A 144,179-nucleotide genomic window follows, 5' to 3' on the forward strand; every position below is an offset into this window, starting at 1 on the left:
ACTCACAATAAAAACAATCACAAACAGCATAGAGAATATGACTATAGGTGGGAGGCTACTGTCTGTCAAAGATATCATTTTACAACATGTAGTTCAACTGCAGCATTTCCTATAAATTGCCATTTTTCCAAACTTTTAGAACATTTCTTTTCTTTTATCTATTTCTTTGCTCCTCGTTTACACTTTCATACAGAAAAATGAACACACCTGGATTGACACCCCAACTCATCCCTGTGTGATGTCATATGGGTCAGATGCATCCTGATAACATACTGGGATTAATGCTGCGCAGAGCTCCACAGCCCTGATTCACTCACTATTCTCTCCCATGTGGATACAGAAGATCCCTAAATGCCAGGTGCATGAAAATGATGAAAATTTAAAAAACAACATCAACAACAAAAACAAACACTAACATAGCCAATTATTGATGAATGATTGATTTATGTACCGCAGCCTATATGCTTTTTCACATGTTAAACTATTTGGTTATTGTACAAGTGATACTGACTATACATTGACTGACATGAATGTTGTAACTTTTTTATATTTGTCGTATTTGCCCCATGTTCACTACTGGTGCTCAGTAGCTGACACTAAACAACAGACATACAGTGGACAGTGACACACGTTACTGTTATTACGGCTCTACTCCAGGACACTGAGATTGAAATGAAACAGCGAGGTTATTGCATGAGCAGTGAAAGAATCCTGGCACATTTTTTACAGTCCCCCAGTTTTAGCAGAGTGCAGCAGGACAATGATCCTAGACAAAAAGACAAGGCAACCAAGGAGTTGTACAAGACAGACAGAGGAATGCTGTTGAGTGGCCAAGCAACTCATTGAACCTCAGTCTAACTGAAACTTGTTGAAGATCAGCAAAAAGGAAAAAATCCTCAAAACAAGGCTGATTTTGGTCTGAATGCAACTAAGGCCTGCCGTTGATTCAGTACAGCAGGGAGGATACAAAGTGTGTGCTGACTGTGGGTTTGAGACTGCACTGTAAAAAAAAAAAAAAAAAATCATAAAAAGTCTAGCAGCAAAAGTTGCCAAACACTTACCGTCAAATAACAGTAAAAAACCTTTAGTTATTCTACAGAGATTTATTTTAAAAATACAGATATTTACTTTGGACATTGTCTACATTTTACAGTCCAACCATTATAAAATAAAAAGAAAATCTCACTATAAAAAATTGCTAGAATGTTAAACAAATGTATAAATCTGCACAAAAAATGAAAAAGATTGCAGAACTACCTTAAAATTACCTAATTTAAATGAAGACTCTTGTTTTCATACAGTAATCTTTGGTACATTCATAGGATTATCCAATCCATCCACAAGAACTCCCCAGCAAAGTACAGATTTCTGGATGTAAAACACAGAAAAATTATGTAAAATTACATTCAAATTACCCTCCTCTAACACCCATTAATGGTATCTTGAGAGCTTTAAGCTCATAATATAATTTTAATATTAAATACATTTTAATTACTTTTTATAGACTTTATTTGACAGTTACAAGCAACTCTCCAATATATTTACAGGTTTTTCCCATCAATGTATGAGGTTTACTTTATATAAACATTATTTGATAGTATTTAAAAGCAACTATCCAATATATGTTCAGGCTTTTCCCATAAATGTATAGGGTTTACTTTATATAAACATTATGTGACAGTAATTGCAAACAACTCCCCAATATATCTACAGACATTTCACATTAATATATGGAGTTCTAAATGTACAGAAACCAGAAGGTCTATGTAAAAGTACCTTTATATCAACTTTGACACTGAATAAATATATACATTTTTCTACTGACATTTTACAATATTGTGCAATCTATTCAATACAGATCCCCATTTGAGATGTATGAGATTTCAAGATGTTTAATAACCAGAACATATCATAAAATTACCTTTTACTGCTTGCTTTGCAAAGTAATTCTGTAGACATCGCCCAATGTCAAATTTGAGTCTTACGTCTCTGGTTTGTGGCTTTGTGAGGAAGTAGTTCATGTTCACAAATATCAGAAGTGAGAGTAAGTTACACATGTGCAAGTCACAAGCAAGTGTGAAGTCTTAACCTTAAAGGCTCAAGCAAGTCTTAAGTCACTGTGACTTAGACTCAAGTAAGCCAAGTCAAGTCAATGCTAAATGTCAAGCAAGAAAAGTCAATTAAGTCACAAGTCAGTCACCATGAAAGAAGCACTTAAAACACGAGAGAAAAGGGTGCAATGGCAAGCCATGTCATGAGAGAACTGCACATGTTAGTTAGTCTCTACCACTAGGGATGTGCATTACTGTTAATTTATACTTTTCACAAGTGGCATACTTACAGAGTTTTACCACAAAGAGCAAAATGTACAACTCAACACACAATTGTGTAACCGACTACTAACAATGAGGACTACAGTGAGTTTCAGTTAACAACAACTACTGAATACTCTTTAAAGTCAAATCACTTGCATATAAGTCTACAGTCTATTGGCAGAAACAGCAGCAGAAGAAACAACAACAACAAAATACTCTTTAAAGTCAAATCACTTGCATGTAAGTGTATCTGAGAGAGCCTATTTGTAGATTAAGATTTTTTAGAAAACTAATCGTTAAAAAGGCAAATTCTGTGTTCCATACACCGCACAACCTCAGAATTTGCCATTCTAGACCTATGTAAAGACATTTTTCTTAGTACAAAATGAAAAAGATACTGTTTTAAGAGCAATTTCCTGTGCACATTTTTCTGGACTTTGTCAGCAGAGGGAATGATAACAATATCCTGATCTGAGTTCAGACTGTCGCTCCATATTCTGCTCCAATAAGGAGAATAAAATGTAATTTAAAATGAAATAGATCAAATTAACTTTTAAGGCACTGACATGAAATTATACAATATTAGGTGGTACAGGTCAGTACCACAGTATAATAATGTGTGTCTTTAAATAGTAGATCAGCTGTTTAAAGAATGTTTGTTTAATCTGGCCTACTAAATTTGGTTGAACACGTGGTAATAATTTACTAACTTAATTTTTGAAAAGACACCATATCAAAAAGGAAATGGTGTCCTTTATATATTTTTCCTAGGATGCCGAAGTCATGTCCCGCCCTACTCTGCCTCTGATTGGCCAGTACTCGTTACCTTCGGTGGTTGGGTTGGTTAGATTTAGACATGAGAAGTGTGATTGGTTAGTATGAGGGTAAGAATATCAGGGTCAGCCAATCAGAGGCAGAGTAGAGTGGGCACAAAGGCGAAGGCAAGGTAAGGCAAAGTACGATTTAAAAACGATATAACCGTCTCTGTCAGGTTTATCAATCATGATAAATGATCTGAAGTCTGTAGTTTTTTTTTAACGTTTAGAGTCATCAATGCGTTATCAAACTCAGTAGCAGCATTTCGTTGATACAATTGGTCTGAAATTTACAAGGTTTTCTTGATATCTCTCAATATTTCTTAGGGCGAACTTTTCGTTGTTCATGTGTTTTTGATGCACTCAAATAAAGTATTTGCTGGTAAAAACCATTTGATTCATAAATCTCCAGAAATAAAGTTACAGTTTGGTGGTGGTGTCTTAGTTACCTGCCAAGATATGTATCCCCTCCTTTCTCTGACCAGGTGAGTCTTACATGAATGAAATTCACACTGTAGAGTCAAACGCTAAATTTCAGACCAATCCTATCAGAAATGCTACTACTGAGTCTAATGAAACACTGATGACTCTAAACGTTCAAAAACTATAGACTTAATATCATTTCATGACAAAGGAGATTATATCGTTTTTAAACAGTACTTTGCCTTAAAAATCATTACAACGTCTGCAGTTTTTCACTTTTGCTGTGCGCGCTCCCGCGAGGTGCATGCGCTTGTCGGCGGGCAGACAGAAGTCTGCATAACACCGGTCAGCAGGGATCATCAGTCATGAGCTGAACGGCTGCAAAACGGTGATCAGGACTCGGCTGAAGATGTTCTTCTAACCATGATGTGACTTTGACTAAAGGTAGGTCAGGTTGTCTAATTTAACAGTATTGTTCTTGCACGATTTAATGCAAATGATACATTATTGTTCTCGCACGATTTAATGCAAATGATACACGATTATAATCTGCGTGTGCAACGGGGTTTACACGGAATGTTTTTTGAAGCTGCATTGGACACGCTAAACACAAACGGAGGCAAAGTCAAATGAAGAGTTGTGCAAAATGCTCCGAACTGTATCATGTTAGTTAAATCCTCAACAAAGTAGGCTTGGAAAAAAATACAATACACTAAATGTGTGAAAAAGCCATTCTGTTTTAGTGTAGCAGGATTGTTATCATATTAGAGCTTAATTTGATGTAAACATATAGCTTAGTTAGTTATATATGTGTCCTTGGCTTGTCAGACCACTCAGCTGGTTTTACAGCAGCTGTAAAGCTTCATCTCAGGTTATCTCTGAACAGGTCAAAACCACAATGCTCTTGTTTGCAGGTTTTGAAATCCTATAAGTCATGTCTTTTTGGGAATTCCTAGCTGGGAGCATCTCAGGTAACAACAACAACAACAAAAACAGTTTAATTTGTGACAACAGATCATTGATTTGTATACATGTGGAGGAATAACTTGTTTGTTATTGCAGGTGCTGTGGGTTTGGCTGTTGGACATCCATTGGACACTGTGAAGGTTGCAAGACACACTGAATGCCATTAAAATGACAAAAGGTATAAAACTCACTTTTTCTGACACCTTGTGTTTTATTTGTAGGTGCGTCTGCAGGCTCAGAGTGTGTATAAAGGGATATTTCACTGTGTGGCTAAAACATACGCTCATGAAGGGGTAGGTGTCACATCCTCTTTAATTACACCAGAAGCTTCCCCAGGAAACAGTAAGAACTAATGTGTACTTATTTATCTGTTTATTATTCCTTTATCATATCAGCTCCATGGATTCTTCAAGGGCATGGCGTTCCCGATGCTAACCACAGGCCTCGTCAGCTCCGTTGTGTTTGGCTCTTACAGTAATGCTTTAGATTACCTCACTCAGTCTCAGCGCAGTGACCGCAGCCAAGGCAAACCGGCCTCGGCTGCACACGTCTTCACTGCCGGCTGCTTCTCGGGCCTGGTGCAGGTAAGAACACTTGACGATCACTGGCTGGTTTCATCCGAGGTAGCTTTCAGAGCCGTAGGTGCAGGTATAAAACTGAGCATGTTCCTCACCTACTAAAGGAAAGGTGAAGAGAAGAGGAGCTCCAAGGAGAATTTAGATGTTTAAAAAAAAAGGACTAAAGATGTAAAGTGATGTTGACCTCGAGAGGTCACGATGTTCATTAGACCACACAAAACAAACATTTTAGTTAGAATACTGTGAAGAATCTAAGGTTTGACTTGATCCAGGTGCTGGAGGAAAGGTTCATGAAAATCAAGTAATCTTCATAATCATCATCATCTTAAGAACTTATCAAATTTCATGACAGTCAGTATTCAGAAAGTAATGAAGAACATGTCAGCCAGTGCAGTGAGGCTCATTGGTTTGATTTCAGTATTCCTGTGACAACAATTGAGCTCTATGGCACAGAGGATTATATAGATATTAGATATAATAATATTTGTAAATCGGATCAATTAATTGTTGGTCTTTTTTGTGGTGCTTTTTAATAGTAAGAAACACCATCATTATCCTTTTAGGTGATTTATTTTTAAAAGCTTATTGTCAAAAAAAAATACTGACTACGATTAAAGGTTTAACACTAAAACTAAATCAGGCATAATTTGAGTGAACTGACCCTTTAACATGATCTGCTCTCAGGTTTTTGTTTGTGCACCCATTGACCTGGTGAAGGTGCGTCTGCAGGGTCAAACCACCGCTACCCGATACCGCGGACCTGTTCACTGTGTTGCTGTCATCCTAAAGGAGGAGGGACCCAGGGGCCTCTTCAGAGGAGGGCTGGCCCTCGCACTGAGGGACATCCCCTGCTATGGACTCTACTTTTTGCCTTACGAGCTCACTCGTAAAGCTCTGACCGAGAGTGGCAAGCAGCCAGGTCAGTTGACCGTGACTGTGAACAGGGTAGTTTGTCAAATATGAAGGGTCATTTCTGTCAGGAAGAAAAAGAATGAAATGTTAGGATTGATAAAAACAACTCAACTCTTTAAATCAAAATGAGGAGATAATATGTTGTAAGTTTTGATGTTTCAGATTTCATTTAATCTGCAGTAATTTTGCTGTACATGCATAATTTACAAGATTATATTGATCGCTACACTTTTCTGTCCTCAGGTACATTCGCAATCTTGATGGCAGGTGGTGTTGCGGGCGTGGTCACCTGGGCCTTCGCCACGCCCATGGATGTCATGAAAGCCCGGCTCCAGATGTCAGGGGCCGGGGGCCGGGAGTACAGCGGGGTCCTCCACTGCATGAGAGTGAGCGTCAGAGAGGAAGGAGTGAGGGTCTTTTTCAAAGGCCTCCTACTGAACAGCGTGAGAGCTTTTCCCGTCAATGCTGTCACCTTCCTCGCCTACGAGAGTCTGATGAAGATTTTCTTTCCGCCGGCAAGATGACCTCACTCTTGATGGTGTACAGATACACTCCTTCCCTGCTAAAAGAAAGATCTTCCAGTGATATGTAGATTTAGGTCAGACATTCTCAGGGTTACTAAACGTTATCAGTTGAAGCTGTCTGGTTTAAACACTTTAATGATTAATACTGAGATACTGGTTTTGAACTCTTTTAAATCTGTGGAATAGGTCAGCTCTCATCCAGATAGTGTCAGAAACCTGAACACACTAACTGAACCATTAAATCTACAAAGTTCGGCTCCAGCTGAGTCTCCTGTGACTTGAACAGTATTCTGTGATAGAGGATGTTAAGCTGCTCATGTGTGCTGGGACTCAAATTCATTTTACTTGACTATGTGAATGTAAATGTTTGACAACAGCACTGAATTCTTAATGTTTTTCACTACAGTCTTTTTTCTATTGTTAAAGCATGTTATTCCTATGAACTGGACACAAACAGTGATGGGTTTCCTAATAAACAAACAATACAAAGAATGTAGTTGATTTCATTCTGGTGACTGGTCCAGTGAGTGATTGTAGTGTTTTTTTCCTGCATGCAAAAATTTGTCAAAGATCAGAAAGTCTCTTCATGTTTTGGCTCAACTCATTGTTCATTCAGTCTTTGTGTCAGTCTGCTTCTATTCTGCACACAGGGAGCATATTACATGTGTTTGGTGTTCCTCCTGGCCGAGGGATCCCTCTGCTGTTGCTCTAACTGAGGTAGGTTAGAGACAGCTCATGTTGTTGATGTGAAAGTTTCAAGTGTTCATTCGGTGTCCGTTCCAGGATCCTTGTTGTACACCACTTCAGTTTTCCTCTTCAAACAGGGGTCCTGTCTTCAGGTTGCACCAGCAGAGAAGGGGTTGAATGTTTTGTGTTAAGTATTGACTCTGGGACAAGTTGTCCCTGATGAGTTTGCAGTGTTTGTCTTGGTCTTAAGTCAGGATGAGATTGTCAGCGTCAATTCTTTGTACCCAGTCCCTGACCCTGAGTGACCCTCAAGACACGGTGCACCTTTTTCTCTCTCAACCTTTTTGCTAATAATTGCACTCTGTGTAGGAGGGCTTATATATTATGTTACAGGTGGTGGCAAGTTAAAACCTAGTAAGTGGACCTTGAGTCAAAGCTACTGTAATCAACATTTTTTAAATTGAGAATAGATCAAATCACTAATGTGCGAGGGGTCACTCGTAGTAATGAATCCAGAGAAAACTCTGCAATTCCCCTGAGCTCTAGAGCTTTTTATTGTCTTTCAGCTTAATGTTTTGGTTGTCAGGTTGATTTTAGTTCACTGTCCCTGCTCTCATCAACATTGTTTCTGGCTGCAGTCAGCAGCTCTCTTCAGAGAAAAAGCTCTGATAAACTGTGGACGTGGTACAACCTGCCCTGCACCAAACAGCAGACAAAGCTAACAACGATGGTGAACATAGTGAAGCATTTAGCAGCTAGTTAATGGAGTTAATGGAGACTAAACATTTTGAACATGCATTGGTTTGGTGGACACAAATATGACTCCAAATAAATACTAATATTGCTTCATGTGTGCCTGCTGTGTAAATAAGCTAACTGCTGAACCCAAAAAGAAAAATCATTTATTGCATGTTTTAGAATATTTTGTCAAAATACTATTTTGAGAATTAAGGTAAAAAATATGATCAACCTCAACAGTGAAATTGTAGGATAAACAGCACATATGGCATTAGATAAGTAAGTTATCACCAACACCTTATTACAATCAGGATACTACTGTGAATGTAAACCAACAATGAAACATGAGATCACTGTTAATACTGGCTGACTGCTCTCGCAAATTATGCTACACAATGTGCTGAAAAGAAAATACTTTAATTTTCTGTACAACCACTGAACATCATTACATCCTCATGATTTACATCATTGAATATTTTTACATCTCTGATTTGCACATTATCAAATATAACAGTTCATAACTGCTCTCTGCTAGCTTAACATTTTCCATTAATGAACCTTTAACGATGAAAATACACAGAAAAACAACATTTTTAGCTTGAAGCAGCATTTGAAAGACTTAATATGGAAGATTAGTGTAAAAAGACACATATTTGTAAGACATCAGTTTTCAAATGTCGCCATGTGGTTTTCCTAAGCACTTGACAGAGAAAAAAAAAATCAACAATAACAGAAAATAACCATGTTTTAAACATAAATAAATAAATTATGTTCAAGTCAGACAATCCCTCTAGTTTGGATGCAGAAAAGAAAAAACTGCTTCTTGAGGCACGAAACTGCAGCAAAAGTAAAGCATTACGAAATGCTAACAAACAAAAAAAACGAACCCAACCAATGATTAACATGGATTCGTCCTATCAGATGCCTGATGGACTTTGTCAAGTCATTGCCCTCAGAAAAACGAGAAGAAGCCACACCTTGGTGCACACATGAGAAGAGCAGGAGATGAGAAGCAGCAAGTTTGGAGCAGTATGAGCATAAGATTCAGACGTATGTCAGATTATTGGCACCATGCGGCTGTTTTGGCAAGATGTTAGTGTGGCACTGATGTGTTTCTATGGAAGAAAGACGTATGTGGAAGAAGATTCATATTCACCACAGAAGCTGTAATGACAATAAGGGACTAAACAGGAAGCACCGGAAACATAATTGAACCTGAATTTCAATTTGTGGTCCCAACTCTTATCGTGAATGTGTTCATGAAGAGTCACTGTATGCTCTTTGTTTGAAAGTAGCAACAGGCACAGGATTGCTCACAGAGATGACACCATGTCACAGTGACATCACCAGTGACGTACGTTTGACATTACATCCTACTACTATACATGAACAGAGGGTTTGAACCTATTTTAATTCATGTGCCATGAGGCTAAAGTTTAAAGGGAAGCTACAGTTTATTACAACTTTTATCTTTGTTGCTCTTTTGTTAATCCGTCTTTCCACAGGAAAACTGAGAGTATGCAACACAACTAGAGGTATATGAGAGGTCAAAGTTCAACTGGGAAGTTGGTTTGTGATTTTCTTCCAAAAACTTAAACTAACCCCTGGTGTTTGTTTACAACCAGTTTGATTGTCTGAACAACAAAAACAGAGCCCAAAGTTGTAATAAACCATTTTCCTTTAAGATTATAAATGTGTAATAAACAGCAGGACAATCATTCATTTGGTCTCTAAGCCCCTTTTCCTGTTCGGGGTTGAAGCGTCAGTTTACAAAGACCAAAAAAAGAAGAGAGGTACAGTAAACCCTACATACACCCACAAAAACAGTCCATGGTAGAGGATTAGCATTCCTAGAATGCAGTATGTGGTTTTTCAAATGTTTCACACATTGTTAAAAAGAATGTGTCAAACGGCCAGTTTAAGCTTTGTCTGGACGAGCCTTCAAAAGGCCTCCCATCTCAGACGTTGGTGCCCTATTCACATCTTATATTCAGATGCAGTTAAGATACATTTTACATTGTATGATACAGTGTTGGTTAAACCATCACACATTTTAAATGTTCAGCTTCAATGCTTTACAGATATACATAATAGCATACATTCAGCAGCTTGAAGTACCACAGATGAGATAAACTAGCACACTCTGGAATGCAAATGTAAGACAAAACGCTTACAGAAGTCACTTCCTTCAAAAAGCTGAAGGACACCCTGAGCTTCTCCTTTGTACTGACAGATATTAGATAAAGCAAAAGATCAAGGATGAATCAAGTTGAAGTAGCTAATCAGGTTAGACATACTGTGTATACTGTTCCACAGGACTAGTGACGGCTTGGTCAAACAGACACTGACCTTTACCAAGCCGGTCACCAAAGTTTACTTTCAAACATAAGACATGACGCTAAATGGAAACTGGAACAAAAACAGGAGTGGGTCCTCTATAACTGGATTGTGTACTCACTGAAAAACAAACAAATCACTCAACATCATTTAGAATACCTTGATCCCAATTCAGGCAGCATTTTAATCTTAAGTACTGAGTCCTCAGTGAGACTGAGAGGCTTGGAAGTCCTGGTCCTGCAATAGTGGTTTGTGGTTCTGCTCGGCAGCCATGTCCTGTAAAGTTCGCCTCTGGATCTGTCTGGCTTTGTTGTACAAGAAGACCCCGACAAACACGAGGGCGGTGCCGGTGGCGCTCAGGAGGGTGATCTGGTTACTGAAGACGATGATGCTCAGCCACACCGACAGGGCGTGTTTCACTGTACTGGCAACACTGAAGGAGAGATGAGGTCTGTTACTGTTGGCATTAACCTCAAATATTAAAAAAATTCATGGCCTCGGTAAGATCTGTAATGAAAAACATAGTTAAGCTACAAGGCTCACTCCCATTTTTAACAGGTTACTGAGCTGCTTTCACACAGCAGCACGGCCCACATTAATGGTGCCATCTGAGGTCAGTTTATTAACACACCCAGTTGCTCCTTTATGTGATGCACCTGCTCATTAACTCACAGCTCCTCCAAACAGCCAATTATGTGGCTGCAACTCAATATATACAGCATGCAGTCAGGGTCGAGAGGTTTAGTTACTGTTCTGTACATTAAAACGGGCCAGATGTGTACTCCAACTGACTATAAACACACTGGGACTGCTCTTACCAGATGTGGTGGCCCCAACATCTCACATGGCACATTGTCAATTAGCAAGTTTAGTGGGAATCAGACAGACTAGTTTAAGACCTGTTCCACTGCAATGTGTAGAGGGTTTATGGACATTGGTAGGGAGCACCAACTGCCTCACTGTTTAAAAAGAAGGTGGACGTTTCTGACACACCTTTTTTTTGTTTTCTTTATTTAATTTATCGTCACAATATCAAATGTTTAAGATGTACTTAGTGTTAAAAATACAGTACCAGTCAAAAGTTTGGACACACCATCCCATTGTCTTGAATGAGAGAGTCTTAAGTTTTGGCTGGTAATGTATTTTAAAAGACATGCTGTTGTAATAATCAAACTGTTTCTCACTTATTGAGTAATTCTTTGAAAAACACAGAAAGTTTTTCCATCCATGTTTTTCTTTACTTCATTTTGGGTTTTTTTGGAGCAAATTTTTTGGCTGCTTATTTTTCCAGCATACCTCCCTGCCAGCGTAATGCTACCTTGCACCTCATCTTATGACAAACATTTAACCTGCACGTTCAAGGGGGGGTAATGCAGCAAAAAAGACCATGTCTGGGTACCTCTCCTGTCAACTAAAAGATGAGGCTGCAGTGGGCACATGATCATCACAGCAAATGAATCAGTTTCTCCTGAAACATGCTGATTGTTTGTTATGATTGTCAGAATTTGGCATAGGCAGGATGGATCCATGGTAGTGATTTAATGGCGTGGGTGCTGGTTTCAAGGCACTCATTAGGCTAATATCAGTTGAGCATTATATAAATGCCACAGCATACATAAGCAATGTTGCTGTCCAGGTGCAAGCACAAATCATTTCAAGGTGGCTGCAGACAGCGATGACAGTGATTTTAATTCAGTCCAATAGCCTGGACAAACAGCAGCATGTTGGACCTTTGAGATTTGGAGATTTGGAGCATGAACGCATGGCTGTAAAATCTGCAGATGCAGCATGCAGCTATCTAGTATACATGGACAATTTCCAGCATTTTGTTGAACCTTGTCAAGAAATCTGCTGTACTGGAGGTAAAAGGGAGTGTTGTCAGCACAAGGCAGGTGTACCTAATAAAGTGACCACAGTGTTTACTTAGCCTTCAACATAAATCTTATCAGCTGGTAAAAAGTTTGGTCACAACTAGGGAATGATAACACATTGTTAACAGTGTCTGGACAGATAATAATGTTTGGGGTTTTTTTTGGCCGACTTCCTACCTGAAAGTAACGGGAGAAATCCTTCCCATGAGAGCATAGGCAGTGACACTCTGCAGGTGGAACAGGACGCCATCGAAAAGTAGCAACAGGATAATATCCTGACTGAAGATGAAGCTCCGTCCATTCTTCCCAATCACCGGTACGTCCTGGAAACATACCGGAGAGCGACAACGTACATCATTAACATCACAAACAGTACTTCAACCTGAACCTTCATTAATGAACTATCTACAAATCTTTTTTACTGATTCCTGCTTTTTTCCTTCTGTAAGTTGTGTTTTTAACATCTGATAGAAATTCTTAGTGTAATTAAAGACAACAATAAGTGTAATAATAATAACGTGTTGACTTACCAAGAGGAACACCCAGGCAGGTATGAGCATGATGAGTGCTGCTGCACTGGTGTAAAACTGCAGTTCTGGAGGACTGAAACAATTAAATTAGAATGTGTATAACAAACATTTAATAGCATGTTAGTATGTCATGTTACAGGTACATTGCAAATAGAAGGGTTCACGGCCTTTTACCTGAACTTGTATGTGTCTCCGCTCAACAGTTTTTTAGAGAATACGTTCTGTAAACTGAGATCAGAGATAACAGGTTAAGTACACACGTAACGCTGCAGTGGAATAGCTGTGTTGAGTGCTGCAGTACCAGTCCATGATGTTGGTGGAGAGAGCGGCGGAGAAGCCGAGCATGTTGAAACTGATCTCCGTGGCTGTGCAGAGGGCCAGGCCGGCCATAATGGGGAAGAGGGAGAGATTCACCCACAGCCCTGCAGGAGGGACAGCAAACAGCACGTACAACGAAATAAGACACTTCAACTATAACCGGGTATCACATGACCTGATGTCGCCATGGCTGTTGTACTGGTATGGCCACATTTCAAACATTAATGCCAAGACTCGCAGTGTTGAAGTGAAACAATTCTTTCAGATTAGGAACATGGGTTGAAATAAACAGCTCTCTCATATTTTACTCAGTACAGTTATCAAGTAAACATCAGATTTACATTAAAGGATACGGCTGATGTTGTTCTACATTTTTCTTATTGTCAACAAATCCCATGAAAAGAGTGTGTCGTCTACCTGTGTACTCCCCGAGGATCAGCCTGGACATGATGACAGTGAAGATGGGTGCTGAGCTCTTCACCGTCTCTGCAAATGACACCGCCACATTCTTCAGGCTCACCAAGCCCAAAACCACAGTGGTGAACCTGACCAATAGAGACAAGGATGATGTCAATACTGGATTTAAAGAAAAACAAGAAATCAGGGCTGGGTTTGCAATTTGGTTGCAACACAAAAACTGTCTTAGCTAGTAAATCCCTGAGTAATTACTAGCTGAGCTGTTGATACATGCGTGTATAAAGAAACATATGTGTTTAAGCATTATTACACGTAAGTACGGTAATCCACCAGAGAGAACCCACCTCATGAGTCCAACAAACAGCATGATCATGATGAAGTTGGAGGGATACTCGGTCCTAGACTTGTGCTGGTAAAGGCAGCAGGGCACAAACATCTTTAGGCAGCCGATGATGGTGGTGGAGAGCATCTGAACAGCACCTGTGGACCACATGAAGACACACCTGCAGCATGAATATCAAATCAACTCCTCGAGGTCCTTGAGCTTCTACTTTAACCTAATACTTACTTTTGCCCAATTTTTTCCACAGCTGGACCCATAAAGCTAGAGGCTCTACAAGTGTATCACACAGGCACAGGCAATGGTTTCCATTTATTTCATTGAACTACAAACTAAAAAAAAAAAATCAACTTACAGACTTAAAAATGCTTTGGTTAGGAAATCCATCTTTAATTATTTATCTTTTCCTTCACAGTTACATTATTATCAGGAAGTATAATGTTCAGAAATTGAATTAATGACTATTATGTTGTTGGAAAAGTCAGATCCAGAAGGAAGCATATGTGGTCATTGTGAAAAAGGTGACCTGAACGTGGATGTTTCTTGCATTAAAATGCTTGGCATCTGACAGGCAGTGTCCCTGAATGCACCGGCAGAGTTTTTTCAGAACTGTCTCAGGTCATAACTGCATAACCAGACGTACAAAAAAAGAGAAAGAAAAAATAAAGAGACAGATTTCCTGTCTCAAGAAAATTGCATGTTCCTGCAAGTTACTTTTCATGCCTGCAGGGTAGGAAGTCAATCTAAATACTTGCTTTATAAGTGATATGGACCTTAAAAAGTTTGCTAATCACAAAAACATACAAACCACTAACATATCTTTTTTATACCATGTTTAGTCTATTTAATATTATTATTAGCATTAGCAGAAGTATATTATTCCCTCTCCTTACCCAGCATGCTGGGCTCCCCCTCCAGCAGTGACAGGATGTACTTGTTGAGGAACAGGGTGCAGAAGCTGAAGAAGTACCAGAGGCCCAGGTAGGTCAGGGATCGCCAGTTCCACACCCCGGACTCCGCCTCGATCACCGTGGTCTCTGTGACTGTGATCTTCAGCACCTGCTCCCCTGGCAGGCTCTCGCTGCGGGCCAGCACCACTCGCTCCTGGACGTTGCGGAACGGTGACAGGAAACGCCACAGCGAGTACCTGGCAGTCTGCCTGCCGCCCGTCATCACCCCTGTTGCCTGAGGGGCCCCAGGGGCCCAACAGGAGGGAAATTAAAGGGAGGTGAGGCGTCTTAATGAGAGTTTTGATGGTTAGTCCATCTTCTAATCGGTCAAGTGATTGATCAGTCTTGCAGTTGCTGGGCTGCTGGGAATGCTTCAAGTATTGATGTCCCGCCTGCAGCACCTGGAAAGCAGAAAAATATTATTAAATTATTATATATTGTTTACTACATCGCTGCTGCAAACTATTAACTTTTAATCTTAACTAACATCTGAAACACTTATCATTATCAGAGATTCTCCTGTGAAAGTCATACTGTCCGACTGTGTATGTTAAAGAAAGAAGACTGAGAGATAAACAGGTGAATCAAATCTGAACATGAACCTGCAGGAACTTTCACATAAATCTGTGCTATCTGATGTCTCACGCTGCCCAAATACGCCGAGCTTCTCTCTTAACTGCCAACAACATACATCACCTTTGAACTGAAAGCTTTAAAGTTTATCTTGCAAAGATCACAAAGCAGCCTCAGACTGTAACCTTACCGAGAAGATGGACTCTTACCTCGTAGTGAATCTGGACGTTGCAGTTGGCACCGAGAAACAAACACAGCTGTCCACCGAGACAACAGTGCGCGATATAAAAGGAGGAAGTTGCACGTTGACGTTTAGCTAGCTGCTGTTCGTTTATGAAAACATGGAAGATGAAAAACCAGCCGTGCTGTCAGCCATGATAGCTCACAACGTGCGAGAGAGTCAATAGAAACGACACCCACTGCACACACAGATTTACCTCTCTGTCTGTGTCTGTGCTGTCGGGACGTGGCTGCTAACGCTGTGAAGCTAACCCGCTCCGAGACAGCAACACAGTGACGTCATAACCTTCAAATTAAAATGTTCAGCACCAAACCATTTGGCCATTTTATGGAAAATTCAGCGGGAGTTCAAATGTACTTTTACAGCAATGATCACTTTGACACGCTTTTAAACATGGATTTTTTAATTTTGAGAGAGACTTGATACTAAATTTATTCACCTTTCACCAGAATAAAAAAAATGTACTTTTATTGGCATAATGTTATTAACGTATTTCTGGTAATACTGACGTGAACTTGACACAGCTGCCCCGAAACAAAACAGATGATGCTCAAAAATGATGCCTTCAAGGTCTTCTTTTAAGCCTTGTGGGTCAGCTGGTTTGTGGTAAATAAAAACTATTTAAATGCACAATGATTTAAATGAGACTTTCACAGAAAAGTATGGCAGAGTTTTAATGTCTCACCTCGGGTGTGAACACTCATACTAAATAAATTTGTGTCAACAAACTCAACTAACATCAAGGCAACCGCAATGATATTCATATAACTAAGTGTATATTATGAATACAGGTACTAATACTGATATTGATATTAAAAACAGTATTAATTCCACTATTAAAGGACCAGTGTGAAGGATTTAGTGGCATCTAGCAGTGAGGTTGCAGATTGCAACCAACTGAACACCCCTCCCCTCCCCCTTCCCTTCCAAGTGTGTAGAAGAAACTATAGTGTGGCCGCAAAACTCATAAAAAACACAAAAGGCCCTCTCTAGAGCCAGTGTTTGGTTTGTCTGTTCTGGGCTACTGTAGAAACATGGCAGGCTCCGTGGAAGAGGACCCTCTCCCTGTGTAGATATAAAGGGCTCAATGTAAGGTAACGGAAACACAACAATTCTTATTTTCAGGTGATTATACACTCATTAAAACATACTTATGAATTTAATATTTAATCTCTGCCAAGTCCGTTCCTCTAGATGCCACTAAATTCTACACACTGGGCCTTTAATATTATTCTCAATTTCATCAACAGTTTGCTTTGTTTTGTCACCTATCGATTATTCCAAATGTGTCATTACACTTATACAACTTGATAGGTAAGAATGGTCTCCAGACCATAAAACTTTAGTTTATAACTTTTAAATATATATTAGGCTAGCAATACTGATGTTATTGTAGTTATTTAATTTGGAATAATCACACTGATACCAGTTTGTCCAGTTTAAGTTACATTGATGTTAACACTGGACGGGTTCACAATTGTTCAAGTCTTTCTGAAAACAGGTTGCCCAAATGAGAAGTAGATTTTTCTAGCTGTAATCGTTCCTCCTGTTCATACTGACCATTAGAAGATCCCTTCATAATGCACTTACAATGTAAGTGATGGGGGATAAAATCCACAGTCCTCCTTCTGTGCAAAAATGTATCTCAAAGTTTATCTGAAGCTAATATGAAGCTTCAGCTCAGACTGCTGAAGACTCATATAAGCTTTAGATAAACTTGTAAATGCATTTTTGCACAAAATGACTGTGTGGACACACTGTAGATTTTGGCCTCCATCACTTACATTGAAAGCACATTTGAAGGGGATCTTTTAACAGCCAGTATGAACAGGAGGAATGATTACAGTGACGAAAACCTCTTTCACTGTTCATATGGACACCTGACTGTTGTTTTAAGACAGACTTGAAAAATTGTTAACCTGTCTTACTTACCTGTACTTACTCACAGTCAGTGTATTACCTGCAGAAGATGGGGGTCTGCAACCCCCCAATTTGGAGAAGCAGGCAGGAGTACCGGCACGGAAGCTAAGCAATTTACTGCTGTGGACGAGGCCTAATGATTATATTTAAATATAACAAATGACGCTAAAACTTTCTGTGACAACTTTTAAAACAATACAATCAAAAATAGACAGTGGGTGTTTCCAGTATTCTGTCCACCCCCTCTATATTTAAATGGAGGTGGACCTAACATTCATAATGATATGTTTTGCAGGACTACTGGAATTGGTTGAATGGTGCAGGATGTTTGATAACTCAGTGAATATTATGAATTTATAATACAGATTATGTTAGCACATCTTTCATTGGGATTAGTAGTTCCAATATTATGCATAACGAATAATGTGAATAATGTGAAATGTGCGAATAATGAGTTGTAGTTCCTCACTGTGACCACTAGAGGCCGAGTAAATAAAAAAATGATTCTGAATATGTTCAACATCTTTTCCACCAGTGTCAAGTAAACACAATTGACTTTTTTCCCTTTACCTTTAATGAAATGTGTTTTTCTGTTTTGTTGTTGTATTGCTTGAAATGTTGTGTTTTGCACTTCAGAGCCACCGTACATGGGAAAGCAATCTATTAATGAAGTGCGCGAGGCTCACGTGGTAACTATAAATGACTCGATGGTCCTCCGGGGGGCAGCAGCACCTTCAAGCAGCCAAACAGAAAAGAGGAAAAATCAGAAGCAGTAGAAGAAGACTTCTTTACAAAAAACAGGAACAGTTCCTGATTATCAAATGTGAAACTGAAGTTCTGCCAGCTGGAAGTGGACACAGACAGTGAAGGGTTGCAAGAATGTAAGCTAGAGGTCCGACAGTGTTGTCCACGAGGAAATGGATGAGATAAGGTCAGCAACTTCATCTATTTATATATTTGTAACAGTATATGTTTTGTGTTTTTCGGTCTTTGCGTCATGTAGAAATCTAACGATAAACTCGGTTCATGAATGTGGCAAATGTTACTTATTATTTAATAACCGGGCCTGATTATTATCACCACGTTATAACTCGTCACAGCCAATAATATCAAACAGCAGGTTACATGAATGAAACGCAAATTGTCAGTATGGATTCATCTGTTGACTGTCAGTCTTCTGTCAAAGTACCGAGGATCAAGCCTGACTTCTAGAGAGAGAGCTATGGAAGTGTAAGGGGATTAACAAAATGGTTAAATAAATGAAGAGATAGCTAAATAAACAAATACCAAAATACAATAAAATACCAAGATGGTCAAAAAATTTAAGAAAAATGATCTATAAATTAGTTTTTACATTTATGTAGTCTTTTACTTATGTCTCAGGATTATCCTTATGGGCAGTGCCTGATCTACCGTCAGTATGCATATACAGTGGTACACTTATTCTACCTTTTATGTGGAAAAAATTTGGTGATTAACCATCCAGTGTTTTTTAATTGCTAATGGTTACAGTGTAGTGACAGTTTTATAACTGCTTGAACTGCTTTATAATGTGGGAAAGGCTTAAAAAAATAGCATATCAAAGATGAATTAATTTTACCATAGAGATTGTAGATCATTAAAGAGAAGAATAAATCCACACACATATTCTGATCAAATATAAATATGTATGATTTTTGGTCTATTGATTTCTTATATATTTAATAGGTTCATTCATGTATTTATTTTTGTAATAAGTTTAGATAATACAGAAAGCCATTAAAAGGAGAGATTCCAAAAAGCTAAAGTGTTATTAAAGTGCTGCTTGGTGAAGCACTAAATTTACTATAAATACTTTTTAAAACTGACTTTGAGGAGATCAGTACCATTTAACCTTGAACAACATTTCCACATATTCCTTTTTCCATTGGTTTTTCCCCCAACTATCCAGCTCACTGTGCTCTACAGTCAGTTATTCATGCCTTTTTTCTCATCCTGGCCGGTCTATTGTTCCTTATTTTCCACTCGCCTAAACAAATCAGTGGGAAATCTTAATTCAAAACCATATCTTCATCCCCACTGTCCTGATTTCATAGCAGCATCAGTTCTCGGATCAGTTAAATGAGCCTTTTCTGTTGCTGCTCAGTAGGACCTTCTTATAGACTCTGAGTCATCCAGCAGTGTGGACTCTTTAAACTTTGCCTGAAAGTCTGTCTTGTTTTGAACAGTAAAACCTTTTATTAATGTTTTGTGCATTATCTTGATTAGTTGTGATGCTCAGTTTTTATGACTTATGAGGCATTTTGTGACCGTCGCTCTAGAAAGTTGCTATAAAGGCTCAATACAACACATTTACTTACTTTATAAAAAATCCACAGTTTCTGTTGACGAGTGGCCATTGTCCCTGACAAATAAACTTGACACACAACAACAACTAAAACAGTAAAAAGTTATTCTACAGGGTATTTATGTTTGCTGACATAAAATCAATGTTAAATTACCCATAAAATCAATGGAGTTTGGTCCAATATTCCTCTTATATCTGTATACAATACATAAATTTATTCCAGTGCTCAAAATGAATGTCTCAAGCTACTGTACCTCTCGATCTGCTGTGCAGTAGAGTGGAGAAATTGCACCTGCGTATAATTTATTGGTTTTTATTTTATGCTACAGTCCTTTGTTAGGCAACCAGCCACAAGAGGGCCCTGACCTTGTGTCTCCAAACCTGAGACCGAGACACCAGGAACTGATACCAACACCATGTGGACCGGTGAGATGTTCTGACCTTTATTCCAATATTATCGCTGCAGCAGAAACCAAAGAAACAAAAGTTAAACATTTACACATTTAAATGAAAATATTATGAAGAAAGACTGGACATGAAGATTGAAATGTCAATTCCTCAGCCCTGTTATGCTAATATTTTCATACTTCTACTGCTGTTTTAAGTTGTTAAATTGGTCTTAAACTTGCTTTGACTTGCAGACACTGTGGTTCCAATACTTTTTTTTTCTTTATCTCAGGTTGTTTCACATTCTCTGTCCTCTCCAACCTCTTGCAGATAAAGCCCTGGTCGGAGCTGTCGTGCCTGGTGAAGCTCTACTTCTGCTTCACCATAACGTCTCTGCTGGCGCTGCTTGGCCTCACCCTGGTCAGCATCTACAAGCAGCGCATTAACACGGACGTCTCTGACGAGGACAACTTCACTGTCTCTCTCATCCAGCTGGTTGGGATCTGTGAGTACCATCTCTCCATCAGCGGGAAGAAAGATTTACTGTCAGTGTATTCAGGAAGTTGATTTCACACCAGCCAACTGTACTCATGGCAAAAAGCAGAAGTTTTCCTGATGTGATCATGTGATGAAAACTAGTGAGGATATGAGTGCAACTCTGTACATGATCTGATGAAATGCTCCCATGTACGCAGTGTTACTGGTGATTCATTTCTCCCAGATGGCTTTACTGCCTCATTGTCTACCAACAGAAAATAACCATCTACTGAAGCTTTATTATTTCCTAAAGTGTCTATTTTGCAGCATTTTACTTTTCTTAATGATGGATTTGCTGCTGCATCATTTCTAGGGCAGACTGTAGTCTGTACTGTACATTAACTGCCAGATTGACAACTTACTGCTAACCTTTTCCTCTGCTCCGCTCGCATCCACCATCACTTCTCTTCCGCTCGCTTTTTCCCACTCGCTAGGTAAACATATTACGCAATGCCCTATTCCTAAACGGAGATACGCTACCAATAGTTTCCCAGGCAACAACACAGAGGTTAAGTCATGTATCGCAACAGCACTGCATGGAGGCTCCCAAACTCTGTTGATTTCCGGATGAATGGATATTTGGCGTTATTTATGGCATTGATAAATATTTACACAGTACGCAGGTTTCTGATCACAGTCTGCCATGTGTACAGTTGAGTCTTCGACTCGGGTCATGTAGTAGTTTGTAAAATTAAAATATGAAATATGAACTTTTAATGATAATCCACATGCTGAAGTGAAAGTGAAAGTGTGGCAGCAGAAAATAAACTGTATTCCTGTGTGTGCCTCCATTCACTCTTTGAAGCTGGAGTTGTTGAAGCTTACATATGATATAAATACTGTGATTTTTTATCATTTTGTAGTCACATGACAATTTAGCCTCCATTTTTTAGTTCAAAAGTCAAAAATACTTTCTCTTTTCATTTTAGTTGAAAGATCCCCACCAGACATTTTTAAGATATATAAAAATACTTTACTTTGAATAATAATGTGTGTATGATGTGTTTTTTTGCAGAAAAACAGTTCAGTTAATTAGTTAAAAAAATCCTAATTAAACTCAGATTCAAGGTGAGCACAGAGAGACTTTCCCCCGTCAACAGATGGCTGTGAAAACAGCCTTCTAGTGTCAAACTCTGCACATACATCATTCTGCACATCAAAGCTCAAACATCACAGTCAGCACGGATTTTGACATTTGATACACTAAATGGTTGATAGAACATAGAAAATTGTCGAGAAATTGATCAGTAGTGGGAAAAATTATCAGCTGCAGCTGCAGTCTAAGATGCAGCAGTATTACAAATGGAGCGAATGCTGTTCCAGCATACAGTATCAGGACCATGACAAGTAGAAAACATGCATGAAATCTGGGAAAACTGAGGACTGATGTGGATAAGATAATAATATAAACCACAAATATAAAATGTATGCTGTTGGAAATGAACTTAAAAATATAAAGAATACATTATTGTGGTAAGAGTGACTGTATGTGAGCATCATACCATCTTGTCTCCTGCAGTGTTCTGCATCTACTACATCATCCGCGGCGTGCTGCAGGAGAACAGACAGGAGCTGGTGGCGTTCGTGCTCAGTGTGTTGGTGATCATGGTCCGATCGGTGGTCAACTTCTCTGTGCTGGGATCAAAGAGCAAACAAGAGCTGCTGGTAGGTTGACCCTCTGCTGGACACACGCTGCATGATGAGACGTCTATGGGAGGTCCTTCAACTCAGTTAAAAAAACTTAACTGACACCAAGACTTACTGAATTTACAAAGACTGATTTGTTTTCATGACCTAGTTTCTTATTCCTTTGACTAGTTGATTGATTGTATTTATGGATTTACAAGACAAACATGAATCCAAGAAATAACATGTAGTGGCATCTAGTGGAACGGACTTGGCAGAAATGGAATATCATATTCATAAGTATGTTTCAGTTAGTGTATAATCCCATGAAAATAAGAATAGTTGTTTTTTCGTGAAGGGGAGGGGTATTCAGATCGCTAGATGTCACTAAATCCTTCACACTGCACCTTTAACTCCAGCATGGTCAAATATGTTAAAACAAAGACAGATATTAGGGCATAACATATAAAATTACATCAAGAAAACAGGAAAACACATCTATAAAAGTCTAATATTAAATCAAATGTGTTCTTGTTCTTAAATTTTCTTAATGATAATTCCATGAAAGATATAAAATAAATCTAAAAATTCCAATTGTTCTTCTTCTAATTATTAATGATTCAAAATCAGTTTCAGACTAATACTTAATATATAGTAATTTCTTAAATACATTCCAAATTTGACACAGGATTTGGACAAACTGATATATAATGTATAATATATATGTAAATGTATACTATATATATAATGGGAGTGGGACACCAGAAGAGATCAGGGTGTTGTAACCATGCTGAGTATTACCTTAATCTGAGTGTATAAGAAGGCACTTCTGCCTCATCGCATGAGTAAAAGCTGTTTTTCCAAAGCAGCACCTCTATGTAAAGATGCCGACCCTGATCAGTGTCACCACAAGTCAACCACACTGTGGTGGTTTGGGAGATAGATGTGGTGTACACTGATCAGGATTACAGCTCTAATATCGTTGAGTTTGTGAAGTGATGTAAAGTGGACTTAAGCACATTGTAAAACAAGCAAACACATGTCTGACAACAGTTAATGTACTTTTACTTTGTTATCTTAACTGTTCAATGTAAATATGCTGTACACAACGCCGACACATTCATAGTAGTTGCTGTTTCCACCACTTGATGTCACTATTGTCTGCTTCAGTTACATTGAGTTGTGAACACAGATTTGTTTGTGGCTGGAGTGAATATTGTAAATCTCTGATACGGCTGATAGCTGATGTTTGCTGATGCTCAGTTAGCAACATTTATCCTTTGTTTTGATAAAGTTCACTGCTGGTAAATCAGAAACTGATTGTGTACAGAAGGAGAAAACACACCAGTGTTACTTGCAGCAGTGTTTCTGCATGGTTCCTGGTGAGTGGCAACATCTTACCCTAACAGCTTTAAATGTACAATTAGATGCTGCGTCACTGGTTAGTTTCTCCCGTTTGGTTAAAATTACACTTAAAGGTGCAGCCAGTGTTTGGTTTGTCCCTTCTGGGCTACCGTAGAAACATGGCAGGCTCCATGGAAGAGGACCTGCTCCCTATGTAGATATAAAGGGCTCATTGTAAGGTAGCGAAAACACAACAATTCTTACTTTTAGGTGATTATATGCTAATTAAAACGTACTTATGAATATTATATTCCATTTCTGCCAAGTCTGCTAGATGCCACTATATTCTACACACTGCGCCTTTAACTTTGTGATCAAATCGTCAGAGTCCATATTGTCCAAGCTCAGTGACAAAGAAGAGCTGAGTGCAGCTGACAGTATAGAGTCCTACTTTACCTGTCACATGTTATTAGCATTAGTATCATAAGCAACATGTTTTTAGATTGCATGCAGTGGGTTTTAACGGGGATGTTATAAAGCTGAGGGTCTGTAGGATTTTCTGAGCTGACATGAACTGAAAAGCATCAACTGTTTGTGTTGCAGGTTCGCTTCGTGTGCACTATGTGTCTGGGCGTGGTCCACGTCCTCTGCACCACGCTGCTCATCCAGAGACCCAACATGATGGCGTTCCGTGTGGGCGGGGCTTTGGAGAGCCTCCAGGAGCAGTACTTCCTGCTCAATCTCTGTTTCTCCATGGTGACCTTTGACCTGCAGGCTCAGGTAGCTGCATATTAGTCTACATAAAAACAGCCTCCACAGTGCAGACCACAATAATTACTTTGTTTTGTCTCTTAACACAAGACTTTTTAAATTTTTTTTTTACTTTTTTCACTCATTCTGACAATTTCTTTTTCAGCTACACTCTGAATCTCATTTAAGAATCACAAGTACAGATTTTGTCTGAACTAAGATGCAAATGTTGACAGCCTGCAGAGAGCATGTCTGGACCTGCAGCACGTGATTCCATTTGTCATAAACACAGAGAAAGTAAAAACATTAATGATGACGAGCAAGTTTTTCTGGTTGAGTCATGTCCCACATTAACAGCACAACACGTCTTGTGGTTTCATGTATTTGTGTGTATTGACACTCTTGTTGTTGGAGGAAATGTTCTCTGTGACTTTTCTGCAACACGTTTCTCCACATGTGTCAGGTTAAACACGTTGGTTTAAGATGTCAAGTATGTTGACCGACTTCATAGGTGATGTGTTGTTGTTTTGAACTTTTCAGTTGTGTCTGTGTATCCTGATCACGACGTCGGACTCGGCCATGTCTGCTCGCAACACCATCATCCTGGGTGTCGGAGTGGTGTGGGCCTGTCTGACCGCCGCTGTCGGGGCTGTTGCAGTGAGTCTTCATCATCACCTTCACTAGTAAAAGTGATGTTCGCACTATGAGACAATGAACAAAATAATGAGAACAATATAATACAGGAAACATTCAACAGTCTGTGAATGTCGCATTAAGTGGTTCTAACTATTTGTCCTTCTTCAGGTTTTAAAGGAAGCCAAAGTCTTGGTTTGGGTCTTCATGGTGCAGAACCTCCCTCAAGTAGCCTTCTTTATTTATCTGATGTACACGGTGAGCAGAGTTTTCAAATGTTTCTCTAAATATATCATTTTAGAAAACTCAGTTTGTGCCTACTGAAGATGTAAATCTTTGAAAAAAGGTCACAAATGTATAGCTTCGTTTTCAAAGAGGCTCAGTCATTTCCTCAAACAGATAAAACAGTTTCCTAAAAAATATCACTCAAACAGGAATAAATTGTGTATTTTCAGCTGCAGATTAATACACATATGGTACCCTGGTGAGTATTTACAGCAGCAGGACAGTGTATGTTGGATCTAACATACACTCAAAGAAATATTCCTGCATATAACCCCTCGTGAAACCACAATTTGTTGTTGTTACACTTTAGTTTTCGTACACGTTAATTAGCGAGCTTTAGAGATGCTGGTAGGTGGGTGTAATCAGCAAGGAGGTGTCAAATAAATGTATTGAAATGTGGCAGAGTAGAAAGATAAAGTAACACATAATAGAAATACACAAGTAAATTGTACTTAAAGGACCAGTTTGTAGGATTTAGTGGCATCTGGCAGTGAGGTTGCAGATTGCAACAAACTGAATACTCCTCCCAGCCCCGTCCCCTTCAAAGTGTGCAGGAGAACCTACGGTGGCCACGAAACTCACAAAAAACACAAGAGGTCCTCTCTAGAACCAGTGTTTGGTTTGTCCGTTCTGGGCTACCGTAGAAACATAGCGGTGCAACATGGCAGCTCCCGTAGAAGAGGACCCGCTCCACATGTAGATATAAAGGGCTCATTGTAAGGTAATGAAAACACAACAGTTCTTATTTTCAGGTGATTATACACTAATTAAAACATACTTATAATTATTATATTTTATTTCTGCCAAGTCTGTTCTGCTAGATGCCGTTAAATTCTACACACTGCACCTTTAACTATAGCGCTTGAGTAAATGTACGTAGTAACTTGCCACTATTTTAAAATAGTCCCACTAAAACATAAAAATCCTACATAAGCACATGACAGGAGACATTTTAACTTTAAACAGATCCACTTCACTAAAGCACAACTCACTGATGTATTGGTCTCTCTTATGTGTGTCTATGACATTGCACGCACAGTATGTCATTGGTCTTTAATCATTTTGACGATGGATTCCTGCGGGGAAATGATGGTTTGCTTTAATTGCAGGTGGCAGTAAAGTGGTACCAGGACAGCACGTACACCCTGGAGGCAGCCGCTGTCACTGGAGCTTTGATTTCACTGGTGATTAAAGCGGTTTTATTCTGGGGCCTCATCAGACTGGTGCACAGCTTCGGCCAAGGCCTGAGGGAGAGAAGTGAGTATACTGTCTGACATCACCGCTTTTCTTTTATTGGCTTCAGTCCTTCAAAAGTTAGTTCTGAGCAGAAGACAAAACAGATACTACACGACTGGAGTATTGACTAATCGGTATCTGCTCGCACATTTCTAAATATCCTGAACCACTTCCTTCATTATGTTGCCTTGTTGCTGACCGACCTTGAGCGTGTTGTGTTGGCTAGAAATTGTCAGAACACTAACATGTTGCACGTTTTCCTTGCAGTGTTTGCACCCAGCAAGTGATAAAACATCCGCTGGTCGTGGACGAAGAGCACAGCTGCGTGCTGAGAGCTGAACAGTAAGAGGCTTTAGCTCTGTGGTGTTGACCATGGAGCTAAACTCACCAGATATGTCACCTTACATCTCTCTCTTTTTTTTTTTTTTTTAAAGACTTGTAGTTTATTTTAGCTAACAATTCTCCATCAATGTGCCTATCTACATATCTACAGGACGTAAAGTACAACAGGTCAGCTGCACACATGCATGTTTGTTACATTAAATGCCTTCGTAGCATGGATTCATGTTTTTTTTAATTTTTATTCTTATTGTAATATCTGTATCTACTAGTGGTTGTTGGATCTTTGTGTAGACACCAAAGATTGTTTTTATGAGGCCAATATCCTATTTTTAAAAAGTTAGCTTTCATTTTAAAGATATTTTTTTTGTTTCCTTCCTGTAAATAACATTCAATGTTGGTTGACTTTGCTTTTTAAAATCATATTTGTCTAACTTAAATATTGTGATCTGCATTGTCTAGACTACTTCTTTGAGCAACACTGTAATATTTTCATTGATTTTTTTTCTACTGTGTCTGCTGCACTTTAATGCACTTACTCAAGTGTTTTTATTCAAGGTTCTTAATAAAATATCAAAACAAGATGGATGTTTTGACTTGTTGAAGAGGGGTGGAGAGGTTACCCGGCTGTAACCCCGGTTCTGTGAATGTGTAAGCACATACTCACAGAGCTGGAGTCACGTTATATTTTAAACTGCATGGATACTGTTAACCACATTCTCATGGTTTGTGTCAAACATGAACCCACAGACCGGTTTCAGGTGTGAAGCACGTTGATCAAACAGGAGGATACACACTTACTGGTTAAAGTTTCTCTCTGTTTATTAAAGTGCTCGGGGGGAAAAAATAGCAGAATTCATTTTAGAAACATTAACAAACTTACTTATACAAAAGTCAGAGTTAGAGACTCTCAGAGTTACAAAAGTGAAAAGCACTTTGAGACTTGACAATGATTCATAGAAAAGGGAAAGTCAAAGCCCGGACTGATGTGTGTTCAGCACTGTTGGGAAACTGTAGCATCAGACTACAGTAGAGCTGGTGTTTACTGGACCTAACATGTGAAACAAACTTTATATCGGTCGCCAGTATCAGTTTTGACACATGGATTAAAGAACTTCACTGTTCAAGTTGTCCTGGAATGCATTAAGAATAAGCGTTGGCTCTATTTGAACGTACCTCACTGTACTACAAGTTCCTCTGACACATTACAAACTGTTGGAGTTCAAGATCAGGACTGATAAAACACTTTGCTTCATCAATAAAAAGAATTAAAAACTGAAGAATGTATTCATGTAAAAAAGTAGCAAATAGATTTATTTTCAGCAATGATACATTGTAAACTGGTTAATAAACATATAGACTTAACAAAATACATCTTATTCAAGCATCACATATATACACATACTCAGAGTTAAAGGAATGATTGCCTTTAGAGCTCGCTTGGTCCTTTTTTCACCTTCATCTTTTCACCCGAACACGATTAGTTGAGCCAATTCACAATGTATATATTAACATCTAAAACTGATATCTGAACAGATATGTAAGGTAGGCAACCTTAAAGTATTCAGCAAAGACTTTGCAATGGCAAACTGAAAAGAACAGATTCACCAAAGTCTGTAATAATTCAATTATTCAACACACACTCACTCACACACACACACACACACACACACACACACAGACCATTAAAGTCCACAGACGTTTGTCTATAAAACCTACACAGAGTTCAGCTATGGCTTAGAAGACATTTTTTTAAAAAACAGATGTTAAAAAGACGTTGAAGACATCTGAACTGTGGTCTCTTTTCCTGGAATGGACATCACCTCCTGACATGACGTGTCATCCAACGTGTTCACTACATGACTGCACAACAGAGATACTATGTAAGATACTAAATATTTCAATTAGTCAATTAAGTGTCATGTGCTGCAGACAGCACAGACTACAGTCAACGTGTAGTTACTGTGAAAACGATCTGCGCAGTATGTGATTTAAAAATCGATGTAAACCTTAAAAAATACTGTTTCTATACATTAATGATACCAGTGTTTAAGGCACAGTCTGTACAGTTGGGCCACTTCTGCCAAGTAATCTGTTCTTCCCCGAGATGCACCTAGAAATTGTGTAAAACATTTGCCATTCATTGATGGCATTACATCATTTTTCCCTGATTTGATTAACATGATACAGAATTTGGAAAAAAATTGATCCAAAAGATTTTTTTTTTACAATTTAAAAAATTAAGGTGCAACTCAGCCTTTACTTCTGTGAGAACTAGTTTGTGTTGTTTATAAAGTAGAAGGTGTGTCCCTGCCATCCACCTTAAAGATTAAAAAGTGCTAGAACAGACCTGATAACACCCATCCAGAGTATTGCTATAACTGCCATCCACAGCTGACCTTGTGCATTTTAGTCCAAGAACATCCCAAGCTTTGCATTTCCCTTTGATCATTAGACAAAAAAAAAAGGTATTTTGACTTCAAAACGCTGGTTTTCACAGGCATCTGAGAGAAAACACACAGGGATGATCGTGGACCAACAGTGGGGCCAAACTCCATTCAAAAAATCCACCATTTTCTTGTGCTTACACAGTAGAACATAACATAGTATCTTTTAGGGAATTTTACAGACTCCTCATTCATGCTACACACTTCTAACATAAAAACTTGTGTAACCCTGATTCTCTGTGTAGCTTGAGTGAGACTGATTAGACTCAATGTTCATATTTGTTAGCCTCTTATTCCCACAATCTTATTCTACTAAAATACAGTATGGTGGACCTGCAGCCAAAGCCCTGCGTGGTTCAGTACTTGTTGACACAGTATTCTAGGGAATCATTTTATGAATATTTTTGAATGGAGTTTAGTGAGATCTTCAATCCATAAAAGACAAAACGGCACAGAGCACGGTCAAGTTAAAAAAAAAAACAAGACTTTGGAGTCCTGGAGACCTCAGAGAAGACCTAGAAGATCGCGGAAACGGCTTCAGAACTCCTCGTCCTCTGAGCTGAGGTAGTTCTGCTTCTTCCTCACGTTCCAATGTAAGCACTGGGCCAGGCTCTCGAACCAGTCGTTGACCGGGTCCCGGAAACAGATGGAGGGAACGGGGAAGCAGGAAGTAGTGATGGTAATACTGGAACAGGGATGGGAAGAAAACAAAACAAAACAAAAAAATCACAAAAGGTTTTGTGTCACAAAGACTGAAGGTGAAACGAGGAAAGAAAAGGCCAGGTATGTGCAATCATACGAACAAAAGAGGAGGTGTTGACATCAGATTAAGTAAGATGACTTCCTTCTGAGGAAACACTCGGGTATTTGTTGAATTATGGTTCAGTGACTAAAAATGATTGGCAGCTCATTTCAAGAACCAGGAAGACGATTATCTCTGGATGAGTTACATAAAGGAAGACGCTGGATCTGACACATGGGACGCTCTTGGCCTCAAGCCCATTAGGCTGTTTGATAAGGTTACGTAACAAAGCCTGTAAGTGTTGAGACAGCTGCTGCGGGAGTTAACCTTATTACCCATTACTGAGTCTGTGGGCTTTGTTTTGCTCCATTTACTCTGCTCCACTCTCATTGTTTCTGGGTACGATGTTTGTGTGTCTAAGGTGTGATGACCAGCTCAGTATGTGGACTAACCTGTCTCCGTGGCAGATTTCTTGTCTCTTTCTTCCATCAAAGGACACCCAGGCTGTGTTTCTGGCGCCTTGTGACAGCATTATCTGAGAAAACGACAAGCAAAGAATGTAGAAAAGTCACAGATAAAACAGGGTTTTGTTTTGACAGTTGAGAGAAAAGCTGTTTTTTTTTGCCCTCAATGTTCAATTCAATCGAAATTAGAAATATTGAGCAGTCAGTTTCATCGACCTCTTAGATAATATTAGCTTTTTAAATCATTTTCAGTCTGTAAAACCTGTGTGTCTCTCAGTTTGGCTTTCAGTGAAGAGATTTAGATTCTCCTCATGATCGATCTGGGTCAATCAGATTTCTCTTCAGACAAATAAATACAGTCACAATCAACTGTATCACCCAGACTCAGATAAAATAATTAAAATCCTGCGTCTAGAATCTTCATCAAGAGGGAAGCAGCCTTTACAAAATGGATAAATTTAAAGACATTAAATGTTGAATGATTCATCTGACGGCCCTGCATGTTTTAAATGGATTCATGAGGAAGGAAACATGCTAAAGTGAACTAATAAAATGTGTAAAAACGTGAAATCACATCCACCACATTTGGCCTTGACTTCTGATATCAGCGCAAACTAAAGACTCAAGCAGTCGGTGTAAATACCTTGAGCTCCACCCCGGCAGGCACCACGATGGGTCTGAAGGAGAGTGAATGTGGGCAGATGGGGGTGATCATGATGGCTGGGACGTTGGGATGGATCATGGAAGCGCCTGCTGCCACGGCATACGCTGTACTGCCTGTAGGTGTAGATACTATCACACCTGAGGACACAAATACACACACAAACTTACAAACCCATCTAAAAACTTTGATGTGGCACAAAAAAATGCATAAATTATGTGTTTAAAATGCTGTTGGCTTGTATTTTATCCTTGCACAAAAAATCTGAGAGATATTTAGACATTTATTCAACTGTTTAGTCTATGAAAATGTCAGAAGAAGTGAACCATTCCCATCACAAGTTTATTTTCAAACAGCAAACCCTCACATTAGATAAGCTGGAACCAGTAAACCTTTTGATCACTTTTTATATTAAATTAATTGTTTTAATTGATTAGTCGAAGTGACATTTTTGCTTGATAAATGATTTAATTGACTAGTATACCACACTAATAAACATTTTAGCAATAATGTAGATATAACGTGTCTGCAGTAACAATCAAACAGAACAGTGAACACTTCAGACAAAATGTCACCACTGAGCTGTGTATCACTGACTTTAAACTGTGCACAGGTTTTGCTTTTAAATAACATACTATTACAGGACTTAAAATATATTACTATACCAAACAATAGGATATTTAAGTATGACTGAGTGAAACTTGACTGCTATGATGTTTTTAGATGTATTTAAATATTTTCTTTAAATATCCAGCTATAATTTCTCTGGATATATATCGTATTTTTATCGAAGGCCGTCTCTAACACGGCTGTAACGTCTAGAAACGTCTGTAAAAAGTTAGATTCTGCTGGGACGTGAAGGGGAGGTGGGAGGTGCAGAGACTAAACTTTGCCCTTTGCACAGACTGTCTGCACTCTTTGACTCTGGTCTTGTTGAGTTTTCAACTCACTCACCGTCTCCCTGCACTGTAGTAATGGGGTGTCCGTCCAGGAAGAGGTCGACATTGGACAGATAGGAGGAGGGTCCTCTGTCCACCACCACCTCGTTCAGCACCTGAATCACACAGAAAGCAAACAAGACTCACGTGTTAATGTTTGCGGTTTCCGGATCGCCGTAAACTCCTTTAAATACAGCTGTTGCAATAACATCACTGACACGTTGTCTGCACTAGTAACAGCAGCAGATGAGCGTCTACAGTCCTGTCAGTGTCTACGCTGGCATGTGGTTTTTTAACAACAGGTTCAAAGCCCACAGGCATCAGCTGAGTCATGATGTTGACACTACATGTGTGAGCTGTTTTGTTGCCGATCTATTTACGGTGCAGACTGACACTGTAGTGGCTGCTGTCGTTGTAGCAGGTTATTTTTATTTGCACATGTTTTTGTTTTCTTTCTGTCTTAATTGAACTCTAGATTAGGTCAAACCTAGTATATGGCTGAACAGTGTATGGTTAATGTGTTAAACTGTGACTTATTTGTTACAGAGATAGTCAGTGGTTGTGTCTATAATGTGAATTCCTGGATATGAAATGTTCAGCTGCAAGTTGTCAGAGTGCACTGACGTAGCATCACATGACATGGTTAAACTATATTTGAGTAAAAAAAAAAAAAGGTTATAAATGCAGTTGCAAGAACAATACTTTCCACTCATATCTTGGGATGTTTGATTTGAAAGAGAACTGATTTTACTTCTAATTATAACTATTCTAATTATATGTTAACTCCCCCTGTTTCATCTGTTTGACTCTGTGGATGTCTCTCGTTTTTCACTCTTTGTGGGTGTTTTGTCAGAGTGATGGTTATTTGGGGTGCTTTAACTGTGCATGCGCCTTTTGTTCTGCCTCTTTTGCAGTCCATGATCATAAAGGCTGTGTTGGAAAATGTAAATGAAAGTTTTGACAGCATTTTGGGTACAAATTTAGCAGACTTATCTCTGCCCAGTTACTGTAGTTACAGTCACCCGCAAAGCAGCTGCCCCACACTGATAATGATACTGACAGCGACATGAGTCCCATGTTTTACCCGCAAGACTCATGTTTTAATGCTGCTGTTCATTGTTTGTGATGTGAAAATGTCAGAGAAATAAAAAGCTTGCATCCTGGCATTAGTTCAGTTATAAAATCCAAACACACAACCGAAGGTCTCTCCTGCCGGCGGCTGACAGTGCTGCCAGCCGGAGAGTCGATCACACTGGACGGTAGAGGAGGAGACGCAGTGATGCTGGTACGCATCTGTTTAAACGGGAGTTTAGCTGACTTCATTGCATTTAACACTGGAGCTGAGAGCATCATAGCTCGGAGTAGAAACACAGTCACTCTGTGTCGCTTCATCACTCACTCAGTCACGGACAACTGCGGATATAGGGCTGGTCCGTGTCCGCTCCAGCCAATTAAAGAACAGATTCTAAAGTCTATCTTAAAACAACAGTCAGGAGCCCAAATGTAATCATTCCTCCGGTTCATACTGACCATTAGAAGATCCCATCATAATGCACTTACAATGTAAGTGATGGGGGATAAAATCCACAGTCCTCCCTCTGTGCAAAAATGTCCAAATGAGTCAAATCAAGTAGATATCTTTCAATATTACAGTCTTTTTAGTGCCTCTTTTTGTTACTATACTTCCAGCTCAACAGGGAAACACTGTCCGAGGAAACACAAAGAGGGAATTTGATGCTAAAAAGACTAAATGTGTCAGATATCCACCTAATATGACTAACTCAGACTGCTGAAGCCTCATATAAGCTTCACACCAACTTTTAAATACATTTTTGTACTAAATGACTGTGTGGACACTGTAGATTTTGGCCTCCATCACTTACATTGAGAGCACATTTGAAGGGGATCTTTTAACAGCCAGTATGAACAGGAGGAATGATTACAGCGAGGAAAACCTCTTTCAGTGTTCATATGGACACCTGACTGTTGTTTTAAGACAGCAAAAAAAATTTGTGAATCTGCCCTTTAATGTATTCATATTTTTATCGTTGCTGTTATGACTTCTGATGTTAACTTAATTCCAGCTTTAGTGTTTGCTAAAGTGTTGGAGAACCAGAGTCATTTCTCTACCAGGGCTGCCGTGTTTAAATCACCTAACATAGATTGATGAACAGAACAGTCTTTCAGGGCTGCTATCTAAGTTTTATCAAGGACTGTGTAAATATTCATTTCTGCAAAACAAATAATTTCTCATCACCCAGAGGTAGCAAAGCACCGGTTTAAGGTTGAGAGACTACCTGATACTGCGCGGCTTTGCGGCTACTTTCGATATCCCCGTTGGTCAGGATGATGCCTTTTTCGTCCACTCTGGCCTTCTTCTCCCAGTTCTCTTTAAGCACCTTCACTTTCAAGCGACTGCGCAGGACGATGGCAGCGTTACCTACATACAATGCATACACAAATATAACATGTTTGTGTCGCAAAGGAAAACTGGAGCACAACATATGCTTTGCAAAACAAGGTGAGGTGTTTATGAAGTGGAAAGACAAAGGCTGACAGACAGGTTGCACAACATACAATACCTTCAATAATTTGGGTGACCTGAGACTGGTAGGTGTCGAATTTGAAAGGTGTCAAGAAGCCGAGGGAGCCCAGATGGAAGGCCATTACTGGTGGAACGCTCTCCTACAAATTAACAAAGGAATGAGAAGATTGTTATTTCACGCCAGTAAATGTACAAACCCACACAAACAGGCTGTTTCAGAAGTGACGGCCGTACCTGGAAGAGCGAAGATGCATACAATAAAGTTCCATCTCCACCAAGACAGATGATGAAGTCCACACGATTGGAGATGTCATCAAGGTCTGAGAAATATAAAGACGATAAGATTTAAATATCTTGTACAAGACCTTAACCGACCTTTTCATAAATAGTGTCCATACAATCATAACAAAGTTGACCGGCTGCTTTTCATACCCTCTCTGAAAGTGCAGAATTTCTTTGTAATGGCCCCGAAGTTTTCATCACCAGAAATGGCCGGGTCCTCCAGAACTTTCTTTTCCACGTAAACAATCATGTTTTTCACCTACAGCAACACACAGAAAGACACAGGATTAACAAGAGACACAACACACACACACACACACACACAAAAAAATCTATATCTATGTGGAAGTGGCAAAAGTTGGCCTCATGGGAAAGGTCATGAGGTCACCGTAATAAAGTCATACTGACACAAAATATTGTTTCAGTGTATATATAATTAAGTGTTCAGGAGAGGTTTCTTACTTTTTTTAAAATCTGACAGCAAGGATTTTGAACTGAAGAGGGCAACACACACAGAGGTTCACGCTGATCCCTCACTGGCTTCCCACCAGCAAACATTGTCACTTATGTTCATTGTTAGTCTTCCTCATCACAGTCTGTGGTCAACATGGTTCAGTATCAGTGAGTGCGTGGGTCATACCTCGGTGAGGAATATGCAGAGCTCTTTGAAAGGCTGAAGCAGACTGGCATCTCGAATCTTCTTGATGACAAGGACACTTTTTGGTGGCTTGTTCCACGTCAGTCTCTGGCTGGCGGGGTCCTGAATGTGCCTGAACACACAAACACAACTTTCACCTCAGGAGGGAGGCTCAGATCTTGAATGATGTAAGATCTATTAACTAACTGAAGCGTCCTGTTGTCTAACATAACCAGGACTGCTTAGCACCTATCCAATTAGAGTGACAGGCTTAAGGTCTAGCTCTGTTACCAAATACTGCTGACCCCCCGTTTGCCGTCTACAGGTCCTTCACCTTAACTCAATCTCTGACACTGACTGTGGGATATTTTTTTAGCATATGTTTAGAAAAAGACAAAGCTTTAAAAAAAAAAAGAAAAAAAAAAAAGGGAAGATAACAATGTGTGCGTGGGGTTTTGAGAGAAAAAGCAGCAGACATACTGAGATTCAGCCTAGACAGCATTTCTTAAAGAAGAGGGCAAAAATCTTTCCAAAAGTCAGCTCTTAAAACCAACTTGCACTCTGGGATGAAAGGCAGGGAGCCACGAGTTGTGAGAATGTTCTCAGAAGGAAAAAGGCAACACAAAAAGTACTAAACTAACAGGAAGCATGAAAATCTGAACTCCCTGCAGGCTGAAATAAATCCAAATTATATGGAAAATGGCTACAAGTTAAAACTGGAAATTGTCAAGGGGTCCGAGTCTAGGATTGTTTACCAATACCAAAGTCTGATGACTTTAGTTAGTTACAGCTCTCACTGGTTTCAGCTGTCATACTTATTAGGGAGTTACTGATTGTACAACAGGCTGGGTGTGATTCTCACACAATAATTTATTGTTGTGACATAATTTCAGCTTTGGAGCGGCCATTTTCTAAATATTCAGCAGATGTGAGCATTCAGGAGGATTATTGGTTAGTATTTCATACATTTATGTACGACAGGACTACTGCATGTGTGTCACAATAACAGATCACAAACACGCTTAATTAGTAAGTAGTTGATCTAAAAATACGCTACTGACGGTGGCAACAATGTTATCACACCTCCTAATGTACCACATCTCATTACTCCTACGAAATCTCCCATAATTTACATCAGATAGGAACAAATTTGGGCTGAAAACTATCAAGGTATGTGTGATACCTTGATAAAAAGCAAACCGCACCGTTGGGTTTATATAACTGATACGTAAGCTGTACTGGCAGGCTGACCACATACCCATACAGTCTGTACCTCACAGCCATTTGCTCCACTTCTAGTTGCTTGTAAAGTAGCGTCAGTATCACACTGTGACATTTACGCCAATTACATGTGGAGAATGGCAGTTTCAGGCATCATTAAAGCCTTGCTGTACCAATCAGTGGACTGTATTAAGACTAAATGAGAGATCATTTCCTATTTCATAAGGACAATCTGACTCAATTTAATTAGATCAGAAAACATAAATGAATTACTGCGGTATTATATGGTTATTGTATTCAATATTGTACATCCAGTGAGTGGTGTTACCCCACACACAGTTCATGTCAATGCATGCATTCATTACTGCGGGGTTGGGCAACCATGTGCTATGGCAGCAGTTCTCAAACCACCACCACCACCACCACCACCCTCCCATTTAGAAACAGAAAAAAGTCCTGCCTCCCATCCCACTGTAAAGCCTTTTATTCTTTTTCTACGAATACAACAATTAGTAGCATTGAATAAACAAAGTTGAATGTAATTTCACTGAAATAGCATCTTCAAGAATATGAAGTTATCTTAGTTACTCCTGTGCAAATGAAAAATGCTGGTTACACTTTGTAACCCAAACCTTTGGATAGACAGGTTTCTTCATATTTTCTTGTTTGCTTTATGGGAGTCACCTGGTTTTCTTTTCCTCCCTGTCAAAAATGTATCTATCTTGTACTTCACATGTCGTTGTGCTGTCTGAGTGAATCTTTCTAACCTGAATCTCTAGACGCTCGCTAGCAAACGTGTTCCAGTTAACTTTAGTTCCCCTTCACATTTGTTCCCTCTGGTCATGCGTGCCACGCTGTAATACGTCTACACCCCCCGGCGAGAGGCCCGAGGTCTGAGGTTTCAGATGTTATGGAGAGTCTACGCTACTTTCATGTCATGTTTGTTTTACTGCAAATAAGAGCTGCTACTGTTCTGATGTTTGAATCATTTACTATGAAATCAACTCTGTTCATGAGAAGACTGCAACATGGAAGTTACGTGATTACTTGGAAGTTGCAGCAACCAGACGTCATCCCGCTCTTTCACTTCTAAACCTACCAGGAGATGTATTACATCCTCTGAAATCAGCAGCTGCAGTTTTTATTTTGGGTAATAAAAAAAAAAAAAACCCAGCAGACACCAGCAAACCCTTTGATTAAGATGGTTTGTCACCAGTGATTAAAATACACACCTCACACTCTTTACACCCAACGACAAAATAACATGGTAACAAAACAATGTCATGCAAACATCATTATAACATATCCTGTTCCTGTTTCCACTCACAAAGTAGAGAAGAACACCAAACAATATAACGCGGTTAAACACAAACACACCACAAACTAAAGCCTCAAAATTGCCTCTGTATGTGGAGGTTATTGTGTCCATCCCCTGTGGCATCTAAAAAAGGTTTCACAGTTGGAGGCAAACATCCACTTACTGAATTAAGTGAACCTGAATGAACTGTAATGAAATTCACCCAAACACAGACAAGTACAGATAGAGAGCTGGAGCTGTGCGGGCCTGGTTTCACATACAAACAAGAGAACACAAAGCAAAGCATCATTAGCATCTGAAGCGGAGACGAGCTGTGATCTATTCATGAACGGTTTCTCCTCTGACCACCTCAAAGCATCCACACCCTGACCTTCACCTTTCATTCAACTGCCCCGCTCTGCCCAAACCACATCCACCCTGCGTAAACATGCAAACACTGCACTTCTAAAGTGTTACAACCATCACCAATAAACATTAATATCACTCCAACCCTGAACACTCTTTCAAATCCTCTTATTCATTCATTTAATTAGGATAATTTGTCTCAACCTTTGAGGCATAGCTCTTATGTGACATCAGTTTAATATTACTATTAGCTCACTGCGTTGAAGCTCTCTGAACATCTGGTGTGCAGTAATCCATGCGCTGCCCACTGGTGCCTGTTAATATTTCACCCAGCAAACATGTTCTCTCTGTTGAGAAAGACACAGGGAAGATGCTCCGCTCACCATTTCCACACTTTGTTCTCGTTGTGGTTCCCGGCGGTGTCCTGCAGTACGCACTGGTTGAACTTCATAGCTGTACACATGTAACAAGGATGCTGCTTCAGGTTTGACTCAGCTGGAGAACGTGGCTCTGTCCGGCTGGCCCGTGCTGACAACACAACTCATTCTGTCTTCAACAACTTCCTCGAATACTACACATTGCAGAGCGGCTGGAGCAACTGAGTGAGCTCACTTCTTGTGGTCCACGCTGTGAGTCACCCACCGGGCCGTCTGAGACGCTGAGTGAGGCTGAGAGTGTCTCCATACGCTGTGGTCGGGCTCCCGGATCAGCTAACAACCCCTCCAGCTGGCTTCACTGGTGCTATATTTGTCCCGGTGAGGACTTAACACTAAACCTTCCCTGGTGCATTCTGCTGCTCAATTAAAGCTCTCTCTCATCTTAAGGTTGACTTCATCTCAGGCCACGCCCACTCTGTTGTGCTAGACACGCCCATTTCGGGGGAGGGCTTTCCTTATTGGACAGGTGTGATTTACTGAACCACAACAATGACAGAGCTGTTCCTAGAACTAGTATATCCACTGTAATGACAAGTATTATATAGGGAGGCGAGGCAAGCCAAGGCCCAGCTGATAACTAGAGGGAACATAACATTTGGAGTCAGGGCCCCGAGGCTGAGCACAGACCTGCCTGATGAGATCAGGTTCAATCTGAAAACAAACTTTCCTGAGTTCTTCTTTTCTTTGACCTCATTTATTTCTGGTCTTATTTCTTTTAAATGTTCTTTTGCTGCTTTATGTGAAGCGCTTTGTAAAATAGGTTTTGAAAAGTTATCTATAAATAAAGATTATAATTATTAAGTTTATTTGTGTAGCATCTTTGATATACAAGGCCATTCAAAGTGCTTTACACTCTCTTACTGACCATGTAAAGAAAACTGGGAGTTATTTTTGATACTGGCCTAAATTTCTATTCAAACGTCAGCAACATCACCAAAGTAGCACTTCCATCACCTCAGAAATATTCAAAAAATGAGTAGCTTTCTATTTCAGTCAGACTCAGGAACACTTCCTGCTTCATGCTTTTGTCACCAGCAGAAAAGATTATTGTAACACCCTTTTTTTCCACACTGGTATTCCTGTAAAAGCCATCCAACAGCTTCATTCAAAACGCTGTCGCCCGGATCCTGACTAGGACTAAAAGGTTTACAACAACTCTGCTGGCTACCTGTTCATTACAGGATTGACTTTCGGATTTTGCTCCTGGTTAACAAAGCACTGAATGGTTTGTGGATTTCTCAGGTCACAGCAGGACAGCTGTTTCCTCCAAATCCTGAGTGCAATGAAAAACCTTTAGTCTTTATGCACCTAAAACTGCGAACATCCAACCTGCTGAACTGAGGTTTGCACCAACGCTGTCTTATTTTAAAAATACGCTGAAGAACTTTTTATTTAACTTAGATTTGAATTAGTTGTGTGTGTTCATGTATGCAGGTCATAACTTATTTTCTACTGTTCTATCACTCTGTAAAGCACTTTGAATCACTTTTGTGCTTTACAAATAAACTTGAACTTGTTAGAGATACCCTACGGAGGGGAGGTGGGGGGAGACTGGTGTGGGAAGCTGTTGGTGACCTTGCTGGATACAGCAGTCGAGTGCAGGAGCAGAGCTGTTCTCTATTTCTGACATCTTCATTTTCAGCAAGGTTGGTGTTACAGAATGTGGCTCGGTGTCGGAGGCAGACGACGTGGCAGAGATCAGGAGGTGAATTGAATGCCAGCGTTAACAGCGCTTACATTTTATCAGTGAATCAAGTTCAACTTCAAAAGGTGGCAGAAAAAGGAAAATGTTTGGGAGGAAGCGACAATTTTAACTTAAAAATATGGGTTGATACATTATATATGTTTCATTTAAACAGATAGTTGTTTCAAAGATGAATATGTGTAATAGAATAAAACAATACTACATTATCAAATCCTAAACATTTCCATATTATTGCTGATTGCTATATTAACACTTACATGATTTAAATGAGTCAGATATGCAGGTTATGCACTCAGACAATGGACTATTTAATATTACAGACTACAAATATCAGAGGGTGTCACTCTTGGAGATAACTCTGAATCCAGGAAAGTTAACAAGGAAACAAAGAAAAAGGTGTGTTTGTTGGAGACGGGAATTTCCTTGATAGAAAGAAAGAAAGAAGGAAAGAAAGTTTTATATATTCCAGTTAAATAATGTTACGCATGAATGAACTGATTGTATATTTTCAAGCAACAAAGGTCACCTTTCCCTCAGGTTACAACAAAGTGCCCTGATGACCTGCAGGAAGAGGAAGTCCTGAGTGAATTATATTACAGGTCTTCATGAGTAAAATGATGTAATTACGTATTACAGGAATACAACAGGATGTACTTACTTCCTAATGTCCTGCTGCAGTCACTAAAATCACTTAAACATAACCTGTGCTGTTGATGTATATTTAGTGAACCACAAACATGTTTCTGCATATCTTCAGCTGAAGGACTGATAGTAGCTGCAAAAGATCATCTACTGCCTAAAATGATGACATAATATGTCATATACAGTGAATAAAGTGTAGTTGACAGTGGTTATTTACACAGGAGGGAGACATACTGTTCAGTAGCTTCCTGTATGCTCCTTTAGACTATTCATCTGGTCAGATTACAAAGCTAAAACAACAAAATCGAAGGGCTATTGAAAGGCTTGATTCTGATTCATTTTATGACATATAGGCACATGTAGGATGTGATGTCACCGCAATAAACTCCTACATGCAGTATCGGTGTAGAGTCTGATATCTTTGAGTTGACAACAGTTGTTTATGAGGCAGATCATATAAAAAAAAGACAGAACGTGGAGCACAGTGTGTTGACGAGGCTCGTTATCGTGTCTCGTTTCAGGGTGTGTTCAGAGATTCTCTCTAGTTAATCGTCAAATGCTTTCCAACAATCAATGCCCAAAGCAATACCCATCTGCCCTTCACAGTATCATAACCACACCCTTCCACAGAGACTGAATGAACTGGTCTGTTTCCAGTTTGGATGGTGACTTCTGTACTTTGGTCTTTTGTGCCAAAGTACCTTTTCTATTGCTTCATGTGTTTAAACTCAATAATAATAATACTAATAATAATAATAATATTGTTATTATAAATATTTGTATAGCTTATAGTTACAAAGTGCTTCACAGGGCACAGATATATTCAAGTATCCTGCTCACGTATCTGACTGTGGAATCAGGTCTATACATAGCACTAGCAATAGCTTGGTTTTGCTACTTTTAACCTGTCGAGCAGCTTTAGACTAGAGGAAGATTATCCTTCGATTACTGTCGCCTAAAACAAACAGTGCCGTCAGACAACTTATATGACTGTGGGAGTCGACCAGGCTTTGACTGGAAAATGTCGGGCCTTTCATAACTCTGCTTACTGACTCATTAAGGCAGCGTATGGAAAAGCTGCAGCAGGTGGACACGTTATCATTAAGTCATTAAGTTTATAATGCAATCCAATGCAATAGCTCTGCAACAATTAGATAACTATGGTAACTGTGTGAAGTGTTAAACCTCTGTTGATAATGTGTCAGAGTGCTTTTGATGTAAATCTGTGGTCTGTTGACTATATTGCCTTCATATCAAAGTAAGATATGTTATATTTACTTACCAACACCCTTTATAGCCTCTACAAACAAAATAATGTTAGGAGCTTTGTGAGGTTAGTTTTTATTGCAGGGATATTGCATTGTATTACTTTATATCAGTGTTGAATGGATTAGTCAATTAATCAATTAATTAATCGAAAGAAAATTAATCTGCAACTATTCTGATAATCGATTAAGTTGCTTTTCTATTCTCGCGTTCCAGCTACTAAAATGTGAGGATTTCTTTCTTTTATTTGACTTCTGTGATAGAAAACTAACAAGGTATCCTTTTGATGTTGTTTTATTTGACCCACAGTTCAAAACCCAAAGACATCTAAGTGTGAAAATTCATTCCTGACCTTGGAAACGAGTGTTTGACAAAGTAATCTTGACTCAAGGTCCACTCACTAGCTTTTTGCTGGAGCTTTCAACGTCCTCTCACAGTCTGGATCAGTGGATGGAGGTCTGGAAAAAGCTTGTAAGTGGATGTGATGTGTGAGCATGTTTGAACACATCTTCAGTACAAGTATGGAGCCTTTGGCAGGGTTACGGTTAGATAATAATGCATAATTACAACCCGCCATGCTGTGTTCAAACCCACAGAAGCCCATGGTTTGGAAAGATACCAAATCTATAATGAAGGGATGAACGATATTGGATTTTTTGCCGATATCTGATATATCGATGTTTTCTGACTCATTTTGGCCGATACCGATGCTGATACCGATATAGGCGCATATTTTTTTCCACCTGGCTGAGGAGACTATTACGTCTGCAACCATAGATCCTACTAAGTATTATTAAGCAAGACAATATATGAAGGAGGAACTTAGGAGGACGAGTTCAGAGGCTCAGCATTAAAACTTTAATGAACCTGCCAAGTGGGTTGAGTTTATTAGACAGACAGGATTAATGTGTGGGATTTAATCTCTGGTCCACATAGGAGCAGAAGAAGAAGAAGGTGGCGTTAATGCACCTAATACGCTGGTTGTCAACAGCCATTATAAACCACAAAGAAGAAGAAGATGAAACAAGTAGATAAAGAATAAATATGTACGTGACATTGCAACACAGTGCGCAATTATTTTTTCTGACTCTGAGGTTACATAAGAGGATATTACAATATTTAAGTGCAAGACTGGACTCATGAGGCTAAAAGCTTCTCATAAACAACCACTTTAGGTGAAATATACCATATAGTTTGCTGTATTCACCAGACTGGGTTTAGTGCTGATTTACTCTCATCAGTAATAAGTGAGACTGATGTCACTTAGCCCCATGATGCTCAGCAGTATGGACTGTTTGCACAACAACAACACTTTAAGATAAAAGTTAAAAAAAAGTTTTGATGCATATTTTCATTTTATTTCAGGTAGCTGCCTGATTTAATGATTCGATCAATAAAGCTACTGGCTAATGTGGTTAGCTGGTGTTAGCACATGGTGTTCTATCGTATTTGTGTTAAAGGAGGGGTTCACAATTTTTCAAGTCTGTCTTAAAACAACAGTCAGGTGTCCATATGAACACTGAAAGAGGTTTTCCTCACTGTAATCATTCTTCATGTTCATACTGGCTGTTAAAAGATCCCCTTCAAATGTGCTTTCAATGTAAGTGATGGAGGCCAAAATCCACAGTGTGTCCACACAGTCATTTAGTGGAAAAATGCATTTAAAAGTTGATGTGAAGCTTATATGAGGCTTCAGCAGTCTGAGTTAGTCATATCAAGTGGATATCTGCCACATTTAGTCTTTTTAGCATCAAATTCCCTCTTTGTGTTTCCTTGGACAGTGGTTCTTTGTTGAGCTGCGGTGGAAGTATAATAACAAAAAGAGGAACTTTGGCACTAAAAAGACTGTAACATTGAAAGACATCTACTTGATTTGACTCATTTGGACAACTGAAACATCATATTAGCTTCAGATTAACTTTGAAATACATTTTTGCACAGAGGGAGGACTGTGGATTTTGGCCCCCATCACTTAAATTGTAAGTGCATCATGAAGGGATCTTCTAATGGTCAGTATGAACAGGAGGAATGATTACAGCAAGAAAAACCTACTTCAATGTGCATTTGGGCCCCTGACTGTTGTTTTAAGACAAACTTGCAAAATTGTGAACCTGTCCTTTAACTGACCCTCCAGTATTCAACTTGAACCCACTTAAGTTAAAACTAAATTTTATTTGCTGAAGAAGGAAAGCTTTAATCCAGTGAAGATACAGCAGTTAGCACAAGAAAAGAGCAGGGACAGCTCTGAGTTAGGGGCTTGACCGGTGACACGTCTTGCTGTCATGTTTAAGAATAAGACAGAGAAGCTGCAGCACTGACAAACAATGTGTTACATCTTTGTTTTTATAGACAGCCAGAAATGTTGCTTCTGCTCACTACATCTCATTGCCTTTCAATAGGGAGGAGGTTTCATGTAAAAGCTGAATGAAAAGATGGTCAAACCACTTCTGGACAGGGTCTGTTGGCAGTCAGCTACACTGTACCTTGTGTTGTTTTAGATAAAATTCCTTTTCTTTTCAAAAAAATGTTTTTTAAGCCCCACTCTTTCATGCAGTATGAGGAAAATGCTGCCAAGGCCAAGTTTTTACCAGATAAGTAAGCATCTGGTTAAAAACTGTACTGATCAATTCTTTGTATGTCCAAAGGAAAGAAAAATATTTGCAGTGCTTAAATGAGGACAATAACGACACCCAGTCTATTACTGACCCGACAAGATCTAAAAGCAATGGCAAGTGGTTTGAATGGTTTCTGGTGTTGCACAGACTGAACTGATGCTACTATGGAAATGTGTCCACGGATTCATGGCTGTAACAAAAATGAGGGCACAAACACTCTGTATGATGCAAAGAACATCGTCTCCATCGACTTACATGACTGCGTGTGGGTTCTGGAGCATGCATGCCTTTGGGCCGAATGTGGTCACAGGGCTTGGTCCATGAAGTGACTGAGTCCTCCTGAAAGAGAAGATAACAAAAACAAACATTCAGTTTTGAACAGTGGAAACTGTTAGTCAGGTATGCAAATGAAGACCTATACAACTAGCTTGACATCACAAGCTATTTTTACACAGTAAAAAAAATGTTTTAGTCAACCTCTTTTACTGGAATTTTATGAGTCACATTTTCATCATTTACAGGTCACAGTGAGCTGAACTTGAGAGTGATCGATGTTTAACACTCTTGGTTGCTGAAGGAGTTCTCTTAAAATTCCTACATTGCTAAATATGTCTTTATGTAAAATATCTAATCAAATTCATTTCACTTTCATTTCTCCATTTTCAAGAAAAAAAGAGAAGTGGAGCCAAAGTATTACCAGCCAGCTGAGATAAATCACCAGTCTACCATATATATTATATAATATGACAACATGTTAAGTTGTGCTGCCGTCTGTGACCTTTCATGCTGAACAATGAGAGACCTTTCACATTTCCTGGAAAATGGTAACAATGCATTGTGAAATCTTTGGATCTACTTAAACAGGAATAACAAACACTTCTATCTATCATACCTGCAGTACAAATACTGTATCAGTAATAACAATGAATAATAATAATGATGGAATAAAGCCCAACTATTTTAATAACCATTAATATCAACATATCAGATCTACTCTGGAATTCGTGACCACAGATCAGGCTGCTCTCTGAGGAGTGGAGAAATCCTTTCACACCCTGTCTGGACTAGAAACAATTTGAAACAATGCGATTGTATTAGAGGTGAAAGGTCAGTGAGTTGTGATGGAGCAATACAAGATGGCGGCTTCTTAATGAGACGAGTCTTTGTGCTGCATCACATTGCTCAGCCAACAAATCCTCTTAGTAGTCTGAATCTGGGAATTCACCATCTGCTGTTTACTGTTTCTTAAAGCTGCATTAATCAATATTTCCATATTAACACTGAATGGAATGAACGTGTGTAATGTGCTGCTGCTCGTAGTCACAAACCCTCAGAGAATTATCAGCCGTTCTGCAGCTCTGTAGAGTGTTTTTAGCCTCTTTTAGCGCATTGTTTTGGATTTTCAGCACGTTCACTGTACAGTTCAGTCTCACTGCTCTCATACATCCTGTTTCTAGCAGAGGTGATGGAGACCAAAACAGAGCTAAAAGGAAGTGAATATCAGAAACTGTCAGGAGACCAGATAGACGACTCCACTGAGGTGATTATGCTGCTCCGTGTCCATCAGGTGTGACAGTAGGCACCATAACTTAAGTTATAACAATGCAAGGAACTCAGTGCTGTGATTATCAGCTTGTTTCTGAGTAATTCTGTCCTCTGATGAACAAAATGCATTAATGCAGCTTTAAGGGGGACATACTGTAACATGCCTTTTGTGATTTTCTGTAATTTATACACTGTTATAATGTCGGGTGTCTACATTGAACACAGTCAAAGTTCCAAAACTTGAGGTGAACGTATGTAAAATGCCGCCTTCAAGTCAAAAGCCAGGGCTTCAGCTCAGCTCTGAACACTCTGTTGGCAAAGTTACCTCTGTTTCCCCATCGAACTGACGTCAGATCGCTCACATATGCCAACAAATAGCCGTCCATTCCATAGCCTTTGTTGCTAATCGGCCTTAATCCTATTTGGATTTATTTGAGAAGCTGATATTTTGAGTAAGAATGAGAAAAAGAAGTGAAGTTCAACTACTATTGTTTGTTTACGTAGCCTTCGGAGCCACCTGAAGTCTGATAAGCGGCAGCTTCTGAGAGCTGGCCAATCAGAACAGAGTGGGTTCACTGGGAGGGGGTCTTAAAGACACAGTAGCAAACACGGCCTGTTCCAGACAGAGACTGAACTGAGGGGCTGCATAAAGAGCCACCATTAGATAAATAAGCAGTTTTTTGAAGTGTAAATCATGCAAAGATATTCTAGTAGAGCTCCAGAATAAAAATACAGACCCGGAAATGTGAATGATACGTCCTCTTTAAGATTATTATTATTATTACATTATTATTACACAATTACTACATATGATTTTAACTTCTACTAAAATTTGATTTGCTCAAACTTTAAGACTGTAACTACTGCTAACCTGATAAAATCATTGCTCTGTTTTTTTCTTTTGAATCTCTTTGGAAAACTTACTTTTACATAATTCTGAAGAAACTATTGTACAATAATAGCGGAAGTATTTTTACTATTTACCCAGGGAATGACAATATTTCAAAACAACATAGGATCTTCACCTGTTTTGAAATGTTTCATCACATGACAGTAAACCAACAAATCCTTAACCAACAACAACCATGAGCGTACAATGGGACAACTTCACAAATCCACACTGCTTTTTTACCAGTTTAATATAAATGTTATCAATATTAGTTGTTTAATTCCTCCAATATTACCAAGTCAAAGATGCTTCAGCCATGTTAAATGTTCAACTCCAAATGTTAAACTGTGTTCAACTTGTCTTAACATCTGACTTTGTTTCAGGCTTTTACCTAAACTCACATTTCGATCCTAAACACCCTTCAGCCAAGGGAACCCACTTCCATCATGTGTTTATAAGTCACTACTGGACTCCTCTATTATTAGCAAGTAACCCTAGCATATTCACCCCCCTCCTATTCCTAAACACTTGTTTGTGTGCTCATCTAAATTAATCACAAAGCTTTGCTGTGAAAAGTCACACAAAATCAGAAGTGACATTGCCAAATTAGGAAAAAACTGTATTTGTTAGAATGTATTTCAACATCTCGGACAAGTGTAATCTTATATTTCCTCATTTCCTCTTCATAACAGGACAGTTTTGATTGGTGCTTTCAGGATGTGTTAAGGAAAGCCCACACCTTTTCACTTCTCCTTGTAAGAAACCCCATCACTGTTGCTAAAACATACAAACGAACCACTTGCAACATCGACAGTGGACACACATTTCGGGTCTCAAATGTTCTGTTTCCTTGAAGACATTAGTGTGATGGCTGAAGGGAATGTACGCAGACATGCACATTTCTCAAATTACTGAGGTGGTGCAACACAGATCGTGTCACAAGGCTGTTTCAAAAATGTTTTTTATGCAACCTAGGGCAACAACAACAGCAGTTTCTTAAATACCACATAGCAGTCACTCAGTCAGGTTATTGTGTTGTGGCAAAAGTGCTCTATTAAATTAAATCATTTATCCATCAAGACCAGGAACATCTAGACAAGTTCTTTCAGGTTGAACAGTTGAAGAAGTGTCATTTTCCTTCAGCAGCCTCTAAAGTGCTGTTAACATGTCAGATTTTGTCAAGTGGTTGATAATGAAATATTAGATTGATCGTTAAGGCAACACAAAGCGCCTCCCTTCCTACAGGAACTGATCACACCACCAACCTCCACCCACACCCTCAGATCTGCCAGCAGCTTGCTCCTCCAGACCCCCAGTACTAATCCGGACCACGGGGGATCGAGCCTTCTGCTCTGCTCCACCAGGCTTGTGGAAGAGTCTTCCTAACAATCTGCAGGCAGCACAGACCCTCATCTCTTTTAGAAACCTTTCTATTCAGGAAGCAGTGTTGCCAACTATTTTCAGTGGGAAGTAGCTAAAGCCTGCAGGAAAGTCGCTTTAATTAAACTAAACTAAACTAAACTGACTAACTATTTCATTACCTATTTTTCTTTTCAAGCAGCTCCTCAATGTGCATTTAAATCTACGTCTAATAATAATATTTATGCAGGCTGTTGTCATGAATAGAGAGTTGATCATGTACTGGCATAAATTCACTATTATTAATTGTCTATTCTGACAAAACAAAATCAAATTTAGAGGTAAAGTTAAATTATCTTGAATAAAAACAATGAGGATCAATGATTGGCCATTAGGTATACATATTATACTGTCTGGCTGATGATTGGTCCGTTAAACGTGCTGCTGCTCTGTCCCACCCAATGAACAGTCAGTCCAGAGAGCCACATTAACTCTCGTTCACTGAGAAATACTGGCAAGTCTCTTCAAGGAGAGGAAGGTCTGTCCAAGAAGTCGCTAGATATGTCACAGAGGGGTCAAAGGGGGGTCTGAAAAGTCACTAAATCTAGCGACAAAGTGGCTAAATCGGCAACACTGTCAGTAAGGCTTTTTCATCTTAACTCTTATTTTTGTCTTTATGTTGTATGATCCATGTTTTTAACACTGTAGCATCTTAAGTTTCACTATGAATGAAAAGTGCGGTACAAATGAAATGTAAAATTTTATCACATTATGTGAAATTGACTTAACAAACTGGATAAGATCATAAACAACAATGCTGAAATGCAAATACAGCAAATCCGGGCATGTCTGGTAAGTAAATGTCTAAGAAGTTTTGACCAGCGAGAGGCAACAGACAGCAGTTCAGACTACAGGCTGATTCCAAATGTTTAAGTGGGACCCCAATCACTCGTAAAAGTTCCTATTTTGTACCAGAATACATGCTGGTTAAGTGTGAGGTCTGAGAAAGAAAGGCATCACTAGTATGTAGTTGTGACCTTTAGCTCGTCACCTTGTTCGACTCCTACCTGTATTCAGAGGAGCTGCTGGCTGACGAGGTGCTCAGGCTGCGGGTCTTCCTGTTGCGTCGAGTCCTGGCTACCTCTGCTCCGTCACAAGTGGGGAAACAGTACGGGGCAGTTTCCACTCGCACCTCCTCTCCACCGTCCATCTCAGACAGCCAGGCTGCAAGCAAACTGACAGACCACATCAATCATTCATCAGGCTTCAGTTGATTATTCGTCAACTCAGCTACAAAGACACGCAGGTTTGATCAAATCTCCCTTGAATGGAGGAAACACTGCTGCAAACAAGCGTCTTATTAACACCTTATGAGCATTACAGACATTATAATAACCGGAATAAACTGCAAACTGCCCTCAAACTTGAGTCTTTCATTCATCTTGGAGGCTTTAAAGCTTTATTATTATTATCTGATGTTTTTTTATGACTCTTGTAACTGTTTTTAATTCATTCCTTGTTGACTGTGTAGTTGTGTTGTTTTTCTGTTGTTGTCTTCTGAATGTTTCTTGTTCTCAGGTCTCTCTTGGAAAAGAGAGCTTTATCTCAATGAGACCACCTACTTAAATAAAATACATACATTTTAAAAAACATTGGGCATTGGGCAAAACATCGTCTGTCATTTTCAACTATTAGTATCTGTTTACTCGCTATTCACATAACTTGGTTTCACCAAACTACACAGTTGATTAAATGGAAAACACTTCAGATAGATAACGTTAGACTGATTAGAAATAAAGAGCTGATGAAACTTCTGTTACTGTTCTGTTATTCGAAAAACTCTACAGTGATGTTTTAGTCACGTGATCGGAGTTAATACTGTCAGACTACTTAGACTGAGGTTTTCACTCAGTTACAAGATATGAGGAAAGTTGGATAAACAGCTTAAGCTACATACAGTTTAATAATTATGTTACGGCTCTATAGCGGCCTCGCTGTCACAAGCTTTGTAAATGATCCATTTTCTAAAAGTGTAATTATTGATAAACTAGAGCTGACTGCGACAAGAACCTCCGACATGTCTGTTAGCAGATGAATGGTGACACTGAGCTAACTAAGCTACTGTTAAGCTAGTCTCCAAGCTAAGCCGGTAGTTAGACATCAACAAAAGCGTAATATCATTCACTTCTGCGGCCAACTTTACCTTTTACCCACAACGTTACACCGCTGGACACAGATGTAGAGCGCAGCAAAGTGCCACAGGATCAGAGCCTTGCCATCATTTCATAAGATAACAACGTTACACCATCTTACTTTACAGGAGAGCTGTCAACAGTCAGCTCATCACTTCCTGACACTCAGCGACCAATCACAGGCGCGCGCCTCGATGACGTCATGTTGGACGACCGCTCAAAACAAAACAGTGGCAGGATTCCTGCGCCACAATAAAATGATAGAATAAAATAAAAATAGACAATAAAAGAAATATAATTATTTTTTATATGTAAATATATATATATATGTAAAATAAATTTTAAAAACTGTGTCAGGATTATAAGATTATTCAGAGGGACACATAACAATGTAATTACACTGTAATAAAAGTAAATATTATAACAGTTGAAAAAGTTGGTTATTCTGCTAACAGCGCCACGTATTCATCTATTAGGATTTTTTAAAAGTCAATTCAATTTTAAACAGGAGAATCTTTTTTTGTTCTCATTTGTTCTTCATTTATTTATATGCCTATAGTGCTCAAATGTCTGTTTATATTTCAAAATTAGAAGAGCAAATTGCGTCCCTTCTGTATATTTTTATGTTTGATTTAGAACAATTCTACATGTAAAGTCACCACAAAGCAGGCAGGCAAGTTAAAGTTTTTCCAGTCAGTCTGGACAGTGATGCAACAGCTCTGATCTGCATGGCCAGAATAACTTGTTTGGGGGCCCCGAGGCGCCACTGTGTGGCTCACTGCTCTAACACACAACTATCCCTTCATGGTTGTACATTTTCCTCATTACATATATTCATATGATAAAACAGAAGGAATACAAGTATGTACACTTACAGAGCAAGACATTTATTCCCCATAAGTCATAGATGTAACCTTTATGTGAACAAAGCACTATAAACTGCTGTAGGACGAGGTGAACAGCCTAATAATCAGATCTATATTGAATATGTAGCAAGATTATTTCAGATTATTATTATTATTATAGATTATTTCTAAAATAATGTTACCAACCATCCATTCATACATGTTTAACAAATACAAATATGCATGTTTAATTAACACTTGAGCACATTAAAAGTCAGCAACCTATAGGACTGTTATGGATAAACTTCACCAAGTTGTCCTCAGTAATATTAATTTCATTTCATATTAATAATTTTCTTCTCAAATTCTAACGCAGGCTCATGAATGCTGTGTGAGTAAATAGGCTATTTGAAATTAACTAGTGCTTGTTGTCATTTAACATGTATAGAAAAAAGCATTAACTCAACAAATTAAAAGCTTGATATGTAATTATGTGCACAGACAGTCAAGAGTACAAACAGGGACAGACACTGCTGCTATTTTCATTTTCTGACTGAAACTGTTAATCTGTGCTTTTGTTTAGGGAGTTCTGTATGAAAATCAAATATGAAGTTATTTTAAACAATATACTGTAGATTATATATTTTCCTATTAGTAAATAATATATTAGGAATATTCCAAATAAATAAAAATGTGAGACCTGGCTTCAGAAACTCACTATTGCATGTTATACTTGTGTCCAATAGATGGCATCAAAGGTCTGATCTTAGTACTTCCAAACCTAAACACAAGCAACCTGGTGTTTAACTGGGACCAACACCTGCTGGTGTGAGTCTATTAGTCTCTGTCCTGGCAGGACATACGCATCAGAATGATTACTGTGAGTGAAAGCAAAGCATCAAACACCTGGCGGCAAAGACAACTGTAAACTTACGAGACCCATCAAAAGTTGACCACAGTCGTAGTTTGTGGTTTCCGTTTCAATTCTCACAATAACTACATATTCAAACAGGACTTTAGTGTCGCTTTCTGTTCAGTGCTGTTGGATAACTTCTACATGTCTACCTTCCCGCAAAGAGAAACAACTATGTGTAAATGACTGTACAGAGGAGCCAGGCTGATTCAACAGTGGATAAGAAATTGTTTATTTGACTTGAACATAATTACAAGGAAACCAAACAGTCTGCAACATTCTAGCTTCAGTGGGAACCGCTCTAAGTGAATCACACTCAACACAGTAGGTCATCTCAAACTGCTTTTTATTACATCTTAAATAACAGTACATTTTAATATAGTTTCTATCTTGCATCCAGCTTTCGGTTGTACACTGACTGACTTTAAAATTAAATACAAAAGGTGAAAAGGGAACAGTGGGGGTGCAGAGCTCTACAGTTATTTGATGGAGAAAGAGAGAAAAGGAAAGGGAATTTAATTAATTTTTAATATTTTTTATTTCATTTTATTTTTTGCCAACTCCAGGCCTAACGCACAATTACAGCACATTTTTTGTACAGAATGTCGCAGAGAAAAAACAGAATGGAAAAAATGTCACTACTGCTAAAGAAAGAGCGTCTCTGTTTACAAGGAGAAGGGAACAACAGAAAGTTCTGCCATTCAGATGCTGCAAGATTTTTTTTTTTCATTTTTTATTAAAGGACAGAAAAAAACCTGTTATAAAATGTTTTTCTTAAGTGGAATTTTGTTTGCTACAGAAGGAATGAAAATTTATTTGTTCCATTGTGTATGTTTAGGTGAATGAATGTACGTATGCATGTGTGTACAATTTAAACATTTACGTTACTTCTTAATTTGTGGAATCCCTCCCAAGTATGGACCAAGTAACCGTTTATGTTGCAGGGTTTGCTTCTCAAGTGCATAGCTTTAACATTTTAGTTGAATCATGTATGCACGGAGTAGCCAAAAACAAAAAGAAGAAAAAAAAAAAAAAGAAGAAAAAGAAAAATATAAATACCATTGTATTGATATATTCAACAGGTTATTTTCTTAAAGAAAAACATCAAAGGACTTAATTCCATATGCACCTTTTTAAGCAATTCTACAGCATGCGATTCTAAGAGATAACCCACCCATGGCAGACAACCAAAATCTTTTTTTTTTCGTTTTTAACTTAAAAAGTTTCAATATCATTATTTTCAAACATTGATTTATACAACATGTCATTCACAGAGTAGTAACTGCATTTCCAAGCACGGAATGGGCACCTCTGTTAAAAGAGAAACGTCCGGATTGCAACCGGGCTAAAGTGGAGGTACTCCCTACCCGACCAAATCACATCACCGGTCCCAACCACGGGCAACAGAAACCAGGGAAAACAAAACTAATTTAAAAGGAGAAAAAAAAAAAAAGAATAAAAAAGGGGGCGGGGTGGATTATGATCCGATGGGTTAATCTTCATTTAATTATTCTACACTGTCGCCAGACAAAAAGGTGTAAGAATGGTTAAAATGGTTTGTTTTTTTTTTTGTTGTTTTTCGTTTTAAAAACGAGCATTCATTATCATAAACAGCATGTGCTTGGTTAGTTAACTTTTTTTTTCTTTAGACATTATTCTATATATGCAAAGTTTAATTTTTGTGCAAACAAAGATTTGTGGACTACACTGGAAAAAAAGAAACAATAAAAGTATCATGGGACTAAATATACAGAAGGGCCAGAAGTGGCTTGAGGACTCCCTGTTGAAGCTAAATTCTCTCGTTTTGTTCTCCAGTGGGATAAAGCTGGATTTAAAATGACATGATCTGGAGGTTTTTTTAGTTTTCAACTTAAAAACATTCTTTAAAATGTGTAAAGACTAGGAAGAGAAAAAAAAAACAAAAACAAAGCTTTGATCCTCATTTTAAACATTAACTGACAGTTCACTGATCTACCTCTCTTCAACAAAAAATAATAATGAAAACAACAAAGAAACAAAAATAAACATGGCCAAAAAGCTATAAGAGTTAGATCACTGTCATGTAATAACCTTCACTCAGACCTGTATATAATGAGGACGCAGGACATTTGCTTGTTGGTGGCAGCAGCGGTGGTGGGGTGTTTGTATTTTCACTTACTACAATACCAGACCATGGTCATGGGAGGACTTTTCCTCCATTCCATTTTGAAACCACTACCTCGAGCTGTTTCTTTTTCTTTCTTTTTTGTAGCTGAATGAGTGACAGACAATTGTGCTCTTTTAAATGAGAAGGAGAGAGAGAGAGAGAGAATTTTTGCCCTTGATAGTTTTTTGGGGTGTTTGGAGTCAGTATCATGGTGTTTTGAAAAGATTGGATATGCAATAAAATTGAACATTGTGATGTTGGAATGGTCTTCCACTCAACTTTGGAGTCCGGATGCCATCTGGAAAAACAAACAAACAAATAAAAACGTTAGTTGGCATAATTATTCAGTGAATGAGATGAAGATGATGTGACCAGATAACTAATAAATCAAGTGTGGATCATATATACATGCTTCTCATGTTGCACCTTCATCCCCAACCCCCAGATGGCAGTAAACACAAACTCTGTTAGCTGATGTTACAAGATGATCCACTCTTACAGCTGAGAACGTCCTCTGCTCATCATTTACCTTCAGACTCTAGTTCCAGATCTTGAGGAAGCTGTCCCAGGACCCTGTTGCCACTGCCATGCCGTCGTCAGTCACACCCAAGCAGCTCACCCGGTTATCATGACCAGCCAGGACACCTGCAGAGACAGCAGAGGCTGAGACGCAGCAACAAACACGCTCTGTCTAATGGATACAACACGCTAGGGTCGGCCTGGATATGAAGATGGTATTACTGGATATCATGATGTGACACAACAGTGATGATTTCTAAGTGAATGACATATCTATGGGAATCTGGTCTGATTCCTAAAAAGGTGAAAAAAGGGAAGAGAAGGATGAGGTGAAGCAGGTTTAGGGACATCTGGACGCATCATTAGACTATCGTTAACGGCTAATACTGACCCAATATGCTGTTAACCAATATTCTACCCAACAACGCATTAAATGAGTGTGTGTGTGTGTGTGTGTGTGTGTGTTTGAAATCTCCTGCTCAGATGTGGGCCTCCTCTGATCCCTATCCCACTATGCAGTCAATAACTGTAAAGTATTCATGCCTCTACAGGGGCTCTTCACTGCTGGAGCAGGTGAAGCGTGCTGTTCTCCCAGATGTATATTAATGCGCCTTTTATACTCTGCAAAAAATATAATGGATCTTCTTCTATTTGGCCTCCTACACACACATTATCTATATGAAACTGTTAGATACAAAACAGGAAGTTGCTCCCGGCTCAATAGTTTGTTAAACACAGTGAGGCTGGTCACTTCTGTGAGTGATGGGCGACAAAATCCACCGTCCTCCTTCAGTGAAAAAAATGCATTTGAGGTTTCTCGGAAGCTGCGGAGGCCTGTTTCCCTGCATAGTGTGTTCTTGCTGAGGGACAGTGAAACAAAGCAGGAAAGATCAACCTTGGAGGACACCCACTTGATTTGTCTAAGACTGCTGAATACTCCTACTAGCTCCTTAAAAACTCATTTTTGCTTCACATCCATTGAAATTGCTTTTAGAGGGCATCTCTTTGTGACCAGTATGGACAAAAGGAACAATTACAGGGACCACTAACCCTTTCAATGAGCATTAGAGCATGTCAGTATTTTTTTTCCCCCAGACTTGATAAAATGTTGACGCATCCTTTAATGTGCTCGATCTCATCTGCAGGCACTTAATGTGTCAAAATACTACTCTGGCTTCTTCTACCACAAACGCTTAAACATGTATAACATCATACAAACGTCACCCGTATGTTGTACTATATATAGAGCAGCTACATGTGAGCTGCTAGTCTTTGGTAAAAAGCAATGCAAGTGATGCTTTTGAGGTTAAACAAATCTTTGCTTGCTTGCATTGGCTTCTAGACTCATTTTGAATCCATTTGAAAGTATTATTAATCACATACAAGGCTTTGCATGGTCTGGTGCTGGAGTACGTTACTGAACTTCTAACCCGTGTCTGTCTCAGGAGGACCATCAGCTCTGCAGGTTTGGGTCTTCTAACTGTTCCACAGTCCAGGTTCAAAATGAAGGGTGACTGAGCTTTTGCTGTAACTGGCTCCTCGGCTCTGGAATAACCCTTCACCTCAGGTCAGCTGACACCGTCTCAACTGATGAATCTCATCTTTTACAGAATGGCCTTTCTTAAGAAATATACCTTTTCTACCTCACACACCAGTTTTTAATCCTGTTTGTGTCCTGGGATTGTCTTTATAGAAAAGGCATTTTGTGGTTTTTGCATGAAAAGTTCTCTCTCTTTCTTTCTGTAAAAGCACAAACTCCTCCACAACCTGCTGCTGTTACCTATCGGTTGTGTTTTCCTTAATATTCACTTAAAATAGAAAAGGCAGGTACAGTGCTTATAAAATGTGTTTGCCAGCACTGCTCAAAAGGAAAAAAAACAACAAAACCTTAAATTCAGAGTGAACTAGATAGCATGAACAAGTGTTTGGGCCCTTCAAGTCAATATTTAGTAGAGAAACCTCTGACAGCAGTTACAGTCGTCTTCTATTCTTAGCGAACAGTTCTGTGTCAGGTTTGCACATCTGGGCGCTACATTTTTACCCCCATTCTTATCTGAAAAACTGCTTAGGATCTGTCAGGTTTCATGAGGAGCGTGCATAAACAGGAATTTTCAGGTCCTGCCACATATTTTGGATTTGAGGTCTGGACTCTGACTGACTAGGCCACTGCAGACAGACACTGAAATGTTGTTAAAAGCTGTTCCTGTGTAGGTTTGGCTTTATTGTTTAGGGTCGTTGTCTTGCTGGAAAATCAATACAACAAAGTCTCAGCTCTCTCTCTCTCTCAGACAGCGGCAGTTTCTCCTCCAGGGTGTTTCTGAATTTTGCTGCATTCATGTTATTCTCTTTCCCTCACAAGCCTTGCAGGTCTGGCTGCAGAGAAGCGCCGCCACTGCTTGGCGCTGGAATTGTGCGTTTCTACTGACGCGTGATGTTTGACTTGCACCAAATATAGAGTTTAGTATGATGGCCAAAAAGCTTATTTTTGTCTGATCACACCACAGAATTTTCTTCCACTGTGTTTCAAAGTGTTCCAGAGTTGCCTTCTAGCAAACACTAGTCCAGATGTCATGTGAGCTTTTTCAACAACCATAAAGCTGCAACTTGTGAGGCGGCCGGGCAGGAGTTGTTGTATCTCTGTTAGGGCTGCAGCTAAGGACTGTTTTCATTAACGATTAATACGCAGATTATTGTTTTTCCATTAATTGTTTAGTCTACGAAATGTATGAAAACAGTGAAAAAAAGTCCAGGGTGTAATATTCAACTACTGTGTTTGAACCGACCAACAGCTAAAAATGATTTGCAGTGACATAAAACTCCCTATTTCTGCTTAATAAATGACTAAAACAATTACTTGATTATCACAATAGTTAGTTTATTATAGATGATGTTTCTGTTGAACTAATGGAGCACTGCAGCTCCTTCAGAGTGCCACAGAGCTTTTTGCAGCTACACTAGACTAGTGCTGGTCTCACGTGGACCCTCAGTGTTTAGGTTGACTGTGACTGAACCGTATTCTGTAGGATACTCAGTGCTTTTGAAAATGTCTCGTTTCCTTTCCTTGACTAACTTTGTTTGGAAATATTCTGTTTGTGATGTCGTTTCTAACAGGATATTGACAAATCAGTTGTTAAAGCTTCCAGATACAGGTGTGTAAAAACTAAAATCAAAGGTCACATGACAAAGTCCAGGGGGAGCTATGTCATTCTTTAGGCTCTATATAAAACAAGATGTGTGAGCGGGAATAAAGTCACTTACTCACACGCATTTTATCTACAGTAATCACAATAAATTCGAGTGGACTTCTCTGCTGTGAGGCTATAAAGCCTCACGTCTTTTCACACAGACTGTTCTCATGAGATACAAACATCTGAACCAGGAGTGACAAGAAAATGTAGATGTTAGGTTGATCACTTTGTACAGTAGTGGGTTGGTAATAGACTTTCCTCAATAATAAACCCTAATGCACACAACCATTATTTTATTTATTACCAATTATTATTTTTGTGAGGGATTCCTTACATATCCGCAGCTAATTCATTTATCTGTTCACTCTAAAACCTGCTACACCCTCAGATGCTCCTGCAGCTATCAGTCTCAATGGTCAACGGTCAATGCAATCATGTGTCTAACAGCTGTTACTGTTACGTATATCCACGTTGTCTCAACATGCTTCAGTTACTTCTCCTTCAGTTAGTGGTTTTCTACTTGCCTCATAATAAACTTTAAACATTCCTGTCTTGTGTTCTTCAGCAGAGTAAATGTAGGTATGTCCTTCATTATATCATACTGTGCTGTTTGAACAGCGTGACAGCAGTGAAAAGCTTTTTTTCAGATGAAGGTTGATGGTCACCCGATATATGTAACTTTCCAAGCCGACAAAGTGGCAGCCACGCCCGCTTTCTGCAGCGACTGGCCAGGTGCGCAAAGGTGTGAACACCAGGAGAGCTCAGAGCGTGCTGTAGATTCTGCACTCTACATTCCTCATATTCTTACTTCCTCCACTGTCCGTGTTCGCTGCTAAACTGCACCGATCGGCTCCGTGTTGGCAGTGACAGAGCGGTGGTTTACTTTGAGGAAAAGAGATTGTAGCGGAGGGTGACTGAAACCTGGATGATGACCCTTCCTCATACCTCTACTCTACTTATTGGGGCTGACAATAAACCCTGACTTTACCTGCTGATTATTCAGGCAGATACATCTAATGGACCTGGTAATATTGCCTTTGACATATTTGGCCGCTTAGCTGGCAGAATAATTACAATTAAACAACAAACTTGGATGTGGAACATACAACACCAATTGCTGGTTTATAAAAAAAGTAGTGTTTAGGGTATATTTTCACCTGAGGAGCTGCTATCTCACCTAAAAAAACACCTGGTGAATGTGATGTGTGTGTGTGTGGTTGTTGTGCCAGCAGTTAAATTCCCAAAAAAAACACATCAGAAAAACACCTCAACCTCTGTACTCGAGCACATCAGCACAACATATCGATGTACCTCGGCTCTTTTTCCCCCTGTACGGTGGCTTACCTGCACGGTCGGCCTTCAAAGTGTCCCAGACGTTGCAGTTGAAATCGTCGTAGCCAGCCAGCAGTAGGCGGCCGCTCTTGGAGAATGCCACGGAGGTGATACCGCAGATGATGTTGTCATGTGAGTAAACCATCAGCTCCTGGTCGGCGCGCAGGTCAAACAGCCGGCAGGTGGCATCGTCTGAGCCCGTGGCAAAGGCGTTGCCATTGGGGAAGAACTAAAACAAAGGGAGATTTTTCAGTGCTGGTACTTGTTTTGCATACACCCTTTTTCTAAGTAACTGAAGCAAATTGTTCATATGATTTGTCATTGTGGTTAAATGTGTTAATGTCCTAAAATGGTGCACCAGGAAACTAGCCACACCTTTTTCTCCTTTCAGATTCCCTCATCTCTCAAAGTGCATGGACAACTATATCAGTAATAATCATCTAGTATGCACTATTATGACCACATGTTGTTTGTTTCTGAAGCACTAATGTTGCAGCAGGAAGTTTCAAATGCATTAACAGGGCTTGATATCAGTTTTGTAAAACATTATTAACAGCTTTGAAAGGAGAAACATGCTGTGTTGTTGTACTGGTCGGCATTCAGAGAGCTGAATAACTCACATCATGACATGCAGTTTGCTTATAATCTTAACTTGGACTCGAGAACCTGAGTCTCGCTCTGACGGAGCTGAGACGTGGCGCTGAGATATGATTTGTATATGTTACATGTAGGAAGGAGTGCGTGTCTGTCGCCTTACGCAGATGGCGTTGATGTCTGACTCGTGGCCAGTGAAGGTCTGTCGGCACATTCCTTCTCTGATGTCCCAGAGCTTGGCCGAGGCATCGCAGGCTCCAGACACAAACAGCCTGGTGTCGGGTGCCAGAGAGAGACTCATGACATCACCAGTGTGGCCGGCAAATGTAGTTGTCTGCTGACCAGTTTCAATGTCCCACAGAGCGCTGCAAGAAAGCACAAGGAACGCTGTCAGATTACAGCTGCATTTTACAGAACAACGTCATTCGAAAAGGACGCTGATTGGTGACCAAAGAGGCAAACATGTTGGATTTAATGACTTAATAATTGGCTTTGCAAGGCGAAAGTGATGTATTTTGTTAAAACTTCACGCGCCATCAGCCGGAGACAAATGCAACACTGAACTTTTAGTAAACCCTGCTTGGGTGAAGAAAAAACCTCTCTCCACAGTCGGTTTATTTTAAAAGCCCTGCTCTTGGTGGATAACGATGAGTTTCACTGGTACTAGCGTTGCAGCGGAGAGAGTGATCTCTACTGCTGGAGACAGAACGCTAACAACACCACAGCAGAACGCTCTGCTTGTTTCTTTCTTTCCCCTTTACTGCAGAACACATGGACCAACTTTTGTTTTTCAAATAATATCTAGCTGGTGATGTTGAACAGTAAATCACACTTTCATTTCATTCATCTGTTTCACACAGAAGAGTAACAATTACATATTAATGCAGTCAACTTTTTGAAAAAAAGCTGCACACTTTCATACACTTTTCTCTGCTTTGAATAAGAACATGAGTGAAAGGTTTGGCAGACCACACAGTGAACTGGAGTTAGAGCCTGAAATTAGCACCACCTTCATGTAATGAATCAAGACTCAGTTTTGAATCAATTCTGAATCAAATAATGACACCAAGAATCGACTGTGTGTTGTCTCCCAAAGATTCCCAACCCTGCTCCCTGATCATAGGGTTAAGACCCATGAAATATGAATATATTTGAAGTTTATCATGTAAAATAGTTTTATCAATTGTATCAGAGCGTTGTTGAGTCAACTCTATGGTCATTTTTGGGGCTGTAGTTTGTAGTGGTGCATTTTAGTGCATTGGGTGCAGTATCACAACTCACCAGGTGGTGTCTCCAGAGCTGGTGACAATCTGGTTGTCATCCAGGAAGCGACAGCAGGACAGGTAACCTGACAAGAATCAAACACACTGATTGAATAACTAATTTACACAGGACTGTCTCCTCTTAAGTATTAAGAGGTAGATGTTTCATCTCCTTACTGTCTGCACAGAGGAAGAAATTTTATTACCAATCGTCATCACACCCTAACAGAACGCTGGATGTGGGTACATGGAGGAGATGAATTGACTAATTCACTACCAGTAACAGAAAAAAAAAGCTTTAGGGCATCTCCTGGTTCATGACTTGCTTCCATAATTCATCTTTTACTAGCTGGTAGAGTGTGCGTACCCCTCCCTATAGCGAGGGAACTAGAACTAAAATGCTGACACACTTCCTGCATCATGTGACACTGATCAGATGAATGCTCCTTGCCTACGAGCTCAACACTTTCATGCATTTGAGCTGGGATATAGCTCGACCAGCTCCTCTTTTAATGGAGACAGACACATCATGTGACTGGCAACTCTCGGATGGGAAAATAATTAGGCTTTCAGCGGTACATGGGGTTTACATAGATCTTTAACAACACATGGCCAGTAACAGAAAGGCTTACATCTGACTGGTTGTCTGTAGGACTTCAAACATTATGTAAAATTCCCTCATCAGTCCAAGTAAAGTGTCTCCTTCCCAATATTACTGAAATTACCCAATTTTCCAAAGTAACTGTGATGGGTATGATCTCCTCTCCATCCAAAAGGAAGTGACTCATTGAAACTTAAGAGTTAAATAAATACTGTCCCAAGAACTGCAGGAACTGAGTGTGTTGGCATGACAACAGGACACATCAATGATAACATTTTTGACCTCTCCTGTCCTTTAGATATCCTTCTGAGTAAACAAGGGCACACTGGCATGCTGTGTGTTGTTTTACATTTCTCTGTTACTTTCCACTGTCGTTTGGCGAGGTAACCTGTGCAGATGATTCCAAATTTTGATTTTGAGTCCACTTACTGCTCTATGTCGTGTTTTGCTAAACATTGTATCATCCGGAAATACCTGCAGGGACTGTTGAATGGTAGTGAGAGACTGATCTGGGGAATTCAGTATTCCTGAATACAGGATTTGTTTGAGGCTGTTTTCCTCTCTAGCATGTGATACCTGAAACTTTACTATGCAAACTGACATTTTGCAGTTAACTAAAGTTAGATCATTTTGCTTCATGCTAAAATGCATCCGTATGAACTTTCCTGTGGCTATTTCTTGTCATCTACACAAATAAATAACAGAGGTCAGCACTGAAGCATGAATTACACAAAAATTTGAGAGTCTGGGTTCCAAAGACGACTACAAATCTGCAAAATGGGTAAAAGCTAACGGATATGTCCAGCCTACCTGTGTGTCCAGCCAGCTCACGGCTGACACGCACATTTCCCTCACGGGTCTTCAGGTTGTAGATGGAGCAGATGTTGTCCAGGCCTCCACAGGCGACGTAGTTCCCAGAAGGGGCATAGGCGCACGTCATCACCCAGGAGGAGCGCAACGGGATGGCATGGACCTGGAAGAGAGGAGGAAGATTTAATATTAGATAGTATGCAGTGACAGATGGGAGAGAGAGAGAGGGGAGGGCATGTGACAAAGTCTGTCCGCAATATTAACTTAACCTTTCAAGGGCACAATACCCACTATAAATAGCATTACTTGGCACCCTCAGACACTTGAATTGTTTTATAATGAACTCAGCACTTAGTCAATCTACATGAAGCCAGCTGTTAGAAATTTGGGAGTGATGATTAATGACGAGTTGATGAACAGGTAAATGAAATCGTTCACCTGATGAAAGTCAACCGTACACATCTGCTCATATCAGCGGTGACTCAGTATTCTGGCATCAATCGAGGCAAAACATTTTTTAATCTTTGATTTGTACTGATGTAAAGACACTGACATCTCCAGCCTGGTTAGGTTTAACACATTTAAGACGTAAGTATGGTTTTAACCTCATAAACCAAAGGTGGTTTTATGTTCAGCTTTTTTTGTTCTAGAGAAAACTCCTTTTGGGCAAGTTGACCGACTAAGTGATTTTTGGATGTGTTAATCTAAACTCTTCATTTTACCTGATTAACAGGCTGACATTTGATTTGATTTTTCTATTGCTTCATCTATAAGGTTTGATATTATTACTGTTCACTGATGCATCCACAACACAAAAAATAAAAGAAGAAAAGTAAAGAATTACCAGTGAATATCTGCAAATTCAATACCATAACATCTGGAATGCTTTTCTGATACAACGCACACACTGAATATGTCTACCTCTACATATGACATACATGTAGATTTGCCATATAACCAATACATGCAACATCGTTGTTCTTCCAACAGTATAATCACACGAGTATTACAGTCCCTTGAAATTTGTTCAGTTCTTTGGAATATATATGTGTTTCATTACCTTGTTTGTGGTGTAGCTGTCCCAAATAATGAGTTTGCCGTCCTGGGAGGCGCTGACCAAAAGCCTGATGAAAAGAAAGAGAACAAGATGGTTCAAACTACGGAGTAATTTAAAATGACTGGTCAGTTTCAACCAGCTGACAAATACAACCAGGAGAATGAAGACATGTAGCTGGTGTCTGGTTAATGCCCATTTTGGATTTGTACATTATTACACAGAACAAATGGCATTTTTCTTCCAAGTCTGTGATGGTTTCTGTTCTGTACTCTGCTCCTCATATCTTTGTCCTTCAACACTACAAATAACTGAATCATTCATAAACAGTATGAGATATAACGGTTTATTGTTCTTTAAACATTTTAGTTAATTCTTTTTGAATGTGTTGCAATCTGTGAAATGAAATTGCATCATGTAAATATTTGGGCAGTGACACATTTTTTTTTGTTGTTTTCACTTTCACCAATAATTTGAGGGTGTTTGTATCTAGATTGGTTGTGCAGTGTAGATCTGTAGTCCTCTTTATCTTGCTGTACTGTGCAACAATTAGGGGGAATATTTTTGAGTGAATATGACAACAGAGAGCAAGTGATCGAGGTCAGGTGATCCAGTCTGCCGTCTTTATATATGGGTGGAGAAATAGGGGGGGATTGTTGAAGATACATTATGGAAGCTAAATGTTGTGATGTTCAACAAAGGTGTTAGTACATCTTTTACTGTGCAGACTACTTCAACCTTCATCAAAACAGAAAAAATGCAAAAGCTACAAATGTGAAAATATTTTTTTTTAAAAACTTGACTCATAACCAAGCAGCATGTTGTGTTATGAGTCAAGCAGTCAAATCATGTTTGGTAATGAATTTCAACGCTTTTAATCCAGTACCAGTAGACAAGATAAATGTGTCACAGCATTATTTTAAAACTGCTGGCATATCAACATCACAGAGCTGAGACATACACACTAGTTTCTGTTTACTTCTAATAAAGTATTATTAGAGTATGTTATGTATTATGTATGTTCAAGGCAATTTATTCACTTAATATTTTGTTACTATTGCCTCTAAAACACAACCCGCAAAGCCTGAATGCCAAGTTACACAATTATTCTAATAAGAATCATTATAAACCCTGTTTTTTCACACTAGAGACAGCTTTCAGGTACCTCTGTGGTTGTGCTCTGCTATCTGGGTGAACCCAACAAGAGTAACCACAGTGACGGTCCCAATGCACATAGGCACAGGAAAAGGAGTGAGCACACTTAGGCCTACTGAGAGTATGTAAATCTTAACTACTGGCTGGCGGGAACGTGCTCATATGTGCACACTCCTGCAGATAAGCCAGGGACAGGACGGTCTGCGATGAGGCTAAAAGAAAATGAAGCATCAGCTTTTCAACCTCAAAATGATCACATGAAACTAAAATAATCAAAGCCGAGGATGATGTCAGACGCAAGGAAATGTACTCGCTGCACATCAGACTCCACATATACTTCCGGTGCAATGTGAGCAAGAGGGTGAGCGTCAGTGTGTGTCAGTTGGGAGATGATGATGCAATGCTTTGAGGTGCTTACTTTCTAGTCAGAACAGAGCTCCGACATTAACAGGGTTTGGTTACAGGCACCCAGTGTACTGAGAGATGAACAGATCAAACCATCTTCACTGGATTAATGGCTCATATTTATCACTTCCCCTCAAATCATTTTAAAAGCTTGCTTTATAACTTGAGATTATTAGTAAAATTTCTATCTATGAAATATATTGCAGACATGGTATTTTTGGTGTGCTGCAATAGTTGAAAATAATAAAATGATTGAATATGTAATTATTAATAAATCAAAATTGATTCCACACTAGGCAACTATAACAAGACTCTTCTTGTATTGCAGGGTTGCTGCACACTTTTTCAAAGCAAATTTAATGCTTTTTAAGACCTCGACAGAGAAAATGTAATATCCTTTCCACAGCAAAACGAAATGCACATTAGAGCTGAGCTTCATGTTTGAAATCAATTTGACAATTTTAACAGGGATATTTTTGTATCTCCATATAACAATCATATGTAAAATCATATAAAGTAATCAAATTAATTGCAAATGCAATGAACTGTGTCCCATTGTTAAGCTTTACATTAGATAAAACTCTGTTTTTAAAAAAAAGCATTTTAATTAAAAATGTTCAGTTTAATTACAACTTGCTTGGCATTGTTCATTTTGACAACATGGTGTGAAACAATAAGGCTGCTGTGGTCGTTCTCTTCCTCACAGAGCAGGTGATAGTTTATTCTGAACATACAGTATATCTACCTTTAATCCATTTTAACAGTCCATTAAATTAGTAAACACCAGTTGAGCGGTGACCAAAATTAAAAAAGGCTGCTCCTCTCCTTCATGTTGGCCGTTGTGGCTCCGCACTAAAAACATTATCCAGATTCTAGCAACTATCAGAAATAACAGAGGACTTTGTGTCTTCTCTGAACCCCCCTGGCTAACTGTGTTTAGCTGAGCATCATCTGTACTGTTTTGTGTACTTCTTTAATCCTGTTACCTTTGTGAGGGCAGGTGGCCTGGGGAGAACCAATCGAAACATTGCCAGAAAAAGAAAAGAGAGAGCTGGACCGAGTCACGACCGAAGACCGAACCATATTTAAATAAGTGAATCCTGTGGGTGGATATTTCTCATGCAACCAGGCATCACCCTCAACATTTAAGACCTACCATAATTAAAAATAAGACTTTAAGACATTTTATGTCTTAAAATTCTGAAAATCTTATTTAAGACTTTAAGACTTTTTAAGTATATGTGGGAACCCTGCACCAGTGCAACCATAAAAACAACAACAACAAAAACCAAACACAACTGTAAGGTCAACTGTGGTTATGAAGAAATCTTTTCATGTGGGACATGAGTTATGACTCACTGATTTCATGAGGATCGAGGCTTATCTAGTTCTACGTTCAAACCCTCTTTCTTGACGTCAATACAAAATACTATTGTACAAAAGTTTTAGTAAAGTAACAAATTTTCGACATGAAAACAATGTTTAGTAGAGACTTGAAATGTCAGATTTCTCAAGTGGATTGAAATAAAACTAGAAAGGAACAAACTAGCTCGTCCCTTGATAGATCAGGGCTGAATCATTGAATGCAAACCTGTCTCATGTCTCATTTGCAGACATGAAAGTTGTCTGCAGCGGGGTTGTCATGACAACTGAATGATCAGCAGTAACAACGTACTATACGGTTACCATAATAATGGGGGCAACCCCGACTTTAAGTTTAAGTTTTCCTTTGCTTACATTTCGAGTAACTGCTTCATTCGAAAGGCTTGTCGAAGAAAAAAAAAAAGTCAACTTTGGCTACCAAAACTAAATTAGAAAGCTGTTTTTTTCAATAAAGTTTAATTTAAATACTACAACGACAAAGTTTTGTGTCTTATAGATTTTTAAAGTTTTACAGGAAACATTTGTGTGGTCCACAGAGAACTACTCGATATATCATTGGCTACTGAGGGGATGTGGAACTAATTGATGGGTTTCTTTCTGAAACTGTTGGAAACCCACCCCAGTCCGCATTAAAGTAGAGTCTCCATGGGGCTAAAAATAGCAGACTTAGCCTAGACTCTGGGTCAAAACATTTTCATGTGACCTTCTTTCTGGGTGGCTAAATCTCAGCAGGTAGTCTAATAAATACCCCAACTCTTCTGGGAAGTGAAACATTAACAGATGAAACAAACAAACAGGAAGAGCTGACAGTGGGTAAACACAGCAGTAGACTTTTTTTCTTGGATATTTGACTGGGAGGAGGATGGTGAGGTGACATAGCAGTTTGCCATGCTCTCTCTCTCTCTCTGCGGACTGACGCACACCAGCACCACAGTGATTAACTAGTTGGTTGCTGAGGTGAGAGGTGTGTACAACTCTAGGGAAAAAGGCTTTATGTCAAGTGAGGAGTGTTGCTTCATCTTCCTTGGCTATCTAGCTTCAACACAGCTCTAACAAAGGCTGACTCCATTTTGAGTATTTTCCCTACCCACATACCCAACCCCCAATGCACACAAACACGGCACACGCGGACACACAACACAGCAGACACACTCAAGGAGAGAGTGATGCATGTCCAATATGCATTCAACTAAAATGCATTAGCTATTGTGGACAAACACCCGACTGTTGACCACTGAGTAGATGTTAATGTGATAGATCGCTTTAGACAGATGTAAAGAAAAAAAAAAGTGTTTTTGGAAGAAAGATTGAGCTGTTGTGGAATGTCATGACTTGACGAGGACCCTCAGGAGAAGAAACCAGCACAAAGACAGTCAGGCAGACTTTTATATCCATTTCCTGCATTTAGGAAGGGGGGGGAGGGGGGGTTGGGTGGGCTGATGGGATGAAATATTTAGTTAATGCACAGAATGGAGTTGAATGAGATTACCTCGAGTCAGTGCCCCAGTGCATGGCATAGATTTTAGCCAGATGCCCCCTCAGTGTCCGTCTAGTGCGCATCTGAATTCGGCCAACGGGGTCGATGTTAGCTGTGATCTAAACAGGGTTAAAATACAAGAAAAAAAAAAATCACTTTGAGGAAACAAAAATATTTTTCTGGGTTTTGCACTCAAACTTCAGATAGAAACGCCACGTCTCTATGCTACACTATTTGTTAAAGATTTCAAGGCACAATTGAAGATATGACTGAAAAGAAAAAACAGGAAAAGAATGTTTGAGCAGTCTTCAAATAATGCACTCAGTGTCGACTCCCACACCACCCACAGCCAAACACATGAGCTTATAGTATATTCTACAGTATATTTTATTGCAGTTTATGATTATGAACAATAGTGAGTGAGGATCATGGCGTGGACATGTTTCTTACCTGAGACAGGGTAGCATCCGCACACGCTTTCCTGGCATCCTGAAACACAACAACCCAGTCAAATCTGTTTCAGCCCACAAAATATTAGTGAATCAACAGGTTTAGGTAGCAAACCTTAATGCTTTGAGTACCAAACTATTTGTGTTTATAGCATAGAGTATCACAAACTCAGTACTGGTAACATCATGATATATTATAACAATACTAAACACCATTTATAACTTGTCTCTGTCACAAACGGACATATTGCACTTCAACAGCCAGTTGAATTTGTATTATATTTACTGATGACATTGTCTTTAAAGTTTAACTGACATCTAAAAGTGACGTCAAAATGATCTAAACTTAAAACAGATGTGCGACGTCATCTCAGCTGCAGCGTGGCACTAACAGTGGCCATTTTAATAATAAAAAATAAAGCCTTTATGGAATTATGGAGCAAAACAAGTAAAAACAATGACAGCATATAAACTCTGCGATCTTTACATCATAACAACTAATGTGAATTCTCACTTGGTTGCCTGTTACCGCCATGATGCCGACGGGAAGCCTTTAGCAGACAGCTTTAGCTTAATGTCACAGCAATCATCTGTGAAATGTCGTAAAGTGCCTCATGATGGAATATTGTCATTCCACCGCTGGCTTTGGTGGTTGATTTACTTAAGTTTGTGATTTATACATTGTAGGCAAAGGTCTCACTAAATGTGATCATTTCAGACAGTATATTATTAACATACTGTCATGGGCTATGAAAGCTGTAAAAGCTTTTCCCATCTCAAAACACTTAAGAAGGACCTGTGTTTTTGGGCTTATACATAACATCAACATTAATTCAGAGGCATTTAAATGGGAGGCTTCAACACTGCCCCGCCCAGCTTCAGATATCAGTCTCTGGAAGCACAAAACATAATTGATGAAATGTCCATCTGGATTTTTAACAAAACCAGTCAGGACAGTGAAGGACTTACTCTGATCTGGTTCTTGAGCTGCTCAGCCTCCTGGCGTAGCTGATCCAGTTCACTCATTTTCCTCTGCTAATGGTGTGCTTCGCTCCGCCGCCTAGACTCTTGCTGATCTGGAGGAGACAAGACATGAGAGGCTCAACATAAATACAAGATCCTGTTCATTTCATCTTGGTATCCATCATAAGAAAAAGCAAATCACGTTTACTGTTTACATTAAATACGAATTGCACCAAATTACATGTAAGATCTTGGCCACAGGTTAAAGACGGGGTGTTTTGTCTTATATTATGAATTCATGGACATGGTTACTTCAACTAACTGAGGATCACATTATGTGTCTTAAATCCAGTCTGTAAGGCCCAGACAAAGTCACAGGGAATCACAACAGCCCAACACTTTCTAGACGGCTCAAGACTTGTCCTTGCCAGCTTGAAACTGTTACCTAGCAACAGGCACTCGGCAGCTACTCTAGGCTTAAGATAACAATTTTGAGGATGATGTTGAATTCGTTCTCTCTTTCCTCCCAAACAATAGCAAACCCTTGGGCAAACATCTGGCCACACTGAACAGCTGATAGCCATTCCTCAACAGCCAAGACAAAAATGAGTGATTAAAAAAGAAAAAATAAAGGTTACGAAAATCCACTCAGCCGTAAGGGACCAAAACGTACCCCCTGCTGACTGTCTAAATGAAGCAAGGATTAAGAGTCCAGATATCAAGAAAGCAGAGGGGCAGACCAGGAGACGGGCTTGGGTTTTGTTGCACTACTGGAAACCCAAGGCGCTCAGTTGATGGGCAGGGTCTGACGAGGCTGTCATTGCTCTGGCCTCTGGACTCTAAACTCTCCTCCAATGTCATCCCTGTAATCCTGGGACACAGTTGATTCAGCTCCTCCAGCCAAATCCGGTTAAGACAAAACCTGCTGATGATCCTAAAAGCAGTGGCTATCCCGCTGACCCCAATCCTCTGGTTGACGCTCTTAAACTGACACTTTCACTCTCCATAGAAAGAAGAAATTCTATTGAAAAGAAAAATACCATCGTAACAATTATGAACTCTGGTTTACAGGCCTGGAGGAATGTTAGACAATGATGGAAGACACACTGTAAGTGTTATAATCATTATTACTCACTACTTACTTTAAGTGCCCATATAAGTCACACAGAGTCAGCAGATAACACTGATAATAAACTGTTAACTCCAGGATGATTGATAAATTCCGTGACCACATCCAGCGAACGAAATTAAACAACTGTCTTCCTTTGATGCTTTCTCCTTTCATCCATTACTAAGGACTAATTACCCCTTACAATTTTATAAAACTAAATTTCCTTGTATGAAATATTGGATGTACCAACACCATCCATCTGTCAAACATAAACCAACTACCATTAGTACTACAAACATGGCTTACCTCCCTGTTTCTCTGGGTTTCGATATAGGTCCTTTGTCCAGGGAAGTGTTGAGACCTTCTGAATGAACACCTTATCCTTCAAGCGCCTGACATCTCAGTAGCTACCCCTCACCTGATTGGCTAGTGCAGCTAAATGGGTCTGCATCTATGCAAGGCGCCTTAACCCCCCTAATCTTGGTGATAAAAACATCTCATGGTAATATCATGGGCTAATTCTCGTCTTCTCTGTAATATCCCTGTGTAAGAGGTAATGTAACCCACTGGTGGCCTTTTCAACTAAACATGTCTGCGGGTCAGCAGATTTTGTAACCTTACAACCAAACTGTAAAATCACATTTGAAAAAGGTGTATTAGGCCGAGGATATGCTGAGTAACTCAACGACCACACGTCTTCTGCTGACAATTGTGTCCTTCATGTCCAAACGATTGCAAACTTTACTGCTAAACTAACCTTTCCACCTTTATGTCTTTTTTAATTATTTATCAAAATGCTACTGAAATGCACATTTCAGGTTGCTGCACCATGATTCATCATAAGGATGGAATAAGCCAGGTGATGAGTAGTATGCCTTTTTTGCCAGATGTGGCACTTGACATAAAGATATTGCTCTTGAATTTTAGTTTTATAACAAAGTAACTTCCTTATACAGTGTTCTTTGGTTAACTCCTGGTTAGCTGTAATATACCCTTTATTAGTCTGACTCCCATGTTAGCACTCCTTAGTCCTAATAAGTTCGCCCAACTCATGGGTCTTGCTCCCCAAAACGTCCTTGCTCTTGAGGTGGTGCTTTCTAAGTATGGGGGTGGAGTCTCTGCAGTGCTCAACGTTGCTGACTGGTCACACAAGTCTCGTGGCTGCTACAACATATGAACGACATTCATTGTCTGCAAGCAAGCACAGGTTGTCCCGGCTTTAAATGACAATGCGACAGAGGACACATCTGGTACATCTTTTGCAGCCCTCGGTAGCCCATTAACATTTGTGCGCCAGTAACTTGTTTAATTGAGTGTTTAGATAGTCCAGGGGAATTTGTGAAGTCTGGAAATATCACATGGCCATGAGCTATTTGGTTTAGGTGCCATTAGTCACTGGTATATATCATGAAATCTAAATAAATAAATGAGTGGACTACAGGATGTGAAAAAAATGGAAGTTGGACATAAACTCCACTTTGCTATTGCACCAGTACGAATAAGAAAAAGACTTAAACAGGATTGAAACGTATTTTTAGCTCAACGGTTCACTTTTAAATGAGTGAACAAAAGCAAAGTGAGCTGGTCTCAATGGAAAATGTCTTTTCTATTGTGATTACTGTGCTTCATTAGATCTCACGAATCTAAAACCTCTGCAATCAAAAACTTCCAGGAGTCTAGAGTTGACACTGACGTTAGCAAAGGCTCAGTATCTTTCCTGTTGATGCTCTGCCAGGCATGTACTGTCGCTATCTTCATTTTCTTCTTGTTTTAGGGTTTTTTTGTCTTCACTTTTGGCTTGTGAGTCAAACACATGCTCAGTTAGACTGAGGTCAGGTGACATAGCTTGTTAGGAAAATTCCACCATTTGGCCTTTAAAAAAAAAAGCCCTAAAATCGTGTCAAACGCAGACTCCTTTGTATGAACAAATTACAAATCTGTATGTTGTACTTATGGGCTTATGTTCTCAAAAAATAACCAGGCCTCTGAAATACAAAAATGCCAAGATCAAGTCAATTGCATCTTGATGAAAATAAGAATTTCTACTGACAAAAACATAAAATGAGGCAGTACTCTTTGCTGGTGATTAATATTAGTATTGGAGGTGTGATTCAGAGGACTTTTTCCCTTGTGCTGGTGGTGGGAGTGTTGAAACCACTGGCAGCCCAACAGATAGAGCCTCGACTTCGCTGCCTTCTCTTTCTGCCTGCTATTTTTAGAGAGGTGGTGGGGGAGGAGGAGAAAGAGGAGGAGGGAAGCAGACTTCACATTTTCCAGCCACTCCTATCAGCTCCGACATCTCGAGCACAACACAGTGACAAGGAGAGAGGAAGTGTAATTTGACTCCACACACACAAACACACTTCATTGGTATTTCTCCTTCCCATACGGTAACGAGCATACATGCACCATTAATTTTCTCACAATATAGACTTAATAATGTGAGTGGAGCTCTACTCTACAAAAAATATTTTCAAAGGAAGGATTGATGTATAACAGTTTAACTTGTATTATGTTTAAGACTAATTTAAAAATGTAATTTACAAAAAGATTTACCTTTGAACACATTTTTTCAATAGCTTGGAAACTGTAAATGTGCAGTATGAGGAAAAATAAAACATTTTTTTCTAATCCCATTACCAAACACGTACTGAATTACTACTGTACTGCACAAGTAATCAAAAGTAGACATCTGATAGACTGAGGACGCTTTAATCCCCAACATTTAAATAAAATATTTTTCTACATTAAACAACTTGAGGATAACTAACTAACTAAGGCTTCACAAAAGATAATAGTACCATTTCCAATTTCTGAGCAGATGTTACAGATTTCTTACATATGTAAGCAGTAGGCGTGAATGGATATAATCTATCCACACTAGATTTTAGGGGGTTGACAAGAGGCTCCACCCTCATGACATAAGGAGTGTGGTAGGCAGTGAGATGTTCTAGTGCGCAAGAGGATAGAGGCAAGAGAGGCAAGCTGGAGGACAGAGCCAGATTAAACTAATGAGAGTGAACAAGCAGAGGACAATTGGGAGGGGAGCTGCTAATTAACCCCTTGGTGAGAGGGAGCGAGGCTCGGTAAGCTTCCCAGCATTAAAGACTGCGTAGAGGAGGGCCCACACTTACTTCACTCTGGCCTTCCCAAAATGTAGCTTTTATCATCGGGTTTTTAGTCAAATATTTCCTGTGTTGTCCATGTTGTATAGGGGGGGGGGGGGGGGGGGGGGGGGGGATCAGTACAGAAAAAAGCTACACATTATGCCATCCAGTACAATGAGCCTGCAATAAATAACTGTCTTTGTGAAATGCAAATTTTTTGCTGAAACTGTAAGGTGTTGACCAACTTTGAGGTTGTGTTGTAATTACACACTTACATCGTTACGTCTACTTGTCATTTGCATTCTGTGTACACAATGGACCAAAAAAAAAAAAGCTCCACAATGATCTTCAATGGACTTCCGTTTGCTTAAAGTTCTTCAAAAATGTGGTTACATTTGTCTCATAACAAAGAGCAAATCTGCCAGTAGTACACAGATGAAAAATGTGTAATAAAAATGCGCATAATAACAACTTGAGTGGCTTTTGCTGACATGGTTATTTTGACAAATATCATTGACTCGTTGCATGTTGGAAGTTTGATATTTGTCCAAACCCCTAACAAGCTTCTTCACTTGTTCTCATCTTTAGGTTACCACAGCAAATGAACAGAGCCGAACAGAAAACCACCCCTCCCTGTGGCAATGCCGTGTGAGTGACAAAGGATTGTGACTGAGGCCGATACAGGCATTTTTACTGGATTGGTACCAGCTATACAAGCCTGGAACCATTTCTAATCCTTTGTTTGTTTGCTCTGCCTATTGTTAAGTGAGAGGAATGCAGCATCGTACTCTGTTTAAACACTGGAACCAACAGCGTTGTGAACAAATGAAGAAATTAATGGTAACAGGGAGTTTAAACTGATACTACAGTTACAGTCAATGAGTCACTTGACCTTTATGAAAAAAATGTCTTTTCAATGTGTGTGTGTGTGTGTTTTCTATTTGGTTTGTGGGGTGGAGGGGGAGTGAGGGTACATGTTAGTGTGTTTAGAGGCAAAAAAATTAGATTGGAAATATGGACAGGGGACACAATACATATTTCATACATTGCCCAACTGTGAGACATTGACACAAAGCCATGTATTAAGCATGAGGTAGTGTTCGAAAGGTGGGCTAGAGATGGTGGGCTTAATAATTTACGCCCCCCTGCTTGGATACCAGCTGCCCCACCCCTTGCCTTCATGAGAGCTGCACCCCGTCTCCCCCGTCTGATTGTTCCAGCTAACTCTTCTCTGCTGGATCTTATATTCTCGTGCTTCAGAGTGCCATTTTAGTCGTGGTTGATTTGCTGCTCCTAGAAACATACCGTCTCTGGTACAGCAGGATACGGATGGGGCTGGTTTATGTCACAAGTCAGTTAGTAGCTGGCTGTGACAGAGCCTCCGCTACTGATCATCTGTGTCAGCATGCTGCCTCCACCTTGATACGAGAACATAGGCTCTCTAAGCAGGCGTTTCCTTTTCATGGGTGTTTCCCTCGTCTCTCTCTCTTCCCTTTGTCAAAACATTCAGCGGATGTGGCGACAGCGCACACACTTTACAAATACATTTACTCTGTGGTTTCTGCTACTACCATTGCACTTGCCAATGTCCATCCAGGCTTTGAACCAGGCTATGCAATTATCTACATTACAATAACAGATTACACAGGCCATCCTGTAGAGGTGTGGAAATTTCTCGATTCTCAGATACACTGTGATGTGGACAACTGTGTATCGATGCAGTGACAGAACATAATCAGGAGTTTGGAAATATAATTAGGCCTACATGGGAAAACAAACAAACAAAAAAAAAAAAACAACCCTGACCCTACTATTATTTTTTAACTAACAGATTTTATTGTGATTAAAATTAAACAGCCTACACAAAATTATCGCTTACTAACGTTGATTATTGATTTTCCGGCCTCCGCTGGACAATAAAGTTGTAAAGTTACAGTTACCTTCCGAAGCAACGTTGCTCTCTTGCATTGAATTGTGGGCGACCGTTAGGCTAACGTTACTTTTATATATTGGGGGGATATGGCAGAGGGAGGCAGAGATAAGCAGCAAGTGATAAAAAACGCATGCAAGTATTTTGAAAGCAGACATCTGGGCACATTTTGGATTTTATGAACTTACTGGGAAGCACGAACTGGACAAGACGCACACTAAAAAATCTGTAAAATCTGCCAAACAAAAATTAAATACTTTGGTAATAAAACAAATCTGAGGAACCACGTTAGCCGTTTTCACCCTCAGCTAACGTTTGAGCTGAGGGTAGAGCTCAAACGAATACAGCAAGTCCAGCTACTCTGCCAAGAGGAGGCACTGTTAACTTTGCCGTCCAACTATATACTGAGGTGGGTCACAGATACTGGTATTGAAAAGATGCAGCTTTTTATATTATAGACTGTTGTAGTCTAATTTTTGACAGCACTTTCTAAATAAAAAGGTAGTTCAGATTTATCTGACTGCTTGTATTAATCGATCAAAAAGTAGCCATGTGGAGTAATATAGAATACTGAGGATACATTAAGATGCACCGAAAATCCCTCCAACACATGAATATAGTCCGTGTGAATGTGGAAGTTATTCAATCTTAGAACATGAGTGTGAAATTCGTTATGACATCCGCATTATCGTACGCGTCAGTCCAACCTCCAAAGTCTGGATGTGAAAACGCTTTGTGGAGACGCATCGAAAATCAAAAACGCATTTTGTTAAAGAGTGGAATTTCGGCTAGGAAACGTAATGCTCGTATCAAGCTAGCAAGGGATCAGTGGAATGACGGCTCACCATTATTAAAGACACTAGTTTTTAGAGTTGTTTATAAGCAGAGAAATATACTCAGTGAGCGGACAGGTAGAAACCCCTGTTGAGGGTAATGCAATCCAACGAGATAGCCTTTCAATAAATATTACCGTTGTGAAACTTACAACGTCCAATTTTAGTTAATATTGTACGTTTACTGAACTTAAGTCAACACCCATCTTACACAATCAACAAAAATGTAATTTACACATCAATCACATTTGCTTTGGATTTGGGGTTTCTGGCCAACTTATGTGTAACATTTTAGCCCAACCAAATTCATACTAGAGATGAGAGTAGGGATGCGTAATATCGGCAGCATGTCATCAGTATGAGCAGATAAAGACTTAAAAATTAAATATCAACATCGGCCCAAAATTTTTCTGCTGCAGGCTCCACACTGGGACCATCAGGGTGAAACAGTCCGCGGAGGAGCTGCTGTGTTCGGCTGCACAGATAGGAAACACCTCTGCTGACAGGATGTACCACTCTGTTTGAAAAAACTTCTTACTTTTGGTTTATAACAGCGACTGGCGCACCAACTTCTGCTCCGGAGTGTGGACCAGAGATTAAATCCTACACATTAATCCTGTCTGTCTAATGAACTCAAAGAAAACTCTACTGCTCCACCAACTTGGCTGATTCATTAAAGTGTTAATACTGAGCTCCTGAACTCCATCTTCCTAAATTCTTCATTCATATATTGTATTCTTGATCATACTTAGTACAATCTATGATTGCAGACATAATAGTCTCTTCAGCCAGGTGAAAAAAACATGTGCATATATTGGCAATCGGCCAACATTAGTTGGAAAATATTGGCGTATTGAATATCAGCAAAAAATCCAATATAGTGCATCCCTAGATGAGAGCATGTAAATTAGTAACTAATTCTGGAGCAAACTGATTCATTCCCCTGGTCAGATTTTTACTTATTACTTTTAATTACTTTATACTTTTATTAAGTCTCTCTTTCTGTGTGTAGTTTGTACTTGCTAGAGCTCTTCAACCTGATGAAATACAGTCATTACTACAACAGCTTTTAAAGGTAATGTAATGTATGGGGGTAATAATTAGACCTATGCCGTTGCTTTAAACCCAGGCCATACACTTTTACAAAGTATCTCACAATAAGTAGTTGGGTTTAAGATGTGGTTTTTCCCAATCTGTGTTCATTGCAGAGCCTGTAGCAGAGGAGAATTATGTTGTTTCTTTTTAAATATTTTGCCGCAGCTGTAACTTGTTGTAACTACATGACACTAATACACTGAGGTGTTGAAGACATACACACATGCAACTTGGTTTATTGGCAGCAATCTGCTCTGCATCAGTGTATGTGCCTTGGTTTATTTGGAGGTAAACATCACACGTGGTTTGATAATGCAGGCTGTGTGAAAGTGTATGGTTGTAGTTGTTACACAAGCTATGTGTGAAACAACTACAAATCTGTAAGAAATCTCATTCCTGAACTGGTGATGTGAATATGCACATCAGCAGCTACTTAACAGACAAAAAGACAGTTACTGGATCTCATTTTTACTTAAACAAGCCATAAAAAGCTGTGTGCAAACTGTTATGTGCTGTTTTCAATGTCAGTTTTTATTTACATGATCAAACACAGTGAACGTAGGTCAAAGCCAGAATGGCGAAACGGCAGATGGCTCTAAAACCTCTATTCCTGATTTACAATGGGACTGCACTCTCAGTTCTTGATACAACTGGGATGGCTTTTAAAAAAGGCACTTTGTCTGGAGAGAAGCCACCTCATTTCTCCTTCTTCTCTCCACCTATCCATCCACCGGAAGAAAACTCTGCAATATTTAAAGGCATTCTCCCACCCCTGCGCTCTCTCAATTTGAGTTAGGCAAATCTCTTATTGTGCCCAGCACCTCTAACCAGTACTGACAGCTTAACCACTGACTAGCACCAATTACCAAACTGGCGCCATTATAACCAGTCAGAGCCATTTCAAATATAACAGCTAGCAGTTTATAACCAAAAGATGCCCTGATCCAAATCTAAGGGCATTTTTCATGGCTTGTGTTAGCTCTTTAACACCCCATCTATTGCTGCTCTTGGTTATAAATTGCAAATGAACTTCATACTGGGGATGGAGAGTGTCCAAATCCTGTCTAAACTCAACTGCCACATCCCGTTTACACATTGCTTTACTAATTTAATGTAGGCCTACTTTAGGCCAGATGTGCACTATGCAGCTGAACGATCAGAAAATATTTGGTATTGGCAAATACTCATATTAAAGTGTGTACGTGCTTTTTTTTCCCCTAGTCGGTGGGTGAGGGGTGAGGGTCTGTCTAAGTGCTGAGGGGAAGTGATGCATGGTAAATGTAGCTGAAACACAACCAGGTCACAACGAAGGCTGGAACAAGGGGGCTGATGATGCAGTAAGAGAAGACAGAAGGGGATCGCTCCTGGACATTTCTTAAAAGCCCCATCCAATCTCACTCACTTTGTCATTCTCTCCAACACACACATCCTCTCTCTCTCTCTCTCTCTCTCTCTCGCTCTCTCTCTTCAGCACTGTGGAGAGGAAAATGAATCTTTACTCTCCCCATCTGGTTAACATCAGTATGAATGAATACACTGTGGCACTTTTTAATACTAGTGTCAAAACATTACCAGGGTTTAAAAGCCGATACAAAGACAGTATGTTTTTTTGCTGTGCAGAGTATGAAACGTCTTAACGTGTGGTATGCCAGCCTGCAACAACACATCAGTGTTATATCAGTTAAAAGAGAGTGATATCAGACAGTGACCCGGCACCTGTTTTCTTGGTTGGACTTCTATTTTTTTTTGTGTAATTTTGGCCATGATTCATATCAGTTATAAAACGTTAGTCACTCTCTCCGTTTCACCCATGTTAATTGCTGAGATAGGAAACAAACCTTCAGTATATCTAAAATTGCCTAGTGGATGGTTTACTTGTCTTTTATGTTAATCCTTTGTTTTAATGCTTTCAATGCCACAAAATCTGTTTTAAGCAGTTTTAGTTGTATTTTTTAAGCTGTTGGTCCTTCTGTAGTTTAACATTTTTATGCATTTTCTACTGTACAAAAATCTTGCAAAAGCAATTGCTTAAAGAAGTTTTGCGGCAATATTCACAAAAACGCAGCTACAAAAAGGTACATCACATTATTAATATGCTGTAATGTTTGATGTTGAATACAACAGAGGCAGAGCAAAAATAAAAAAGTGGCTCCACCAGGAGCAACCACCAACACCACCTTTACCCCTTGTGGCAATGGGGAGAATGGCTGTATTTTTTTTTATGTGCAACAACAGCTACATAAGGGCAATTTGAGATTTTTGTCAGTGGTAGCCATGCCAACGCAGAGAGGTGATGTTGACCATTGTGACTGTACTGGTCAGTCCTCCTAATGATATACAACAGGCAACGAGCAAAAGTTGACAGACCGTTATTCCTTTAATCGCTCTCGGAGGAGTAGGTGTATTTCAAATCCTTATGGTTCTCAAGAAGAATGGCTGAACTGAAAATTAAAAGCCTCGGGCCCCATAACCCATTTTGCTCCAATGAAAGTAGAGCAAAATCCCGGGGCTACGAATGAGTGTATGCACAAACTGACACAGTTCTGGTCGTGATGTTCTGCTCAGTTTAGGTGCACAATTCCTCCGACAGAAAAACAAAGCAGTATAGCAATTCTCAAACTTAAAACATTACTGAATCATCCATACAACACATGCATTAACAACATAGTTGACACATATCTGCTTTATATACTTTGAATTTATGTGGTGCCATGAAAATCCCTTTATCAGGATAAGTGTAGGGTTGGCTTTAGGAAGATTTTTTTTTTTTTTTTTTTTTTTTACAGGACACATTGGAGCTGAATGCACGACACAAAAACCTTTCCACATCAGCGGATTTGGAGCCAGGGGCAATAAGTGTATGGTGAAACCCTTGCATTTCCTGGACAACAGTCACACTACCTAAAAACTTAAGAAAAACAACTTACTGTCAATGACGCAATGTACAGATACCTAGCTTCAGTTGCTGAGAGAACGCCAATCAACACAATGTTAAACCCTCTGTTTCACTCTATGTGGATTTTTAATAGGCTCAAGGTGAGACATATTGGTGACTAACTCCCCCACAGAAGTCAAAGTAATTGTGTGAATACAAATGGTTGTCTGTAGTTATGTTAGCCATGTGATACACTGATGACCTATCTTGAGTGTACCCCATTTACTGCTTAATATGAGCTGGGATAGGCTCCAGCCCCTTGCGACCCTGAACAGGTCAGAAAATGGATTAATCAAGGTTTTATGTAGTTAAGTCTGTGGCCTGAAATGAGTGGATTCCAGTACTGCTGCCCTTTATCTCATGATGCTATGCTTGAAGTAGAACATCACTGTTGTACTCGTTTGTTGTAGTTTGGTTAAAGCTTCATCATAAAAAAGGTACAAATACTACTCTTAGATGCAATAACTCACCAATCTAAAATGGCACAGGAGCCAAAAGACTTTTTAATACATTTCCCATTACTGATTTCTGTTTTGCCTTCCTCGTATCTTGCTCTTATTAAATGTACCAACGCTGTACTTTGTTGTATGTATACCATGCAAACTACCATTTTTCAATGCAGATCTATGTTCAATTGTTTTTTAAACCCTGCCTGAAACTAGGGCAGGGTATTGAACATCTATTTAGATGCAAACTGAGTGTTTTTTTTAAACCCGATGCAGCATGTTGCATTGTTTGCTGATGCACACTAACATATGATTAATTGAAACCGCTGCTTGTTGTGCACTCTATAGTTCTCTTGCTCAATACGTGGAGTATTTGCAGACATTCCAGTATTGTGATGGAGACCTTTCTGACAGCTAGCAAACACAGGAACTGAAATAGATCTGGCTTTTTAAAGGCAATATCAGAAAAGAGAAAAAACAAGGACCAGGACATTTCAAATCCTGCTCATCGACTCAGGATGTTCCTTCTTAATTGATTAAGACACAATTTTGTGTTTATTATGCAAAGCTTTAATCTCCAAATCTTTTCAACATCGTGACTTTGTTAGATAAACTATTTTATTTCAGCAAAGTTATTCTGTGACTGTGAGTGTTCAAAAACACATTTTGTTGAAGACATCTTCATATTCAGAAAAATACAGTATTGAGAAACACTATTATGTTCAACACACAGCCGTTCCTCTAACATCTGCACTATGACTTCAAACAGATTTGGGCTTACTTGCAAACATTACTGAAGCTAGATGTGGAATTTGGGTGAACTGCCCCTTTAATTGGGCAGGATTTTCTATGTGTGCTCCCTCAGTGTGGCTGCCTGCTGTGGGTAATGTCTGATGACAGAGGTCATAACATCAATGGGACGGACAGTAGAGTTTAATTGATTGATTAGTGAAACATTCCATGATGCTGTGTGCACTTACTAGACAGGCTGCTTTGTTGGTAGAAATAGACATTGGCTATTGTAGAATAGGTGACTCCCATCAGGCAAAACAAGCTAAATGAAAACATATCTGACAATATACTATAAAATGGTCTGTATTACAATCCTCTGATCATCACAACACAAAAACTAAACAGAAAAAAAATACTCTGAGCACAAATCCCAAGTCAGACAGATTCCACAGGTTAGCACTGACGTTGGCTCGTTTTCTCCAAATGCTACTGCATGAAAACAATTAAGAAATCCATGTTGAAAAGACAGAAAAAAAAAACAGTCACATACATTAACAAAGGTATGTTTTGTGCTTGGGACAGCTGCACAACCAGCTTTTCATGCAGGAAAATGAATGAGTTAGATTAAAAAAGGAAAGAAAAAAAAAGGAAAGAAGGTCAGGCTAGCCCAAAGCAAAAAGCATGACTTTATTTAAAACATAAAATACACTCCTTTGATTGCATTAATAATCATACCCCTCCCCCCGTGCTTTCTCCCCAAGCTTCCAAGAGAGGAACAAGTGTGTGTGAAGAGTCACATGACAGCTAGCCCACTCTTTTGCTCAAGTGACTATGGCCTTTCTTGCTTTAAAGAGGAAGAAAACTCACTAATACTGGCTGTCTTTCCCTGTCATCTCGGGATTCAGGTTTGGTAACATTTTCCCCGGTGCAGTCAAATGTAAGGGCTAGAATGTAAATAGACAGATAGACGGCCTCTATTCAAAGCAGAGCAAGCGTTGAGGTACACATGCAAAGTACTGCCAGGGCTTGTGATGGGCTTTCAGCAGGGTTACGCAGTGTCAGAGTGGTGAAAGGCTTGTGTGTGGGTCACTAAACGGCCTTGTTGCCACTTACTTTTACTATTCAAAACAGTGGCCGAGACCTTTTGGCTAGTGGTGACAAGCTATGTATGCAGAACAGCACCTACAGTGAAACTACACACAAATCTACACTGAGCAGTGGGAAAACTTGAAGTAGATTTTCCTTTGTGATGTTGACCTTAGAGACAGCTTAGAGGAAAAAATCAAAACAAAACACACAAGCAGGCAAACATGCTCAGTGAAGCGGAGGAGATTCAGGAACACAAATGTTTACTGTGTTACTGTACAAATCAGTGTGTGACCAGGTTCAAGTGGGGCTAAAGTCAAATGATCAGAATACACATTTGGCAGGTCTTGTTGCTGTAAGATGGTTCCCAACTGCTGTAACTTAGGCAAGTCCGGTCCATATCAATCTTTGTTTGATATTTACGACGCCATCCCGATTGTTTCAATGAGGAAGCAAAAGGGAAAGCATTTCGTTTCATGTCAGGGGAGAGGACAAATAATATCTCTTCATACAGCAGACACACGACACAGTGGACGCATTCATGTGAGACAGCTGTCACAGGCTAACCTGTGGTAGTCACTGTTAGCAGAGACATCGGTCTCCAAAGAGTTGCGTGCATTGACAAACCAGAAAATTACATTACAGAATTTCCAAATAAAATTCATTTTCAGTTTCACCTGTCTTGTCCATATACGCATGCTCGTTCTCCCTCACTTTCTGTTTCTATCTCCCCTTTTGGGGAACCTCTTAAATGATCAGTATCACTGGATTAATACCCATTTGTTATATTTTGAGTGATGGGTACATCACACCTCACATTACAAAAAATTAGGGTACCAGATGTCAACCTGCATTGAGAATCCCATTAATGCAAAAGTTGACCTTCTCCCTACCAGGCCTGGTAGGTAGAAGGGTTGTGAAGGTGGTTTGCGTTGATCCATTTGGATAGACGGGTTTGACCCGTGTCACTGTGTCAATCTGAATTGGAGTATAAGAGAGAACCTAAACTTACATGATACTTGAGAGAGCATGGTATTGACGAACTAACAGTGTGTAATATGCTACCTAGTGTCCTTAACTTCTCCTCTGATAAGCCCTCTCTTCTGGTGTAGAGGTGAAGAAAATTATAGTCTGCGTTTGGCCGTTACAGCCTTGACATGGGATGAGTAGATGGACACAAGTAATGTGGTTGGCCACATGTGGCCGGTGCTGAAAACAAATGTATTGAAGTTGATTTTTTTGTGTTCAAATAAACGTAGAGTGTAAGCCAGATCAGGGTAGTGGCAGTGTTGGTGGGGTTTGCCCAATAGTAGGCTAGCATCCACAGTAAGGCCGGCAGTTTATATTACATTAAAATTGCTCTGTTCTCACAGGCAGAAATGCAGGTTTGCGATTCCCAGAGAAGCAAAACCTTGTTTTGGTCTTTGGTTACCAAAGTGTGCTAAGGCCTCCAGTTAAAACTTTTAATGCAGGTTTCCAATTAACCTGCTGATTTTTATTTTATTTTAAAAACGGACCATTAGATGGACCAATTGTGGCATAAGATGAATCAATTGCAGGTGACAGAAGAAACCCATCCTCTGAATCAACGGCCAGAATGTTGAAAATGCCATGATAGTAGCAGTTTCTTTCACTACGCCCAACTACATCACAGCAAGTCAAGGTTTACTGATATATACCAATATAGAGAGACAAAGTCATGACGTCACGTCCGTTTAGCCTCCGTTCCACTAGCTTCTGTAACTCAATGCAATCTGTCATTTACCGTTTCTTGAATCTGTCTGAACAAATGACGCATGTTCCTGAAGATTACTTTCCATATTCGGAGACCTCTCGGACTCCACTACAGTTGCTACTATCAGAAATGTATCCCTTTTTTATTTAACAAAGTTAAACAATGTTGTCATTGTGCGCACAGAAAAAACTAGTCCCCATTAAAAGAACTACAAGCGCAGAAGCACAGGTACTTGTGTCACTGTAACTTGGTTTTGTCCGTATCAATAAAATTTCCCAACACTTTCTTCTAAAGTCATTTTTCAACTTTCTAGTTGTAATCTGTGCTGTGTAAAGACTTGTACAGTGTTCGCTCCTCTCTGTTCTGCTCTTATTGTGGACATATCTGAACTAGCTGCGACCCCGCCACTCGCTCATGGACTTGTCTCCTTGGTCAAGCCCTGATTTTCAGCCTACAAACGTCTAGGACTTATGGGAGACCGTGTTTGTTAAAGGCCGTTAAAAACATAAATATTGAATGAACAATGATAGATTGTATTGGTCCTTATCTAAACATATGAAGGAGGCTAGATTTTTAGTGATTAGCATAGCTACAAATGTCAGTGGGGTTTTCCTACTTCTGGAGCACAGTCCGAAGTTCTGGTTTGACTTCGCTCTCTATATGGTCTGAAATACATTCCTCATGCAGTACAATAAATGACATCATGTTTATACGTCTGCCAAATAGATGTTTGTTCCTCTCGTTCACTCGCTGATTCTCGTCTTTATGTCACCCTTTTTGGACACGAAAGCGATTTTTAATGTTAAAATTTTAAAAAATATCCACTGCTAACACAAATATTGATATCACTGTCACTCAGTACTTGCTTCCTATGTGACAAATCAGCAACGCAAAGTACAGAATATTTCAAACATATTAGTTCCTGGACCATTTGAAAATACTACTTCTGGAGTAGGGACCTTTTGTAAGAACGGTGGCCCAGTTCCCAGAAAAACAAATTTGGACATTAGTTACTCCAGTTGACATGCAGGTAAAGTCCCGGAGTTTCTAAAAATGTTCCAATGATAATGGAAAATTTCCTGTGGGTGGAAATAGCTAGAAATTCCAGTATTATTAGATATTGCTTTCAAATGCCATCAAAGCTTGTGTTGTCTTTGTTTTGAATTCCACCATTGGGATTATTTCCAGCATTATACCGTCACTGCGACTCACAAAGTTGGTGTAGAAGGACAGACCTCTGGTTGTTGTGAGTGTACTGGCATTTGTACCCAGTGCAATATTCGACAGCCTTTGAGAATATGCCAAATTAGATTTTGAAAATAGTATACTGGAGCCCTAAGCCTTCAAGTGGCACTTAGGGTTAAAAATAACAAGTAGACCTGCACTGGTGATAACTGTGTCTGTATGTGTGTGCATATAAAGGAGATGTGTGTTGTGCATGGTGTGTGTGTGTGTGTGTGTAACTAATACAGCTTGACTGATCATCTGTACCACCGGACACAGGTCAAACACAGCTGCCTGCTGATCATTCAACCAACTCCTCAGAAAACATACAGCTTAAGAGCCGAGAGAAAGCTAAAATTAAGATTCAATCTTTGGCCCCACATTTGCCTATGGATGTGCAACACACCCTGATGAAACTGTTTCAGTTGTGCTTTAGGAAGCTTGGTGAATGACAAGGAAAAAGGATTTAGACAGCTCAACCACATACACCAGATCTAATGGTAAAGTGATGGAAGCAATAATGCAGACACCACCACTAATGGTCCATTTAAATGGAGATACAAGAATAAGCTAGTTGGTGAAGACAATGTTGTTGATGAAGAGAGCTACGCCTTCAAGAGCACAGAACAATGGATAAGCCATGGGCCATGTATTGCCATTACCAAACAAGATGCCCTGGATGTTTTTTCCAACTCTTGAACTGAAATGATGAAATCAGGAACCAGGTAAATAGATGTTTGACAGAAAACTGAGTGTTGATGCACTTGACCTACAGTGGGATGGCATGCCACCAGTGGCCTGCAACGTTTAAGTGGCCTACAACATGTTATCCACTAAACCTCTCAAAAGTGCCAGTGTCCTTTTTGTTTTAAAATGTTTAAGATGATTATAATGGCCTCTGACCTCCAGCATCCTTTGTATAGAGCACTGCACTCCATTATTTCAGCAGAGACAGGTATAAACCTGTTAGATGTCGTTACAACAGCAATAATGAAAAAACAAGCAGTAAAACAACAAAGAGTCACTTTATGGGAGCATATTGGCCACACACTGTATGTGCTGGTACGTGTAAGAGTAGAGTTGTAAGATAACTCCACATAAAAATTCAGGGTTGAATATGTACTGCAGCTGTGGGGTCACAGTTTGGTGTGCTAGAAAAATAAAGAAAGCAAAATGGGAAAAAAAAGATTTTATGTATTTGTTGAGACTAACAGTGACTTATGGGACATAATGCTTGTAAAAATTGAGGACGATGCACATTTTGTGGTTAATAATTAGCTGCAAAAAGGCAATATGTTAGTACTGCTCTTTATTATAAAACTCTGCATATGAAAAATATTACAATGCACCAGGCAGTTCATCACTATTACGCTCAAATCTTATGTTATCTGCCACTCAGTATGGTAGCATTTCTGCAGTCATACCTGTTTATGCCTTGTTGTGTTAATAGACACATTTGGGTGAGTGTTGCAGTATTTCCATCGGTGTAGATTTGGGTTGAACGAAGTTGATACAATTTTAGTCTAATCCAATACTTTATGTCCAGTGTTGCTAATAGTACTTGGTGATACAGACAATATAACTGCTGATTGTGGTAGAAACGTGTACTGGATGAGAAAATTACAAAGTCTGACATACTGTCTATTAATGCACCAATCACATGGCAGTCTTTAGGAATGGATAGCCCACTTCCCTAAATAGGCACGGCGGGGTAAGTTGAGTTAGCTTAACACTGTATGATGTTATTTTGGTATCAAAAGTCGGATAGAAAGAGAGGAGCACTTATTCGGAGGAAAGGTGTCAGCATCTTAACGACAGCTCCACAGTCACAAAGATGAAACAATATGTCAGTGGTGTGACGATACTTTGACTACTTACAGGCCATTTAGCCTCAAAGCCGATGAGACCTTCCCAAACAGCACGTGTACTTAAAGTCATACACAAAATAGGCTACCGATGTATATTGTTAACTCTGGCAGTAAAGACAGGAAATACCATAAAATATGTTTATCACCTGAAACATCACCGTCCAAAAATGTAAATGAAAACTCTTAAAAGTCTTAATACCAGCAATTAGACCTACCCGCTGGAAGAAACAGCACAGCAGTTAGAAACAAACTGTAACCCTACTAAATACATTTTCTCACGCTGTGGGATTTATAAATTCAAATTGACAAGACTGAAGATTTTTATTTTTGTATATATGTATTTATTATAACTTTTATCTACCTTTAGATTGATTAATTTGCATAAAGTGTCTTCCTTTAGACAAGCTCCGATTTGGTGCCAACAGCCGCCACCTCTTTGGTTGCAACAGTCAGTTGTTTGGGTAATGTAAGCTCAGTGCAGTCCTGTTTATTTGAGTCTCGTAAACACCTATACCGCCATACTGTATCAATTAAAAAAATGTGGACATAGAAATGTGCTGTTCTGAGGGACGGGTTGGGGATTCTGAGCAAACCTGATGACAGGGCATCTTCATGAACCTCTGCCACTCTTAGATGGGTAGAGATATATCTGGGTGGCCATTACTAAACTTACCTTACTATGGGTATAGTATATAGTGCACTCTATTCAATAGTTGGGTGCACATGTAGTGTAACACCTGTATTTATATGTGTATGCTTTTTATGTCTATAAATGTCTCTGAAGTAGCGTAGAGCTGGCTACTCAACGGGAACCTTGGTGCACTGTACCAAGTGCCTGTAGATATTTTGTTCAGGTGCTTGTTCACAGGGCCTCTCAGCACTTTTCTGCCTGTTAAAGAAGCCTAGTGGACATACAGTTACAAGCAGGATCATATCAGAGGTGAAGAAAAATCAGCACTATCACTGACCAAAGCCATATAATCCCAGAGAGTGAAATCCACAGACTAAGAATTTAATCCCATTTATATCCTGCACTTGCAGATTAAAAGAGAGAAAAAAAATAATACACATCAGCGGGATGAAAATCCTCATGTGAAAACAAAAGGACCCCCCCCTCCCAACGCAAAAGGCTAATGATTCAGGTTTTAAACATGCACTCATTATCTTGTGGTGACACTCATTCTCATCCTGACAAGCTCTACTGTGTACACACCCATGGATAAAAGTCCTTCAGAAACACACACACAGACACTTATTATCAAGGAGGCTCGTCATACCACTAAAATCATTGCATAGGCATCAACACAATTTCTCAGAAATGCCTGCAGATTATGCCATCTCTGTCCACCAGGGCCACTGGACAGAGTGTCAAATACATCCTGGGTGTCAGTATTATGGTGGGGGTCACCTCCAGGTCACACAAACCGGTTAACATTAAATTGAATTTGTGATTTAGTTCATTTACAAAGGAATGATGTGATAAATCACAGCAAAATCTTAAATACCAGAGACACATCACCAAAACATGTGATTGTACCAGGGAATACTAGGATAGGAAATAAATAAATAAAATATAATCTAAAAACATGTATAAGGACAGGGAGTTTGGGTCAATGCTTGATCATTAAATGTAAATGTAATTAGGAGATTGTAGTGTTCCAAACTGATAAGCTACATAGCTAAAATAACATAAAATATGTACACTTTTTTTTTTTACTAGAGTTTAGATGAACTCTGGCAAGAAGAAATTTGGCTGATCTATAAGGCACATAAAAGCACACAGAACTAGTAAAGTTTTAAAATACATTGATGTGAATGTCACATTTATTCAAATTAATTGTTATGATAAAAGAAAACACAAAAGAAAAGAATCACTGCATTTAAACTGAGATCTAGACTTAATCTAGATTTATTTAAAAAAATGATGTAACTTTTTGTATCTATTCACTTACATTTAACTATGAGTCAGAATTTTTAAAAAAAAAACTCCCATTTCCCTGAGGTGTGGTTACAGATGTTTCAAATCAAACATTAATTCTAATAATCGAAATACGTAAATCAAATTATTATTTCATAAATCGTATAAACAGTTGTCATATTTATTATGTTCCTTGGCATTCAGGTTCACAGTCAAGATGTACAACACCCCTTCCCCACCATGTTGTCCTACATCTGAGGTGCTCATACTGGATTCATCAGGAATCCCATCTGCTTTAAAACGCTTTTAATACAAATACATCATGTACAGTTTTGCGATAGGGGAAATAAAAGAAATCTAGCCTGCCAAGCCTGAACCCATCCGATGCTCGGCAGATGTCTCTCTCAGTCTGAGAAAAAGCGGTGATGAAAAAAGCTTTGAACGCCATCTTGTTCATTGCAGCTGCTTGGGCCCTGAATACAGGAACCCATTCATTCGAGGAGGCGGAGGGAGGGGGCACACTGGCAAAATGAATTCAGCTTTGTAAGCCACTAAATACAAATAGCTCTTTTAAGAAACATCGAAAACTTCCTGAAACGACTATAAATCGGTGATTTTCGGTAATGAATCCTTTAGATGCCATATCTCAACACTGCGAGTCAGTAACTTGGTCAAAGCGGCAGGCGACATATATCTTGCCTCGGTGCTGGAGGAGGCGCTCAGCTCGGCTTCCTGCGACAGCACGTCTGACTCGTTGCTAAACCATCTTTCGAAATATTTACCACTAAATAGAAATCCCCGGACTCGTCTCTCCTACTTTTAACACCTTCGATTGGTGAGCTGCCGAGGATTTGATGCTTTCATCGTGGATCAAGGGTGCCCGATGCTTGTAATACTATGGAGCAGCGCGGCCCGGTGGGGGCATGGTTACTGAAGCTGCTAACAACTTGCCCTGCAACAGACCCGTGATCGAGATAACCAGATTGTCAAAAATCCAATTAGACAATCTCGTTTTCACATCATTAAAAGAAGAGGTTCAAATTAAGGCCAACGAGTGTGTTTGCAATCTGACGCTGGCTTAACACTCATGAAACTAAAATGGCTATTGCCACACTCCCTTATTGTCATTTTCTCCTTGCGATCTTACAGCTATGTTACCACTCTGCAATAGATGCACATTTTCTATTATTTCGATTTCCTGTGCTTTCAAGGGAATAATCACACTAACCAATTAGTCATTTCTATATAAGCACCATCAGTGGCTGACTGACTGCAGACTAAACGTGGGAATGTTAACATATACCTGTGACATACAGGAGCCATAAATTCATTATGGTTTAGTTTCGATTCACTGAATTTAAACGCAGTTGGATCAACTAGCTCCTTTAAAAACACAGAGCCTGTCAGATAAGTGTCCACAGCTGCGAAATTCGGCATTACGCAAATTATCGTAGCGAGGCGAACATTAATGCTTCAATGCACTAGTTTTTACATATAAGCGGCATCCAATAACACCACCGTTCATCTTGAGCGAGGATACTAACACATTAAGATCAGCCACACCAGGCTGCAGACGCAGGCTGCGGCCACTGCTGGCTAACTTGTGCGGACTGGCTACGGAGCAGTGGGGGTGGTGGTGACTCTGTTGGTGAAGTAGCCATTTTTAGACTCCCTTCGTTGTCAAATTGCATGATGCTACAAAATTTTTCAACATGAGTGGAAGTCAAGCTAAACTCGTTTGAGTTATGCAAGTGTAAGAAGTTGCAGCTATGTAATCATTATCTTAAAACAACAGCTCGGTCAAGGGTTGGTCAATTTAAGTTCAGAGTAGCAAAATGTGCGACCAATTAGCTTACCAGGTATAATCACTAGCTATCTATAGAGCAAAGATGTGGAAAAAATGTGGGCCGACATAGAGATTCAGGATAACTGGGATCATTTTAATGTGTTGATTGAACTCTCACGTTGAAATATTGCTCAGGTAAATGTGCTACTAAATCAAAGCTGATTCAGTTTAACCAAGACAGCTTATTTCTTGAGAGAGAGGGAGAAAGATACCCGGACGTTGAGAGAGGGGTGCTGGCTAACCTACCGAGCTGTCACACAACTAATTAACATTAGCTCTGGCCTTTAACTGCCCGCTTGCCGGATAAAACCATTAAATGTGAAAGCAGTTAAAATTTCTTCTGATTCATTGACACTTAAGTTTGTCTAACAGTGACCCCCACCCACTCTCTTGGCAGCAAAGACTAGCTAGCAGCAGGCTAACGAGAGCTAACGGAGGAGCCACTCAACCCAGTTTAACCCCTTTCGTTCATCTTCCAGAGCCGCCGCACAGACACTCAACGCCGATGCATTTCCTGAAGCACAATTTCAAATATCATTACATATAACTTACCCGCTTTCAGTCGAGGGTGTCCGTTGTTTATATCACATTGACTGGAAACAGCAGAAAAAGCTCGTCTCTCCTCTCTCTCCGCCCAGGCGCTCAGATTTAGCTAGTTTAGCTACCGAGGAGCGGCACTCCCCGAACCCAGTTTTTGACCCGCCGAGGGGGGAGACACACCGGCTCAGAGACGCAGAGACAAGGCGGTGTTTCACCCAGATAGACGTGTCAACAGAGTCCCGTGTGAGCGTTCGTCCAATTCAACGCAAATTCCAGCTCAAAGCAAAAAAAATCCCTTCTTGTCTTTCCCACCGTCGTCGTCCCTCTTTTTTTTTCTCTTCCTTCACGCCAGGATCTCAGTCGCTTCTTCCTCCGGCCATCAAACAGCAGAGATGGGCGCGGTAACCCTGCACTCAGGTCTGGGAAACCCCACGTTACGGCAGCGTCACAACGCACGGCTGTAGGGTCGGCGACCACTCCGACACATCAGGAAACACTGCCATCTTTGGTAACACCAACACACACACCTAGATAACATTTACCTGCCAAAAAACCACCACTTTTAAAATTTATACAACTTTTTTCATTTTAAAGAGTTAAAAGCAAACGTGCCCTGAGAAACGAGCATGAAGCAGGTTACAACAACAACAGCCTTCCTGTTCACCAGCTGCTGTTTGTACCAGTGGTTCTTTTACTGTGGCCCACAGCTCCATGGGTCCTTCAGGGTACTTTAATTTTGATTGATAACGAATTATAATAAATATAATAAATATTATACATATTTAGGGATGATTATTTTCGTATTTATTCAATATTATCTCACCATACACTGTGTATGCTTTGATAACCTGCAGTCCCAAATAAAAGCCCCTGTATGAGTCCCTAGGATCTTGTTAAATTTGATATTTGTCCAAAAGTGTCTTTCTGTATGTCTGTAATATTACCATGTTTGAGTTCTTAAAATAATATTATTATATGACATTGCGTGTCAGTGCAACAACTGCTACTCCAAGTCAATAACACTGTCTCATTTGCAAACCAAAACAGACTGCACTGCTAATTTAACTACAGAAGTGCATGGTCATCCCTGCCAGCAAGCCAAACCCAAAACACAACCTAACCACGTTCACATTTAATATAATCTAAATTTGGTCTAAAGTTTATCAGAAATAAGTTATTGTTACATATAAAACTAAATCTCATCAGTAGAACATTGAGGACCGATTTTACTTACACTGATAGTTTGTTGATTTGTGTCTATATGTGAATATTTTTTTTATTATCTGTTAATAATACCTTGACAGTCATTAGTCACTGCCCCTGTCACCAGAAATTTGGTCAATTAACGCAGGCTATGGACGTTTTTTGTCTTTGCCATATTTTGTGATTTATGAACTGATGCCCTTGTGCTTCACTTCAAGCTATGAAATCAGCAGGGATTTACTTCCTGCACCGAGTGTTTGCCGGTGAACCGTCACTGCACCACAGAGATGACTTGATCATTATCACCAGTAGTCTAGGTAGAGCGCTCAGAGGAGGGGTTAATGCTCAGCGGGTTAAGGCGTTACTTGGAGACATGGAACACTTTGTCGTCCTCCGGGACAACAAAGTGTGTATGGGCTCGGTCCTATGGGGGAAGACAACAGCATCACCAGCTTTGGTTTGGACGGAGGACCCTCCTGAGAGAGAGCGCTGTTCTGTCTACTGTAGCCCAGCATTTTGGGCATGTTCTGTTTGTGCCAGATCTGTTTTGCTATTGTCTCTTTACATTCACAGCCATTATTGTGGCTTAATGTAAATAAAATGTGAAATGAGTAACAGCCAGCGTGCATCATACTGAATGTATATTTTTACATCCAGACATAATCATTTGTGTGAACGTTTGCGTATCACGACAATGATAATGAGCAGACTAGACAGGGATGAAAAGTCAAAAATAACTGAAATTGTTGCTTTTTCAAAAAGCGTGCGTCATTTGGAATTCTCCATCAATATATCCTCTGTCTCGCTAATCCGAATTTCCACCGGAGTGTGTGTTTGTGTGTGTTCTGTAAACCTCAAATATGTGGGAGGAAGCTGGCCTGTTATCCTGTATGAACAATCCTCTGCTGTGGGATGGTCAGCTCTGTAACCACACATTAGAGCACCTACAGGAGGAACATTCCCCATAGTAACTGTACTGAACTATATGGAGGGGTGTGTGTGTACGAGAGAGAGTGTAAACCCACCAAAACACATTCGATCACCGATATCATAGTTGATGTCGGTGTTGGTTTGGTTTATGAGGCCCTACTTTATCCACCATTTTATTTACCCACAGCTTATTGTGTCTAACTAAAAAGAAAACAGTGGCAAACACAGGATGAGTTGAAAACACTGCCCCGGTGTGTGTGTGTGTGTGTGTGTGTGCTTGTGTATCAGCCAGTGCTCTGGGTGTGGGTTTCCACTGGGACTCATCTGCCCAGGTTAATGCTGCTGAGATTTAGTTGCCCCTGGATACACCCCTGCCTGTCTGCATACATGTGTTGTGAAGCTGCTTTAGTAGAGCTTCAGACCACCCAGGGGAGAAGCTTATTGTCTGGATTCAGCCTTTTGATGAGGAGAGCGGAAAGATAACAGTCCACACCTTGATGTGCTTTCTGTGTCAACCACATAAGATCGGATTTAGTTGTGATAAATAAAAAGTAGCCAAACTGTGATGAAAACAGTGATGATAATCTGTGATGGTCATCAAGAAGGAAGCAACCATTAAAATAAGGATAATTCCTTAATTTAAGGATAAATGTTTCTATAAGGAATATTTAAATTACTTAAGATATAATAGTATAATATATGAGCCTATAAGAACAGTTTATGTGGTTGCAAACTTCTATTGTATGTTTTAATGTAGTAACTGTGGCCTCCAAAAACTTGTAGCACTGATTTTATAAATTCATATTCACTAACATGATGGGTGGTGTTCACATAACAGACAGGGAGACAGAGACACACATACACGGCCCGTAAGTAGCACTATCTCACAGCATTAGCGAGAGATCAGAGGAGAAATCAGATTAGAAAAAGAGGCAAAATGACAACACAAATATTGCCTAATATGATCTCATACATTTCATAAAACGAGTGACATTACATGAGGCTAAGCTCATAATGACCTTGCTTTTTATAGGCGGGTTGGGGTACAGTAATCTGATTTAGCATAATCTCCTACAATCTCTGATAAATGCTTACGGCATGTATCTCTCAGAGAGGTCAGATCCTATTGGTCCGTTTTGCAGCATTACTGACATCTGCCGTTCACATGCGCACGGCCTCGTTCCCACACACAGTAGGACCGCCTTTGGAGTTTTTCCAAGTGAGCTCTCATCTTTGTAGTAATTTAACAATTTAAATGTGACAGATTGATTGCTGATTGATGCTGTTGTCAGTTCTGGATTATTCTTTATATCAAATTATTTAAAGACTGATGATGATACTCCAGTCATTTGGAAAACTGTTAAACAGTGTGTACAGTGGGTGTGTAATCATAGTATGAGAATCCACCTTCTACTTCCTTCTAAAGCACTGGTTTGAAACTTGAAAGGACACATACTTGTATTCTTTATAACATATAGTGTACATTTATTGTACATATTATATATGAGATGTGTGACGTGCTAACTGGGGTTAGGATTAGGGGGTTAGGGGTTAAGGTAAGTGGTTGCTGAGTTTTGGTGAGTCTAGCAGGCTGGCTGGAGGACAAACCAGGTGCCTCCCGCTCTGCTGTGGACTGTAAATGAAACATGCGTTACATGCAGCACAATGTTTAACATACAGAAAGTAAAATATGCACTACTATAACTGTTACTTTCACTACTGTTATTACAATAATCACTGTTACTGTTGATACAACTACTACTGCTAAATAAAAATACGTATACAATGTACAAAGTAATTTTCGGATTAAATTATCTATTGTTTGTGATTTCTTACATATATGGTAACATCCCTACTTGTATTTATGTGAATTACATGTATATTTGATGTATTTTTGGATAGAACTGTATTTATCACATTTTTTAAGATCTCACAACTGTGTGCAATCTGATTGTAATTGTTTCATTATACACGATCATGTATTTGGAGCTTAAATAAATACCAATAAATTTTATATTGTTCATTTTTGATCCAGAAAGGTCTAACTATGGACTATATTCTCCAGAACGAAGTCAGGAAAAAGGTGGCAATCCATTATTACAAAGCATGTTTTGATCTTAAATAATAGACTGACATGTCTAACTATATACATAAGTGTAGCTTTCTATGCATTTCATGTTTATTGATGAAATCCTGACTTTCAATCTTTCCATTTTCTGGCCTTTCACACATTTTATGTCGTTGTTGTGTCGTGTTTTTTCATGCACAATCCACAGGAAACACTGAAAGAAGCTTTACTTTCTCCAAAATTTCTAAAACATAAACAAAGTAAAGAAAAATGGACACCTAATTTCAGACGCATACGCTGACTGGATCCTTTATCTTCATGTAGTCTCAGATACTCAACACATCCTCATTTTAACTAAAGTTCATCATCATTCCCATTATAATCAAACATTTTTTTGAAAACAGGCTTTTGAAAAATGGCCTCAATGCTAGTTTCTTAATATTGAAAGAAGATATATTAGATGTTTGAATATACCGTGTTTTGAAAAAAAGAGATGAAGAAATTTACAATCAATCAATAGTGTACAATTTGTTATTTTGTATCGAGAAGTGGATACTCGTCCTCTTTACCCATCGACTTACTAAACATGATGGACTCTCATAAACCACCTTGATTGGGTGAAGTAAGCTAGAAAATGCATTATTCTCTAGTCCTATTAAAGTAACCTGTTAATAATACACTCACATATTTTGTAATTCCCTAAATTTCACTGTTTCAAACACATTGCTTTAAATTCCATAACATTCCAGGAATTCCATAACGCCTGGATGAAATGTGGGGACATTAGGAGCCTCCTGGTGGCAGGTACCTGTAAGTGCAACCATGTAGTGCAGTGAAGGCCCAGTCTCAGGCCTGCAGGATGGGAGTGATCATCTGAGGACAGACTCAAAATCAGGTGAAATGTGTTTTTACCTTCATTAACAATCAAATATCAGCCAGTAAATTTCAGCCACAGGATGATGTTCCAGTGTGATGTGTGAGGATTTTACTCAGTGGCATCGTGTCCGCAAAAATAAAGAAAATCCCTCAATGAAGCTGCTAATATGCTGCGAAAAGATACTTAAACTTGTCATAGCAGGAAAAGCACAGATATCACTGATTACATTAACGATGAGTCTGCTCCATTCAAGTGTCCCAGTAAACCATGACAGAGTGACAGCATGAACAATACCAGGACCCTGAAACTGAAGCAGCTGAACTGAATTCAGTCTTAATATTATTATTTACACCTGTACATGTCATAATGTCTTCTGTGAATAAGGCCTTTCCAACAATTTAATTACTGTGTTTTTAAATGGACACTTTTAACATTCTTTGATGGTCTAAATGCTCTTTAACTGCCTTTCTTCCCATGACAAGAACACAATATTTAGAAAAAATACAAATCATCAGCTCACTACTATGCTATTATTGGTGATACTACAGTTACCATTCATTATTTACAGCCTAAAGCTGCAAATGCTGCTTCTAATACTAACAGATCAACATGGCAGTCTACGCCTGATCAATGTAATTTCACACAAAAGGCTTTCGTACCAAACCACTTGTTTTCTATCGCTCCACATTCTGTGTCATATTTCACAGACTGCACCTTGTTTGACCTCAGTATGAACTCCATTCACTCCATGAGTACAGTACCAGCAGTGCTACAGTATGTACTGTATACATCTGCTGGCTTACATCAACTGACACACCCAACCCTGATATAACCGCTGCTTACTTGGCCCTACATGCACCCCCTGGTGGCGGAGTCAGGTACTTTATAAAAGGCTGAGGTACAAAACCTGAGGTCTTCTTGTTGCTCTTCCTCTGCTTTGGAAGCAACATCCTCTAATGTATTGGAGAGGAATTCATGCATTTCAAGGCAAACATCAAAAATTGCAAAAAGATTTGTCCTAGAGTAAAAGGCTACGGTAGGTCAGCAGGATTTTAAAGTCTCCTCATAATTCTAGCTTTATAAGAGGTAAGTAATAGAGTAATACAGAAATTCACAATTGTTTTGGCTCAATTTGTACAACAAAGAAGTTTCACTGTGCAAAACTTTAAATGAAAAGAGCAAAACTGACTTCCTAAATTGTTACTTTTGAACACGAATGCTGTGCATACAAAGTGCAAAACTCAAAATTAGATGCTCAAGTCTCAGAGTTCTCCGGTTCAAACATTTATTACTAAAAATACAGATCACTATATCAATGTTTGCATTTTCTCCTCATTTTAATATCACCCAGATGAGCAACATTACATACACTAAATCAACTTAACTGCAAATGACTTCACCACAGTAACTCGGTTTTTTTCCTTCTGTTATCAACATGTAATGTAATGAGTTTCTGCTGCAGTCGTGTCAGTTGTGTTTTGCTGTTTTATGCTTTCCAGCATCTTTGTATTAGCTTACTGAATTTTCAGTGAGTGACTGAAATATCTAATGTTAGGTGTCTATTGTGGTAGATAGAGAACAGAACGGAGTGTAGTGTTTACTGTAGTGTTACAGTCAGATTCATGGCTTCATATTTACAGTATATTCAGTAAATAAAATTTAAAAAATCCTCCAGTCTTCCTTTGTGTAACTTATTATTTAACATTTACTTCTGTGTAAGTTGCACGTTTTTGTCAGTGCTATTTGTATTATCTATATGACCACTATGTACTCTCTCTCTATATATACTACAGTATACACTGTATATACTATATGTTTTGATGGGAATTCCTTATTCTTTGACAACAAAATTTGAGTTCAACATAAGGGTTTAACACGTGTTGTGAAAACTGAGATGAAGCAAACATAAAATGCAGTAATACACATTGTTTTAATATAAATGTCTAATTTGTGAACACTGTACATATAGACGGTAGATATAAATGTGACTGGCAGTTTAAGTTTACAGTAAAATCTTTCAGTTGAAGTCACAAAGAAGGAGGAGTCTGTATCTGTCTTTCAGAAGTGGTCTGTTGGTTCTTGAAAGAGTGAATAAACATTTAAATAACGATCTGCAGCCTTCTTTAAAATCTGTTTCTATGATCATTTCTGGTTGTTAGACTTTCCACTTTGCTCTGCATTGTGTATAAGACCAACACGACAAAATAAGATATACTGTCTGTATAATTGGTTCAACTCAGATCCTCAGACAAACTTCATTAATTCCACCTTTAATAACTAGATTCATATCATAAATAATGAATTTATTTGTTATGGTGGCCACATATATACACAATATATCACGTGTCTTTGTCTCTTGTGCCAGTGTGTGTGTGTTTCGCACTGGCCGGTATCCAGGTAGAGGTCAGACAGCAGCGGTGGAGACCAAAGCCATCAGGGTGACTCTGTAAACATTTGTCTCATCCCCCTTTAAGGTCAGAGGAACACACATCTGCACCACCTCATAGGGCTGAAACACACACACAAGCATACAGTTCATACAACCAGCTGATGCAGTGTGTTCATAAACAAACACCTGATGTAACTGAAGTTCAAAAGTCTTGACACATGACATCAGAGGTTGATGGTGGCAATGCTGTTAGAGCTGCTGATATATGAGATTTTGTGCCAATATTTTTACTCTTTTGATACCAAAATAAGCAGGATTCAGTGTTTCCACCATGATTCAGTCCTTGTCAGAATGGAAATGGCTGTAAAAAGCTGAAACAGATTCTAAACTCAGATTTAAAAACTCTGAAAGGTGAAGTCATAATGACATTTATTCTTGTCACAGTAAATGAACAGCTTTTTTATGTACTTGAAATTTTGAGTAATATTATTTTTACCTAAAGATGCTTTGACTTTTTGATGAACAACTTCAACTAATCAAACTGTTCGGACTTTTATGTTTTGATTACTTTACAACATTACAACACAATGGATGTAATTAAGCTTTTTTAACAATGATGAAGTGAAAAATATGGGTTCTTAAGGTATTTTACGACACTGCATCTGTTGTAAAGTACAGATCAAAACCACCACCAACCCCCAAGTTGTTACTAATTCATGCAAACTTTAATCTTTATCTTTATATTTTATCTTCTTCAAAGGATGTTTTTTTTTTTTTTTTATTCAGTAACAAAAAGCCAACAGCAGTCCATGTTCTCCTCCTCACCTTGTATCCACTCTGGGGAGTCCATGTGAGAGTGATGGTGCATCTGTGGCCTGGCTCCACGCTGCCTCTGCTGGGCTCCACACTGAAGCCCTGCTGCTGCAGAGACGCCACATTATCCCAGAGAAACTCACCATTCTGGGAAAAAAACAGAGAAAAGATGATTTTTTTTTTTTTTTTTTTTACCAATTCCTTAACTGGAAAAATGGATTTGAGTATATTTATGCTTCAACACTTTTCATTTTATAACCTAGAAATATTTATGCTATGTCAGTCTAGTTCTGCTAATAAGACGCTTTCCTTCACTGGAAAAAAGGGGGAAAAACATGGCAGCAACATTTTAAGAAATCTGCAACATTTAAACAATAAAAACTGAAAACATTTTGTACATTAATTAGTTATTTACCCATATTTTCTGAGACAGATTGAGGAGTCAGATGGATCACAGTGCAGCTGTATCATGATATCCTAATATACAGTATAATATTCAGTATAATGATGACGAATAACTTCATCTCTGCTTTGAAAAGGTTGTTAACCCTCTCATGATGCATCACAGTGTGCTTGATGAAACAATTTGCAGCAGTCAGTTGCATAACTGAGTAAACCTACTGCTTTTCTTGTTCTGGATGTTTGCGCTGACCACATTACCTTCTTACTGGGCTGTGTGGAGCGGATGCAGCCCACCTGCAGCTCTCTGACTGCAGGTTTGATGGTCCCTGCGCTGTAGCTGGCCCGCAGCGTCACCAGCACGGGGAAGCTGGGCTTTTCCATCACCTCAGACTCTAGATATAGATGACACACACACACACACACACACACACACACACACACACACACACACACACACACACACACACACACACGTTGGCTTACTGTCACTACTTCAAAGTAAAGTTGTGTTAAAAATGGCAACAGATAATCCTGGCACTACAGGAGTATGTTAGTGTTTTAATTTATGTCAAGTACTGGTATTTGTGGCCAAGGAGATGTTGCATTACCATTCAGCCATCAGGATGATTTTCTACCATGTCAGACATCTCTTAGCTTCCACTCTCTTCTTTCACTGATTAGCCCCTCTCCCCTTTTTAGTTAACAAGTTAAAATCAAACACACTTTTCTGATCCTTTAACTACTTCCTTCTTTACGACGCTCCTAATATGCAGACTTCAACTTGAATTTTGCTGGGTGTCAGTGAGAAACTTTCAGATTCAAGCTAACATGTCCGTCCCCACAGGAGCCTTGTTCCTCTGACACAATCATAGCGAAGCTCAAGGTCTTATCCAGCTGCTGATGTTATCTTCTTGCACAAACACCTCTTTGAGTTAGTCAAACTTGAAGTAACCTTGGAGGTGTGCCTATTTTTTACACACAGATTTTGCAGTAAAATATTATCTGAGTGCTGGTGACAAGCACACGACCTGCCAGCATGCTACGATTAACCATAAATGACTACATTACACACCCCGCCCTCGCTCGCATAAATCATGGAGCACGTCTGCGAGTTATTAGTCATCTTTATAGCGTCTTTATTTCCTCGGCCTGATTTCCATGTCTTGTTGGAGCCATCAGTGTCTTTGAGAATATGATTGAAGTTAAATCAGTTTCCACTGATAATTCCCATAGATAACAAGTGTAGCACTGATCAGTTCCATTTAATCAAGCACAAGTGCATCCTGTGCATCATATGATAGGTTGATGACACTGAAGACTAGAGGAAGGCAGAAGCTACTGTACCTGTAAGCTGAGGTTGACTTGTTATCAGTGGAGGGAGGAGGGATTCAACGGGCACAGTCAGCAGGTCTCCTCCATGCAGATACATGTTATGTGAAGAGGCTGCACCCCTCAGATCAATCACACACACTTTACTCTAAGAGACAGAGATGTCACAGGGTTAGAGTTGTTATATCATGAAGCCCAGAGTGAATAAAGGACATACAGGGTGCAGTAAGTACACTCGAATAACAGCAAGGCACTGTGGGACAGCACTTTGCCTGGACCATGTGATGAGGTTTATAACCAATATGAAGGCCAAGGTCAAGCTGAGTGAAGAAATGCATTCAAGTGTGTGTGAGTCTGTGTTTGTGTGACCTTATTTGTGAGCTCTACGGTGAGTCTGTCGGAATAGTTGACGGACGGGTGGTCAGGCTGAAAGGTGACAGTGACGTCCTGGCTCTGTCCTGGAGCAATGCTGCCCTCTACTGGCACCACACTGAACACACTCAGCCCACTATGGCTCTGGGTTCCTGTACAGGATACAAAACACAAACTGCTACTACTTATGTTTACTAATGTTACGTCTGCTACTAGTACTGTTGTTAAAAACGATGAAAACAAACCTTATGATTATTTTACTGAGCTTATAAGAAATTTGGACATATATTCATGAGAAAATCATGAATGATGAATGATTTCTTGTCCTTCAATAGCAGCTTGAGGCTGGTGTCAATCAAAGCTGTAACTAACTGAGAACAGAAGATGTTCTCAGTTGTCAGTATTCAGACCCTACTCCTGAAAAGAGAACTGTTTTAAAAATGAGAGGGGTGGAAAGGTTCAACATCCATGTTGACCATAATTACAACAAATTTACAGCTAATAAATATTTAAATGCAAGAAACTATTTTGTCAGTGGAAGTCATTGAAACTATATATATTTTCTTCTCACAGCCACAGATAAAAATATATAATAAATTAACTCTCCTCTAGCCATCCACTTATCTAAAATGTTGACATATTCAACATACAGTACAAGCTCTTGAATGCTCATTTCTGTTTTTTGTTACTTTTTAAATGATCTAACTCCACTGTAAAGCACTATGAACTGGACTCATTTTGTAACTTTACTTTTACACTGAATCTATAAAAAAACACTACCTGCTATTGACGCACAGCCTCTTTTGCACAGCTCACATCCCACAAAAATTTTACATGACATTACATTCATTGATTTGACAGACACATAACAAGTACAGTATGAGAAAAGCATTAAGAAATGGTTTGTATTTTTATCTTTCTCATGTGCATATTCTGATATATAGAGCTGTGTGTTCATTGTGACAAATTTAAGTACAAACGATAGCATCTCAGTGAAATGAAGGGCCATCATGTTCCCCCAGAACAGCTTCAGTGTTCTTTGACAAAGATTTTCCAAGTGTCTGAACTGTGCTGGAGGAAAGAAGATCATTCTTGAGTGCCTTTGTTGGGTTGAGATCTGGCGACCATGAAGGCCAGAGAATATGACTCAAATTTTTTAAAATATTCATCAATTCGACAGTTCCTCAACAGTGTCCTTGTGTCCTGCAGGCATTTGCATTTGTAGTAGCAGCTCTATATCTTTTTCCTTTTGTAGCTCCAGCAGTCACAGTTGTCAGGCTCCCTGGCGAACTGTGCAGTATTAATTACAGCTTACCCACAGTAGGCTGGACCTGAGAGTCTGTGTAGCTGCCCAGCAGGAAGGCCACCTTGTCAGCTCCACCCTGAGGCCTGGAAGGAGCGAGACTGGACAGCAGCAGCCTGAAACCCACCGCCACCACCGAACTATTCTGCAGCTGTGAAACAGGACTGAAAGTCATTATCAAGACTACCAAGACAAGTTCTGGCCTTGATTGTTTTAAGACCAGGACCTGGATTAGACTTTAGCTGATAATGGATAAAATATGAAAATTCTAACATTTCTTCAAAACTAACAAGATGGAATCTCGTTCTCGTACTTGACTGACCTTCAGGACCTGCGAGGTGCTCTCCCTCTCCAGCACATAGCCAAAGTCAAGGAGACCTCCAGGATGGGAGCAGGTAACAGCGGGGACCACACCCTCCCCACGCAGAGTCATCTCCAGGATCATCTTGTTGCTTCGCACCTCCAGTGTCTCACAGTGCTACAGAACAGTAGAGGTGATGAGGTATTGCTCAATACTTGTTATTTATTAGTTACTGAATTATCTTTTATGAGATTTTTCTTTTCATAATTTTCAGATTGAGAGGTAGAGTGACAAATTACAAATGGATTAATATGGGATGTAACAATAATTTTGGATACTTTTACTTCACTCTGAGAGATACTGGTCATTCAATAGAGGGAGAAATGTTCATTTTTTAAATTATATTTAGTAATAAACTGGTGCTGTGTGTTAAATTCTAGACTGTTAACCCACCTTTTTCTCAAGAGTTGGACTGAAGGCCAGTACCAGAGTGTGTTTTTCTCCTGGTCTTATACATCTGAGAGCATTGAGAAGGGAAAAGGGGCCATATATGTCCAACACCGATGACCTCAGCTTGGAAACGGTCAAAGAAAAGCAGCAGTGAACAGTGAGATCTGAGGTCTGAGGAGTAATGTGGACATTGTTGGCAGAAATCCCTGAGACTGATATCTTGGAACCTGCACAAATTAAACCAAAACTGTCTGTGACACTGAATACCTCTAGAGGTAAGTGAGAAAACATGTCTTTGTAATTTGGGTGAACTGATCCTTTAATATCCGCCTATATATAAAAGAGGGACCACAGACCGCACACTATAGGGAATCAGCAGAAAACCATTTTGAGACTTTTCCATACCACTTAACACCACTGTTAAAGTTCTGAAACTGTAAGGGTTAAATGTACAAGCACATGCTGCATTTTTTTTACTGTGTAGAATTTTGTGTAATAACTTTAATAACTGTAATAACTTAGACAAGCAGTATTTGCGAAGAAAGGATACGTCCAAAGATTCCTTTGAAATGTTCTGAACTGTAAACCTTTTAATCACTTTCTCTCCTAAAAATAGACAGAACACAAATACAATACAATGAATAAATATGTAAAATCACATACACAAATGTACATCTGCAGTATGAGATGAACCATCAAGCTACATGAACATTTGAAATGACTCACCTACTGCCACGTGATTGAAGTCTATGACATTGTGTCCATTGTTGGATGTCACCACTAGAGGGGGCTGTACAGCAGGACACTGCAGCTTCAAGTAGAGAGTGTTGAAAGGACTGTAAAGAAGCAGATGCATCCTGATTATTCATCTGTCATTAGCCACAATACTATACATCCAACTTTTGGCAGCTCACAATCACTTTCATACAAATAAAAGTATTATATGAATAGACAATATTCAAAATACACAAAATACTTAAAAAATGCAAAGAAGACAATGTACTAAAAGATTGATTTGAAATTGCTGGTTACCCTAAAAAGTCAAAGGTTTACCATTCAAGAGCTGAACAGGTTCATGTATTTCTTTTGAAATACTCAGACTTAAGACAAGGTTCTCTATCAAATATTTAGAGCCTGCTGAACTTAATAATAATTGGAGTAATTGGAGAAAGATGCCAGGCTGCTGAACCAAACTGTAATGGAGAAAGGTAGCACACGTTCCACAACTGATGTGTACAAATAACTTCCATAGCTTCCTTGACATTTTTTGAGTTTCATCAAACCAGCTTTGGGGTTTGTAAACATTGGTTTCCCATTTGTGATTAGCAAAGTTTAAAGTGTAAAGAAATTTCAACTCTCTCATTTTCTCCACTGTTTTCCCGGCAATTTCAATGATGATTCAATGATGAGTCCCCGTCTCGTAGAGGGGCCCTGAGTCAAAATCTATTTTTCCAGCCTTTTTTTAGTTGATTTTGTGCTTACAAGAGTGTGTTCTTAAAAAGGATTGCCCTTTTTATTTAAATGACCAAAACCTAATTGACACACAGCAAACCAGGGGCAGGTAGTAGTGTCTTTTTCTGGGCCCTATAGGGTTAATACAGACTCTGAGTAGTTGAGATATGTTTTTATATCAACAGCAGACTGTATGACTATGCAGACTTTTCTGCATAAATTAAAACAGTGGAAGTCTGGCAAAAGAGGCCATGGTTTAAAAGAGCTGGTTGACATTCAGATTTTACAAAATCTGTAAACTAACAGGAATTATGAACTGTATTGGGTCCAGTGAAGTCTCAAAGATTAAAGACATAATATGACACTAATCTGACATGGCAGGGTGTACAGTGTGTTTTACAGAGCTGTACGGAAGCTGACTCAGTGTTACCTCCATGCCGGCTGGGCCTGTCGGTCTTCCTCTGGAGGGTCTCCGTCCGATACGTAGCAGGGAACAGTGTACTCCCTGTAGTGCTGGGTGAAGGAGTACAGCAGAGAGGCTTTAGCCTCCTCATACTGCTCTGACCTTGCAGGAAAAGACATGAACAAATCAACAATCTTCTCACACTGAAACTCTTTTCATTCAAGTTTTCCAGCTCAGTTGAGATCATAATATACATGGTGTGATCACAGCAACTTAGAAGAAATTAAAATACTGATGAAATCATCTTGAGTTGTCTTAAAGGTCAAAAATGATGCAACACTATGTTTAACAGCACAGGAAACTCCCGAAATGATCTTTTTTCAACTTGAAGTCTGATGACTTTTCCTTGAGTGACCCCAACATTAGAGGAAGTGAAACATCACAAGGGTACAACGACTGTCTTCGGGTCATTTTGACCTGACAGTTGTAAAATCATTTACACACCATAGAAACCACACACATACACACACACAATGAGAAATTGAGAATATGTGTGTTACTGATTGACCTCACTGACTTTGTCTCACTGACTTTTTCAGATGTCCAAGAGGAACAAGAGAACAATGATTTAGAAGAGGAGGAGGTATCTGAAGAAGATGGAGAAGAATACAACATGATGCATCATCTTCAGATGAAGAAGAAATCTGCCAAGCTAAAAGAGCAAAATAACCTGGTCCTTGTCATCATATGACAACCAGGATGGGATGGCATCACAAAATGTCATAAGGATGACTCCAGGGCCCACATGATATGCAGTTGCCCAGGACATCGCCTGGGTGTCTGTTATACCTCTACAACCCTGAGCCTGAAGTAACAGTGGATGAGCAACTGGTTCCTTTCAGAGGTAAATTTTTATTTTCATATCTGTAATGTAAGTGAATTTCACCGTTGATTTTATCATGTATTGCTGTAATATCATTGATTTATGTGATTGTTTCCTGTGACACTGACAATAATTATTGATAATAATCTCTTTTGTCAAAAGGTCGCTTTCCTTTCTGGCAGTTTATGCCCAGCAAGCCAGCAAAGTATAGCATCAAGATATGGGTGGCCTGTAACACACAATCCAGCTATGCTTGAAAGATGCAAGTCTACATAGGGAAGCCGACCGGTGGAGGCCCGGAGAACAACCAGGGGATGCGGGTTGTGCTTGATGTGACTGATGGACTGACTGATGGATGTGACTCTTCTGAACTCAGCCAGCAGCCTCTGAAGAGGAAGATCACCATGGTTGGCACAGTTAGAAAGAACAAGCCTGAGCTCCCTCCTGCACTCCTTGCAACAAGGGGGAGAGGGCCTTCTCGTCAAAGTTTGCCTTCACTCCCACCTCCACTCTGGTGTCTTACCTCCCAAAGAGGAACATGAATGTGGTCCTCCTGAGCACACTGCACAAAACGACTGAGATCGGTGATCGTGAGGACAGGAAGCCAACCATCATCCTGGACTACAACCACAACAAAGGAAGTGTGGACAAACTGGACAAGGCGATTGGAACTTACGGCTGCAGCAGGATGAGTGCCTTCTGGCCCCTGGTCATCTTCCATAACATCAGTGATGTGTGCGCATACAATGCCTTTGTGATATGGAACAAGATCAACAATACCTGGATGCCTGATAAGCAGAACAAGAGGAGGGTGTTCCTGGAGCAGCTGGTAAAGGCACTTGTAACCCCACACATTCAAAGAAGGGAGCGCCTCCCCCACACACAGCAGCCTCTACAGCGCTTGTGAAAGCTGTTCAGGGGGAAGAATCTTGTCCTGATCCACCTGAGGCTGCAGCTGGAGCGGGCAAGAGGAGGAGATGCCAATTCTGCCCCCCAAAGAAGGAGTGTAAACCAAATACTATGTGCTGCACATGAAAGAAATACATTTGTAAAGTCCATGCACTCACACTTGCATACTGTCCCACATGCACTAATTAGAGTTGATTATGTTCTTCAAGTTTTTGTTTTGTACCTATTATCTTATTTTATTCTTATTTATTGTTGTTGTTTATACACCTTGTGGGTGGGGACACTGGTTCAAAAAATGGGAGACGACTAGTATTTTGTAGTTGAATTCCTCATTGTACAGAGTTTGTGATGAATGACAGGTTGTTTCTTCATGCAAAATAGATTTGAGGTTTAGAATTCAATTAAGCTGCAGCTTTATCTTATGGGTTTAGTGCAGCCGGGTCATTTTTGACCCTTAGGACAAAGGGAGTATACAGAATGTTAAGACTACACAAGGGTTATGCACTGGAAGTGGAGTGAATGTACAAGTAAAAGCTTTGAGTGTAATTTATATTTCAGTGTTGTCGGGTCTCAGATGTCTCTCCAAGTTATTAATTGGGTTTAGCCTACTTTCCTACTTTGAGATGCTTTCAGAGAGGATGTGGAAGATGTTTCCTAAGGAATGATTTATTCTCTTTCTGCAGCACTACGCTCTGATATTTGATAGAATATTTATTTATGAATATTTTTCTTCACTGGCATGTCAGTTCAGAAAACTGGTTGTGCTGGAAAACACGGGATTACAAAGCAAGCAGAAACATTGATGACATCAAGGATAAAAATGAAGTATAAATGAGACCTCCTACCCTGGCTGTATGTTGTCAGGATTTGGGGATTCAGTTAGTCTCTCAGGTTTGGGGCTGTCTGACACTTTGCTGTCCTTTGGATTCACAGATGCCTTCTTTCCTTTACTGGTTTCCACTGGGATCTCCTTTTTTATCTTCCAACACAGACATGAACATAGAGATGGGTTCATATTGGGGATATATAAATGTAGGGGCTACATTCTGTATAAATAAGTATGGTTATGAAAGTGTGAAAAAATCAGTAATCTGGTGATGTGTTCACATTTAAAACCCTTGTGGCAGCACAGATCGATCCTCACACTAGCAGGAGGTGACTGGAGTTGGTGGGAATACAGTCGTACCTCCTCTTCAGCTTGTCGGTTCCTCTCCAACTCCTTCTCACGGAGCAACTTGGCTCGATGGAGGAGACGCAGTGCCTCGTCTTTGATCTCCTGGTCCGACAGTCTGGGTCTGAACGTCACCTGGACCAGACATCTCTAGGTCAGAGGAGAGATGGAAACATGTCAGGAATTACTCATATGAAAAACAGATTTGAAGGGTAAAGCAAACATTTGTTAAAACTGTGCGTTGTACAGATTTTTCAGGAAACTTTTTCTTACTCCCTGGTCATTTTTAATTTAAAGGTTTAGATTAGTTTTGGCAGTCTCTTGTTCTGGGGTTTTCTCTTGTGTGGACCAATTCAAATGGACTGAGGAAGATAATCCCTCTGTTTTCCTATTGCAGACTATTTACTGGATTTCTCCCACCTGACCTCTGTTATACAGTTGAAAGAAAATAACACAACAGATTAATTGTTACTATAAACAGAGTGTGAGTCTGGAGGAAAGTTTTCCACTCTCAGCTGTTGGAAAATAGGACTTCAAGTCCAACTGTCACAACCTACATCAATAACTGCAACGATTTTCAAAACACCTGTACTGAGATAAATAATAATTTAAAATATTAATATAAAATTTATTTCAAAATTATTTTTTTTGTATTATATTCTTTGCCCATTAATTCTGTAGCTCACATGAACATAAACATCGATTTGAATGAGAAGTACATAATAAAAATTTGTTCACTTCCATCAGGTGTCCAGTAGAGTGCGTCATTACGCTATAAAGGCTTTTGTTGTGACCCAACGGCAGCGATGGCTGTTATTCTGTACAACTGAATTGAGTTGAACTGGGACTGGAGGAATTTCCTCTGTCATTATGTCTTTGATGTGAATTGTCATATCAAGTAAAATTTACACTTAAATGTGACAAGAACTTCCGTACACTCCTCCTAAAGCCCAGTTCAAACAATCTCGATTAACATTAGAGTTAGAACTAGGAATTGGATTATGATCATATGTAGTCACAGTCTAAAATTGTGATAAATTCTGGTTTTGCAACTAAAACAATGTCAGATAAAGTTTTGGCCATGCAGAAAAAAAATGAGAAACACAACTTCAGGAGATCAGGCTCCAAAAGATTACTGAGACAGAGGTGAGTGAGGTGGGGTCAAATTATTAGAGTTAAATAATTCTTCAGGTGGACTTGATTGCCAAGTTCTCACAGAGGCCCAGATATCCTGAACTTTAGTCTCTTGTATGGGTACTTTCTCACCCTGCATTTCCCATAATGTAACCAAGTGTCATAGTTCAATTTTGGAAATAGTAGTCTGACGAAAAAACTTAACCGAACATGTCATAGTCTTCATCAATTGATGGAGACTGAATACCATGAGATGCGGTTAAAAGCTTTAGAAAAAGCCAGTAAATGGATCTTAAATCATGCCCACAGTTTGAAATGAAGGCTTTTTATGTTATAAATTTGTAGTCTCCATGTCAGTAACCCTCAGGGTCATTTTCCTCACGACGTGTAATCTGACTGTTATTTGCCCCTTAAACATAAGTGGTGTTTTACTCCACCTCTCCACCCAGCAGGCGTCCTGCAGAAGGAGTGATCCTGATGTCTGAATCCTGGGGTGGGGTGAAGCAGAACAGCCTGGGTGCTACTGGAGCCATGGCCTCTCTGACCCCAAGAGGGGCTGGTTGTTTGGACTGGTTACCGTCAGTGTGATGGTTAATCAGGTGAAGTAGAGCGGTGGAGTGGTCACCAACCGCTGTGGCCCCAAACTTGACCAGAGAATGGGAGAGCTCCAGTGGAGGGCGGACACCCACTGCTCGGCAAGACAGAAGAAAAACTCTGAGGACAAACGAAAAGAAATCATTGAGCTATATATTCAAAAATATTCTGAACATAATCAACAAATCCATATACATGATATGACATTTAATTTACAAAGAATGAATGATTACATCTTAACCTGTTAATTCCAGACTTGCAGCTGAGCTGGAAATTGTACTCTTTGGCCTTGCTGGCACTGAAAATCAGATCAATCTCCAGGGTCTCTTGTGGGAGAAGAGTGCCAAAGCCATCGTTAGGTTGGACTTCCATAAACTGAAGTGTGAGGGGAACAAAAACAACACAAATTACTTAAATTTCCAATTTAAGGGTTGAGCAAAAGTGGCATATCTCAAAAAATGGGAAATGTCTCAGAGGAAAGGAAGGTAAAGCTGAATTTTAAACAGTGATAGTGCTATCTTAATGACTAAATTTAAGTCTCCTCCAGACCTGACATCATCAAGAGAGACAGCATTGATAAAAACATTATTTTCGGTGACATATAGTTTCTGCTCGTATCTGGATCCAGGCAACTGCACAGCACAGATACAGCAACATTTAACACAAGATAAAGTATTCACAGTACTGGAAACTAAAAACACAGAAGTTCTTGTCACTCAAAAGATTTCTTATAACCCCTCATCTACTTTGTCACCTCAGCTGTAACCACAGTACCTCTGGAACACCCAGGAAGCCAAAGTCCTGAGGCAGCAGGGACATGTTGGTAAGGCGAACACTGCTCCTGATGGACTGGTGAATGGAACAGTAGCCAAAGTCTACCTCAGTCCGGTCAAACTGCAGGTCTGAGGAGGTCATAACTGCTTGGACTGTGAAATGGACCAGCTGCACCTGAAAACACATAAAACATCTTTACAAATCTTTGGCCATTTTCATCAACATCCTTCAAACATGTTTGCCCTGCTTTGCTTTTGATGTCACATCTTATCTAGATTCCCTTTATTTCATTCTCACATCATAATAATTTCCGTGAAACATCATTGTGGTTTGATTTATATACTACAAAATGATTCCAGTGTTCTGTTCTGCTTTTTAAATCTTAATTATATATTTTCATATTCAGATTGAAGAGAACAAAGAAAGCAACAATATGAACATGGGAGTAGCATGGACTGATGTTTTCTAAAAATAAAGCCTTTTAAGTCTGTTATTTCACAAATATGAATATATGCACTTGAAGTATCAAATTAATCAAACTCATGTTTAAGGAAAGACCATTTTAGTCCCCCGAGCTGAAATGGAGCAACGCTTTTATGCATATAGTCATCCTTCATCATTGAGCAGCTGAGACGCAAGATGTGTGTATATATGTGTGTATGTGTGTTCACTCCAAAACAGGCTCAAAGTGTTAGAAACTGAAATCTCTGCACTAACCCATGCAACTGTTTATTGGTGAATCTTGTGAGCAGTGCTTTTTTTCTCGAGATGACGTCCCCTTGAGTCATTGAGTCAGTGTGCAGCAGATGACCTTGTTTATTGGTCTCTGCACCATTGCTTTCCTGGCTGCTGTGGCGTCTGGTGACCATACATCAGTGTACGTGTGTGTGTGCATGTTTCAGTGCCAGGAGCTCAGGGCCTGGGGCTGAGGGCAACAGCTTTGGTGCTCCACAGGAGCATCCTGGCTCAGTCTTTGGCTCCTTGTCAGAGCTGTGCTTCCCCTGCAATCCTCTCCTCTCCTCCCCTTGTCCTGGTAGAGACAGGCAATAGGGGCTGGACAGGGAGGGAGAGGGATGTGACGATTTGGCAAGAAAACAGGCCAGATTTAGATTTACTGAGAAAGAGGACTGGCATCAGTGCAACACGAATGTTTAAGCAGCTGCTCTGTATTTTTTAATGAAGGCTGCTGCTGACTAGTTGAAGGAATTCAGTTGCTGTAAGCACTTTATTTCTCCCTTCGAGGGCTTCAGAATTGACTGTTTTCATATTGCAAAATGCACACTGGACCTTGACAAGAGGTTATTTTAGATTTGTGCCTTGAGAGGAATGATTTGCTTGACAATTAATTGCAAATAGTCTCATAATCAGTGTTTGTTGCACTATGTACAACTAAAATAACACATCCATGATGTGGATGTGTCTTAAGCCAATAAATGTAATTCCAGTATGTCCTGGTTATGTTACGATAACCAATATAAATAAATGGTATAATATATGGTATAAATGCAGTGTACTGTAATAAATTTATATTACAATATAGTTGTACTCACTGTAGTCACACCAAGACAACAAAGATAATTTTCAAGGTGCATTTTATATGAAACAACCAAGCACTGAGTGTAAAATTCAGTTACATGTGTTGCTAATGAAGGGATGGAGCTAAAGATTACACTTTATAGAAAACAAGTAACAAGCTGCAGCTGAGAGGAATTCACTTTCAGATTCTGGGTGAATTTTGGATGAATTCAGTAACTATGGCACCGTGTTTTGTTCACAACTGGAACAAAGAAGCCTTTTGAACTACAGCTCTAATTTGCGCCTCTGACTGGCCTCTTCTCCATAGCAACGGCGGCCGAGGTTCATGGATATCATAATATTTAGAGCCATCTGCCGTGCCAAACTGACATGATTTTTCAATAACAAAGTTGAAATAATTAAAACTGGGGGCCATAACAGAAACCTATAGCATCGTGAGATTATCCGGAAGACTCCTGGGTGTCTAGATTGAGGAACATAAAGGATATTGTTAAAAGAAACATAATTAAACTTATTAAGGCTACATAACAAAGAACATTTTGAGCTTCTGGAGACATTTTCACTTAAACAATGTTGAATAACCTTTATGCTTGGCTTATTAACGCCCATGGAGTAACTGGGCCTTGGGGGTATGAGATAATTTTAGCTTGTTACCAGCAAAATAGGTTACAACCTTCAGTGGCTCTACTTCTGTTAGGGACAAAGTAGGACACAAGCCCTGTATTGCAGGATAAGTGCGATGTTTTCATGATCACAAGGAGGTTTACTATAAACTGGAACTATATGTTTACAGTGTAAAGTATGATACAAACCTGGCCTGCTACTTGCACTGTCATTGGGACCTCCAGGACTCCTGTATCTGTGTCAAAAAACGTCTTTGCATCTTTGGATAAGGAGCGTCTGTACAGTGGAAGAATACACACTATTATGCAAAGTAGCCTTTTATCATAAAAAGGGCTTTGTCCTTACATCATGTTCATAAACAAAGACACACAACACACAACAAACACGACTGAAACAGAGATTTTGAATTAATTTTTTTTTCTCAGTACATCAGATACCAGCAGTCAAAAGCCACAAGCCATTATTGAGCTTTTCAAAAAAAGACAAACATTCAGACCCTGAAGACCCATTACTTTACTTTAACCCACGACTGTAGGATCAGCTCGCCAGGGAAAGCAGGAGAGAGATGTAGAGTGCGCCTCCACACTACTGTAGGTTGTAGCCATGGTGATGGGAGACGTAAGTATGATTCAAAGAGGCCCAGTAGTCATGCACAGGCTTATGTAAAACTCCATTCCCTCAATATCTCCCTGTGTCAAGAGCTGCTCTCATAATAACATGTGTGTGTGTGTGTGTGTGTGTGTGTGTGTGTGTATATATGTATGTATGTATGTATGTATCGTTCATTATCATGTAAACAGTGGTCAAATGTCAAATGTAGTTTGTGGCTTCAATCCATCTTCCACCTCTCACTTTCTCTCCCCTTCTCCCAACATCTTTCTCTTTTTTCTCTGCTGTTTCCTTGCTTTTTCCTTCTCGTTTCTCTCCCGTCAACTGTCTTCTCTGTCTTTTCCTCTTACGCTCTTAATGCTGGATGAAGGCTTGAGAGCTAATGCTGTAAATGTCAGTGGTTTTAAGGCTCTCCAGATGTCAGTGTGTTTTTTCAAAGCGCTAGAAGCAAGCCTCGCCTTCAACGAATCTGTCAGATTCAGGTTCAAGGACAGGTTTGTGTTTCACATTTCCCAGGCCTTGTTCCTGCACACCACTGTTGTAAACATACTGTTCTACTATAACACCCTTTATGACTCAAAGGTCACTCCCTCATATGTCAAAATTAAATCTCTGCACCTCCGCGAGAGGAGTAATGAAAATAAGTATTTTTTTCTTCCTTCATAGCTTGACCAATGAGCACAGAGGGTGTATTTAAGGAAGCACTCTTGTTCTGCCTGCTAATAGAATCGCTGCTGGAGAGTCACTCTTGAATTAGCTTGGCAGGGCAGAGTGGAAAAGCCTGGTGGGACGTCGCCAGGCCCATATGCTCAGGAGAATTTTGCGGATGGATGGGGCTTCAGATTTGTCAGTGTCCTGCACAGATTTATTTGTGTGTTCTTCCTCTCTGTAGACAGATTATCCACAGTCTCGTCCAAAAGCAATTCTCCTCCATAGTCTTTATTGTTACTTCTGAGATTAGTGGAGGACCTACACAGTGAAAAAGTTTGTGGTACTGCTGTAGAGCTGCAGTGGATATTTGTAGAGGATTTCAACTGGCATTGCTGTAATAATTGGGCATAATTTCATGTATTTGAATAATTTTTAATCATCTGCGTGTACCTCCCTAGAAAACCTGGAAAAATGGAGAAGTGGTAAGAGAGCAAGGCTCCAAAAACTCAAAAGAAAGTAGAAGAATTTTGAAACAACGTAACTATCAGGAAACTATCAGGAGAGCTTTAGTGCTACATTTTACCTGATGGGAGCAAAAAGACTACATTGAAATAAATACATTCCTCGTCAATATGGACTTCTGTTTGGATTTCACCATTAAAGAAAAGTGATTATGAAAAGGATTACAAAACGGATTAAGAGGCTTAGGGATTTTTCAGTATGGGAAAATGGATGGACAAAAACTACAGTAAATGAAAAGAAAAGAACAAAAGAAATCGTAAAAATAATGTTGACCAAACAGGTTATGTTGTTCGCTTATTTTCCAGCAACTCATTGCATCATTAAAGTTGCCGATACTGGTGTGAGCAGAGTAATTTCCAGTGAGAGTATTGGTGGAGCTGTTCAGTGTAATCTGTAGCAAGTCTGAAGCAAATCATCCTTGTAATCTCCCTTTTATCAGCCGGAACTGACAGGGTGGGACACATTGCCCCACTCTTCAGAGATTACACCTAAAACCGCTCATTCAAGAGATCCTGTTCTAATGATCATGTTGTCAGGTTTACACTGCAAAAAATAAAGAAATAATTTTCATCTGGTCTTGAAAACTCTCTAGAGGCAGAATGTTTTACTTGATCCTGGAATTTCCAAACTAAAGAACTGAATCAGTTCTGAAGTCAAAACTGCAGGACCACTTAAGCCAGGTCACATCGCTTGGTAACATAGCTCAGATTTGAATCTGAGACATAAATGTGGTGATTTGAAATAAAACAGTCAGTATAACCTAGTTCCAACATTTGGGCATTTCTCTGGTTGAAGAAACAATTGACCAATCAGAGCATTGTGGGCAGGGTTAAAAATGGGAACGTCATCTTCTGACACAGCTACAGCAGCTACCTAGCTAGCTACATCTATGGAAAATAGTGATAGAAAAATAGTCACAAAACTGGTGGCAAGTATGGATGAGACCAATGGAAGTGTGCGGGTTGTGTAAGTTGACTTACAGCAACAATTACTCTTGAATTGCTATATTTCTTTGATAAAAAAAACAAAAACATTAACTCCAACTGAAATCGACAAAACAAAATAACTTCCACTCCCAAACAGAAATGGACTAACATGAACATGATGCTAGACAGATTGGGCTGTCAGTTTTCATCTGAAAGCAAATGAGCAGCATTCCTCTTAGCTGAACAGGATCACAAACATGTGAACCATTGGCCTTGCAGAGAGGGGATTATGTAGTGAATGGAACAATGCTGTGGAGTATGTGAGGGGAAAGAGTGGGCTGGATGGTGACAAATAAAGGTGGAGGAAGACAGTCAGAGAGGGATGAAGGAAAGCAAAGACGGTAAAGGATGTGGGCAGGTTGAACGCAATCCTTCAGAGCAGGAAGCAAGAATGTGCTCACCCTCTCCCAAAAGCCTGGGAGGGAAGGCAAGACGCAAACACCTGTGTAAAGAATAAAAGCTATGAGTCATTTTAGAAACCAGATTTAATAGTGTGTGTGCGCGTGTGTGGATGAGACAGAGAGTGAAAGCAGTGCTGCTAATAAGAATTTGGAAATCCAATCATAGACTCTGGCTATGAAGACTTGGCAGTGCCTTTTTAAATGACACACGGCCACTGCATAAAACAAAAGCAAACCTACCAAAAATCAACAGATTGTACAGCGCGATCCAACCATGACAGGGATGACACATAAAGGAACACAGCTTGCCGATATGCTGGAAACAATCTTATTTGGCATTTCTAGTATGATTTGTAAGAACGTTTACATCATGTGACATACATGTGACTTTTTTTCCTATCCAGCAAGATTTCTGGTCCAGGTGGAGGATATTCTTTGGGACCTTAGGGTGTCTTAAAGGATAATTGTGAGCTTATTTTCTTGGCTTTGGCCACAATTTCTACTGGTTAGGATAACACTTTACTCACATAGCCCCAGTAAGTACCTCTCAGGAAGATAAATTACTGAGCATCTTTTAAAAACACAGAAGGTCGATAACCGTAGCTCACTGTTGAAGCTATTTCCAGAATGGATTAAGAAGTATTCAATCCCCTGCACAATAAAAAACTATATATGTTTTGGATGTTGTGACTCCATTCTGTATTCATTATCATTATTAAAATATATGAATTACTCACTAATTGCTTTATTGTGCAGCTGGAATAGTTTTTTCATCCAAATGAGTAAAGCGTTCTTTAAGGATTCTGGAAATTCTGTCAAAACAGTGCTATGGTTGGATTTTCAGCCATGCTAATGGCTAGCTACAGGGATAGCCTCAAGCACCACCAGTAGGTCAAAAATTGTTTTATTGAAATATCTCAGACCTTTCATCTGGTGCCATGATTTCTGTTTGTCCAGTATTTTGGTTTATGACTAACTACCTGCAAAACTAAAGACATTCCCATTAGTCTCAGTTATACTGCTTGTTTAGTGCTAATTAGCAAATGTTAGCATGCTAACTCACTAAAATAAGTGAGCATTTGGCTCAAGGTGCGTAAGTACAAAAATGTACAAATGCTTAACTCTGTGACTCTGTGAGTAAATATATATACATATATATATGAGAAGATAATAAAACCATTCTTATTCCTTTATGATCCCATATATCTGATAAAATATGGACACCTTCAGTACTCCACTGACAAATAGAGAGGGACATGCCACCAGTGATATGAAAGTTTTTGAAGATAGGGATTTTTAGAGATCTGAGATTGATGGAGCTGCACAGTTTACCGCTGGACCTTTTATTAGCGACTCTGTTCCCAGATCTCAACAGTTAACTTATTGTAATGTTATCATAATTAATAGAACTGATAGCCAAACTTACAGAAGAGGATCAAAGTTGTAACAAACCGGAATTATCCTTTAAGAACAACAGTGTTATCAATGAGAGCACAGGGAACTAGGTCTGGTGTCTTAGGTTATGTAAGCAGAATCAGGGCCAGCATATAAGCAGTGGTGAATAGTGGACGCATAGAAGGATGAGAGTTTGAGAATAACAGAGAGAGACAGAATAGATGTAGAGTTAAGAGAGGGAAGTGAAGGAGCACAGAGAAAGAGGACTGTAGAGGTTGAGAAAAACAAAGAAGGAGAAGTACAGTTGAACACCGAGGTGAGAGGCCAAGAAAAAGAGAAGTATGTGTGAGAGAGTGGGAGAAGACAGCACAGAAGCGAGAGTGAGAGAGAGAGAGAGACAGAGAGAGAGAGACAGAGAGAGAGAGAGAAAGTGAAGTGATACAGAGGGAGTAGGGAGGGGGTGGAAGCTGTAGCTGTGCTAGTGCTCGTCAACGCTGCACCATCTCAGCAGCAGCACGAGTAATGTTGCACTCTAATCCTCGCATTAAAACCTCTGCTGATTCACTAAGGCAGATTACTGACATTTTCCCACTTTCCCCTCCTGCCCCGCTGCTGAACGATGACCAGCGTGTGCCCCCGACTTTTGTCATGTGCGAAGAAAACATCTTCTTGTTATTCTTTTCCCCCCATCAATACCTTCTTAGCTATCAATACACAAAGCTGCTGAACTGTGAAGGGAAAATAGAGGGTGGGCAGAAGAATACTAGCACCCACGCTGAGTTTTTACATACTGCACGCCTCTCATACTTGCCCTAGGGGTCCCCTGTCCGTTCTCCTGGCATTCAAACCGCAGTTCAATTCCTGCCTCTCCATCTAAATATAGAGCCTGCATTGTTGTAGAAAGAATTACCATGTCCTTCAGAGTCATTATCAGAAGCCTTCATGCCCTGCACTCCCAGTGCAGGTATGTTAAAGAAGCTCTTTTATACACACTGGCTGTTGACTGGTGGTAGATTGTTACCATTTGTATCTCTGCAAGACTTCACATCTGGCTTTTATCAAAAAGGAAAGCTATCATATACACTTTTTAGTATCCTAGTAACAGATTTATCTAGCTGATACTGTCCTCTTATCAGAAATTGGATGGTTATTCGCTCACCTCTGATAAGGTGGATGCAGTTTTTTGCATTTTCTGGCCAGCTAGCAAGTTACATGTGAGGACTGCTCTTGCTACCTCAAAAGAAAATTCTGTTTTTACTTCGGTCATCAACTTCTATAAGTTATTATAACGTTGCATTCGCCAAAATATTTGCTGAGGCCTGGGAACACATCTACATCTGGTGTAAGAAATGGTTTTACTGTGCACACAGCTACTCAAACAACTAGGTCAAAGTTGAAGCAGGAGGTGTTTGGGTTATTATTTTACCTTTCACCCATGTTTTTCTTTCCCAGATAAAGTAGGCTAATCACAGGGTTTATCTACACCCAGTCTGATGCTTGTGTTTTATGCCCTACCTGACTCATTTTTAGTGAAGATGCCATGTTTCCATATCTCAGCAATCAATTAGCTAAATACAATGTTATTATTACTACAAAAATAAGATGAAGGTTGTGATAAACTAGAATTATCCTTTAAAGTTGGTGTTGGTGTAATGGTGTATTGGTTTATTGTGTACTACTAGCACAAGTCTACTTCCAAGAGCCCTCAAATCATTTTTTTTCTGTGTGTAGTGTATAACGTATCAGTTTTTGTTATATAGGAAAACTGCAGGTTTCTCTTTTGTTGAAGAAGCAGAGACTGGGAATTCACAAAACTGCAAGCCTGGCCCAACACACATGACAAGTCTCCTTTAGCGGGAACTGTTTGCACCGTCATATAAGGTTGATAGAATCTTAACAAGCTTACAGTCTAAAATAAGATTATGTATGCTCTAGTGCTTCCATTATCATTGCATCCTCTGTGTGTCCTTCCTTACCTCGGCAGGAACTTGAGTTGGGCATTAAAGCTTGATTGAGCCTGGATGAAGCCTGTCTTTGGTAGGATCTCCATGTGTTTCCTCATTTCCGGGCACACCTCAAAGTTCAGCTTCAAGGCTGTGCTGGCACTGTCATGCAAGAGATATGGTTTCATTAGCATAATGTTAACACACCGAGTGCATTCCTCTATGAAAGGTGTAATACAGGACGAACTGTACAGTTATTGAAAGATAATGTACGGACATTAATGCACAGGTAATAAGGTTATAGAAAGATCATGGCTATGGTTAATAAACTGTGGTTATGTAATGGCTGGGTTTTTTTTAAGTTAAATTAAAATAGGAACACAAAATCCATCTCTGAAAGTTGAATGTACTTCATGCTCATCCATCACCCTGACCTCCACACACTAACGTTCCTCTCAACATCTCTACAAGGACACACTACTTCCTGCATTGCATTAGTGCTCGACGTAGTAGAAGTGTGTGCTGCAGTATTGTTGGATGCTGAGCTGAGTCAATTAGCATGAGATTTCTTCAGAGCAAGAGTACTGTATAATGGTACCTAAAAGAGTAATTGATTTTTGGGGTTTCTAGGCAAAATATTTTCCCTTGTAGCTTTGTCATACAACAGAATAACTAAACAGTTTATCAGGTGGCATAAAAGACACAAAGATAACAGTAGCGATCAGGTAAGTCTATTCATTTTATATGACAGTAACAACAAAAAAATGTAGATATGTCAGGTACTTTGCCCAATGGACATCACAGGGCAGACCTTTTATCTCTTGGAGACTCAACAAGGACAGAAAAAAACACTTTTCCTTGAGTGACACCTGCGGAAATGACCTTGTATGGAATGATGTACCCTAAGGCCCCGTTCGGACAGAGCGTTTTTTATAGGTTGCAAAATGCAAGGAGCACCGCACTGCTTTTTTTTGTTGAAGCCTACAATTTAAAAAAGAGCAGCTTGCTGCGTCTTTTTTAAAAAAAATTTTTTTTATTGTTGCTAGGAAACCACTGAATCACCACCTGCCTCTCAATTCATCCGATTGGACAATGGGAAAAACGCAAATGACGTTGGGCACTTTGCTGTTCTGAGTTGAAATTTTTTCAATTCAAGGTGTTCAGGGCGCTCCTGCAAAAACGCAAGGCACTCAGCAACGAGCAATAAGATTCATTGAAGCTCATTGAAAACACTTACAAAAAGTGGCCCCCAGGCTGCTAAAAAGTGTTCGGTCTGATTGGGGCCTAAGTCCATATCATTTAGGTGACCCAGTTTTCAGGAGTTCCAACAGATGGTTGTGCCTGTGGCTACGAGCTTCAGTTATAGCTGAGGCTTGCGATATAAATGGCTCTTCACCTTGGGAATTCTCAAACACATCCAACAAGAGCCCACACCTACATAAAACGATGACAGTACAAACAACTCTCCGTTTGCTGGAGGGGATATGCGAATACAGTGATGATATTTTGCTATGTCTTTCATCTTCAAAGAAACAAAGGTGAACGATAAGCGAGCTGCGGACAAACAGACTGAAAGACCCTTCATTTTTCGATCCCCCACTCAAATGAAATGACCCACTTTGAATGGCGAGGTCAAACAGATGGTTGTTTCCCCCAGGCAAGGACTCCCAGGGACACTAGGGGGATATTAAGTCGCTATCTTTATTCCGGCCAAATGATAACCTTCAGATCACTCTCAGAGGAATATTCATGGATACATAATCATTTAGTGCAATTAGGCATTTTAATTAAGAGGGGCATTCAGCTGATCCTGTCTTTTTTACAGGCTGACTGTGACCAGTTTGACTCTATTTCTGAAACAATGTTTAATGATTTAAAGGGTGACTTTACAGTAACTGACTCTGATAATCCAACCTTCACATTTTACATGTATTGTTATTTCATTTGGTGTTTGATTTACACGTTAAAACAAATGCTGATTTCTGTCATTTGTGAAAACAACTTCTTAAATTTACAGATAAAATAGATCCCTAAGATTTTCTTAGAGTTGATATGTTGTCTTTCTAAGATTACATTGGAGTCATCTCTCACTCATCCACATGCTGCTGGTATAACTAACTTTAACATCAAATATTTATACACTCAAATATTTCAGTTGTTTATTTCCTTAGATAGTTCAACACAGTTTCCTGTGAAATATATTTCTATTTGGGGGAATTTCAAGTCTTTTGTCAGAGCATCGTTAATAATGAAACTCATTGTAATCACTGAGGTTTAGTGGCAATTGTTTCAGGTCATGTTGCAGAGAAATTTCTCATGTTGAGTCTACATGCAGAGCTGAATAACTCAAAGTGCCCACAGCTACACCAGTGCCTCTGCCCTTCCTTGAGAGGGCCAGGTGGCTGCACTTGCTTACTCCACATGCACTCCAAAGCCTCATGGGATACCAAACCTTCACAGCAAAGGCCTAGGCAACTGTCCCCATAATGAAGCACAGTCTGCTTTATATTTCAAAATAACCAGCTGGAAGAACAGGTTTTTTCTTATTGTCTATATTCTATTTTGCCCAAAATAAAAAAAGAAGAATGAACTCTAATGTCAACAATACACTTGCAGTCCTTCGGCCAAAAACCACAGGACACAGGTTGGACTGAGACAAGATACAGTAGGCCTATTAGAAATGCAGTAAACAGAGAAATCAAGGACAGAAGGCTTTGTGAATGGAAACAAAGAAAGCTGAATGTGTTTTTATGGCCTGAGTTATGGCAGGAATGCTCAACTCCCCAGCAGGTGCCAGTGGAGGAGGGTTTGAAAGTCCAGGTCGCATGTTTGAAATGAAAAAAAAAAAACAAAACTGTCCCCAAAAAGAAAAACTCTGCCAACTGTGCTCAGAATATTCCAATCTTTGGCTCATGAGCAAAAGTCAAACACTGCACATTTTAAAGCCTCTTAAAAATTCTTTCAATTAGTAGGAGAGATATCCAAATCACTGGCCAGCAGACAAGGGACATTTTCAATTATGCTTTGTGCTGTTCTCTTAAAAATCTGTCACAAACTAAGGAGGACTTGTGGGATATCTACTCATCTACTCAAAAGAAAAAGTGACAAATTGTACGATGAAAGCAGCAGCTCTCTTATTGTTTCCCCCCAAAAGCCTGCCAAGCTATTTTGTGTTCAAATTACTGTCTTGGAAGCAGAGTGACATATTGCATGGTTTGCCGGTGCAAGCATTAGCATTTTTTTCTTACTTTAAAAGCCACCGTTCACACTGATGCTGTCATCGTCATGTTGTCACATGTGCTGGTGTGCCAGCGCACCAGATGGCAGTTGTCACAAATCCCCCACTCCCACACATGCACTCCCTCCCCCACATGATGTGACACAATGACTAGCTAGGTGGTGGACCACACGCCTGCAAATGTTACTGCCCCCCGTGTACTCTTAACCCCCAGTGTGCATCATAATGTATCACATCCGTGATCAGAACGGATTCACTCTTGTTCTGTGTTATTGTATGGACCAAAGAGGATTGTGGGGATATGAGTTTACTGCTCGGTCCCTTAGCTCATCCTCTGCTTAGGTACATTTATCAGCTAATACATCTCTGAATTCTTTATTATGTCCGCACATTTGTTGAATATCTCAATATGCCGCTTGGCTGCCAGAGTAGTTTGTCAGAGAGTTTTATGTTGGGCGAGCTGAAAAGTAAGCTGGCCCTGTCAATTTAAGGGATTTCCATGAGCCGTTTTTCTGTGAAAATGCCCGTTTTGGCAGAGACTGAGTATGTGAGGGAGTTTTAGTATTGCATTCAGCAGATAAGCCAGCATGCTACATCAGCAGTCCATGCCACTTTCCAAACTCTATTCCAAGGATGATTTCAAGCATGACAACAAATAAAATGGAAATACGACATGCTCTACTCACTTCTGCTGTCATCTCGTTGGGCTGAGGGATTTATACAGTCTCTTAAATAATAAAACACTAAGTTCATTAAAATAACCTCATCAATAAATATTGATCCTAATTAAGTAATGCTGTAATAATGGAAGTGATGTAGGTCATTCTAACGATTTTATAACTTCATAATTATTATGTTTAAATATTGTGTAGTTTTTTGCATACATTTTATCTCCTTAAAATGTTGAATGCCTGATGAAGGTCTGAACCATTGCTTTTTCAGTAAACTTCCGACAGCGTGTAGGGCTTCACTACCTCCTTGTTTATTAAACAATATACAGACTTGAACCTGTTGATGATGCAGACTGTTGTAACGACATATACATATGAGACTGTGGTTCAGATCGAATGTTGGTATCGACTGATATTGTGGTCACAAGTGCTCTCTACTCAACACAAAAATAAGACACACCTTCATTACTGCACAGTCTTAATGCCATAAGGTTATGTGGAAACTTTGCTATAGCATTTCTTTTCTTTAGTGATATACAGTAATGATTTACTATGCAGTAATTGCTATTATATAAATGATATATTTTACATTTTTACATCTCCCTGTCAAAGCTAAAGTTGTTCCTGCACAAGTGATCTAATAGTGATTGCTTTACCATCTCCTTTCTGTATGTGTGTGTGTGTGTGTGTGTGTGTGTATGTGTGTGTGTGTGTGTGTGTGTGTGTGTGTATGTGTGTGTGTATGTTTGGACCATCTGCTCAAACTGTACATGAAAACGCTGTTTACCCGAAACTGAGCTCAGTTCCAAAATTCACATAAAGTGATTTTTCTGTTGCAGCCATGTTGTCATTGTTCATGTAGGTTGAAATCAGTTATTATGCACAGCTCATTTTTAGTATAGTAACAACTCAAACACATTGATTGGTTACAAAGGTTACAAAGATACCATTTTATTTTACAGGTACCTCAGTTTTCTAATCAGAGAAAGTAACTAATATATGAGTGTTATTTCTTAGGAGGTGCTCTTATGGGGCGGCTGTAGCTCAGGAGGTAGAGTGAGTGGAGCAGGTCATCCACTAATCAGAGAATTGACAGTTTGATTCCTGTCAATCCTCATCATTCAGAAAGTCTAGAAGAGCTGCATGATAAAATGATTTTATCCCTGAAGTTAGCAGAGAGCTAATTGGAAGTTAGCCGGCGTGGTCGGTGGAAGTATCTGGAATGCGTGCTTTGCCCATAGAGCATGCGCAGTATGCATTTGTCCAGCCAGTGTGGGAATGTCAAACCTGACACCAGGTTAAAAACTCTGGTATACTGTGAAATACAGAGATTTATCTGCTGGCGATAGGCTTATTCGGCATTGTGTGAACTCATTTGGCACAGGCTTGATTGTAACAGACATTCATTTATATGTAAAAGTTTCACACTGCAGGTTTAATCAGCATCATGTGAACTTGTTTGGCAAGGGCTTGAATGTAACAGACGTTCATTTATATGCATAAGTCCCGCAGTTCAGTTTTGAGTTTGCTTTTACTAAAACTCTATCAAACTGCTCTTCATTATGCAAATTTATAATTTCCTGGTTCATTCTTAAAATCTCAAATAAATTAGGTGGCACTCATTAAGGGTACCAATTCTAATTTATTTATAATCAGTACCAATTACATACTCTTTCCAAGAAACTTCCTATAAAGTAACAAAGACATTTTAATTATTTTTTAGGAAATTATTATCCCTTAGGAAACTAAGGGACCCGTAAAATAAAGGTGTCCCCTTCTGTGTGAACATAGAGACATCCAATGTTTTTAATTGCTACATGCAAACCACTCATCAGTCTCTTGGCACTCAATTTCCTCCTTGTACCAATGTTGTCTCTAACTGTTACCATGATTACCTAAAGTGATGCTAATATGGTATTAAATGACATCTGACTTCCCTCCTGTTAAACAAGGTGGGGCAGGACATGTGTAAGTGTAAACCAATTGGACAACATCAAGGCATAGAAAACTATTTTTATTCAATTACAAGGGCCGAGGGGCTGTTCAAATATCTCTGGCGTATTACTGGGTTGAGTTTATTGTTGATGACATTGTTGATTAACATGACATGAAAAATGAGCTAACAAGGTAGAAAGTTAATTGTTTGTTTGCTTCTACCAATTTACTTCAAGCCTTTGAGACTAAACAACGCATGTCTTATTTGATAAATGTGTTATTTATGAAAACGCTGTAGGGATTATATGGAAAATAGGAGCAGTATATTAACAGTAGTGCAACGTTTGTTTGTCAGTGATAGAATCACTGTATTGTCATGTGGTAGCTGTACCCATGTTTCACTTTTACCTTAGGTCTCTCTCTTGCATATTACACTCTGGGTTTTGATTCAGCAGAGCAGGGCACAGTGCAGACACTCTACCTCTTGGACCCACCTGCTTTGGACCATGATACTGTCTTGATAGAGACGGTCAAACATGCAGATCTTCAGGTCAATGCTCGACTGAACCACCCATACAGGGAAGCTAACTGCCACACCTTTCACCTTGATGGGTATCTGTTTGAACCAATATGTGTTCAAACACAAAACAATTAGTTTTATACTGTGTACCCATGAAATTAAAAAGATGAAAAACATGCTGTGTCTTACTGGTTTGCTGGTTACGTCAGAGAATTTGATGTGGAAGTCCAGTCTGGCCTCTCCTGGAATAGTTGGAGTGAAAACAATCTCCAGTTTGATGCTTTCAAAAGGTCCAACCTCTCCTTCTCTTACCTGTAGATGGGTAAACATTGGATTTTGAAATATTCAATTTTTTAGTTCTGCATCTTTAAGAAATATTCTAAAAGACAAATGTAAAATGACCAGATAATGAAATGAAGATTATGAAATGAATGTTCCCAATAGCAAAGCAAAATCAGACTATGACCTCTGCATATTTTCACTAAGCTTCATGAGCTTTCTCTGTTTGAATTTAGAGGGTGATTTAGTGCATACAGGACATATAGTTTAACTGTTTTTCTTCATGAAACAAAGTAATTTCTATCAATGTAGGGGGAGTTGAAATCACTCAGATGTGCGACTTCAAATGACATGCAATCAAACTATGTGGAAAGGCAGAGTGGGTTGTCAGCTCTGCTACAAAGCATCAAGGTGGTGCGAGCAATAATAAAAAACAGAAGAAAGAAATAAGCCATTCATTCAACAACTGACTCAATACTGTGGGACCATGATAGCTTGATGGATAATCCGCCATTTCAGACACCAGCCTTCAACTACACAATGTGAAAGTATCAGTCAAAATGACAATGATCGAGTCGTGGGCGTGCAGGCACATGCAATACACAAAGCTGTAACAGGCACAGAGGGAGAAGGGATGCACCATTAACCCCCCACCAGAGAGACGTAATGAACCTTGAACAACTCCAGAACTTCACTGGAGCCACAAGGCACAAACAGCATCAATGCTAAAAACAAGACTTTTTACAGTCAGATAATAGTCCGTCTTTTCAGAGACAGTGGGTGTCTCTCTGCTAGTCCACAACCTGCAGATGCACAATCCAGCCCATAGTGAAGGCTGCTACATCGACATTGTTTATCAAATCAATCAAAAGCAATTCATTGTGCCAATATCTACAGATATGCCCATTTACACGCTGCTGGTAGCAGCGGTGGGGATGTTGGTTGATCAGTCATAGATCAACGTCTTGACAGTGAGCAAGAAACTCGACAACTACTATTCATTGTTCCAGGAGGATGATTCCCAGATGAATTTGGTGACTTCTGACATTTTGTCTAGTGCCACCATCAGGCCAAAATGTGTTATGAGAGGTGTTATGAGTGATTTCATCTTTATTTTACCAGTTAAGCTGAAAGTAATAGTGTTGTAAGACATAACTGTGTATTTGCCACAGGACCAAATACTTACATTCCCTAGATTTATGTCACTGGAGTCTGATGGGCTCTCATTTATCTGAGCATCCACATCAGAGGACACACAAGCCTCAGGAATCGCTCCTGGACCTGTAGCTGAAGCCTCTGACACTGCAAACACACACAGAGCAAAATCAGATCATAAATTTTACTGTTGATCGATTGAGTGGTCAACCTGCCATGAGGAGACACCAAATCACCAGAAACAAGACAAAGACAACACTGTGGATCCTGTATGGGGTATCAGTGACATAAATACACAGACACAGGCATAAAATATAAACTATTGTAAGCCTCAGCCCCCAAAAAGCAACATCAGAAACCTAAAAAATTAGCCAAGATCAGACAGCCTTTCCCAACGACGGAAAAAAAAGAGACAGAGCCACTTCAACACAGTCTTTTCCAAGGCAGCAGAGCAGAGGAAAAACACTGAACAGCTTATCAAAGCATCAGTGGAAGAAAGTGCTGACTGCAGCGATGAACATTAAAGAAAAGATGCCTCCTTGTCACCAGCTGTGTGAGCAAGGTGAACTCTGGGCTGTGTGTGTGTGTGTGTGTGTGTGTGTGTGTGTGTGTGTGTGTGTGTGTGCGTGTGTGTGTGTGTGTGTGTGTGCACTCGTTATTTTGTTCTTATGAGGACCAAAAGTCCTAACAGGAACAGAAAGATGAGAAAAATCGTCCACAAAGAAGAGATTTCGTCAGTCCTCACTCACCTCAAACACAACTAATCTGCACTGACTAATTTGTTCAGTAGGTTATTTAATCAACATGATAGCAAAATGTTTATATTGGCTGTATCTGAAAAATGTTCACTGTCAATGTATGATTTATTTTCCAATGATAATTGCTTCTGATTAACACATTTATGGTTCTTTTAAGGCAACTCAAAGCACTGGGTTACGGTTACAGAAAGATTGTGGGTGTTGGTTAAATAATGAAAAGGTCACCACATCCTATCTCATGCTTTTAGTCAGCATTGATTTTTTTAACACTCCTTCCAGTGACTTTCTGTGGTGTAAGGATGAGTCATTTGCTGTATTTGGAACAAAAACACTGCCGATGAAAATAATGCAAATGGCATTTCATCCAAACCATATGTGCCAGAAAAAAATATTTGTACACAAACATATTTAATAGGGGTCAAGGTGGTTTTAGGATGAGTACTTGGGTCCAGGGTTGTTCTGCTAAGAGCCCCGGGACATTTTGAGGCGTAAAGCTTATTTTCAAGCATAGTTAATTAAAAAAAATGTCTCTTTCTTGCTCTGACTGACTGATGCCCAGTGGGAAGAAAGACAGAGAGTTCCAGTCAGGTTCAGATGGGTTTTGGGATGCAAGTACAGATTTGGATTTCAGGTTTAGGCCTTTGCAGAAAAACTGGGACTAGGATTATTTTGTATGTGCCTCTGTGTGTGCATGTACAGTATATAATATCTTTACCTGGTTGGTCATTCTGTGATGCCTCAGAGAGCTCCTGACCGTCTTGCTGTAGTTGGACTTCTCCGGTGCCTGTGGATGCAGAGCTTTTCTGGTTGTCAGATGTTGTGTTTTGACTGCTCGTCTCCTGTCAGCCAACAACACATGCACATTAGTTTGATTTTATTTATTTTCACATTACATTTCATTCATGACTGTCTTTAGACCTGGTAATGTGAAATGACGACATATTCTAGGTATCATGTACATAAACTGTAAATTCTCACATTTTATTCCTTCACATGCACATATTCATTAAAATTTGTATCATAAAGTTTTATCATTTTCTCTGTCAACTTCCATACAATAGTTACAGCTACTGGGTTGTACAGAATAATAGCAGCAGAACATACACTATAAAATAATATATATATGAATGATATAGACATTTCATTTGTAGCAGTTATCAAATTTACTCCCTCAGAGTATCAAAGAAACAGCACTTCTTGAGGTCCAGAATCTCACCTGGCATGTGTTAGCAGAGACCTGGGATGGCATCTGAACATGGCTAGTTTCTGGACTGAGACATGCTGAGGTGTCCAGGCTGAAGAGGGTGGCCAGCGCACCCTTGTTAGTCAAGGTGATAGTCCGCAAAATAGTCTGGCCCACCACATGTGAACCGAAGTCAATAAACTGGCTGTCAACCTCCAGCTAGAGAGACGATATATTCACACACATCAATTAACATCAGTGGTGAAGAGCTGCCAGCTTGAGCACATAGTTTTACATACATTAATACATACATGACTTGATTAAGTAAGATACAGAGAATAATTTTAATAGATAGCCAGACAGTGTTGTTCCTCTGTGGCAAGATGAACAGGGTGCAATGTGATTAATCACATATTTATTCAATAATTATTATTCCAATAATTATCATTACTACATTATTACCATCCTAAACCCACAACTATACTCTATTTTCTGTGGGTTGGCTGCAGCACACTACTTACATCACATTTCTTTGTGGTGCACCTGACAGGCACAGTGAAGGAACCCATTGCCGATGTAAACTGGACCTCTCCCTCCAGGTCCTCATTGATCTGCAGGGACCAGATAGTGTGACATTGTGTTGGCTACCTGACATTGAATTTACTCTAGAATAAAGATTTGAAGTTAGATCAAACGGCAGAAATTTGATTCCAAAACAGAAGAGTGGTGTGAAGGTTTGCTGATAAAGGCCTTGGATTTCTATTTTCCAGCTGTGAATGAGTGATGACTTATAAGAAGTAGTAACCTGTATGCACAAATCTATGGTACCTGTATTTCTGTTTCTATTTACTGTTTTAGAGTTAATTGTCTCTAAAACAGTATAGGATGGTAATTTTTTTTCACAAGGAAATATAGGTGTAAAGTCTTTGGATTTGATGATCATGTTATTACAAAAAAACATGTATATCACATTTGTTAACTAACTGCCAGGTGCTACAGGGAATACGTCATGCCTCTGTGCCTCTTGTTGCTTTGCACAGTTCATAATGGCAAAAAGAAGAACAATCAGCGATATGGATGTATGCAAAGTGATATGCAAGGGAACAGAATTACTGTAGCAGAGATTCCATTGTGTTGTTTTGTGAATGCCGTGAACAAGTAATTAATGCGCAGTTTCCAATATAGCAGAAAATAGGTCATATGGGTTGTAGACTTCAGCCAGTCTTTTTAATTTAATATTAATTAATATTAAATATCATGACTTCAGTTAAAGGAACAGTTTGACAATTTGGAAATATGCTTATTGACTTTCTGGCAGAGAGTTAGATGATAAGATGGACACCACTCTCATGTCTGTCCGTGAAACATACGACTACAGTTAGCTTAGCTTAGCACAAAGACTGGAAAAAGCGAGAAACGGCAGGTGTGGCTCTGTCCAGCAAAAACAAAATCCACCTACTATAACCTCTAAAAAGCACTATTACAATATGTTATATTTTGTTTGTTTAATATGTACAAAAACCCAAAGTGTTAATTGTTTTGCAGTTATTGACTATTGGACTATTCTTGGCTGGGAGTAGTTGCCAGGCAACCAGCAGAGATTCCAGGAAGTTACTGTTCAGAACCAAGAAATAGGCTGTGACCTAAATCACTCCTTATTTAATATAAAGTACACCTTATTTACACTCTACCATTTTATTTGAGTGTGTAGATTTATCCATTATATAGTGCCATCAAAAATTCCACAATGGAACGAAAAAAGCAGTGTCCATGGCATGTACACTGATGATGATTGACATAAGTGTCCGATATCTCAATTCACTGCTCATTACTGAGTAAACTATTGAGTGTCTATTATATAAGCATTAGTGAATGAATGAACAAGGGCCATAATCTTCCCCTGTTGTATCATGTTTTGCCTGGTGCATACAGCAGGCTCAAAAGGGGTTAATAACACTAAAACTTGTAGACGTTCTCACAATGTATAACTGTAACATGCACTGTAGATGCACTGTAAAAGGAGGGATATAGTAACTAACCATAGGTTGAAATACAGCCTGTATGTCACAGGACATCCCAGGAGATAAAAAACCAGGAGGATCAAAGCTGAAACACAAATCACAATGAGTTATGACAAAGATTGCATCACTCAGTGTAAAATATTTGATACAAATATTTCTGATAAGCAACATAATGTAAAAGCAGTGTTTGTTGGTGTGAAGGTACATACAAGTCTTTGCATGGCCTCACACATGTGTACAGCAATAACATAAAACATGGGACTCAAAGAAAACATTTTTCAGAATGTACGCAGATGCCTGTGCAGTAGAAATATGCTGTTTTTAACAAAAGATCAGCAGCTTCAGTTGAAATGCTGAAGTACAATGAATCTCCTGAGAGTAAATAAGCGGAACACAGAATCGAGGTCAAAAGTCAACCTGCTGCTCAGCTTGCACAGCACAAAAGACAAAGAGAAGAAAGGCTACTATTTCATGGGGAACACTGCAGAGTGGGACAGAATGGTTGATTTCACAGTCAAATCTCATTTTGAACCACAGCAGAAACCAAAAGTTTATTTCTAGCAGTGAAAAGAAACGTGAGCTATTTCAAAAGCAACATGTGTATCTCACAGCACATGTTTACGCCAACCCTGATGCTGCCCTGAAGATCTTGAAAAACTTGCAGCCCTCTCAGAGACACGAGAGGAGGGCCGATCAATATGAATATAGCAGGCAGCCAGCCAGAGAAGCAGGGAGGACTCTCAAAATTCAATAGATAAACAAAAACTTGGAAACATGCATCTCTGAGCATAATTAGGAAGCAGCTAGAGAATATAAAGGATGCCAAACTGTCATTAGGTCTTGGTAATGGTTTCATCCTGTTACAAAGTTAGAAAAATTAAAATATCCTTGTGATCATGCAGTAGCTGATTTTCATGTGAAGACTGTGAGATATTTTTTGTGTCAAGTTGACGTTTTAGGTTGTACGAGACGAAAGCTGAGTGTCCAGTGTTTTTTTAAGTCAGTTTTCCAAACTCTGTGAAGACGGAGAACGAATGTTTCTTCTTCTATTAATATATACTATTCAGGAAAATAGATACAAAATAAATGTAAGACTGCATGCAGTTACTTACAGTGATTAAAACAGGTAAAGTACAGCCTCAAGGTTACCATATGTTACTGTATTAATCATAATGAGCTGCAAACATGAATTCAACAGACTAGACGAAACTTTCATTGGACGTTTTAACTGCAACACAATTGGTTGGGCTCTGAGAAATGTATCATAACAGACTTGAAAATGGAAAGTTTATATGGAAAATTACAACGTAATTAACAATCTGTGCATATTGTCATCAACACTAGTGAGCAATGAACCCCTAGGTCTGGTTTGAGCCAAGTTTTTGGTCCAGCTGTCAGGTGAAAAACTTGGAGTTGCCTGGCTGAAGCTGCCTCTCAGCTCACCACTGTGAACTGGAAGCGCATGAAAGGATTCAACCTGGTTTGATCATTCTGGTGGCAATTATAAATGTCACATTGCTCTTTACAGTTTATTTATTTATTTATTTTTGGCTAATTTCCTTCCTTATTGGCACCATTCTCCTGTCCTGGCTTCAAGATAGGTAATATGAAAAGACATGTGAAGTAAAATAGAACAGTTCACTTGGGATTAAATGCTGAGTGAGGCAATGTTGGAAAAAGCCTGCTGGAGTCCTATATAAAGTGCTGCAAATGAGGCCATACTGTACAGTATATCCACTGCAGAAGACTTAAGTGATGAAGCAGAGACCGTGCCTGTGTTACTGACTATGCCGTGTGTTTTATCATATATTCTGGATGCTCCCCATTGGCTCCTCCTACAGTAGATCAATAAGCACTCTCAGTTCATTATTCAGTTCAACAGAGCTAAAACACCCTCACACTCAAAACCTCTTCTGACAGCAATTCAGACAGTGAAGAAGTGCATATTACTTGAATAATCTTACTGTGAAACCTTGTTCTCTTTACCTTTGGTGGTTCCAATATAATACTTTTAGATTTTAGGAATGACAGTATAGGAAGGCCATGACTAGAGTGTCTCAAAGGTCAATTTATCTAAGCCTTAGAGATTGTTTTTCTTTTGTGTGGTGCTTTGGGTAGGTAAGAATGATGGTATTTAAGCTACCAAAAACCACAATGAATTTGCTTAAAAAAGTTGTTGAAGTGGCCTGAGGTGTGGATCGTTTTAAATTAAAAAGGAACATGAACATATCAAACAATATAAAGCCCAGCTGCAGTTTTGATTGATGCTCACGTTAAATTATCTCTTTGTCAGGCTACCGGAGAAGATAAAACAACAAGCTCAGTTAAGTGCAGCATGGTTTTCTGATGTCAGTCAACAGAATTAACTTTACTTTGACAGATTTCAAACACTTGAGAATATGAAATGACCCTTTCCAAACTTTTTGAGCTGGCTGGTCTCAACAGGACACAACCACAATATACTTATGGCTGTCAAGAATCTATCTATTTCAGAGTCACAGTTCCAGAAAATCAATAAATTCATAGACCACTTCACTTAGAGGATGGGTCTAACAGGATGAAACTTCTCTTTGAATGGATTACCGTGAAATTTGTTACAGACTTTCATGCTCCCTGCAGGATGAACTTTTATGACCTTGGAGATTCTCCAACTTGTCATTTAGCCCCATCATCAGGGAAAAATTTGAATGTCCCCAACTATCAGCATAATAACCATGCATATTAGCAAGCTGACATTAGCATTAGCTAATATGCTCATATGCACTTGTGTGGCTGTAATCTTGTGTTGTGTCTCAGGCTGCTGTCTGGCTGTTGGTCAGTGTCACTGTCAGCCAACTGAAGTACGGTGACACTTATTGCTTTAAGCAAATACAGTTTATGAAACCACAAAGTATATGAAAACAAAAAATATAAAGCAAAAATTTCTCTCTTTGGGATACTTTTCTTTTTTTCTTAAAAAAAGGACACAGGGCATGTGATTTGCAAAGCAGATCTTTACTGTTGAGATCTTCTTAGATCATTTGGACATAGGACCCAGCGCAGGCCAGATTAAAATTTATATCTGGTCTGGTTGGGTCCAGGTAGGGACCTGTTCTATTGGGTCTCAGATCTGTGCATCAACATGTCTCCTAAACATGTGAACCGTGAAGTGCAGGAACATGTACATGTATTGCTACTCTTTTTGACCTACTGAAAATGAGTTTATGCATGTTGGGTTCAGGTAGGGTTTCCAACAACTGTATGCTGTAGCAGAAAAAAACATCAAGTGTAATTTCAGTTGGACTTGAAAGTCTCTTTTTTAATGCTCTTTAAATTGCCATAAATTTGCAATAACTTCCAAAGACTAGATGTAAAGTGAAACAATGTATCTCATTCTAGCATGATTTGGACCAATTAAACAAACTGTAGGTGTGATCGCACCCTCAGATTTTGTCGAGTATCACCATTTTTACAACAGTCCAAGGCTTTATCTCACAGCTCATCTAAGGAGCATACAGATCACAGGGAGTGTCTTCCTCTCAGCCAGTCATTTGCAATACATGCTAGGAAGTGACACTAATTGCAAAAACACAGTTTCTAAATTATGGCTTTTCACCAAGTCTGGCAAGCCTGGGCTGTTGTGGTTTTTGTCCCAGTAGTGAAAAGATACAGCAGAGCCCATTCTGGCACAAATGCACCTACGCTGGGTGGGGGGGTGTTGAAGGATGGGAAGCCATTTTTAGAAATTCAGGGGGCGAACAGGGAACCATGGGCTGGTGTGAAAAGCCCAGCGTGTTCCTGGTTCATGTTTCTCTCTCTCCTGCTATGCTAATGTTTTTAGCTGGGTAAGCCATGAGGGCTTTGCAGTTGTCACGACTGATCTTAACATTGTAGGTTTAAATGTGTGAATAATCAGCATGTTTTACACACAACAGACACCAAATAGTAGATGGAGGGTGTTAGACACCTACATCGCAGAAACAGGTGACTGTCAGCTTGTGTAAGTAGTAGTATTAGGTGTAAACATGATATAAAATTTATTTTATCCTTGTTTTAAGGCACAATAGGCCGCGACTGGTTCAAATATCGTATGAATAATCAGTGGGATGTAGTACATATACATAACAGAAGTGAATAATAGACTGAGACTGTATGATGGACTCAAGGTATTGGCAGAAATCAGGTGAATCTGGCAACATCTGCCATCTTTTTGATGGCTGGAGGACAACTACATTGGAATGAGACTACAATCAGGAAACAATAAACATGCTGGATCTCCTGCTGAGGTGCCATATGTTTACTTCCTGTTTTACTTTTGTGATAAAACCATTAAATTTGTATCTTAGACATCAACTTAGCAAATTGACTCAGTATTGTCAGTTACACAGCAATATCTATGTAAAGTTTACATTCTATATACATTAACATTAACATTATCCACCATTAGAATTGACCCAGAACTGTCACACAACATATCATGGTCCTGGATCTCCCTGAATCCAAATGTTTGAGTCATTGAGTGGCTCAATTTTTTATTTTTTTTTTAATGATTACTGGAGCATCCCTCTTAATCAACTCCAGCCATGGATGAGAAAGAAATCTTGCAACACTTTTTTTTCTTTGAATTCATTTTAATGTAAGACAACTCTTTTGTATTAGTGATTTGTGTTTTTGTTACTTTTCATGCACCTCACATAATTTTTCCCACTTTATAAGTGACTAAAAAGATTGCCTACCACCAGGTGAGTTTTGTGTTTCAGCCATTCAGCCTGTATCAGCAAAATCACTGGGTGAATTGAATTTCTTTCAAATGCCACATGGTCCCACTGTACATACCCATAATGTAGTATTAATCAGTTTAAAGAAGATAACTAACAGAAGGCAGATTTAGCTACTTCATTAATTTGATCAATTTGTGTTTGAGTTCTGTTTCCATATAAAAATAAAATATGTATAATCATAAAAAATCTGAAGGGAGATCAGCTGTACTGTTGTGACTAACATTAAAGGGGGCTACAAGAGAGCGAGTGGGTATAATGTACAGTGTACAGTATGTGTGCATTCAACCGTTTGGTATGAAAGTGCGTGTTTGCTACATGTGAGTTAAGAATAGAGCACTAGAAGGTGATATGTTCAGACAAGTGGTTCAGCACCAAGGCTGAAGAACAGCGTCAGTGGTTTCCAGCAGACCCCGCTGTAGCCTGGGAGACTTCGCTCAGTCAGGCAGAAAGAAGAGAAACGAAGAAACCACATCAAGTCGCAGGGGAGCTGATGGGAAAGTGATACACAGTGAGTGACCTGGAGAACAATGCATCTCTGCTCGGCCTGTGGGCCGCTGGCAGGCTGAGAGAGAGGAGATAGCAGAGACGTAGACTGACTCACTGAGCTGAGTCTCATAAGAGGAGCTGCGAGCGTGGTGATCCAAGCTGGTGTTCATATGTGGGAGGACAGGCTTTGCTTTCACGTCCACTCCATCGTCTTTTAAAATGACAAGAAGTGGTTGTATTGAATTCCTAAGCGGTGATACATGAGCAGATGTTTCCACGTGATAATTGAAGCTCTTCAACCTATAGTGAGTTTATAAGAGCTTTACAGTTTGCAGTTGTAAACACCTCTAGCTCCAGCGTTGTCACAACACCAGCGTTCTGTCTTTGAACCCAAATTTTAATACCTAGATTAGATATTCAAAACAACTACAATACTCCAACCTATTAGAGAAACCATGAAGCGATGCTGTTGAACATCTGTGCTTAATTTTCTATCTTTACTTGGGTTCTCTTTTATCTCTGTTAGATGAATATTTCCATATTTTTTCCTCAGCTTGGATTCAATTTGCGGTGAGCTGCTTGATGCAATATGTATTTCCTCCGACACGATTGATCTGTCCCACTTTGAAACTGGAGTTGCTGGTACATGGAATATGTAGAATCAGCCTCAATATGACATTTGACCTGTCAGTCTTGTTTTACAGTTGTTTGTGACAGGTAGCAAAATAAAGCCCTGATAAAGAGACAGAATTGTTGTTCTGATATAATATGGTAAATCATTAGAAGCACATTTAAGACACAAGGCACATATCAAAGCTGTCTTTTCAATATCACACATTGATTTTCATCATGTCCTGATGAATTAAACATATAAAGTCTTTATTGTGATAGGAAGCCTATTTAGCTTCAATATTCTAATCAGCATTATAGCTGGGAAACATGACAACATGGAATACTTGGTTTTAATAACATATGGTACTTGGCTTTTTCCTGATTTTTCAATCCCATGTTGTGGTCTTCCTCAACAGATGGAGTTGTGAAAACTTTATTTTGTCAAACTTCTGATATGCAACACTTGAGATATGATGTGTGGGTGTATGTTGCATATCTTCACTATGGTATGTTGTAACTGTGTTTGCATAGAGTGCATGTTGTATACATTTGGCATAGCGCCATGCATATGTTTGTTTCCTGTCCACTTTTTGGCCCATATGCATTATACCAGAGCCGACCTATTGTCACCTGCTATTTGACAAACCTTTGACAGCTTCTGACAAAGTAAAAATCTTACTTGATGGAGATAAAATCCTTCAGTTGAGCAGAGACCCCGATGAGCTTGCAGTGGTTAATGATGTAGCTGATGTTAGTCAGGATGATTTTCTTCTTATATGTTTTCCCCACCTCAAAGTCCTAAAACAGACCATTTAATGTCAGTCTGCTGCTATTAAAATCCATAAACAAAAGTTGATTATTTAAAAATCAACTGTTAGACTTACATAGCTTTAAACAAGACAAACACACATTACACTCATGTTCATTAGCATTTGTCCAGCTAAAAGACATGAATTGCTATGACAAAGTGTGTTCAAGAGTGATGTTTTCACAGAATCAGTAGTGTGGTACCTTGAAGACGATGACCTCAGGTTTACTGATGAATGGAGGACCTTTCATCTCTTTCCCGCAAACTTTTTTAGTAGGCATGTTGAGCTTTCCGCTGGCCGTTGCAGGTTCCTCTTGCTTTACTTCTGCCTGCATTAACATAGTCTTCTCATTCAGGAGCATCTATAACCACACAGGGAAGCAACAGCTGGTAAAATGATTAGAAATAATCACTTAAATGAAATTGCAGAATTGTATCATTGTAATACAACAAATTAGAAATTCACTGACATAAAAATGCGTCTTTATATAGAACAGAGCACTAGGTAGAGGAAAGGAGTAGAAAGTATTTTGATACTGAACGTGAAAAGATGAAACATCATTTAACATAGGATTATTTAATAAATTGAAGATTAAAATGACGCAGTTCCTAAAGGCTTAGTCTGATGTAATATGAAACGGGAGACTTTTTTTTCCCTGATTTATCTCAGTATGAACATTTATTTCTACAAAACTTCTTTTAATAAAAAAAGCCATAGTTCTAAAATGATAAATGTTGTCTAAACAAAAGCAGCAGAACAAGAAGTCTTTCTAAATATAATACATCTCACCATAATTCGATACCAGCTTTCACTACTTGACAGTTTTGATAAAGGGTGCTACTTCAGACAGTACCAAAATAGTATTGAGGTTCGATACGTGCTGCTAGTTGGAAAAAGCTGTTACAGAATATATGTGATGCTGTCAGACAGTGTGGGATGAGATTATTTTTCCAACTTTAAAGCTACTTAAGAAGAAACAAAAGAGTCAACTGTATGTTAAGAGGTTAAAAAGTGTCATTAAGAGATCAGTTTACATTTGATAGTTTTATCTTTTTATCTCTTTTGTATTTTATTCTCTATTGTAAAGCAATTTGTGAAGTGACACTGACATTTCTACTCCTCATGAATCATCTTATTAAGTTTGTTACATTGCTGTGCTCATCTATCGTACCAGCCATTACTGTGTTGAGAAGTAGCCTTTGATAAGGGCATCAGTCTGATCTGCATGTTAGGGAGGAGAGATCACTTCCACTTGACTTGTCACTTGCTCGGAGCTCTGACTGTAACACTGCGCTCGCTCTGAGGCCTCAAAGGCACCAGCTCAATGAGAAGTGATGCCTGTCGCCCCACATTTCATGTGTACGGGGGGCTGGATGAGACAGAGAGCCAACTCACCTCCACAGCAGTGAGCTAGAAACACTCCTGCCTCTACCAACAACTACCATGGAGCAGCCCTTAAGCAAGGCACCTTATCCATCATTTATGGTGGTGATCAATATGATGCAGTTTGATTGATTACATATTTATCATAGAACTGATCAATACTACACTTGCTGGCTGTGAGAAACTCGTAAAGTGATGGGATTCTACATGAACAATTTTAGTAATCTCACAAGAGAGATTTATTTATTTATTTTTCTCTGTGCTTTTGTCACTGGTTTGAAGTGGACGGGCTCAGTTGAAAAAAGGTCATGTCACTTACTTCCGTAAACCAATCAGAGTTTAGAAACATTTGAATTAGAATCTGATGGTAGTTTGTAGATTCTTTGGTCACTGTCGGTCAGATCTGATCAAACCTCACCCATGAAGTTCTGATGAAGCATGTTAACCTCCAAAACTTGTATTACTCAAGCTCTCCATAATTCCCTACACCCCGTGGCCTTACTGTTGACCTGGGGAGGGTGTAGATAGACATACGCTACCTCTCTGACACACGGTGTCATCGTCTCTCTTTTCACCAGCCAGCGTTGAGCGTCACTGTGAGGATACGGAGGTTCATTCTACAACCCCTCCAGATCCCACCCACCCTACATGCACGTGTCCCCACCAACTAGTAGGAGTCTCCAGTGCAGGGACAAAAACATGATCCCTGACTGATTTCCCATCCTGACAGTTGTGTTTATTGGAATACACAAACAAGCCGGAGGTAGTAGTGTTGGGAACTGAACCTGTGTTTTGTCTCTACTCATGCAACCTCAAACTCCCAATTTGCAACCAGCCTGATTAAATCAGCAAAAGAAAAACCCAATTTTGTGTTTACATTATACATGTTACGCAACTATTTCGAATAAATGATATATTGACTTTCAGTGGAATTATTCAGACAACATGCTTCAGTTTGCAGGTGGGGAATTCATCTGTTGAAAAATATGCACTAAGCACATCCAGAGAGAAAATGATGTTCCTGCTGTGAATGGGACATGATTTATGAGGGTTTAAATTTAGCAGCTTGAAGGGATTTGCTTTTGGCTGGCAGGGACTGTTGTTTTAGTGCACCTTGTCGCTCTGGTCCCACAGCCCAGAGAACTCAGGCTCAGCCAGGCTGTCACCAAGGCTGTGGTGGTCCACTTCCTGTTGGATGGTTTCCTCCAGATCCTCGTGATCAGAGGAAGCTGATGATGAGCTGCTGATGTCGCTGAACTCTTTTAACTGCTAGACAAACGCACACACACACATCATAATTACTCCAAACGCACTCAATCTCTTCACATAGTCATTCCACAAATGGCATCTCAGATGTTATGTTCCACTCACGATTGTGGCTCTCTCCTCTGTGGCTGATGGGGTGTTGGGATCCAGGTAGTACAGGAGCTTCTCTCTTGCCCTCCCCCGAGATGGGATCTTGTCAGTGGCTGAGGGTTTAGGCAGCATTGCCTGCTTGGTTCTCCTCTTTACCAGCTGTTCCTCCTTTAGGATTTTGTCTACAATCTCCACTCTCTTTGACTTCTGCCTCTCCTCGAATTCCCTGAGAAGGGCAAATCAACAGCACTGCATTATACTGAAATGGGGTCATGTATTCCTCGCATACAGCGAGAGAAAACACCCACACACTGCTGCATGGAGTGGGAGTGGAGGACATGCATGTGGGAGAGGAGAGTAGAGAAGAGGAGAGGAGAGGACGTACTCTTGTTTTCGTTTTATCTCCTCTAGTTGTTTCTGTTGGTACATGTGCCTGATACTGTTGATGCCTTGAGCCTGCAGGGATTCTCTTAGTTGTCTCAGTTGCTGCTCTTTCTTCTGGGCGTTTGCTTTGGCTCTGCTTTGTTGGACCCGTAAGTTCTCCTAGAGAAGCAACACCAGAATGATGAAGCTATATTTAACAACATGCAGCCTTATGAAGAGTTGATCACTTGGGGAAATGGATGTTACGGAGTTATTTTCTCCTAATGTTCAGATTTTGCCCGTTAAACAACACAGTGTTATCTTTGACATCTTCTAAGTATATGTTAATATGCTAACAATTATGTCGGGTTTTCATAAACATGTTAGCTTAAAGGCACACAAACATCTGAATGCACACATACAGTAATAACTTACTACAGTACTATAATGACAGTATATCAGCACTAATAACACAATACTGATTATGTCCAGCTGAGATTAGAAGGTTCATTAATAAAATCATAATTAATTATTTATATCCTTCAATTGATAACTACTCCTAAATGTTCACAACGTGCTCCTGCTCGTAGTAGTAACTTCTACTGGTGATACTTTGCTTGCATTACTTTATGACACATTACCACTAGACTGTAAACATGTATAATCACCACACAAACAACAGAAATAAAAACAATGATGTTCAGTTTCATACATGCCTTTACTGTTACACATGTGTATCTTTATGTACTCACTATGTGCTTATATTGCTTTTATGATGCCTTAGCACAAATCAAATTAGGCAAAGTTGTATCACTATGTCTTTAAATCTTTATGAGTATATAATGCATCAATAAAAATGGTTTGTACTTAAAATGTTGTGCATAATTATGAATGATGATATAATGCACTATATATGTGGTAGCTATAGAAAATGTTAATTATACATAGAGCTAAGGCTTCTGTATCTCATCGTCGCTAAAACAACAACCATTATTCTACAGCATCAGTATAAAAGGAGGCTGTTTCTTACTTGGGTGGCTGCAATGTTAGATTTCAGTGACTTGACAGCCTGTATCCTCTTTTCCAGTAACTCCCTGCTCTGCTGCTCCTTCTCGGCTTCTTGCTGATGCATCCTGAATGAAAGGGGGGGTGATCATAAAGTATGTGAAATACAACACAGAGAGAAAAACAGATCTGTTGTTAATTCCTGGGATTTTTGCTTTGCTATAATACAGAAACTTCCAGGATCTGAGCAGTACTGAGGTTAATTATTGTAAGTTAACCCTCCGATTTGTCCCATGATAAGTATTACAAGAAAATTCACTTTAGCTTTTAGGTGGTAAATACTGAGATAGAATACTGTTCAGCTCAGAGTTCAGATTGCTGTAATTGCTGCAGGGATTGGTGAGGAATTGTTTTCCCAGATCCTTGAATTGTGATGATCACAGATAATACTCATATATGATTGACTGGCTTATTTTCAGATAACCTCATAGCATTCTCATCTCTGTCTTATATTGATAAATATAGGCATATAAAAAGTTTTACCAGTAAAA

The 144,179-nt window shown here is 39.4% G+C and overlaps 6 protein-coding genes across 12 annotated transcripts in view; 2 read left to right on the forward strand and 4 right to left on the reverse strand.

The window, feature by feature from the left end:
- Positions 1-3,174: 3,174 nt before the first annotated feature.
- LOC121895795 (solute carrier family 25 member 45) lies at positions 3,175-7,025 on the forward strand. The gene is made up of 8 exons (XM_042409246.1): positions 3,175-3,261; positions 3,822-3,997; positions 4,468-4,524; positions 4,616-4,659; positions 4,741-4,812; positions 4,915-5,103; positions 5,782-6,016; positions 6,253-7,025. Exons 3-8 carry the CDS (start codon positions 4,488-4,490, stop codon positions 6,531-6,533), a joined length of 858 nt encoding a protein of 285 aa, XP_042265180.1. The 5' UTR covers positions 3,175-3,261; positions 3,822-3,997; positions 4,468-4,487; the 3' UTR covers positions 6,534-7,025.
- A 1,331-nt stretch (positions 7,026-8,356) lies between these two features.
- Positions 8,357-15,826, reverse strand: LOC121895567 (solute carrier family 35 member E2A-like). 2 transcript variants are annotated; one of them, XM_042408854.1, is made up of 9 exons: positions 15,504-15,826; positions 14,665-15,122; positions 13,776-13,911; positions 13,432-13,559; positions 12,998-13,118; positions 12,871-12,924; positions 12,697-12,769; positions 12,344-12,489; positions 8,357-10,728 (listed from the first exon to the last, which is right to left on the reverse strand). In XM_042408854.1, the coding sequence occupies exons 2-9, from the start codon at positions 14,942-14,944 to the stop codon at positions 10,500-10,502; spliced, it is 1,167 nt and encodes a 388-aa protein (XP_042264788.1). In that variant the 5' UTR covers positions 14,945-15,122; positions 15,504-15,826; the 3' UTR covers positions 8,357-10,499. The 2 variants fall into 2 exon arrangements, with proteins under 2 accessions (XP_042264788.1, XP_042264789.1); XM_042408855.1 differs by having other exon boundaries at positions 15,485-15,826.
- Positions 15,827-17,807: 1,981 nt separating this feature from the next.
- Positions 17,808-27,479, forward strand: LOC121895569. The gene is made up of 9 exons (XM_042408856.1): positions 17,808-18,386; positions 20,111-20,207; positions 20,499-20,673; positions 22,225-22,370; positions 24,279-24,455; positions 24,966-25,082; positions 25,230-25,316; positions 26,453-26,600; positions 26,847-27,479. The coding sequence occupies exons 1-9, from the start codon at positions 18,373-18,375 to the stop codon at positions 26,864-26,866; spliced, it is 981 nt and encodes a 326-aa protein (XP_042264790.1). The 5' UTR covers positions 17,808-18,372; the 3' UTR covers positions 26,867-27,479.
- Positions 27,480-28,205: 726 nt separating this feature from the next.
- Positions 28,206-51,331, reverse strand: nadka (NAD kinase a). 3 transcript variants are annotated; one of them, XM_042408852.1, is made up of 13 exons: positions 51,180-51,331; positions 50,044-50,211; positions 45,439-45,522; positions 35,638-35,767; positions 35,148-35,256; positions 34,950-35,035; positions 34,753-34,855; positions 34,468-34,610; positions 32,187-32,286; positions 31,215-31,372; positions 30,560-30,642; positions 29,869-30,050; positions 28,206-28,781 (listed from the first exon to the last, which is right to left on the reverse strand). In XM_042408852.1, the coding sequence occupies exons 2-12, from the start codon at positions 50,184-50,186 to the stop codon at positions 29,903-29,905; spliced, it is 1,287 nt and encodes a 428-aa protein (XP_042264786.1). In that variant the 5' UTR covers positions 50,187-50,211; positions 51,180-51,331; the 3' UTR covers positions 28,206-28,781; positions 29,869-29,902. The 3 variants fall into 3 exon arrangements, with proteins under 3 accessions (XP_042264786.1, XP_042264785.1, XP_042264787.1); XM_042408851.1 differs by having other exon boundaries at positions 28,206-30,050; XM_042408853.1 differs by lacking the exons at positions 45,439-45,522; positions 50,044-50,211; positions 51,180-51,331 and adding an exon at positions 38,902-39,299 and having other exon boundaries at positions 28,206-30,050.
- A 1,800-nt stretch (positions 51,332-53,131) lies between these two features.
- On the reverse strand, positions 53,132-93,105 carry LOC121896379 (guanine nucleotide-binding protein G(I)/G(S)/G(T) subunit beta-1). Its single transcript, XM_042410227.1, has 11 exons — positions 92,683-93,105; positions 70,271-70,377; positions 69,303-69,341; positions 68,865-68,971; positions 64,439-64,502; positions 63,379-63,541; positions 61,987-62,053; positions 60,869-61,070; positions 60,124-60,340; positions 55,602-55,717; positions 53,132-55,370 (listed from the first exon to the last, which is right to left on the reverse strand). Exons 2-10 carry the CDS (start codon positions 70,325-70,327, stop codon positions 55,611-55,613), a joined length of 1,023 nt encoding a protein of 340 aa, XP_042266161.1. The 5' UTR covers positions 70,328-70,377; positions 92,683-93,105; the 3' UTR covers positions 53,132-55,370; positions 55,602-55,610.
- A 3,159-nt stretch (positions 93,106-96,264) lies between these two features.
- cfap74 (cilia and flagella associated protein 74) overlaps positions 96,265-144,179 on the reverse strand; it is a 52,661-nt gene continuing 4,746 nt past the window's right edge. For 2 of the 4 annotated variants that reach the window (XM_042410226.1, XM_042410223.1), the window contains exons 9-40: positions 143,654-143,756; positions 142,646-142,803; positions 142,276-142,486; positions 142,018-142,173; positions 139,724-139,882; positions 139,392-139,510; positions 132,873-132,939; positions 131,355-131,444; positions 130,867-131,052; positions 130,366-130,489; positions 128,924-129,039; positions 127,648-127,770; positions 127,433-127,554; positions 121,128-121,256; positions 114,776-114,863; positions 112,428-112,601; positions 111,895-112,028; positions 111,497-111,773; positions 109,941-110,075; positions 109,600-109,733; positions 106,990-107,124; positions 105,834-105,943; positions 105,658-105,713; positions 105,111-105,230; positions 104,679-104,834; positions 104,369-104,507; positions 103,051-103,205; positions 102,697-102,829; positions 101,611-101,744; positions 100,963-101,097; positions 97,680-100,257; positions 96,265-96,436 (exon numbers count right to left, since the gene is read on the reverse strand). In XM_042410226.1, coding sequence (XP_042266160.1) covers positions 100,153-100,257; positions 100,963-101,097; positions 101,611-101,744; positions 102,697-102,829; positions 103,051-103,205; positions 104,369-104,507; positions 104,679-104,834; positions 105,111-105,230; positions 105,658-105,713; positions 105,834-105,943; positions 106,990-107,124; positions 109,600-109,733; positions 109,941-110,075; positions 111,497-111,773; positions 111,895-112,028; positions 112,428-112,601; positions 114,776-114,863; positions 121,128-121,256; positions 127,433-127,554; positions 127,648-127,770; positions 128,924-129,039; positions 130,366-130,489; positions 130,867-131,052; positions 131,355-131,444; positions 132,873-132,939; positions 139,392-139,510; positions 139,724-139,882; positions 142,018-142,173; positions 142,276-142,486; positions 142,646-142,803; positions 143,654-143,756 — 4,183 coding nt within the window. In that variant the 3' untranslated portion in view covers positions 96,265-96,436; positions 97,680-100,152. The remainder of the gene's footprint in view (positions 96,437-97,679; positions 100,258-100,962; positions 101,098-101,610; positions 101,745-102,696; positions 102,830-103,050; positions 103,206-104,368; positions 104,508-104,678; positions 104,835-105,110; positions 105,231-105,657; positions 105,714-105,833; positions 105,944-106,989; positions 107,125-109,599; positions 109,734-109,940; positions 110,076-111,496; positions 111,774-111,894; positions 112,029-112,427; positions 112,602-114,775; positions 114,864-121,127; positions 121,257-127,432; positions 127,555-127,647; positions 127,771-128,923; positions 129,040-130,365; positions 130,490-130,866; positions 131,053-131,354; positions 131,445-132,872; positions 132,940-139,391; positions 139,511-139,723; positions 139,883-142,017; positions 142,174-142,275; positions 142,487-142,645; positions 142,804-143,653; positions 143,757-144,179) is intronic. The other 2 variants (XM_042410225.1, XM_042410224.1) reach the window with 2 other exon arrangements.

This window comes from Thunnus maccoyii, chromosome 4 (assembly GCF_910596095.1).
Source record: "Thunnus maccoyii chromosome 4, fThuMac1.1, whole genome shotgun sequence".
NCBI lineage: Eukaryota > Metazoa > Chordata > Actinopteri > Scombriformes > Scombridae > Thunnus > Thunnus maccoyii.

Bases quoted from the DNA above. Each gene is read 5' to 3' on its own strand.
- LOC121895795 (XM_042409246.1), top strand. From the start codon at position 4,488: ATGTCTTTTTGGGAATTCCTAGCTGGGAGCATCTCAG. The intron at 5,104-5,781 runs GTAAGAACACTT...ATCTGCTCTCAG, and splicing joins GCTTCTCGGGCCTGGTGCAG to GTTTTTGTTTGTGCACCCAT. The intron at 6,017-6,252 runs GTCAGTTGACCG...TTCTGTCCTCAG, and splicing joins CGAGAGTGGCAAGCAGCCAG to GTACATTCGCAATCTTGATG.
- nadka (XM_042408852.1), bottom strand. From the start codon at position 50,186: ATGGACGGTGGAGAGGAGGTGCGAGTGGAAACTGCCCCGTACTGTTTC. The intron at 30,643-31,214 runs GTATTTACACCG...TCGTTTTCTCAG, and splicing joins CTGCCGGGGTGGAGCTCAAG to ATAATGCTGTCACAAGGCGC. The intron at 30,051-30,559 runs GTTAGTCCACAT...TCCCTGTTCCAG, and splicing joins GAAATCTGCCACGGAGACAG to TATTACCATCACTACTTCCT.
- LOC121895569 (XM_042408856.1), top strand. The intron at 20,208-20,498 runs GTGAGATGTTCT...AACCTCTTGCAG, and splicing joins TACCAACACCATGTGGACCG to ATAAAGCCCTGGTCGGAGCT. The intron at 25,317-26,452 runs GTGAGCAGAGTT...CTTTAATTGCAG, and splicing joins TTATTTATCTGATGTACACG to GTGGCAGTAAAGTGGTACCA.
- LOC121896379 (XM_042410227.1), bottom strand. From the start codon at position 70,327: ATGAGTGAACTGGATCAGCTACGCCAGGAGGCTGAGCAGCTCAAGAAC. The intron at 61,071-61,986 runs GTGAGTTGTGAT...GCTTTCTTGCAG, and splicing joins AGCTCTGGAGACACCACCTG to CGCTCTGTGGGACATTGAAA. The intron at 55,718-60,123 runs GTAAGCCACCGT...CTGTCTCTGCAG, and splicing joins TTTGAAGGCCGACCGTGCAG to GTGTCCTGGCTGGTCATGAT.
- LOC121895567 (XM_042408854.1), bottom strand. From the start codon at position 14,944: ATGACGGGCGGCAGGCAGACTGCCAGGTACTCGCTGTGGCGTTTCCTG. The intron at 12,770-12,870 runs GTAAAAGGCCGT...TAATTGTTTCAG, and splicing joins GGAGACACATACAAGTTCAG to TCCTCCAGAACTGCAGTTTT. The intron at 12,490-12,696 runs GTAAGTCAACAC...GTATGTTTCCAG, and splicing joins CTGCCTGGGTGTTCCTCTTG to GACGTACCGGTGATTGGGAA.